At 39.5% G+C, this 144,179-nt stretch overlaps 1 protein-coding gene and 1 non-coding gene across 2 annotated transcripts; one reads left to right on the top strand and one right to left on the bottom strand.

Annotated features, from left to right (window-relative positions):
- The first annotated feature begins 59,100 nt into the window (after positions 1-59,100).
- On the top strand, positions 59,101-116,830 carry Kcnj16 (potassium inwardly rectifying channel subfamily J member 16). Its single transcript, XM_045157898.1, has 2 exons — positions 59,101-59,148; positions 113,171-116,830. The coding sequence occupies exon 2, from the start codon at positions 113,285-113,287 to the stop codon at positions 114,542-114,544; it is 1,260 nt and encodes a 419-aa protein (XP_045013833.1). The 5' UTR covers positions 59,101-59,148; positions 113,171-113,284; the 3' UTR covers positions 114,545-116,830.
- LOC123463761 lies at positions 80,551-80,658 on the bottom strand. Its single transcript, XR_006639146.1, has one exon. It is a non-coding gene; the product is annotated as a U6 spliceosomal RNA (small nuclear RNA).
- Positions 116,831-144,179: the final 27,349 nt, after the last annotated feature.

The following is a 144,179-nucleotide window of genomic DNA, read 5'->3' as shown; positions in this document are numbered from 1 at the left end:
ACAAACATTTGTTCCAAGGGAGCTTAGCTTCTGACATGGAGATTCAATAAGCAAGAAAACAAATTGTACAAGATCTGTGAATAAAATAAAATCTGAACGCAGAGTGGTGTACTTGCATTGGAAGAGCTGTTTAAGACCGAGAAAGAGGCTAAAGGTGTCTTTTCTTAGAAGACAGCTAGAAGACAAAAAGCAGCCAGCTATGTGAAGCTTGAAAACAGGATTAAGAACAAGTGAGTAGGATCAGGCTTTCCCCCAATGCTTCTGAGCTACAGTATGATAGTACCTGGAACTACCCCAACTAATTATTTAAATCATAAATCATGTAAATACAATATATTTTATTCTCCCATCTTGACAGACATATTTTTTTAACAACTTGGAAGGCACAATTTAAATTTACAATTCTTTGTGGCATGAAAGTGACAGAGAGAGACCCAGCTTTTTTCTTGGGCCTGTTTCCATTTTCTACCCACCCCTGAATCACCCATCTGACAATGGGACTAGTTCTGTCAATCAACCTAGAATTCTTTTGCTCAATTTGAATAAAGCTATGAAGAAGCCAGAAACACTAACAAAATAAGACTTTATTGAGGCATTGGGAATCAGCTCAGGAAGATTTCAGAAGATAGGACACTGAATAACAATACTCTGATCTGGAGCAGAGACCTGAAAACCAATAGGGTGTATTCACTAAGCCCTATAGACTCTTGACACTTTGGAGTGAATTGAACCTGAAGCAAAGACAATGAGGTGAGGCTGCTACAGCGTTAGCATCAGAAGAGGAGAGGCTGTTTCCTGGATCTGACAGTGTAATAAGACAGACTAATGAAGGGGAGGTTGGTCCTGCATACACTTTGCTTAGACTTGCTCATCTAACGAGATCAGACTACACACCATTATTTTCAGCCTGTCTAATCTTATGAAAATTTCTTCCTTTTCTTTCCTCCCCCCGTTCTCCTCTGAGGAAAGGCTCCAACTGCTCTGAACACCATCTCTTTGACTGTGATTGAAGTTGGGATATTTCAGAAAATAAATAAATTAAACATGCTATCTGCTCAAACTGAGGGAAGACACTGATGAGTAATGAGACAAGTGGAGAGACAAGTAGAGTCGGAACATGCAGGGACATCAAACCATCTGAGGTGTTCACTTTCCCAGGTATAATAGGAAGTTGATAATGTGAGCAAAGCATTCCATACTTCAGTTATCTCTTATCATGGTGCATGCATGTAGTAACGATATGCCAGAATGCAAGTGTGGCCCGTGGATTCCAAGGGGTGGTTTTCACTCAATAACCTGATGTCAACTCTCTGACCTAGACAATAAATGCCTCCACTAAGACGTAAACATATGGAGAGCAGAACTAGGGACACTTTATGGATACAAAAGCTCCAGAATTATGGATGCTGAAAGAAAAGTGTAGGGCACAGAGACATAAGATTTGGGTTCCAAGGTCCTTGGTACCCCATGTGTTGGGAAGGTCACTTTGGATGAGTCATGCTATCTGCCCTTGGTTCAAATACCACCTGAAGAATTGTGCAGGTGCAGCCTTGTTGACACAGGGTTAGTGAAATAAGTTAGATGAGCTGACGTAATAGCACACTGAGCAGAACGACCGGCACACACTGCAGGTGCAAAGGACCTTAGTTTAGGGAGATGACTGCAAATATCACCACCAGTGAGCTACAATCATCCCACCACTACAGAGTTCTCACCATTCAGCTGCTGGGAGAACTCACACTTCCATGTTCTAAATCAGTAGACAATATCCAGGCATCAAGAAACTGTTGTTGGGCTGGGGAGATGGCTTAGCGGTTAAGCACTTGCCTGTGAAGCCTAAGGACCCCGGTTTGAGGCTCATTTCCCCAGGACCCATGTTAGCCAGATGCACAAAGGGGTGTACAGTTCGTTTGCAGTGGCTGGAGGCCCTGGCGTGCCTATTTTCTCTCTCTCTCTCTCTCTCTCTCTGTGTGTGTCTCTTTCTCTCTCTGTCTGTTGCTCTCAAATAAACAAACAAACAAAAATTTAAAAAAAACTGTTGTTATTTAAGTGAGAATAAAAACAAAAGAAAAATCAAATAGGCTTATAGACAATGGGCCCACAATGTGAAAGAAGGTGAAGCCAGAGGAGTTACCCCTCATGGGTTTGTATATGGCAAAGTCATTTTGTTCTCTGAACTTTCACTCACTGTGAGGCTAGCTTGGGATGGGAAGTTGGCAGAGGCTCTTGAGTTTTCACACAATGAGGCTTTATACTTTTTAAATTATAAGACAATGGGCTATATAACTAGTTACAGTCTTAGCTTTGGAATGGAGGTTTAAATTTTCTCCATAGATCTCTCTCATACACACACACACAAACACACACACAAGCAAAAAACAAACAAACAAAAAACATATACATGTACACACAAAGCAACAAATGCATAAAGTTTTCTTTATACTGATGGCTTATCTTTTCAACCCCCTTATGGTCCCAAAGTAATGGTTGATAATCCACTCATAATTATGGTTAACTACAAAGAAATCTACCACACATGGAATTTCAATGGACTATCTTATTCTATTAAACTTTCTATGATATTCTGGACAAGTTTGTTGAATCCAAATATGATAATCAGGTTGTGAATAGAGTGAAAAATGTATTTTGTTCTTAGACATTATGTTGCTTCTAGGAAAACATACAGCTGTTGCACATGTTAACATTTTGAGCTTTGGTTAAACTAGGGTCCCAAATGTCTACTAGAGCAAGTTTCCTTTTTGCTGAACCTCAGGGTTCTTTTCTGTTAGAAGAGCTGCCTTAAATCCCTTCTGTCTCCGAATATTCATCATTTTGATGATTATTACATGAAAATGGAGCTGAGACTTTTGTAAACTCATTTGAAATTTCATATCTATTACTCAGGGGGGGAAATCTTTTGATTAAAATTTTAAGGAGTGATTTCTTTGTTTGGGTTCTTTAAATAGATGGCCTGAGGCAAGAGTGAAGTGAGAATTGTATTTGGGGAAGTCACCTCAGGTATGAGGAGTGGATGATGGGAAGACAGACACAAGTGGAGGGAAATCCAATTAGGGAGAAGTCTGCTAGAGTTACCAGCCTCATTGTCCACTGCACAGCGTCCCTTTAAGGAACTGGTTGCAATACATATTTGTGTTGTCCCTTGGAAAGAACAAAGAGGAGGGTATTTATTCACAAGTTTCTAACTCCTAATGCCCATGCACTGACTTGAGGGATCAGTAACTCCTTATAGTTTCAAGGGCACTGAGATACAAGTACCAAAACTGTTCATATAATCTCCCTAGTCTGTAGGCTTAAGTGAAAGATGCTACTACCCTTGAAGTAAAGAGCTGTCAGATTGCAATGCCTCTCACTAGTTATGCATAGAGTGTGATGGTTTGAATGCAGAATGTGTTTGTGATGAAGCCTCATCCTTAATCCCCAACCAGTCGAGCCCTTGGGAGGTGGAGCCTTGCAAGAAGTGTGTTACTGGGGGAAAACTTTGAGGTTTATCAATTCAGCCCTACTGGTTACTCACTAACTAGCTCAATCTTGCTGCCAGCCTCCAGCTGATGTGACAAGATGTGATACTCAGCCTCTGCTCTGTCATGCTTTCTCTGGCATGATGAAACTCCCTCAAAACTGTGAGCCCAAAACAAACCCTTTCATCCCATAAGCTGCTACTGGATAGATGTTTTATCTCAGCAATGAGAAGATAACAGCTACATGGCAATAGTAAAAGATGGGGAAAAATGGATATGAGGCTTGGCAAAAGAAGATTCTTCTGTGATACTTTCATGAAAAACAACACATTACACAATATCTGAATTTCTTTGTTTTCATATTTTAGTTATTGTCTTCATGCATATGCATGCATGATGTGTGAACTCCTGCATATGCATGTTTGTAATGGAGTGGTACATGTGCATGTGCCGATGCTTGTGCATGCAGAGGGCATTGGGAAACATCAGATGCCTTCCTCAAATGCTCTCTACTTTAACATAATCTTCTTTTTTACAGTCTCTCACTAGATCTGGAGCTCATTAATTGGGCTAGAGTAGATAGGAGCATATCCATGAAATTCAGATGTCTCTACCTCCCTCAGCCCTATTATTTTTCTGCCATGCCCAGTAATTTCATGGGTGCTGTGGATCACAACTTTTGTTCTTATGCTTGTACAAAAAGTGCTTTATTGGCAGAGCCAACTGCTCATGCCCACCTAATAGCTGTTTTCATTTGTTGTTGTTGTTTTTTGAGGCAAGGTCTTTCTTATACCAGGATAGCCACAATTTTGCTATAGTATAGAAGATGTCCTTGAACTGATCAGCCTGCCTCTACCTCTCAAGTGCGAGGATGACAGGCATATACTTCCAAGGACTGTTTATGCATATTAAGAAAGCACTGTATAAACTGAGCTACATCCCTAGACCCTCAAATGTTATATGTTCTCCAAATTATTTTAATTTATAATAATTTTATATTTCAGAAAAATTATGATGGTAGTACAAAAAGCTTCAATATACTTTGTATTTGGCTGTCCTAATTCTTAACATCTTAGTGTTAGTATGCTACATTTTCCATAATAAATGAACCAGTGTTGACAATCTATATTTTAGTAAGGTGTTTTTGATTTTTCCCAGTGTCCTCATTCTGTCCCAGGATCCCTCATTACCTTTAGCTATCATGTCTGCTTAGGCAATTATTGACTTCATGGACATGACTGTTCATAAAGAAAATTCTTTCTCATCTTTTGCAGTCCTGTGCATCAAACCCTGAGCTTCCTGTATTCTAGGCAATCTCCCTACCACTGGGTTACATCTCTAGCCTTTTGAAAACTTTTATGATCAATCCTAGAATCCTAAGTCAATAGGCATCTCCTGATACCTCAGATTAGAGAACTAATGAACATGGATGAGGAAGAGAGGGCCAAGTCCCTTGTGTCTCCATGTATGCAATGGGATGTTAGCTCATTGGAATTTGATTAGATATCCCTAATATCAAAACAATAATACATACCTTTATACATCCATATATGTGTACACTTTCATACAAATATTTTATTATCTAGTCATTATGTAGGGGATTGAACCTTGACACTCACATATGCTAGGTAAGAACTGCACACAAGTTTCACCACCAATCCTAAATCATTCATAAAGTTCCTAGACACACAAAAGCTTTCTGTAGCTGTAGATTTCAACCCCCATTCTTTTCTTTTTTCTCCTTTTTTTTTTTTTTAAAAAAAAAATCAGTTCCTTTTCTCATGTCCTGAGATCTAGACATCCTGACTGGTGCTGACTGAGTCCTGGGGAGACAATGTTGAGTACACATCTCTGCCTAGCAAGGCTGTCACCATCAACCAAGATCACCCAGTCTAGGGAGCTTTCCCAGACACCACCGAGATGCCATATCTCCTTTGCTCCATATTCTCCACTTGTATCATTGCTGCTAAATTTATATTCTAAGAGTTTGCCAGTAATAGTAATGACAGCCATTCGTTGTGCTTTTACCATGTTTCCATGTGCTTGTGTAAGTGAGATTCATTTCATCTTCATGACAACATTACCATAGTGTCACTGACCACATTTCATAAGAGAGCACACCGAGGAGGCACAGGACATTGAAGCAAACTGTCTTCATAGCTAGTAGTGATAAAGTAATACTTCATGAAAAATGATTCCTGTTGCTTATTATTATTTGTGTGTCTGTGGAGATAACTTTGTGCGTGTGTTCAATGGGCACAAGTATGGCGTCTGAGGACAACAATGGCGTCTGAGGTGTTTGTCCTCCCCTTTCACCTTGCTTGAGCCTGAGTCACCCTTAGGGATTTTGCTGTTTTGTGTGTGCAGTCCAGCTGGCCCTTAAACAAGGATCGTCCAGTCTCACCTTCCATTTCTATTGGCTTGTTGGGAATATAGACACATGCTCCACTTTGTGCCTGGCTTTCTATGGCTACTGGATAATCCAACTTGGACCAACTGGAGTGCAAGTAAGCACCTGTAGCCACTGAGTCATTTCCCCAGCCCCTGACTCTATAGTGCTCTTCATAAAGTCTTATGCTAATGCTTTCCTTTCTTAAGCCTATATATGCATGTATAGTGTGTGTATAAACATGTATAAATATGTGTGTGGACACAGGTGTGTGTGTGTAAAGATGTATGCCATCTGTATATATGCATGTAGAGATCAGAAGTCCACACTGGGTTCTTGCTCTGTTTTCCACCTTAATCTCTGAATGCCTGTTACTAAACCTGGGGCTCACTGACTGAGCTCTCCTAGGTAGTTGGTGGGCCCCAGGGATCCTCTGCCTCTGCCTCCCCTGGGACGGTGATTACAGGTACATACTGACGTGCCCAGCATTTATGTGGGCTCTGAAGATCCAAACTCAGATTTCTATGCTTCTGTGGCAAGTACTTTCCCCATTGAGCCATCTCCCAGCCCTTTCTATTTTTCTTTTGATTTTTAAAAGATTTTTTTAAAAAATTATTTATTTATTTGCAAGGAGAGAAGAGAGGCAGACACAGAGAGAGAATGCTGCTTTCTTTTTCTCTCCTCCATGTCTGCAATATTATTATTGATGAAGCTCACTAGTTTCCATGCTACGGTAGCCTGTAAGGTACTGAGAAAAGGTGATCCCATTTTATTCATGTAGATAGACACAGAATCCCTTGCTGGATGTTTTGGGCATCCAAATAATTCTGTAAAGGATCATCAAAATGATTTTCTTAAAGTTAAAACATAATAACCCAGGGCTGGAGGGATGCCTTAGTGGTTAGGGCATTTACCTGAAAAACCAAAGGACAAAGACCCAGGTTTGATTCCCCAGGACACACATTAGCCAGATATGCAAGGTGGTACATGCCTCTGGAGTTCGTTTGCAGTGGCTGGAGGCCCTGGCACACCCATTCTCTCTCTCTCTCTTAAATAAATAAATCAATAAATAAATGTAATAACTAAATCACTCTTGTCTGTTAGCTTGAACCTGACAATGCTGAAGATGAGCTGGAAGGGCTTTCATAGGATGAGAAGAGCTAAGAGCACCTCCTCACTAAAGCAATGACCAAGAGTGCCAGTGTGCTTTGGGAAGAGAAACACTTCTGCTTCTCCAACTACATCAGGCTCAGGGCTGAGACCTAATTGTAGGAACCAGAGCTCTATCCAGGGCGCTTCCCTTGCCCACACTGGAAAATGACAAGGTGTGGTGGAATGCATTCTGCACTGGGATTCCGAGACCATGCTTGCAGCCTGCCAGGCATAACTCGGTGACCTCCAGAACCTTCCATACTCTTATCCAGGTTCCAGTTTCCTCACTTGTAGAATGTGTGTGAAGGAACTTAGACAAACTAAAGATTCTTCCAGAGCTCTCATGCTGGGATTTTCAGTGCAATTATGTGACTTCTGGAAGCAAGGCTTATCCACGCAGCCTTTCTGGAAAAAAAAAAAAAGGAAGGAAAAAGGAAAAGAAAAACACTTCCATAAAAGTATTTATAGTACAACCAGTGACTGTGAATCATGGCATAATTAATTCTCTTTTATAAAGTTGCCTTGTGCCCTTTCTTAGTGCAGTAGCAACTCCCAAGCCTGGCTCCATAGCAGCCCCATTGACAGATATGACATTTTCCTTGTCTCTTTGTACTAAATAAGTTCAAACCATCCCAACTAATCTCTGAGATTCTGCCAGCTCTAAATGACTGTAGCTGTGTGATGATAATCCCCTGTGACTGACTGACAGACATGTTTGCCGAGGGACATGAGATGATGTCTGTGATTCATCTTGACTTCAGCCACGCTTTGATTACTTTCCCCTCGTCAATTTGATCCATCAAGTTTTCAAATTAAATTCTTCACAATTCAGTTATGATTAGACTAGAAAATCATAGCCATCGGCTGGTTTGAAAGTAGTGCATGCTGACCCAGCAGTTATGGTAGATAACAATCATACTTACCTGAAAATGTGTTTGTGTCTTCATTACAGAGCTCTATCTGATGCTGCCTGGTTCCACTTCATGGTCACTTGTTTTTAAATAACACTTTCCATAAGAATGTTTCCTCACTAAATATTTTTATATATTTTCAAATCTTAGTCCAGGAGAGTTTTTTTTTTAATGTGTGTGTGTGTGTGTGTTTGTGTGTGTGTGTGTGTGTGTGTGTGTGTGTGTGTGTGTGCAGGCATGTATGTGCACATGAATGTGGAACCCAGAGGTAGATCTTGGACATTTTCCTCAAACTCTCTTCATATATACATATAGGTCCAATATAGATACATAAATAGACAAATGATAGATAGATAGAGATATATTTACTGACATATATTGTATTGTGGTGGGGTATGTGTATGGTGTGTGTATGTATAGCGGGCACGCATGTGTGTGCATACCTTGAACACACATGCAGAGGCAAGAGAAGACCATCGCATTTAAGTGTGGTTCCCTTGAGATGAAATCTCTGGCTGAAGCCCGAGTTGCTGTTTTTCCTGTCAGACTCTCTGCATAGTGAGCCTTGGCAGTTCTGTCTCTACTGCCCACCAGACTGTGGTTACGGGCTGGAGTGGTCCCAGCCAACTTTATATGTGGGTGCTGGGAATTGAATTTGGGTGCTCTTGGGCCCTCATATTTATGTGGCAAGTGCTCTTAGCCACTGAGCCATCTCCCAACCCTCATTTATTTATTCTGAGGTGAGGTCTCTCACTGAACTAGGGACTCAGGAACTTAGTTAGGGTACATGGACAGCAAGTCCCAGGGATACCACTAGCTCCAGAGGTTGCATGCCACCGTGTCTGGCATTTTACAAAGGTGCTGAGGATCTGAACTCAGGTTGTAACACTTGGGTTTCAAGCTTCTCACTGTCTAGGCCCTTTCTCTAGACCATACTTTAATATTCTCAACATGCCCTTAGAGTGCTACCTGTAAAGATTTGTGGCAGAAAGCTCGATATCATCTCAATTCTCACGTGTAAGTTTCATTGCATTTATCACACATCTGCTTCCAAAATGGAGTTGCAAAGCCATGCAATTTTAGTCTCTTTCTCTGGAATGAAGAAATGAGCATAACATTAAAAGCAGCTGAATTTAAGGGGAGAATTTCTAGAGAATAGCCAATGGGTGGAAAAATGGCACTCCTGGTCAGCATGGGTTGTCCTCCTTCTTGTTAATCCTGTTGCATGCCACCACTGAATATTGAAAGGAGCCAGGTCGGTAAGCGTAATGAGACCTCAGTTTGAACTGACTTTTCAACTTTGAAAATGTAGTTCCCCTCTTGGTAGTAGTAAAGGGCTCAGGAGGAGATGGCATCCAAACACAGAGCAGCTGGGTTCAACCTATTTGGTCACTCTCTGAGTTGCTTCATGTATAGGAAACATAGTGTTTAGGGATCACTTTAAAACCCCTGTTAGAAAATTTTAATTAATATTTGGCATATGTGAGGTATGATTGCCTGTATGTATGCTTGCTAATAATGTGTGTAGACACACATGCGTGTTTTGGTGCAATAGAAACACATGTACATGGAGGCTAGAGATTAACTTCAGGAGTCTTTCTCGGTTGCTCTCTGCTTTCTTCAGGCAGGGTCTCTCACTTGAATGCAGAGCTTGCTGATTGGGTCAGTTTAGCTAGTCAGCTTGTCCTGCACATGCCTTGGCTCTGTATCCTGAGTGCTGGGATTATAAGCAGACCACTATACATAGCTGGCATTGATGTCACTGCTAGAGAGAGAGTCCAAACTCCACTTCTCACATTATGAGATAAACATTTTATCTGCTGAGCCATCTAAACAGATCAAAATCCTTATGCTTAATGACATGATAGTCTTCCATCCCTTTGGAATAATAGTACAGAGAATGTAGGATCACAGGGTGGTGAATTTGTCCAATAAAAGTCAAATCGTTTTACCTCCTCAGATGGCAAGAGGTCTTTGCTTGCTACAATAAAAGCCTAAAGATTTCAGTGCTGTACACAAAATAATCAGTCTCAACAGTTGTCCTCTAAAGAAAGAGCCATACAGAACAGGTACTTCTCTGCAGAAACAACCTGTCTTCTGAGAGTAGAGTTCTTAGTATCCACTTGACTTCACAGTGAAGAGATGAAAGGTTCCAGGAGTTCTAGCTTTGTCTGTCTGTCTCGGTTTCTTCAGAAAATGGTGTTAGACTTTAAAGATCCATTTTAGAATTTGATCTTTCAGCTGCATCTCCACCTTGTAAGCACATAAAAGTGCACCCATATAAACAACTCTGTGCCGCACTCTTGTGTGAGGAAAACCTCATATGTCTGACTTTATGTCTCACAAATGATGTCTTATAAAGTTATAGAGACTTTGAGATTCCTTCTAAGAGGGTAGTTTAATACTTGGAAGAGCTAAGATTATCTGAAACATTAGTATTTTGTAAGGTCTTGAGGGGTGCTGCTGGGACAGAACCCCTGACCAAAAGCAGCTGAGGAGAAGAAAGGATTTATTTTGGTATACACTCTTGAGGGAAAACTTTATGAGGGCAGGGGGAAACTGTTAAAACAAAGGATGAGCAGTACTTCTTGTCTCAGCATGGTGGAGAACATCATCAAGAGAGTGAGCTGAGCTTTGGTATGGGGGACCTGACTATAGTACCTCTAAGACCACCCCTAAGAACACATCTCTTTCAGCAAGGCCCCACTTCCGAAACCGCCACCATCTAGGGACCAAACATTCAAAACTCTCTGACTCAAAGCAGAACAATGCCATATCCTCATTTGCAGTAAATCACATTTCATATGTGAACCAGACTAATCTAAATAAAATTTGAGACCACTGGAAAGAGGGGCTAGGAATATGCAAATGTTGCACAAAACTACAAAGAAAATATTGGACACTTAACAATCTTGTCCTTTGCATTAACACAGATATCTGATACTCTCTATAATGGATATGATGGAAAACACTCTGTAGCTCTCAGCATAGTCTAGGGCAACTTTTTTTTACGGCAAGTGTCTGTTTCTCTCCCTGACTGCTGGATACCATGAGCGGTCACATGGATTTCTCCCAGTACCATTTTTATTCTCATAATTTCCTTAGCCTACTTAGCTAAGAAATCTTTCAGGAAGAAGATATAACTTCAATATGGCATTTTTTGATTTCTACCTACTACAAAAATGAACCCCAAATAGAATTTGTTTCACAGTAAGATAAACATTCATTAAAGGTTGGTTTTGCCTGGTATGCGGGTTTATTATAATATTTTTAATCTTCTGCTGTCATCTTATCTCGAATCTAGGCCCTGCTATTGGTCCCAGTCGTCTTTTGTATAATATATGCTTGGCCTGCCTGAAGCTAGAGAGAACGATTTGTAGAGGAAAACATATTGTTATATTTCTTTGTGTTTGACGTGACAACCATCAAAACAATAAAACTAAACTCCACTGCTGTAACCAAAACAAACCAATCTAAACAATGTTTCTCTTGACAGGCAGACAGGCATGATGGGAGGAAAAGTTGGAATTGTTCTCCTATTTTGCATTACACATAATTTAAGATAGAATGTGTTGTTATCTATAAAAAGATTTTTTACACCAAGAGGTCTGTTTACATACAGTTCCAGTAACATCGCAATTCTCTTGAAATGGTTTTTATGATTGGGTAAGTTCACCGAGAATAATCTGTTCCAGGTTCAACCATTTTTCTTCAAATTTCATTGTGTCATTTCTTTTTCTTATTGCTGTGTAGAATTCCATTGTGTAGATATACCACGTCGTATACTTGGATATGCTTGGATAATAACATGGAGGAGGCTAACAATGGTACCAACTTGGCTGTATTCACTGAGCACAAAACTAATTAATAAAATAAAATAAAATAAAATGGTTTTTATTTTCAATGGACTCTTCTTTATCAAGTTGGGCTTCATCTCATATTATTTGTTGAAGGAATATAACTTTAAACACTGAAAGAACCTGGATATTACAAATGAGATTACATATTCTGTTCACAAAGACTCAGAGCATGAGGACAGAAGGAAGAAATCAAGGTTATCTTCACTATTGTGATCAGCCAGTGACTTCCCAGCTGAGTAATAAAACCCTGGTGGAAAGGGAGCAGCTAAGGTTTAGTTGACTCTTCTCAATCTGAGCAAGGTGACCTCATCTGGACTCCCTTACAGACATGAAAACACTAAACATGTTAAAGCTTCCAAAGCACACAAAGCATTGTGAGAAATCTTCTGTTGGAATTCTGTCATTTATACTTATAGGAAATAACCTTTTGGGGTAATATATAAATTTTTTGTGTAGAGTATGTATATGGCATGGCGTATGTGATGTACAGTGTATGCACGTTTGTACAGATGTGAACTCCCCAAACACATATGTGCAGAAGCTAGAAGAGAATGTCCCTTATCATTCACTATGTAATTTTTCAGATGGGCTTTTTTTTTAATCCTTCAACCTGAAGCTGTTGTCTTTCAGCAAGCCCCCATGATTCTCTGATCTCTAGCCAGACTGGGACTACAGACATGCATGCCCTTGCCCAGTTTTCAACATGGGTTCTCGGGAGTCAAACTTGGGGGTCTCTGTCCTGAGAATCCCTCATTCAATTATTTGTGGCAAAACAAATAAACACCACAACCCCATGGGAAAGGATTCTTTTCATCTAATGGAGAAAACCATGACCATTGTTTGGCCCTCAGTTTCATAAACAATATCAATTAGGAATCAACAATTAGGAATCAAGGGACTTCCGGTTAAGATGGTGGTATAGGAACCATGCCAAAACAGCCTAGGGGAGAAAAAGCCAAAGAAAACCCAGCAAAATACACACTTTTACTAAAAAAGTGAGGTGTATAAGAAATTAAAATGGCAGCAAAGAAGTAGGAGAGTCTCAGAGCATCCAGAGCCGACACAGGTAGGCCCAAGCAGCTCCAGAAATAGTGGACCCAGCAGCAGTGGCTTCACACACACACACACACACACACACACACGTGCGCAACATATTTCTTGCCTTCTTTCTGCATTTTTTTTTTTTTTTTTTTGAGAAAGGTTCACACCCTGCAGCACAGGCAGGTCTGTAACTCACTTCAGGACCACCCAGACTCCTGAAGTGCTGGTATTACAGGCCACTGTGCTCAGCTCCCACATTGTTTCTCACTCATTGAAAAGATGGAAAATAAAGGACTTACTTAAATTTTACTAATATTGATTGTGTCCCAGAAATTTATGTGGCAAGGTTATCACAACTTAATGGTTCAAGTAGAGTTTAAGTTACTTAGAGGAATGTATGTGTAAGAGAATCAAATTTTCCACTTCATAACCTACCCTCATGGGCTAGTCATTTTTAACATCAGTTCCTTAAAATAATGCCTATTTATGTAGCTTCAATGGATTGGGAAGGAACAAGTGGTACCAAATGTTCATCACATCCTATTTTCCCACCCTTGGTGCCAAGGCAACATTGTCTTAAAATTCAGCTGCTCCCAGCCCCCTTCTCCTAAACTGGACATGATACATCATGGAAAAAATTTCAGTCATTAACCCTGGATCCTGGCTTGGCAGCTGCTGCCCACCCCCTCTTTACTAGAAAAATATAAGAGGTCATAATTTATTACTTTAATAAGCAGCATATATCTTAAGGCAGGTCAAATACAAGTCAAGTGCTAGATAATGTTCTTGTTTCTCTCTTTAAAAAGTAAAGAAGACATATGTTGTTATAGTTTTTCTCATGTCTTTTACAACAATATCAAGTCATTATCAATAACTGATTGTCCCATAAAACAGATTAGTAGAAGTCAGTTCTAATTCTGGTTATTCTCAATGAAGCAATTGCCTTCTGGTAGAAGGCTGCCTTTTGCTTTGTTCTTTTAGCATCTGCACATTATAAAGACAGAGACTGTGTGCTTTCTTTTCATGTTGTCTTAAATTAGAAAACTTTAATGACTGCTGTTTACATCTTCATTCCAACAAATATTTACCATCCTTGCCTTTCAAGCATATTTTATGTTTCTCCCTTCTCTAGGCCTATGACAATTATGAAATCCATTAGCTGTAATTATAGAGCTCTATGACAAGTTAATATATGCAGTGATTAATATGCACCATCTGTAATCTTCACAATGAATATTGTTTATTTCAACACTTCAGCTGCTACATTAAAAAAAATGAAAGTAAATAATTTGACAAGAGTTTCAAAAGCCTTTACTATTTTCTTTCAACTGAGTAGTATGTAACTTAAAATATCTCAGTCTCTTTCTAGAATGTATATGAATGTCTTTTATTGATTCCTTTGTGTGATTAGAAAGGGAAATGATTTGAATTACAAAATTTCTGGATATTTTTAGAAAAGTATTTTTAAAATTAAAATGTGTCATCTGTGATTCTTTTTCAAAAGAATGTTATTACATTATAAATGTAATCCCCAATTAATAAGTGAGGTGCTCAAGTTAAAATGGTTAAGAGAAAGTCTTAAACTTATCATCTGAAGAACTGAACATTGTACTTAGTTTTTTCTAGAGTTGAAACAGAAATCAACTGTGTGTCCCTTCTAGACTTTGGCATATAATTTGCCTGTGTGATTGTTGCTCCTTGTGTTTTCAACCCTACATGGTAGCTACTGCTATGTCAGCAATTACCATCTCCAAACATTCACTGCTATGGTATGAAAATCCCCATATTATATTGAGGAATTTTTGCCCTATGTCAATAATTCATTTTTCCCTCTGGGAGCAAACATAGACAACTGATAACTGAGCTAGGTGGTATGTCCTGAGTCTAGCATCTAAAAAGGCTAGCCAGGGTATAATTGAAACTTCTTTTGCTTTATAGTAGACAGCAATCTTCCGTCTCTGCTTAGCACTTGAGTGAGAATAAGCCTTGTTTTGCTGCTATTATAGTTTTGAAGCTTTGTGTTCAGTTATTTTAATAGTACTCCCATGGTACAGGATACTGACCTCATACTTACAGGGCATTTTGATGATGAAAGTCAGATTTTATATGCTGCTCTCTCATAAATATACAAAGCACATTTTCTTGGTCACAAAATGAGGCTGGAAACATGCTTTTGCACATCACTATCTCTGAAAGTATTTTGAAGTTTAAGTTTAATCCCTTAGAGCAAAGTAAAAGGTCAGTGCTAACAAGCTCAAAGATCAGTTCCCTTCACCTTCCAGCAGCCCATGCCATTAATAGACACTTTATTCATGGGCCACAGAGGATGCAACCAAGTCCTCCCATACAAAACCTTATAAAATGAATTCATCACACATGTGTCTACTGTTAAGTAGCGTCATTTGCATGCCCAAAGCAATATGTTCTGGATGAGAAAGGTCTCTAGAGACAGTAGTAAGAGAAGTTTACAGATATGCCGTTGTGAGACCAGTGGGATTAAAGGGTAAAAAAAAAAAGAACCGCTTCCTCCCGCCTACAGTTGTGATGGCAACCGATTAATTGCGCTCCACGTCCAAAGCCTCCTGGCATACACTGGTAGCCGTGCTGCCTGGTGCAGCCACAGACTTTGATGCTCGTCCTCCTCTACAGTTGTTACTCTTCCATCCTACCCAAGCGGCGTTCTTTAATGACCCAGACGCTGAGCACCAGGCACCCTGTTGCGGTGGTTGTAATGTCACGTCCTCTCTCCCATAGGGTCATGTTTGAAAACTTGCTCCTCAGAAATGTGGTGCTCCTTGGGAAGGCTGTGTAATCTTTATGTGCTGGAGTCTTGTTGGAGGAAGTGTGTCACTGGAGGCCTTGCAGTGTAACAGCCAAGCCATGCTTCCTGTTCTCACTCTCACTACACCTTCCCTGCTGACGTGAAGATGCTACACTGGGTCCCTATTCCTTCCTTGGCTCCCCTTCCATGATGGACTCTACCCCCTGGCACTGTGAGCTGAATTAAACCTTTTTCTTTCCAGAAGTCTCTTCTGTTAGGGAAACTCATCATCGATTATCCAGTTGGACCTGGCATAGTAATTTATATGAAAAGATTCTCAAACATATTTGTCATACTGTAATCAAATTTGGTCAGAATTTGGTATTAAACACTAAAGAAAGGCTTACAATGTATGTTGAATTGTTGAACATAATTCTGAGTACAAAGAAATATTTGGGGTTAACCTCCATTTATGCTGATTCTTGCCATAATGTCCTCAGGTTATTTTCAGTTAAATTTCATGAAGAAGTAGAGTAAGACCCCAAGAGATCTATTTCTGTGTGAGGTGGTTAATATAATACGATACAGGATGATTGAAGAAAGATTTCTTCCCAAAGAAACTCACAAGACCCTGGAAGTGACTGTTCTAAGATTATTTTAATGACATTATATCTTATGAGTTTTGATTGGCAAAGGCTGAAAATGTGGTCATTGTGACTTGTGACTTATCCTGGTATTTTGGTTCCTTGAGATGAGTTTATTCATCATAATGAAGAAGTAATAAGCTGAAAATAGATGCCTCCACAGAGATCACAAGTAGTGAGTGTGTTTAAATAGGAAGTAGCTTGCGCAGAGCAATTTTCTCAGCATTTTACTTTTTCAATTGTTATTTCACACCTTCTTTCATACAGGGAAGGAGACCTTTTCTTAATTACTGTAATCAAATGTCCAGCTTATAGGAAGTGACTCAAAGGAAAAAGGTGTAGACTTCTGAGTGCTGATAACACAGAGGCTGGTAGCCACGCAGGAAAGCTTTCAACAGGGAAACAATGTGAACTTTATGCCATGATTCTAGGGCCAATCGTCAGTTCCTGCATTCCCCTGCATTTGCCTGGCTCTATGAAATGCTTTCAAGGAAGGCTTATGTTACACACTACATGGATGGAATTCACTTATGTCCATTACAACATGCAACTGAATTAACTTGAGATGCACGTCTTTGCTGGCTTGGCGTCTGACTTAAAGAGGTGGGTATTTGCTCATTCACTCAACACATTTTAACTGTGGCTACTATGTACAAAGTATTGTACCAGGGTTTAGAAAGAAAAAAAAAAAAAAAGAGAGAAAGTTGGAAACTTCTACTTCACTTCACTTTGTTTTACTTATTTGTTTACTATTTTATTCTTTGAGACAAAATCTCACTAGACAGTCCAGGCCTACTGTGAATTTATTTTTTTTTCTAAAATTTTTTTTTTTTTTATTTGAGAGCAACAGACAGAGAAGGAGGCAGAGAGAGAGAGAGAGAGAGAGAGAGACAGACAGTGGGCATGCCAGGGCTACCAGCCACTGCAAACAAACTCCAGACGCGTGCGCCCCCTTGTGCATCTGGCTAACATGGGACCTGGGGAACTGAGCCTCGAACCGGGGTCCTTAGGCTTCACAGGCAAGCGCTTAACCGCTAAGCCATCTCTCCAGCCCTACTGTGAATTTATAATCCCCTGCCCTCAACCTCCCTGACTCCTGGGAGGTTCAGATTATAGGTATGAGCTATTATAAGCTTTAAAAAAAAAAAATTTAGTCTTCTTTCCTTCCATCCTTTCTCTCTCTCCTTCCTTCCTTTTCTTCTTATAACTCATTTCTTCCTTTCTCTCCCTTCTTTCCATTCCAGCATTTCTCCTCCCTTCCTATTTTTTCTTTCTTTCTCTTTCCTTTCCTTCTTTCTATATCCCTTGCTTTTTTTTTTTTTTAATGAGTGGTTTAATTTCAGCTCATGGTGTCAGGGAAATGAGGCTGTATTCTGAAAAAGAAAAACAGGTTCTCCAATGAAGAGTGGTATCAGGATAACTGAAAGAAGATATGCATTGTTAATTGAGAGAAATTTAGAAGAATGTGGCCTCACTGTTTGCCAAAGACTAGTGGGAGCTTCTGGCTAGTGCAGCTGATAATCGTGGTTTCTATAGAATTCTGACTTGGTTGTCAGTTCCAGTTATGGGTTCCTTTCCACTGAGCCTATCTCTTAGCCAATCAGAGAACCACTGATTACCCGTCTGTCTGCCTTCCTTCCTTCCTTCCTTCCTTCCTTCCTTCCTTCCTTCCTTCCTTCCTTCCTTCCTTCCTTCCTCCCTCCCTCCCTCCCTCCTTCCCTCCCTCCCTCCCTCCCTCCCTCCCTTCCTCCCTCCCTCCCTCCTGCTGTCTTTCTTTCCTCCTGGCAGAGTCTCATGTTGTGCAGGCTAACTTCAAACTCTCTGTGTATTTTAGGATGATGCTAAACTTCCCAAGTGTTGGAATTATAGACATGTGCTTATAATCTGGTAAATTTAGGCAATGCTTGAAATCAAAACCAGGGCTTCATGCATGTTAGATAGGAAGTCTACCATCTGAACCCTAGCCCAGAATTTCTATTTTAAATGGATGGTTCGATGTGGGTTCCTGTGTCCTTTCTCTGGGTCGTGTCTGTCATTCTCCTGAAGGAGCCCAGGCAACTGGGATGGGTGAGTTGGTGAAAGTAAAAGACTTTCAGGAGGAGTTGCATTGTGAACAGCTCTCTCGGTTTATTGTCAGGGAAATGGATTTATAAGCATCTGAGGTTGGGGGGAAAACCCTAAGGGGATTGCTGGGTTAAATGTTGCTAGCCTATGCCTAGGGAAGTTCTTTCCAGCATGTAGGCAATGGTAGGGGTGGTTCAGGTGATCTAGGGTCTCAGGGGCATGGGCTGGGTGAAGGTACTGGCTGATAAGGCGTTTCCTAGGCAACTGGCCAAAGGTCACAGGGCTATGGGCAGAGCCTAAGTTCAGGTGTGCAGGGCTTGGAGAGATCCTGTAGCTCAGGGATCCTCAGCCGTGTCTGGCAGGTCAGTGTCCTCTCCTGAGAGCTCCAGCCTGTGCCTGGCAGTAACCGGCAGTTGGAGACATTTTTCAGAGAGTGAATTAATGATAAACAATTTTTCTAGATGGATGAGTCTGTCCAAAGAATCTCCTCTTCCAGGAGAAAACGAAGTCCTCAGAGAAGGGGAGAGGTAGATGAAGTAAGGAAGTCAGCACCTGTGACACCGTGTGGTTAGCTGACCTCAGAGACTTGTGGAATTGACTTAAATATTTGTACTAAATGTCAAGTGTATGCGTCAGCTGTGTGCTCATGCTCTGCAGCATGTTCCATGGCTCAGGCATGAAATGAACAGTCTACTATCTCACCTAAAAGTTGACTGAGTCTGCTTATCCTCATAGCCCAAGTTTCAGGAAAGGTTGACTTCCGTCTGTGTCACAGACCCGGGCTGACTAAGTGCAAGTTGCTGTGTGTTCCTTACTTTCTTTGTTGGAAGCCACTGGGAAACACCTAAAGTCATTAGGTAGAGCTGGTCCTGCCTGCCTACTAAGAAGACAAGAAATCCAGATTCTTCTGAGGTGTCTTGGTGCACGAGGTCTAAACTGAGAACTGAAAGTTGTTCAGTTCAGGGTAGAATCAAGGGATCTGCTTCCAAGAACTCACACATGAGCCTGGATGGAATTTCCAGGTCTTAATGCCGTTTCTGAGGTTCAAAATTAGCAAAGTAGCCAATTTATCCCCTTTTTCTTTATACCTCCTTGCTACTTTACATTTATATTTTACCAGAGGCAAATGATATACTGATGTATACAAAGAAACAAGGCATGTTGGCACTGGGACATGATGATATTCAGTCTCACTCTTTCTGATAGATTCAAGCTTTTCCATTGACACCCAGGGATTTTTATGAGGGCAAACATCTGTGACATTTGTAAGAACTGCTTCTCCAATTGTACCTATTGTAGTTGTAATCATTTTTTTATACAAATGCAAATTATCATAATGATGTTAATGCTTTCTTTTCTTTCTTTCTTTCTTTCTTTCTTTCTTTCTTTCTTTCTTTCTTTCTTTCTTTTTTTTTTTTCTTTTTTGAGAGCACCTCTTTCTATGTTTGCTGCAAATTCATTATATATTCTGGCTTGGCCTGCAATTCACAAAGATCTTTTTACCTCAGCCTCCTCTGTGCTGGGATTAGAGGTATATGTCATTATCTCTTGCTTCATACTGATTCATAGTTCTTTATAATATTAATCCCTCTCCTAGCTGTGAACCAAATGTTCCCATAGCTCCCAAAGGTACATGACGATTGGGCTGGAGAGATGGCTTAGTGGGTAAGGCACTTGCCTGCAAAGCCAAAGGACCCAGGTCCAATCCCCAGGGCTCATATAAACCAGATGCACAAGGGGGTACTTGCATCTGGAGTTCATTTGCAGTGACTGGAGGCCCTGGCGTGCCCATTCTCTCTCTCTCTCTCTCTCTCTGTCTCTTTCTCTCTCAAATAAATAAATATAAATAAAATAGTTTTGTAAAAAATGTACATGACATTTGAAATCAGAAAAATCAGTTTAAGCCTTGTCTTTCTACTTGTTGGATTTCCTTGGTTAGGCAGGACTAGATATGAGCAGATAGGGAAGGGCTCTTGGAAGTAAGGCAAGAGTATGAGGTGCTGGTTTGTTTTCGTTCAGGATACATATTCAAAGATGGTCACCCATCATCGTGTTCCGCACATTTCATGTAGAAGTGAGGCTGGGGTGGGAGGGAAGATTTAAATACAAAACTGCTGCCTACCGAGGAGTTGTCCAGTGATGTAAGGGACCTGAAACAATAGAAAAAGTAGATTCCATTCAGAGGATTTTCTGTGCCATGTATTCTGTTTGATTCTTAGCATGAAACTAATGGTCTACTGATGAAATATATAATTAGCTTAAAAAATTCAGAATAAGGGCTGGAGAGATGGCTTAGTGGCTAAAGTGTTTTCCTGCAAAGCCAAAAGACCCGGGTTCGATTCCACAGGACCCAGATAAACCAGGTGCACAAGGTGGCACAAGCGTCTGAAGTTTGTTTACAGTAGCTAGAGGCCCTGGTGTTCCCATTCTTTCTCCGTCTCTCTTCTTTCTAGCTCTTTTTACTTGCAAATAAATAAAAATTTTAAAAGTTCATAATAATTTATTTTCCCTATTTTTTCCATATACATATGTATATATGTTCATGTAATGGATATTTGAACTCTAATGACATGATCTAGAGACAGGTATGCATTGTCTATGTGTTTTCGCTGAGAGTGACTGAGAACGTTGGAACTAATTTTCCCACAGTATCTGGAGCCACCTTGTAGCTCTGTATAAAGCAACACATCCAAACAATATTTGAAAAGTTTCCTTCCATCACAAAGAGACAAAGCTATGGTTTTCTCATAATTAAATGTAGATAAAATGAGATCTATGCCAACATTGCATGTATAAAAAATAGGCATAAGTCTTAAAATCAAATGAACAACACCAATAGTAATACCAGCAACAAAGGAAGTAGAAGTCTTCTGCTCAACTTTCACTAGTAATCTATAGTAACCTGCAATATAGGTAATGGCAAATTTTCATAACTCTACTTCTTACTAATAAGTGGAACATGGGAAAAAAGATCATAATTTATTTTCCTTTCTTTTTCTTTAGATAGAGTCTTCCTCTAGCACAGGCTGACCTGTAATTCACTATGAGGTCTCAGACTGGCCTCAAACTCATGGTGACCCTCCCAAGCCTCCCAAGTGCTGGGATTAAAGGTATGTGCCACCACACCTGGCTTACTTTCCTTTTAACAGTTGCGACTATAGCTAAAGTGAGAATGGAGGGCTGGGACATAGCTTAGAAAAGTGCTTGCACTTTCCTCAGAGGCATGAAGCTGAGTTTTGTCCTTAGAACCCAGGAAGGAACAGCTGGATGGTGTGGCACTGTGGCACACAGTTGGAAATACAGCCCTGAGGAGCCTGAGGAAGGAGGATCTTAGGGGCTCACAGGCCAGCCAATCTAATGTGTTTAGTGAGATCTAGCCAGTGAGAGCCCCATCTCACAACAAAAGAGGATGCCTGAGCCTGCCCTCCACCCCCGACACACGCAGACACACACACACAGACAACACATACACACACTGGTTCCTGTGTACATGTGAACACACCCACACAAAATACGTGAGGAGGAGGAGAGTAAGTATCTCCTTGTTTAATCATGGAAACAATCATAATTGTTTTTGATTTTCTAAAAGAGAAAAGACAGAAAGCATTTCCCTATAAAATTCTGGATATTGAATTGTCTACTTAACTCTACAGATGATTGCATCAGTTTTTTTTTTGTTGTTGTTGTTGTTGTTGTTTGTTTGTTTTTGGTTTTTCAAGGTAGGGTTTCACTTTAGCTCAGGCTGACCTAGAATCTAGAATTCACTATGTAGTCTCAGGGTGGCCTCAAATTCACGGTGATCCTCCTACCTCTGCCTCTTGGGTGCTGGGATTAAGGGCGTACGACATCACACCCAGCAACTCTACAATTTTTTTATCTGTTATATTCAATAATTTTGTATGGCTTTGTTCTACAAGTAAATAAAATTAATATTTGGTTTACACTCATATTTTGTTAGCCATATTCTAAATAAGCTCTTTTTCCAAAACAAGTTTAGTAATTGTACTTTCTATTTTTAACTTGCACTTAACACTGCATTTCAGTTTTCCCCATTCATGTGCTTTGTGTTTACTCACCTCACTGCAGACCAGTCTGTTTTCCTTTCTCATTTATGGAAACCTTCACCATCTGTTCTCAATGCTGTAATAACCTGCTGTGGTGTTTAGGATTATGAAGGGTGGGGGTGATGGGTTAACAAAATGTTAAAGAAAATATAAAACTGAACTGTGCCCATAGAAATTCAAGTTAATTAATGGAAAACCTCCAGGTTAGCAAAGCATTTTTATGTACACTACAAAATGAAACCTAAATTTCCTAAAGCGAATTTATTGTTACATCTAGGATTCATATGGTTAAGTCCTTTTCTATTTTCAGTGTGGTTGGTTGGTACCTTTTCCATGGTCACATGTGTAAATTAATTCAGAGCTAGAGTGAAAGCCTACCTTGAAAAACCAAAAAATAAAAATAAAAAATTAATTCAGAAACATTGTGAACACTCTACCTTAAACATAAGCTAACCTAATTGAAAAGAAGTCATGTGAGTAGTCATGAAAGCTGGGTAATATCATTCATCATTAGGGAAAGGCAAATTTAAACTACAGTTAGATGCTATCCCAAAGTAAATACAAAAAGACAAAATAACAATTGCTGAGGATTTAGGCACATAAGGACTCATCCATAGCTTGTGGGTAGGTAAAAATAATACACACACCTTAGAAAGTACATTGATAGTTGTTAAAGAAGGTAAACAAAAATGAAATATGTAATTCAGAGTTTCCATGTTCAGTCTTTTATAAAAGATAAAGAAAATGTGTATTTACACAAAGAGCTAAGTAAGCATGTCATGGCACCATTGCACAAAAGATAAAAAGTGGAGATCACGAAATACCTAGCAAAATATTAAGTAATGTCTTGTGTTTCCATGAAATTTAACCTGACAATAAAAATATAAAGTCCTGATGTAGGCTATTACATGGGTATAACTGAAGTGTTATACTAAATGAAATAAGCCAGGTACCTAACATCACTTAATGGCATGATTTGACTTCTATGAAATGTCTAAGAAATATGTAACATAGAGACAGAAAACAGTAAGGAAATCTTATTATTATGACAAAAATGCTATAATTTGTATAATTTTACTGAATGCACAGTGATACACATTGACTAATAATCACTGAAATGCATACACAGTATGTGAGGACTGCAGTGGGTGTTCCCTACGCATTCGCTAATCTGCTGTCACAGTATCATGTTCTCTGTTGGTGCCACCTGTTCTCACCATGGAGACTTTATGACCAATAAAAATAGGAAATATGCCACCCTTGGAGCTCAGGTTTTATATTTTCCTGCCCCAAAAGACAATATAAAATGCATGTTAACATTGGGCTTTATACACCTCAGGTGTTCAAGAGAGGGCAGAGTGGGATGCAGGGAACTTGATGTGCAGAGTTTTAGAACTCAGCATCCTGGAATCAGGTGTGGGTAGAAAGAATGAAGCCAAACATCTAGCAAGACACAAAAGTCCCAATGCCAGGTGAACAGTGAAGGTGATGGAGGAACCTCAGATGAGTGTCACAGAGACATCAACCAGTGGATTATAAGGTATAACTTGTCACACTGGATGGGAATCCCAGATAATAAAATGCAAATGAAACTCCCAAAACATAAATCACTCTTCTTATTTCTCTGTATCTATAATTGTAGCACTTAGAGGTCACTTCTTCAAGATGAGTGATAACCCACTCTATAAAGTAATTGCCTTGTGAACATAGGAGATGGAGTTCAATCCTAAGAATGAATATAAAATTATGGTGGTACATGATTATCATCACAGCACTGGGGAATCAGAGACAGGTGGCCAGCCAGTCAAGCATACTTGCAGATCTCTAGGCCAGTGAGAGATCATTGCATTAAAAAAAAAAAAAAAAAAAGAACAAGACCTGAGGAAAAAGAACAGAGGTACTCCTTTGGCCTCCATATGCATCAGCACACAGGTGTACCTACACTCACACAAATATAAATACATATCACACATTCACACAAATGAATCAATTTATGACAATTTAATGGAGATGCAATAGCATTTTACTTTAGCATTTTATGTCTCTTGGGTGGTTGTAGAAGAGGGAATCCTAGCGTAAACTCAAATGTGATTAATAGAACTGAACCACAAAAACATGATCTAAGATCTTTTTTAAAAAAAATTTCATTTATTTGAGAGAGACACAGAGAAAATAAAAGGCACATAGGAAGAGAAGATGGGTGTGCCAGGACCTCCTGCCACTGCAAATGAACTTCATATTCATGCCCCGTTTTGTGCATCTGATTTCATGTGGGTAATGAAGAATCAAACCTTGGCTGTCAGACTATGTAATAAATTCCTTTAATCACTGGCAGTATCTCTCCAGTCCTAAAACAGAATTTGTAACTTAGCAGCCGCACCAGGCAAACTCTAGCTGAGGAAGTGCATAGCTGGATGGGGACTCCTCCTTTACTAGTGAAAGTATTGCCAGTGTTGTATGTAAAACAATCGTGTGGTAGATAAGTAAAGAGCAGACATGCGGGGATTGTTTATAAAGGTCAATCAACAAGGAATTTGCACTTGAAGGAAGGTTTGAACTTACCCTTTCTAGGGAAAGAGCAGAGAGGAGTTAGAGTTGCTGATACCACATGCATAGCAAAATGATGCCTTTCTGGTAAGGTGGCTCACATGCCAGCTTTAAGAAATAATAGAACAGGAGACGTCACAGAGGAAGTAGATATACAAAAATGAGTGCTGTCAGGAGGCAGAGGTAGGAGGACTGCTGTGAGTTCAAGGCCACCCTGAAATTACATAGTGAATTCCAGGTCAGCCTGAGATAGAATGAGAACCTGCCTTGAAAAACAAACAAGAAAAACAACAACAACAAAATTTAGTGCTGCATTTCCTTGATAATGTTGGGTATAGATATTCCTTTTGACTAGAGCCTTGTTTTGAATGGCCCCGAAACTAAGAAAATGAAATGCAAAAGTTAGTAGAAGAGCACTTAGATTTTGTCGTTCTAGAACCAAAACTGCCATCCTAAAGGCAGATGATGATGAGAGAAAATGACAGGCGATGATGTCAGATGTCCAGGGAAGGTTTGAGGGTAGACCCTGAAGCATCACCTGCCATGGAAGACCGGGCTCCTGATCAGAAGGTCCTACCCAGACGGGAGGTCTTCCTTTGCTGCTGAAGGAGACATACTCAGAATAGAGAGGAGCTGGCGCCATAACACCTGCTTCACACATCACTCCACTGTGTGAAATTCCTAGAAAGGGTGGCTATTTTCTTTGAATACAAGAAACTGATTTGTGTGCTGCCAAAGGAAAATTATTCATCAAAGGGACCGTATTAGTGATGAGTCACTTTCATGGTTCCACAGAGAGGCAACTTCAATGACTAGAAAAGGAGCAGATATTTTTAAACCATCTCTGTGTATCTCCCTCTGCAAAAGCTTCACATGTAAAGTTTGGCACTTACTACATGTAGGAGACACTAAGGTAAACTCACACCCTTTGCTCCTACTTGGTGAGCTATATTTGCCTGATAATTTGTAGTCCGAATCTGTGTCTACTTCTCCTTCCAGGTTCCAGAGCAGAGCCATAGGCAATCATGCAACTATGTTGCCTAGACTGGGAAAAGTATGCTCCCTTCCTCAGATAGGCATGCAGTATTGCAGCAGAACTCTCCCTCGTCTCGGCTAGCCCAGCTATTCCCACAGAAGTCACAGTGGTCCATGTGTGTCAAGGTTTCTTCACAGGATAGCCTTTATCCTCAGGGAATGAGGCCTCACATGGTCCTCACATCCACTCTAAAGACTTCTGCTGTGATTTTTCTAGAAATGTTTCAGTGCATATAGGTTTCTTCCTAAAGAAGAAGGAGGATTCTTTTTATTTTTAAATTTTTTTAAATTTATTTATTTGAGAGCGACAGACACACATAGAAAGACAGAGAGAGGGAGAGAGAGAATGGGCGTGCCAGGGCTTCCAGCCTCTGCAAACGAACTCCAGACGCATGCGCCCCCTTGTGCATCTGGCTAACGTGGGACCTGGGGAACTGAGCCTCGAACCGGGGTCCTTAGGCTTCACAGGCAAGCGCTTAACCGCTAAGCCATCTCTCCAGCCCTCTTTTAGTTTTTAAATTATTATTTTTATTGAGGGAAGTACAGAGCCAAGGAAAGGCAGATGCACAAGGGGGCGCATGCGTCTGGAATTTGTTTGCAGTGTCTACAGGCCATTCCCCCTACTCTTTCTCTCTCAAATAAGTAAAAATTAAAAAAAGAACAGATAAGATATTAGCAGAGCAATTAGAAACAGACGCACAACATTTAACTCTGATAATGGTCAATATGCCATATTTTTATAACAGCCTTCCAGAATGTACCTTTTATAATTAATCCTGGGGGCCAAAGATTGCTACCATAGAGCTATTAGGTGTCTTTAAAGGCTCTACAAATATATTTTTGGTATCAGGACTTATTTAAGGATGTCCTGGCACAACTTAAAAGAGTTTTACCACTTTTTCCAGTAGTCTTCTGAATTAAGTAAACCTTGGTCAAAGTCATCCATATATATTTTAGTTTGAAATTAACCCTTTGGGCATCTGTGGTTGTTTTTCCTTATTATAGGATTAGAACTATTAAAGCTGGGGACAACATGTCTTAAGGCCCTTGTTGTATTACTTAATACGCCATTCATAGACTTGAGGTATCCCTTTATCTTTGGTTACACATTTCTCTCTTAGTGTTTAAGACCAAGTAAATAGGCAAAATTTAATCAAGAATTAATTTTGGAGGTCACTAATGGCTCTCCAAAGGAAACTTTAAGGACCCAGGAGTAGCTTCAATGACACTGGTATTTCCTGTCTGATAAGATGAACCAGGCCAAGTAGTTTTCTCTTCCCTAAAGAAGGGCTTTTTTTGGTTTTGTTTTTCGAGGAAGGGTCTCACTCTAGCCCAGGCTGACCTGGAATTCATTAGGGAGCCTCAGGGTAGCCTCAAACTCATGGCGATTCTCCTACCTCTGCCTCCTGAGTGTTGGGATTAAAAGCGTGTGCCACCACGCCTAGCTTAAGAAGGACATTTTTAAGAGAGACAGCAATTCTTCCATTGCACCCTTCCTTCTAGATCCTATCACCTCTACTTCCCACTAAGATCTGGCCTCACCATTAACTTCCTGCCTGCCATAACATCAGGCTTTCCTTCTCTTCCTACCTCCTTGTAGTTATTATTAGCATAAAGTTGTTTCTGCAGTCAAAAACAAGCCCAACCCTCCTTTGGCCTCTCACCTCCTTCTAGCAAAGACCTGTTTCTCTCATCCTCTACATTATGTGTGTGTCTGTCTGAGGTAGGGGTGTGTGTGTGTGTGTGTGTGTGTGTGTGTGTGTGTGAGAGAGAGAGAGAGAGAGAGAGCATGTGTGGTATAATTATTACAAAAGAAACACCTGAGTTGGAGAGATAGCTTAGTGGTTTTATTCCCCAGTACCCACATAAAGCCACATGCACAATGCGTTTGATGGATCTGGCGTTTATTTGCAGTAGCTAGGAATCCTAACATATCAATCCTCCCTCTTCCTTTCTCCTGCTCTGTCTCTCTCTCTCTCATTCTCAAATAAATAATAACAAATATATAAATAAAATACTTTAAAAAGAAACATGTTTATTTAAAATTTGAAGACAGTATTGATAGAAGACAGATACAAGAACAGAGAAAGGATGATATCATGATATCAGATTGAAGATGGCCATCATTAAAAATCACATAGTCCTAGGACATTCTTGTTCATACAGACACTTTAGTAATGTCAAAAAAGGATGGGAGAGATAGCTCAGTAGCAAAAGGACCTGACTTGATCCCTAGAACTCACATAAAAAATTTTGGTCGAGGGGTACACGCCTGTAATACCAGATGAGGTGGCAGCAGGGTCATGATCCAGCCAACTGGTGAGTTCTAAACCAATTTTAGAGATCTGTCTTTAAAAATATGACAGCACCTAAGGAATAACACCCAAGATTACCCACCACACACATGCACTTTTGTGTACCTACACACATGACCATGTAGTCACACATCCATGCATGCAAATGAATGAATGAATGAGTAAATACATACATAATAGAAGAAAGGTCCATGACCGTAACTCAATGGGGAAGCGTACTTGCTCCACATGTGTGAAGACCTGAGTTGGATCCCAGCACCCATGTGAAAATCTGAGCTTACATACAAACTACAATCTCAGCTCTGAGGATGACAGAGAGAGGAAGATAGCTGGGGCTTCCTTGAAAAAAAAATATATATATATAAATAATAAATGAGGGTGACAGAGAGAGGAAGATAGCTGGGGCTTCCTTGAAAAAAAATATATAAATAATACACTCCAGGAGCAGTAAGGGACTGTCATGAAACAACTCAGAAGACCAGTGCATATCTTCCTTTGGTCTTCTGCATGTATGCTTGACCATACATATGTATGTGTACACACAACAGGCAAACACTACACACGCAAATCACATATGCTATATGCCATAAATGACAATTGTTCCTCTTTTATTTTTGTTGTTCATCCGCCTGAGCATTACATTTATATTAAATTATTATTATATTAAATTATTACATTATCTAAGTCTGAAAAATGACTGGCTCTCATATGATATCATATGACATATGACAATTGAGCACTTGAAATATGTTCAACAAAGATATGTGGTGAGTGTAAACCACAGACTAGATTATCCAAAGGAATGTAATACTGCAGATTAATTTTTAATCAGTTTCTTGGAAAAATGATAACATGTTGATATAATAGGTTAACAATATACATTATCAAAGTTATTACAACATGATTTGTTTTCCTTTTTATATCTGGCTACTTGAAAACTTGGATTTACCTGATCATAATTTTGGGGGCAGTGTCTTTTTGTGAGGAGGGCTTGGGGGTGCTGGGGTTTGAACCCAGGGCCTTGTGCTTGCTAGGCAAGCACTCTCCCCATGAGCTTCACCTGTAGCCTGGGCTGTATTATCATTCTTCCTGATGGCGCTGTTTTAAACATATGCTGGAACGTTGCCCTCTCTCTTCATTATTTTTTCCACACTATCCTACCCACCTCTGTCCCTCACACTCTGCAGTTTCAATCTGCTGTTTGTAGATGGATCCTTCTTGTCACCAAAGATTGGATGCTGTCTTTCTAGCACCTGGAGGATCTCACAGACTCCTTGACAAACTCAGCTCTTTGCAAACAGAAGTCCACAGAGCTCGAGGCTGTCTTTGTACTCTCTCTTTCAAGCCCCTCAGAATCTATCAAAGCTGTTCCCTCCTTCCATGTTCTTGTGTATTTCTACCTTAAACAATCTCTTTGTTATCATTTCTACCCCCAAAATCTCTTTTTGCATCTTGATCCACTTTCTAATCCTCTTTGGTCAACTGGATGAAATTTTTCACAGCTCCTCTCTGTCCTCATTGTCCCTATCCATTACTTACCTTTTGTCTTGACTTTGAATTTCCTAGCAAATAGAACTATCATTTTTACACTCTACATTCACCATACATATCAGAGAAGTGTTAATACCAATACTCTGTTCAATGACATTTAAAAAAGAGACAGGCTAGAATAAGTTTTTGAAAACAAACATGCTGACATCAAGGAAATGGTTCAGTCGACAAAGTGCTTTCTGTACAAGCACTGGTGTCTGTGGCAATTTGCATCAGCTGTGCCCCATAAACTCATGTGTTCTGAATGCTTGATGGTGGCATTTTGGGGGTTAAGTCTTGATGGAACAGGTGTGCTATGGGGAATGGGCTTAGGGAGGTTATAGCTCTCTCTTCCTGCTCTTTTTCCACTTGTGGAAGATGTGGTGTTCAGATCAGCTCATGTCAAGCTTTCCCCTGCCATCACAAAGCTTCCCCTCAAGACAATAAGACAAAATGAGAAACTTTCCTCCCATCAGCTGTTTTGGGTCAGATACTTAATCCCACCAGTGACAAGGGAAGTACTATAATAGTATCTGAATTGTGGACCCAAGAACCCATGTAAAAAATAAATCCATACATGGTAACAGCATTTATAATCCCAGCTACATATATTGGTAAGAAGGGAGGAAGACACAGGAGAATCTGCCAGAAGCTTTGAGGCTAGCTAGCCTTGAAAACCAGAAGTGAATAAAGAGAGAAAAGCTCTGCCTCAAAGAAGAAGGAAGACAAGAATGACAGCACTAGAAAGTTATCCTGTGAATGCCACATGCATGCTATGGCATGCACAAGCACACACTAACACATGTATACACATAAGCGTACACACAGAATACACACATCAAAAGTGTTAAATTGGCCAGACATGGTGGAGCATGCCTTTGAATCCAGCAATCAGGATGCCCAGGTAGAAGGATCTATGCATGTTCAAGGCCAGCTCAAAACTGCATAGTGAATATATCTCACATTAATATTATATAAATATATAATATATAAATATATCTTACATTAATATTATATAATATATAAATGTATCTCACATTAATATTATATAACATATAAATATATCTTACATTAATATTACTATTACTATGTCTATGTTGAATTAATATACATTAAATTAATAAATTGGAAATACAAGTAAGATACAATTTAAACATAAATATTCACTATTTTCTATATTATATTTGAAAAAAGAGCAATGTCTGAAACACAGCAATGGCTTAAACATATAGTGCAACATCAACTTCCAAATTTGATGACTTTATTTTGCATCAGAAGTAATATTTATATTTACAATGTAGACTTTTCCATTTCCTCATTGAAGTAACGGAAGCAAATAGAAATTATTTAAGTGTTTATTCTGTCTTATTTTATTTACTTATTTATTTTTGAGACAGAGCTCCCCTATTTAGCACGCTAGCTGATCTGCCTGTCTCCCTAGTACTGAGATTACCAGTATGTGTCAACATGCTTTCCTATAAATGCTTCTTGAAATAGTACTGTTTAAAAGGTTTTAATTGGGTGGAGATATGGCTTAGTGATTAAAGCTTTTGTCTGAAAAGCCAGAGATCTCTGGTGATTCTCTAAGGCCCATGTAAGCCAGATGCACAAGGGGGCACATGCATTTAGAGTTTGTTTGCAGTAGCTGGTGGCCCTGGCATGCCTATTCTCTCTCTCTCTTTCTCTGCCTGTTTCACTCTCATAAATAAATACATAAATAATTGAATGATAAAAAACTAATTATATATTTATTTGCAAGAAGAGTGGAAGAGAGAGAAACATACACAGATGGAGGGAGGAAAGGAAAAGAGAGCCAGGAAGAAATGAAAATAGGCATGCCAAGGCTTCCAGCCACTCTAAATGAACCCTAGATACATGCTCCACCTTGTGCTTGTGGCTTATTTGGGTACTAGGGAAATGAAACTGTGTCCTCAGACTTCACAGTCAAATGTCTTAATTGCTCAGCTATCTCTCCAGCCCAGAAACAGTACATTTGTTTTAATATTTATTTTTATTTATTTATTTATTATACACAGAAAGAGAGAGAGAGAGAGAATGGGTGCATCAAAACCTTGGGCCTCTAGCCACTGCAGACGAATTCCAGATGTATGGGCCCCCTTGAGCATCTGGCTTATGTGGGACCTGGAGAATTGAACCTGGATTCTTAGGCTTTGCAGGCAAGCACCTTAACTGCTAAGCCATCTCTCCAACCCAAAACAGCACATTTTTATAAAAAGCCTAAAGGCTGATCTAATTCTATCTTCTCTAAACTTAAAAGAATGTAACTATCCTTTTTGGAAGTTCTGTTACCTACAATTTTTTACCATGAAGTCCATCCCCACAATTCTGTGTCTTAAAGCTCTGGGGTGTCATTTGATAACGTACAAGCCACTGAAGTATTGTCTGCAATGACTGACAGGAACCTGGCCTGAGAACTGCCCTTACCTTGGGTGAGAAGTAAGACTACTATCAGGTGTTAATGATTTTTTGAAACAGCAAAAACAAGTGAGAGAAGTGAGTGCAGAGCTCAGGCCTATCTGCTCCTTCCTGGTGATTTATGAACTGGAGAGCACTGTTTGTTTTTAAGAGTGGAGCTGCTGGAGGTGGTCCGTGTTCATCCCTGAGATTTCCTAAGAGCTTGAAACCAGACATCGTAGTACAGTGACCTAATTTTCCAGGCATCAGTTACTCAATAGGTCAGGCAGCTAATTTCAGATAGTGGATATAGTCCGAACAGTCTGGCCATTGGCTCAGGAAGTCAGCTGGGAAGTGGGGAAATAGTTGCCCTTTAAGGTTAGGATGGGTGATTCCATCATCCACCGTGGCCTCGTGTGCTTGGGTTTCATAAATTATCGCAGATGAATGTTTGTGCAGAGCTGTTTGCCTAAAGGCTGAAAGATATGATGTGAATTGAAGGGGCGTCTAGCACCAGGAAAGAATTTACCAAAAGATAATTCTAGTGAAGTATGTCTAAAAGTGTGGTTTAAACCTTCCCCATTTTCTGGTTGACTATTGTGAAATTCTACAGCACATGTTTGTAGCATCACCAGTAGTAATTGTGTTCATAGGTCAGAGTAAATATCTACTCCTACTTATATTCACAAAATTCACCTCTAAACTTGCCACTGAACTTCGTTTAGAAACACAACTTAATTGACTGGTGAAAGTAGGAACCAATATGCTTTTCTGTCAGATCATGCATAATTTGAGCTTTGTTGGTCATGTAATCTCTTCAGACTCCTCAATTCTGCCCTGACATTAGGAAAACAACCATTTATCCCACATAAGTAGGAGAACAGGGCTATATTAGAATAAACTCGGTTCACTGAAATGGGAAAGATAAATAAACATGTAATGGGCTGAGTTTAAGGATTGAATTCTGTTTTCAGTGAGCTTCAAGGTTGAAGGGGTACTATCAAGTACCTGAGTTTCTTATTGATAGGATTTTAGATTATTCCAATACTGTGCCCTGTTCTGAAAAAAAAAACAAAAAACATTTGAACAAACACCTCTCTGATCAAAAATTTACCTGCATTTCCCTAGTTATTCTTAGATTGGGTCTTGCAGTGGGATTTCTAGGTCCAAAGATGATAGAACTATTTTTAAGGACTCTTAACTTTTGCCACTTTGGGGCATAAACTGGAGTGACACTTCTGGAACATGACAATTCCTCTATTATTCCTCCCCAAGATCTGACTATTTCTAATTATTAGTATTTCAGAGAGGAAGTCAAATAAAGAGTATCATAGATATTGTGATTTATTATTAAGTGTCACAGTATGTTAGGGTTATGTATATGATGGATTATATAAATTCATTTATTCATACAAATGATCCATTTGTCTTTCTCCTAATAAATAATAAATAAATTTGCCTATTTATTTGCAAGAAGAGAGAGACAGAGAAGAGAGACAAACACTCCCCCCCACACACACCTTAAGTCTCTTTGCTCAATATATTTAGCCAAGCACATCAGTACATTACAAACTTAACCTTGATCAAACACTCTAAGCCAGGGCAGCAGAACTCAGCCAGCCCTTATGCCAGTAGCCAAGCTCCAGACAGGTTTTCTGCCATCTTCCCTTCCCTTTAGAAAGTTCATAAACCAAGCCTCCAAGTTCAATTCTGTCTGTATTTAGCATTTTCAAACTCTCATAAAAATAGTCCATGATACTTGGCTTACCACTCTAGAAGCCATCTTCAGTTGCAAGCACCGAGTTCATGCCCGTTTCTCCTAAATAAAAGTTCCAAAAGGCAAAAATACACATGATCAGATTCATCTTACCCCACAATCTGGCATCAATTTCTGTAGCAGACAGCTTCATGTCGCTGAGATGAACTTCCAGACCAAGCACAGTTATGGAGGAAGGTATTTATTGAAGTTTACAGATCCAGGGGAAGTTCCATGATGTCCCCCAAACACAAAAACCACACCACACACAAGCACCCTTAGGAATTCCAGGTGGAACTCAGGCACTTTGCATGTCTTTAGACTGGAATTCTAAATTCACCACCACACCTTAGGGCTGGACCCTAAAATCTAACCAGTGACATCTCTTCCTGCCAGGGAGCTGGAAATCTAAAAAGCTTTAATAAAAGTCCTGAATCTACTGGGGGACATTTATTCCAACTATCACAGTCAGTGTTTCTTATCCTGTTTCCTTTCTAAGTATGTCAGTTTCTGTTGGTCTCCTCCTCTTACTCTGTTCCTTGTTCTGTGTTTCCTCTTTCCTCCTTCTCTATTCTGGTATTTTCAGTAGTTGTAGTGCATGTATTCACACACACACACACACACACACACACACACACACACACACACACACATTCAACTCACTTTTCTTTCTTTCTTTTCTTAATTTTTTTTTTTTTAGGATCTCATTCTAGCCCAGGCTGACCTGGAACTCACTCTCTCGTCCCAGGCTGGCCTTGAACTGAGGGCAATCCTACCTCTGCCTCTGCTGAATTTAAAGTCATGCACCAACACACCTGGCCAATTCCATTTTTACATGTCATAGTTCTGTTTCATCATATTGGAAACTCAAAATAATCCTAATCCTTGCTTCATGTCTCTCATAACACTGTGTGCATTCACTTAATTTATACATAAGTATGTATTAGCATATGTGTGTGTTGCAGTCCGGTTCGCATTGCTGGTAGAAATCACCCAACCAAGAGTAGCTTCTGGGAAAAAGAGGTTTATTTTGCCTTACAGGCTCAAGGGGAAGCTTCACGATGGCAGGGGAAAACGATGGCATGAGCAGAGGGTGGACATCACCCCCTGGCCAACAGAAGATGGACCACAGCAACAGGAGGGTGTGCCCAACACTGGCATGGGGAACCTGGCTATAAAGCCCTTAAGCCCACCCCCAACAATACATTCCGTCCAGGAGGCATTAATTCCCAAATATCCATCAGCTGGGAACCTAGCATTCAGAACACCTAAGTTTATGGGGGACACCTGAATCAAACCACCACAGTGTGTGTACACATACATTATATGTTAGGGTTTTTTAATACATATATAAACATAGAAAACTATATTCATTGAATAAATTAATCATAAGCAAAATGAATGTTTATATTATACTTTCTTTTATTTCTATTCTTATTCATTACTTCGGCTTATATCAGGAAAGTATTATTATTTATCCTTTCTTGATATAAGCCAGAGTATATGACCTGTATTGATTTCCTTCTCCATAAAGAACTCGCTTTTCCTGTAAAGCTGGTCTGCTGGTAATACATTCTTAGTGTTACTGTCAATATGAAAATGTCTGTTTCTCTTTCACCTTTGAAGGACAATTTCACAGGATACAGGCTTAGATTCATGTTTGTTTTCTTTTCTGTCAATACGTTAAATATTTAAATACACACTACGTAGTCTCAGGAAGACCTCGAACTCATGGTGATCCTCCTACCTCTACCGCTGCCTCTCTAGTGCTGGGATTAAAGGTGTGTGCCACATACACCCAGCAAGAGTACTTTCTAATAAGTACTTTTTGCTTCATATACTTAATTTGATACTGTGTGAAAGTAGAATGCAGACTGAAAGTGTGCATACACATTTGAAACATCATAAAATGGAATATTTTTCATATATACATACATACCTATATATATATATATATATATATATATATATACATATATATATATACACATACATATAGATAGATAGATAGATATACATACATATATACACAAACATACATATACATATGTACACATACATACATACACATACATTCACTGTGGGACCTTGATGGATCCTGGTGTTTACCCCACACCATTCCCTTACTTACCTCATGGACGAATTTCCCTGACTTTTTTCACAGCCTTTAGTAATCTGTTGATCATAGTTCATAATTCCCTACCTAAAAGAAATGGTTCATTTGAAGACTTCAGCTCTGGTCTCTTCTGGTTCTCTGTAAACCCCTGCTAGTCTTTCCCATTGGGGTGTGGTCTGTGTTTGTCCTACCACCCTACTTCTTGGATTAATCTAAGAGTTATTCATTTTTATTTTATTTTATTTATTTATTTATTTATTTTGGTTTTTGTGAGGTAGGGTCTCATTCTAGCTCAGGCTGACCTGGAAGTCACTATGTAGCCTCAGAGTGGCCTTGAACTCATGGCGATCCTCTTACCTCTGCCTCCCTGCTTCTAGAGTGCTGGAATTAAAGGCATACACCACCACACCCAGCTAATTTATTTCCACTCTTTCTAGTGCTTGAATTTTGAGAACAGAGTAGCAACCCCCAACCTTCTTACATACTGAGAAGAACTCATTTAGTTAAAATAAATATTTCACAACCCTCTAACATCAAAGGCATGTATCTTTAGAAATACAAGGTTATCCATATGGCATATGTCATAATAGTCTGATGTACCTAGACACTGAAACTTATTGCCTGAGTCTTGTATATTTTATAGTTACTCTCCAGTAGAGAAATTAATTGATTAGAGCCAAGTTATTGTATGAAGTTATGAAGACTAGATCATTTAAAATTCCTAACACAAAAGAGGTACAAACCCAAGTGGGAAATACATTAGGGAACAAGATCTACTTAATAATTTTTGAAGTCAATAGACCAGCAATTTCTATCAAAAATCCTCAAATAAAGTTGTCATGATTCTTTTTTTTTTTTTTTTTGGTTTTTCAAGGTAGTGTCTCGCTCTAGCCCAGGCTGACCTTGAATTCACTATATCATCTCAGGGTGGCCTCAAACTCAGGGTGATCTTCCTACCTCTGCTTCCCATGTGCTGGGATTAAAGGCGTGCACTACCATACCCAGCTAAAGTTGATATGATTCTTAATTTAAAAACTGATTATTTGAAATTCTATTTTTAAATTTTTATTTATTTATTTGTAAGGAGAGAGAGAAAAGAAGAAAAAGAGAAAGAAAGAGATAATGGGCACACCAGGGCAAACAAACTCCAGATGCATGTGCTACTTTGTGTGTCTAGCTTTATGTGGGCACTTGGGAGTCACACCCAGGTTGTTAGGCTTAGCAGGCAAGTGACTTAATCACTGAGGCAGTTTTCCACCTCCTGATTTCTATTTCTTAAAGAGGTGATTTTCATGACTCTTAGTCAGTTTTGGTTCTGGTATTAAGTCTCTGCTTTCTAGGAAGGCTGAGGGCTCAGCTTCAGACACCAGTGGATTTTGTAAGAGTAACTGAAGAGAAATAACTGGATTAACATTTAAGGAGTGATAGGAAAACATATCTCCTGATGAGTCTGGCATGTGGGTAGATGTTTTCTGTGTTTTAGTGCTCATTCCTGTTATGGATTTCACTATACACACCCATGGGAGGTAATCTGTGATTTCCACAAACCGTCTTACACAGATTCAACCCAGTATTTCAGAAGACCTGGTGAGATTGCCGTGCTGACAGAAGCAAAGCTAGGTTGGTCACCTCTCTTAAGTCATAAAAAGTGTTATTTACTTTTATTTTGGAGTTATAAGCACTAAGATTCATGGGGACTCTCTCTCTTTCTCTCTTTCTCTCTCTTTCAGGGAAGCTAACTTGGTTGGACAAATCCTTGAAATGTTTGTCTTTAGTGCAGCACATCAATGGGAAGCCAGTGTCCTAGTCAGGAGGCACTTGCTTGGACAGAGGCAGATTTCATCAGCTATTAGATATACTGATACTTGCAAATTGTCCCTTTTGGAGTTCCTGGCCACATGCAGAAGCTAACCTTCCTTTTATACTTACTTAGCCTTTTGGCAGCATTGTAGCTCTGGCTTTCAATCTAGTCTTTAAATTTTCTTTTGCAATTGAAGAAAATTAGAACTCCAAACCTCACAGTACTCCTCCACCTACTTTTGTCAATGACTTTTAGAGAAAATTATGATTTTTTAACTCCAACAATATACAGGCAATTTCATATTGGAACTCAGTTTTTGCAGACAGTTCCTTCCCCAGGGGCAGGTCTCTTGTTGGATGTCACATTTATGGGGGACAAGGGGACCATTCTTGAAGCCAGATCTACTTAACTCTTCTATTTTCGCAGGAGGTCCCAACTTGTGCGACATTTCTAGGTTTGGCTTTCTGATCTTCTACAATGATGATTCTGGGTAATAGGCAGGATATGTAAAGAACTGACAATTTACAATGTGCTTTAATGGACTAATGCATGTGAAAATCCTTTGTATTTTGAAGACACACTTATGGTATAAACTTCAAAACAGTATAACTTACTGAGCCGGGCATGGTGGCACGCACCTTTAATCCCAGCACTCGGCAGGCAGAGGTAGGAGGATTGCTATGAGTTTGAGGTCACCCTTAGACTACATAGTGAATTCTAGGTCAGTCTGAACTAGAGTAAGTCCCTACCTTGAAAAAACAAAACAAAAGAAGTATAACTAATAATGATAAAATACCATCACATTTCGCTGATTTCAAATAATTACTTGACTTGTACTGGAAATGTTAACTGTGTATGTGTTCCTTACTTTCAAGATTAAAATAAACTTATTCATTTGTTTGTTCCTTCTTTTTATCTCCTCCTCCCTCCTTCTTTCTCTTTCCTTCCTTTACTTCTTTCTTCCTCCACAACCCCTCCCTCATTCCCTCTTCCCTTCTTTTTTCCCTTCCTTCCTTCCTTCCTTCCTTCCTTCCTTCCTTCCTTCCTTCCTTCCTTCCTTCCTTCCTTCCTTTCTTCTTTCCCTTCTTCCTGTTAGGATATTGAGCTTGCAAAGCTTTTAACATTTTTGATATGTGACTGTTATTTTTACTTCCTATTTAGGAAAGCTGCTGTATGACATGTTTGTTGCAGTCTGCTTACTTGACTTAAACTATCTTTTTCTATAAAGGCCATTGATTAAAAGAGTAATGAAATTCATTTTATTTGGATGTAAAAAATATAATAGAAATGTATTCTTTTGTACTATGTATGCTGATTTCCCCTTCAACATAAAGTGAAGTCATTTTACCCATGAATATGAACTGCATAAAATAACAGCTTAGAAAATGAATGATAAACACTGTAGCAGAAGATCTCCAATCCAGGATAGATATTTCCTGCCTAGAAGCCTTTGGGCACACACTCTGAGGAACTGCTAAGCATTAACATGTAGTTAAGGACTGACTGAGGTAAGGGTAACTGCTTCTCCAAGTTTAGTGATGATGATTTTAGTGTTTTCCACCTTGACTCCTTGCCTGTACTGAGCTCTTCTCTAGTTCTTGAACTTCACCGTGCTTTATCACAGCGTCAATGAGAGTCCCATCTAAACAATCCCATAGAACCGGTGGATGACTTTCACTTTCCACAATTTACACTATGGTTTGAGCATTTGGGGCATCCAGAGACTTTTAGATTAAAATTTATTTCAAGGGCTGAGAGTAACTCCAGAAAATGAATTTCCTTGCCCATCTGACCTCCAGTAAGTGTGCTTGGTTCAAGGAAGCTTGGCAATTTTTCATGACTTTGCAAATCACTTCTGCAGCAGCCTGAATGCTAATCCAACACTCAGCGGGGGGGAAATTATTCTTAATGAGATGGTGAGAACTCAAGGAAGAAAAGTGAATGACTCACACAGCATATTGGCCCTCTCATGGTGAAGAGCAGATCTCGAAGGAAACTAAACATATGCTGGTTCTTACTCAATGCAACGGTCACTGAGGCATTCAGGCCAAGGAACATCCAGTCAGTGGGTGAGCTCTGCTCATGTTCATGTTCCTCCTCATGGAGCACCTGGAAAGTTATCTATTTTAATTCAGGAGGACATTTCTTTCATTACAGGGACTAGCAAGGGCATTTCTAGTCTGCCCCAAGTGTCATGTTGCAGACTGTGGAGAGTAGAACATGAGCTGCTACTGGCTATATCACCTGGAGGTCAAACTCAGGCTCGCATTTTTATTTGTAAAATGGCAGCACAATTTTGTGTTGACTCACAAGGCTATAAGGCTGAAGTAAGGCAACCCTCATAAGCACATAACATTCTGCTCAACCCTTAGCAAATGCTGCATAAAGTACAGTGGCAATACGTTGAATGCTGTGCAGTATACAGTGGTAATACTGCAAATGCTGCACAGAGTGCAGTGGTAATGCTCCAAAATGCTACATAGAATACAGTGGTAATACTCTAAATGGTTGTTTCCTTATGGGACTTTTTCCTCCCTCCATTGAATCTCTTTTAACTAAATAGTTGTATTATTTGATATATCTATTAGTAAAATCATAAGAACACAGAGAACAACCTGGTCTTTAATCCTTCCATCACAAAGTAAGCTTGCCCTTAATGTTCTCATAACAAAGCAAATCCAAATGTATTACAGAAAATTTATTATGGATTTACTTAAGGATAAACACCAAAGGATTTATAACAACACATATAATTGTTTATGTGATTTCCTAGGCTCTAAAGAATCATCATCATTAGCATAGTGTTAGCATAACTACTAAGTTTAGCAATGTGGAATATACTGCTTTGAGCATGCAGCACCCTGGCTTAGCAGTGAAGGACATGGGCAGGAGTTTGTGGTTTAGTGGCTGTATTTTTTATGTCATATTTATCTTGGAGACCAATGAGGCTATCTTGAAGATTGAATGTCTAGTAATTTCTTCTATCTACAGAACAGGTTTTATGTTTGGCAACTTGAATGTAAGGCGGCATTTTTGCATATATAAACATATATAAAATTGACACCGTCCAGCATGTATATTACACTGTCTTTGGAGAATTTCAGTCTGGTTTTGTCATTATCTTGTGACTTTGGGGTCCAAGTTCAAATTCTTCAGTTTTCTAAAAGATTGTGATTTTTCACCTAGTCATATTGAGAACAACCCAAGAGCTGTTCTGTGACAGGCTCCTACTGTACTTTGCTAAATGCATACATTTTTCATAGCTCTGAATACCAGTTTCACTATGTAAATTCACTTTGGCAAGATCCCTGAACAGATTAAGCAGTTGTCACAGACAATTCTTTGACTGGATCAAGAATGGATTTATAACTTTTGTAACTCTTATCAGAAATATGAATGAGTAGCATTTCACAGATAGTAATAGGATTGAGTATCAGGATTTGATTTTTGTACAGTAAACTTTAAGGTGAAATAATTTTGCTTATTTTATTCAAATTCACTAAATTAAAAATAATCATTTGTGTGTTAAAGAGAAATTAGGGGGGAAATCTAAAGCTTAAGCCTTGTAACGGTGAATCTTGACTGTTAACCTGTTGGGATTTGGGTTCTAATAAGAGGTATAATGTCTTGGTGGGTCTGTGAGGACACGTCCAGGTGGGGCTAGCTAAGGGGAGAAGAGCCACCCTAGAGTGGGTGCCATCTTCTGGGTCGTGGCCCGGATATAAAGATATAAGATATAAAAGATATAAGATGTAAATAAATAAAAGTTGGTGTCATCTTTGGTCAGTGGCCTGGATATAAAGAGGTGCCAAGAAAGAAGCAATGCTGCTTGCTGTTCTGTCTTCACTTCTTGTGGTGGAAGAAGTGTCTGTCTGTCCCCATTGTTGTTGGTGGTGTCACTGCAACCACCACCACCATCCTCACTGACATCAAATTCCTGCCTCCTCAGTGTTCCTTCATGGACTAAGTACAGAGACTCCCTAACAATCTTCCGGGCCTTCAGTGCCAAAGTGGGGCTACTGCATCATGCATTGAGCAGTTATGTGGTTCTCAGCCTCTCCAGCCTGCAGATGGCCACAATGGGATACCCTAGTCACTATAGTGTAAGATAATTTAGTAAATTCACCATATATATATATTTACACTTTATTCTAGAAAACCCTTCCTAATACAAGCACATTGACAAAAACCAGCAAATATATTATTGAATTTATCAAAGGATTATGTAAGGATCATAGGGATCAGAGAGGAAAACTGAGGCATGAGTTTTGCTATTCTTGTTTGCATATGAAACACTTAGACTTAGGGGAGTCATGACATTTCAAAATCAAATATTGAGAGTTATGAAGTGGAGACCATGAAACGAACCTCTCTATTTTAAGACATATGCATTATGACTTGTGATTTTTTTTTAAATATTTTTATTTATTTATTTGCAAGCAGAGATATAGAAAGAAGAGATACAAACAGAGAGAATGGGCACACTAGTGCCTCCGGCCACTACAAATAAACTATAGCCACATGCACCACTTTGTGTATCTGGCTTTACATGGGTGCTGAGGAATCAAACTTGGGTCTTTATGCTTTGTAGGCAAGCACCTTAAATGCTAAACCATCTCTCCAGCCTAATATGTGATCTTAATTAAATATTTTTTGAAATATGTAGTCAAATTTTATCTCTTGTTCAACATTACCAAATTTAATTTAATAAACACTATTTTCCCATACAGTTAGTTCCTAGCATATCATAATGATATACTTTAAAGCAGGTGAATAAATTTTGAGGTGACCCAAATTTCACTTTTAGTTAATAATTATTCCATTAATCATTATAATTATTTATTATAAATTATATCATAAGTTATATATTGAGACAAGCCCAACAGACTGCCTTTTTTAAATGTGAGAATGAAAGAGTGTGTGTGTGTGTGAGAGAGAGAGAGGGTGGGAGAACTTTTGCACCAGGGCCTCCAGCCATTGTAATCAAAGTCCTGATGTGTGTGCCCCTGTGCATATATGTGACCTTGTGTGCTTACATCACAGTATACCTGGCTTTTGTGGGACCTAGAGAGTTGAATATGAGTCCTTAGGCTTTGCAGGCAAGTGCTTTAACCACTAACCCATCACTCCAGCTCATAAGTTATATCTTTAAAATTGTGGAATAGTGGCTGGAGTGATAACTTAGTGGTTAAGCACTCGCCTGCGAAGCCTGAGGACCCTGGCTCAAGGCTTCATACCCCAGGACCCATGTAAGCAAGATACACGTGGTGGTGCATGCATCTGGAGTTCATTTGCAGTGGCTAGAGGCCCTGGTGTGCACATATTCTCTTTCTCTCTCTCTGCCTATTTCTCTATCTTCCTCTCTCAAATAAATAAAAAAATATATTTTTTATAAAATTGCGAAATATATGTAAATAATTTTTACTTTTATTTTGTCCTAGAGAAATGGTGGGAAGATGGGACAACTTGCTTGAATTAAGCAAAATGAATAAATCATAGCCCTGTTCCCCAGCTGTACAACACCTGTTTCTTGTGTGTGGTTTTCTTCACAGAGACCTGAATGGAAATGGCTGGCAGTAGAAGCTACCTTACCATTTCTTGGATAACTGGAGGATAATGGTAGCAGTTTTCGTCCTGCTTTGTCGCTATGCATACAGACCAGAGTTTCCACAAACAGGCGAACAGGAGCCTTCAGATGGTGGTGGCCACTCGTGCCTGTGCTCTCTGCACTGGGGAGGCTAAAGTAGGAGTGTTGCAGTGAGTTTAAGGCCAGTCTGGGCTACTTAGTGAATTTCAGAGTTTATTGACTGAAAACAAATACTCACAAACACAAAAACAAATAGCATAAAATAAAACAAGTTTTACCTACCTGCTATTATGACCAAACAATTTCCCTTTGCTGAATAAATTCATTGACACATTGAAACATTGATATACTGAGAAACTTGATATGAGGCATTCCACCTGAACTGTGCTCCCCAATTCTGCTGAGTTTCCCTTTCGTAAGCGCACCTGGGTGTCTGGATATGCAGCACACCAACACTGATGGGCAGTCCTGGGGCTGAGGAATTAATTAATCTGGCTATTTGTAGGTGGTATGTGGACGTGTAGACACTGGCCAAAACTATGTTGAGCAGTAGAGGAAAAAACAAAATTCTTTCTCTGGACAAGTTTTGCAATTGCAGGTCAGGCAGAAGGTGAAACATCACAGGGTTTATGTCCTGGCAACGGGTCATTTAATATCACAGAGTCCGACCAAGAACTCCGTGGGGCTAAAACATGAGGATGAGAGACACCAGGCTAATGAGAGTGGGAAATGAGCATTCAGCAATAAAATGTGCATCTAATTAAATAAAACTGTACACAGTACGTTCAAAATTGAGAGAGAGACTGAACGTATAAACATGTTTTACCATGTGTGTGTGCCTCTCTTCTCCTTTGTACTCAAGTAACATGCGCATACATGGGAATTTTAATTGCCCCCCCCCAACCCCCGCCAACAACTACTGGGCTTTTCTTCTGTTTCTTACTTCAGTGCCCCAAGAATCCATATCAACAGTCACAAGTTTAAACCAGATCAGATATGAGTAGTTTCAACTGATCACACTGTCTTCTGCTCTTCTCCAATTACTGATACCCAAGCCGGGTCAAGTGAGTGAGCTTGAGAACACACTGCCAAATTCGTTATACCACATAAATCAAAGTCCTTGTCACTAGAATCCCACAGCCTTCTCATCCATAGCTCTAGTTCTTTTAACGAATTTACTTTAGGTAGTCTCCTGGGCTATGTTAATATCTCGGTTGTGTGTGATATTACAATCATATGAGAAGAGTGTCTCAAGTAGCACATGGTAATAATTCAATAAGACACAAGGTTGGTAATTTGAGTTTTTACTTTAAAAAACAAAAAGGATTTTTAGTAATTTTAGGGCCAGGTGTGGTGATGCATGTTTTTAGTCCCATCACCTGGGAGGGTAAGGTAGGAGAAGCATTGCAAGTTCAAGTCCAGCCTGGGCTACAGAGTGAGTTACAGGTCAGCCTAGACCAGAGGGAAACACTGCATTGAAAAATAAAATGAAATGAAGAAACAAATCAAAAACAGAAAGGAAGGGAAAGAAAAAAAAATTGCTTGTCTGCTTAAAACTTCAGAACATTATTTTGGGAGAATTAGGATGGTTATACAATATCAGAATTTAAACTTTGGTAACCTTTGATTTTTTCTAAGAGGAAAAATGACTAATAACTTTCTGCTTGCCTATAGTTTGAGAAAATGTATTGTTATATTATACAAGGTAAAATATAGGTGGTCTTTGACTTGATATGTTATGACTTATGACCCAGTAGAAACCATACTTCTAGTTTTGACTTTTGATCATTTTCTGGGATAGCAATACATTGGTAAAATGCTCTCTCATAGTGCTGGGCAAAGGATGCCAGTTGTAACTTTTGGTCAAACATATGGCTAACTCAAGCATACAATGGCTCCCACTTTCCACCACGCACAACATTAAATGGACTACATATGCCACTCAATGCTATAATAAATGAAAATGTTTCAAACCTGATTTTGGTAGCTTTGTCTAGATGTTTATATGTTATGTGTATTAAATTAGTTTTGACATGACTTCTTAAAATCATGATAGATTTATCACTATAAAACCCTATCATAAGCTAAGGTGCATCTGTTCATCATTTTAAAAGTACAAACAGTTGAAACCAGATATGAGGGTTCTATACTTTTAAAGAAATCATGCTTCCATGTATTAAATATATACTGACTTGTTTTAAAATTTAAAAAGCCAAATAAAATTCATCCCCATGTGGAATTACAGAATTCCTTAGGATGGACCTGAAATTAGATGACAGGCAGTCAGTAAGGACTAATCGACATTTCGATCATCCCCTCCAGGCTTCAAGGAACCATTGCTGAGCAGATGGTGGAAAGAATGCAAAAGCCCAAGGGGGAGAATGCTGTCTTCCAGACACAAAGTGTTCCCATTGCATTCATGACCTCACAGCAGCTGATGCTACCTACAGAACACTTGCATAATACTGGGCGGGCCTGTCAACACACTACATGAAGAGGGCAAGGAAGAAGGGGTTTAGTGGAGGGGGGTTGTGGAGAGGAACAAAGGAGGTGATGGTAGAGGATTTATGATCACGTTGTGCGTCTATATGAAGCTTGTTGATAAAGTAAAAGTGAGCAAAAAGAAAATTAAGAAAACATCCTCTTAAATGACATGGTGAAGTTTAAATTCTCTAAACTTTTTTTAAACATTTTTTTTTTTCTGTAGTGGCCAACCATCCCTGTTTATTAACGTAGTTTATTAGCACTGAAAATGCTTTTCCCCTACCAGTTTGTGTGTGTGTGTGTGTGTGTGTGTGTGTGTGTGTGCGCGGTTTCATTCCTGTCTCTCCTTTGTCCTCATCTCTCTCCTTGTCTGGATCAGACCATGTTCTCTGTTTATGGAGACCTTCTTGAATACATTTGGGACAAAATATCAAGGAGTTGAGTCCTTTAATGTATTCTTCACTTTCTCGTGGTTTTGAAAGTCGGTGTTCCTTTGATTCTATAGAAACTGTAAAATTTCCCCTTGTTTTAATCTTGGCTCTGTGTTTGATTTGACAGAAAAGAGGGCTTCTTAAGTGACCATAAAATGAATGTGTATACAAAACAGAATATTTTTAGTGACAGTAATTTTTGAAAATGATCTTTGGTACTCATAGCTTTAGATAATTCCTCAGGAATCAATTTAATCATAGATGGGGTGTTTAGAGAAGACCTGCAGTGTACATGCATATGTGCATGTTTTGCAGGTTGTTTTGTTGGATTTCATTTAAACCACAATGGAAAAGAGGTCAAGCATGGTGTGGAGGTTCCTGTTGTTTCTTATGTATCCCTAATCTTTGCAAAATCTTTTCTAACGAGTGTGCAAAATTCCTCAAAAGAGAATATTGTGAACACTGTCTGCTGTTGAAACAACAACAACAAACAAAACATATGAGAATACGAAAAAGCTTTTGCTTCAGGTATTTTATTAAAATTAAGTTAAAAAGAAAACATAAGCCAACATAGTCAAATTTTAAATGAAAACAAGGAAAGAATATTTCAAAGGTAAGTAATTGCTAGATGAATTGTCATGCTCACAATAACGATGTTTGTGAGTAAAATCTGAAACATATTAAGTAATTAAACACTGGAGCCTACAGTAGAAGGTGGGAGATGAAATGCAATGATAATGTGGTCAGCAAAGCACTCCATCACATAGGAATGAAAGAAGCTCTTCAAGTTATGTTTATGTCCTCTGTGCATACCTCCACTTAGATGGGCAGTGCCAGTGGGCAAAGCCAGAAAATATCACAGTAAACTTACATACATATCTACACATTATTAGACATCTATACTGGATTCTACCAGGCTAGAAGAAAGCTCACATCTTTCAGTTTTAAATGTACCCTGAGATTCCCAGTCAGTTCTTCCAGAACACAGATTTTGACATTGTAAATCAACTTCAATGCATGTGATGTCTTGAATTAGATGTTCCCCATAAACTCATGTGTTCTGAATTCTTGGTCCCCAGCTGATGGCAAGTTGGGAAATAGAGCCTTGCTAGAGGTGGTTGTTGTTAGGGTGGGCTTATAACAGCCAGCTCCCCCTTGCTAGAGATTGGTTCACTCTCTTGCAATGCTTTCCCACGTACTGTGGCAGACATAATGCTCAGCCTCTTCTACCATCCTTTCCCTGCAGTTGTGAGGCCTTCCTCTGAGACTATAAGCCAAAATAAATAACTTTCCTCCCATTAGCAGCTTGTCACTCCCTTCTCCCAGCAATGAGCAGTCACAGCAACAATGCACTTAGTATACTAGAAACCAAGGTGAATATTACATCTACATCGTCTTACATTAAATCTGAATAAACTCTGTGTGCCTTGTGTGGTTGTGTATGTGTGGGTGTATGTGTCTGTGTGTATACAGTGTCTGTTGTGTATTCAGAGTTGTGTGTGCATGTATGTGTGTTGTGAGTATGTGCAATAGACAGAGGAGAACTTCAGGGGTCCTTCTCTGTTGATTCTCTATTGATCTACCATGAGGCAGGGTCTGATCAGAGATGCTATCTACCAGTAAGCCCCAGGGAATCCCATATGCTGTGGACTAGAGTTGTAGACCTAAATGAATACACCCAACCTTTTATTTGGGTTCTGGAGAGTTCTACTGAGAGGGTCTCAGGCTTTCCTAGCTCCTCATGCTTAACTGGTAAGTTCTCTTAACCACCAAGCTCTCTCTCCGTCCACCATGTGTGAATATTATCTGTCAGAATCACTAGGTAGATGGGTGGGGGGAAGCAACTCAGCTCCCTGAGTTTGGTAAGAATGCACAAGACACACACAAGAAAATCTTAAGCATATACCAGTCACCTCAGTTTGCTATGTGGCACAAGCTCACCCATACTAGATACAAAAACTTTCTACCAGGGTAAAGACAACTTTCCTTCTCTATTTCTAAACAGCTCACAGGCTGCAATAGTTTCTCCCTCTGCCCACATCTGTACGTAAAACTCAGGTTCCCCGTTCCCAAGGTAAAGTGCTGTCATGATTCCTATTGAGCGTGGTGCTGAAGCTTTCCTAACACAGCACACAGGTAAAACTTGCTCTCTTTCTGTAAGCAACCTGGTTTTTAACTGTCTTTTTGATGGTACTTTTGAGTGTTATTGACCAGTTTTTTCTTGTCTTGAAAAGGTTTGTGTTTTATATTATGAATCATGAATAGTTTAATGAGTTTTAGGAGGAGAAATACCATGTTATAGCTGAATTCGCAGCACAACTCATTGTTCTCAATGTGCTGACATAAAAGAGATTATACATGGCTGTTGGCACAAAGTATTAACTGGCCAGGGTTCATCCCTGGGTGCTGTTTCTTATGAAATGTGACCTCGTCATTACCCTTTCTTTGTGAAATTGCCTTCTGATCCTTTCCTTCCTAAAACCGCCATAGCTTCCTTTAGCTAAAGTGGCCTTAGCCAAATGGCCAGCCAGTCCTCTTACTCTATGACTGGTTTTGCTAAACACCAAAATGTACCACTTTTCTTGACTCTCAAAGGGAGCCACACAGGAAAGAAAACAAGAAATTCAACTTTTAAGCTAGGCTATTCATGGCCTTTGCTAAATCCTGGCAGACTATCACCCGTTTTTCATTACGATTCATCTCACTGATTTCCTAATAGAATGAACTGCGCTTTTCACTGAGGCTACCAAGAAAGTGAAGCCGGGTTACCCGAGACATTGAGTGTTGTTATCTGATGAGTGAAAAATGGATGACTTTTCAATCTGTGTTTTTGGAGCCCTGTGTATTCTTTCATTACATTCCACTTTGTGAAATTTGGATCAAGGAGAAAGAGAAGGTTGTTAAAACAATGTTTGCCTTTCTGTTCTGTGGGCAGGCAAAGAAAAATGGATGGTCTCAGGAATCAGAACTGTAGGATGAACAAGACTGTTTCCCACTTTCCGCAGAAATGAACAATGTAACCTGCTGAGGAATATTCTCTTCACCCAAGTCTTTCATTCTCTTCTCAGCTTTACACATAGAACATATACACACACACATACATAGACACACATTCTCCATGGCCACACATGGTGACATCTCTCACTTCTCCCAACTCCTACTTTATGGAGATGCCAATTGAAATGAGAGAAAAATGAATTTATTTAAGATCCATTCCAAAGTCTATGCTAGAATCCAATAAATGATGTTCAGATTCAACTTCTAAAATGTTTCCTGGATAATCAATATAATTATCTATTTGTTTGAAATAAATTCATTAAAAGATACATAATATTTACTCATTAGGGATAAGATAAAACATACAACTCAAACTAAAAAAAAAAGACATATTGTTAAAAAAAAGTGTTCATTTTTTCTTTATTTGTTCAAAAGCAATAGACGCAGAGAGAAAAGCAGACAGGGAGAGAGAGAGAGAAAGAGAGAGAGAGAATGGGTGCACCAAGGCCTTCAGACACTGCAAACAAACTCCAGACACGTGCGCCCCCTTGTGCATCTGGCTAAAGTGGGTCCTGGGGAATTGAGCCTTGAACCAGGGTCCTTACGCTTCACAGGCAAGCACTTAACCGCTAAGCTATCTCTCAAGCCCAAGACCTTTTCTTTAAAGGTCTAGAGAGATGGCTTAGCAGTTAAGGTGCTTGCCTGCAAAACAGAAGGTCCTAGGATCAATTCCCCAGGACCCACATAAGTCATATGCACAAGGTGCCATATGCATCTGGAATTCATCTGCAGTGGTTAGAGGCCCTGGTGAGCCCTTTCTCTCTCTCTCTTTCTGCCCCTTTCTCTCAGTCTCATAAATAAATAAAATATTTTTAAAAGTCTTTTTGTGAGTCTGTGTGCTCATGTGTGTGGGCACACCTGTGTGGAAGTCAGAGATCAATGTTGGGTGTCCTCCTGTGTGCTCTCTACCTTGTTTGCTGAGGCAGAATCTCTCACTTCAACCCAGGCCTTGATAATTTAACTAGTCTAGCTAACCAGTTTGCCCCTGGAACCCCTGTCTCTGCCTCCTGAGTGTTGGGGTAACTGGAATTTACTTGGGTGTTGGGGATCTGAATGTCCTTTCTCATGCGTACAATGCAAATGCTTAGTAAAGTCCTCCTCTAGTCCCATCTATTTTTTAATGAAGTAAAAGATGGTAGTAGGTTGGAGTTGGAATTGATATGCTGTAACATACTAACATATTGATTTGATAACAGCCAGACATGGTGGTGCATGCCTTTAATCCCAGCACAAAAGAGGCACAGATAAGAGAATGTCTGTGAATTTGAGGCCAGCCTGAGACTACATAGTGAATTCTAAGTAAGCCTGGGCTAAAGCATGACACTACCTCAAAAAAAAAATCATTAATAGAAATAAATGTTCATGTTTTTGCTGGTTTAATGCAGAAGTGAAACATAAAGATCAAAATCCCTGTTCCAATTTACATGGCTTCATTTCATTATGGCTTGGTCAAAAGTAACATAATATTGTGTTTAGAAAAGATGATGGAAGACATCCAACTCTTAGTTCCATATTGGAAAACTAAAATCCAAGGACAATGTCCTGATAAGGGTCACACAATTTTTTAGTTTTCTGCCCAGAAGTAGAATAATGTATTTTAGTGAGTTCTCTGATGATGGTGTCCCTATACTTGGTCTCTTCTTCCTCATTGATGTCACTGAAGAATCTTTCTTATTTTATTTATTTGTTTGAGAGACAGTGTGGGTGAAAGAAAAAGGGAGAGAGAGAGCAGGAGGGAGATAATGGCTCACCAGGGCCTCTAGCCACTGCAAATGAACTCCAGATGCATGTGTCCCCATATGCACCTAGCTTTACACGGACATTAGAGAATCTAACCAGGGCCCTTAGGCTTTGAAAGCCAGTGCCTTAACCACTGAGCTACCTCCCCAGCCCATGAATCTCCTTTCTTATGAAGAAACTTCAAAATAGTTCTTTCCTCATATTCAGATAATAAAAACCCATAGGTATATACTTAACTCCTGATTTTTCTTATGTTGCTCAAGTTTCATCAGCTGCAGAGTAACATTTTCATTCCATTTACTTCTGCCAACTGCTCTTCCCTCCCTCTAACTGCAAAACTCACTAATAACTGGCTGCTTTTAGCTCACTGTTCTATGGTCCTCATAAGTCCCAGAATCACATCCTGGTTAAGTGCATTTCATTGTAGAGGGATATCATTAGTCATTTAAAACACTACAGCAGACATTGTTTTATTTGAAATGAATCAGTTCAAATGAATATCTTTCATACAAATGTTCAACTTTAGAAAGTTATAAACGCTTAGGAACGCATAGAGAGAGAGAGAGAGAGAGAGAGAGAGAGAGAGAGAGAGAGAGAGAGAATGGGCACACCAGGGCCTCCAGCCACTACAAATGAACTCCAGACACATGTACCACCTTATGCATATGGCTTACATGGGTCCTGGGAAATCAAACCTGGAACCTTTGTCTTTGCAGGCAAATGCCTTAACATCTAAGCCATCCCTCCAGCCCAACAGGCGAGCTTCTTAACCACTAGGCCATCTGTCCAGCCCAACTTTAAGAATTTGATGCATAATTTTACATTGTCTTGGATTTAGGGTATGGTGAGCCAGCAGATGCAAGTTGGTTTCTCTCAGCATTGTCTTGTCGTCTGCATCTTATCATTAGCATTTTGGAGGGGTAGAAGCACAGTGAAATATGCAATAATGCTTTAGTAATTAAACACAAAAGAAAGGAAGGACTGAAGAAAGGGTGGGAGGGAGGTGGAGAGGAATGGAAGAAGGCAGTTAAGCGGAGACAAGGTTGAAGTTCCTGTTACTGTTACCGTAGGAGGCATTTTGATCTGTGGTATGGTGGACTAGCTGTGTGACTTTCATCTTTACCAGTGGGGATGGGGGGAGAAATTCCATTTGCATAAACCCAAGCATCATATTTCAGCTGTAGTCCCCTTGGAGTTTCCAGAGTTCTCAGGCTCTCTGTCCATCAAATCCAAACACCGGCTCGGTGAGGTTCTCATCAGCACAGGAGAAGTTCAGGGACACGTGACTCTGCTAGACAAAACAAGAAGACATACAGACTCACTGGAAATGTCTAGATTTTGAAAAGTACCTGATGTGGAAAAGAATTGAAAGAGACAGGAATGGAAAATTCTTTTGCTGGCTTCCTGTTCTCCTTCCTGCTAAAGTGGGATTAGTTACCAGCTGTCAAAAGAAATATCACTTTTAATTCTTATTTGGGGAAAGGAAAGCTTTAGGAAAAAAAAAAAAAAAAACAACTTCTTGGAAGAGAGTGAGGCAATAAGGTTTTCCCTTTTTATTTTTTAGCTATTCATTCCTAAAGTCTGAAACCATACAAGAAGGGCCTACATTAAAAAGGAAAGCATCATAACTCCATATGAAAAATAAAGACCAGGCCCAGTGACACAGGCATCTCAGTTAACATCCCTCACTTGCCACCTAGTGAAATAATCAGTGTGGCCATGAAATCAGTCAGGGGCTTGGAACTTGATATATCCACATTTTTATAATGAAATCTCATCTTGTGCAGACAAAGACACGATTAACAAAGCAGACTGGTTTTTAGTGTTAGTCACATTATTACAATAAACACATAAGACTTTGACACCTGGGGGAGATTTCAAGGAGTATTTCTCTCATTTTAGTCCCTTGGAGATACAATGCACTGTGTTGTGGCTTTGTTGGGAGATGTCCCCAACAGGCTCCTGTCTTTGGTGATTGCACTGTTTTGGGGGCTGTTGGGACCTTGAGGAGGCGGAGTTTATCTGGATAAAGTAGACCACTGCGAGGCTTGTGGCTCAGAGCTCAGCCCTGCTTGCTGTCCTTACTATAGTTCCTGGTACAAGATAAGAGGAAGTGAGGAGCCCCAGCCACATGCTCCTGTCACCACAGAGCCACTCGCCACCGTGCCTTCCCTGCCTTGTTGGACTGTATTCCCTAAAACCTTCCAGACAACGGTAACTTCTGGGGCAACTCAAAACTCACCAACATTCTGTGAAGTGACACTGGAATGTTCAGCACTAAGAGAGACACCTCTATCACACCCTCCAAGGCTCAGGGACCTTTCAGAGGAGGTTGTAGAAAGACTGTGCCAGCTACAGGAAGGGGAAGAGTGCTTACAATACTGTCTTTCAGACACAAATTGGCCTCATTGTTTATGACCTCAGAATGGCTGCTGTCACCTACACAAAACCCACATGACCATAGGAAAAAAAAATGGTGATGTTCAGATAAAAGAGAGATTACTTGTAAGAAGAAGACATTCAGTGGAAGGGGGATTTGTGAGTGGGGAAAGGTAAAGTGGTAGGAGGGGTTATGACTGTTTTATATAATATAAACTACATATATATATATTATATTAATTATATTATATTAATGGAAGTTGTCGATCACACACACACACACATACACACACACACACACACACACACACACACACACACACACACGGAATAAGAGAGATTTAGTCTTCTGGAGAGGTAAGAAAAATGGACAGAAATGAAGAAATAATGAAAACATAGAATGAATCAAAAACACAGATCGAACAAAAGAGTTTTTTCTTTTCAGATGGAAGTGTCCCATGGGATGACCTAAAAGGCACCATAGTGCTAAGAAGACATGATGGGGAAATGTTCATCACTGAAACATCTCTGTTACACCTTCCAAGGTTCCAGGTCCATTGTGGAAGAGGTGGCAGAAAGAATGTAAGAGCCCCAGGAAGGGTAGGACTGCTTACAATGCAATCAACCAGACAAAAAATTGGCCTTGATATCCACGACCTCGCAGTGCCTAGCACTATCTTCATAAGACCGTCATAATAGGAGGAAAAGATGATGACATTGAAATAAAAGAGAAACTAATAGAGAGAATGGGCGGGTATGATGGAGTGTAGATATGTGAAGGGGAAAGGAAAGTGGGAGAGGAGGGAATTATCATGGTTTATTGTCTGTAAGTATGGAAGCTGTCAATAAAATGAAAAAAAATGTTACAAAAAGAAAAACATTCAATCTTTAATAGGTGGTAATACCCATTGTGTTCTCTTTCCCCTTGAAGCATTCTTGTATTCAAAGATTCAGGTTATAAAAATATACTATCAATTAAAATTTTAAAATATATATGTATTTGTTTAAGAGAGAGGGAGAGAGAGAGAGAGAGAGAGAGAGAGAGAGAGAGAGAGAGAGAATGAGCACAGCAGGGCCTGTAGCCACTGCAAATGAATTCCAGAAGCATGACCCACCTTGTGCATCTCATTAACATGGGTACTGGGGAATCAAATCTGGGTCTTTAGGCTTTACAGGCAAGCACCTTAACTGCTAAGCCATCTCTCCAGCACCAAGCATTTAATATTTAATGAATGACATTAATATCATAAGAAAGATCTACATATAGTGCCTTTAAAGGATTTTCCCATTATTATTACTATTATTATTGGTGCGCATTTGTATATTTATGTTTGTGCATAGTGTGTGTGCATATTTGAGCATATGCATGCCACAGCATGCATGTGACGATCAGAGGACAGTTTGGGAGTGTCAGTCCATGCCTTCTGCCTTGTTAGAGACACAGTCTGTCTTGTTATTTTGCCATGAGGACACCAGACTAGCTGGCCTACCTGCTTTGGGATTCTCTCGACTGCACCTCCCAAAGCTATAGATATGCTGGGACTGGACATGTATTACTTTATGGGAGTTTAACCTTAATGGTGGTTCTAATCATCAGGTTTGCACAGCCTGTGTTTTTATCAACTGACCCACCTTCCCTCACTCTTATTTTTTTTCAATAATTAATATTGATGCTTATGGCAGGCAGACAAGAAATGAATTAACAAGATAAATCTTGAAAGGAAGGTAGGTTTGTTAGTCAGTTTCCCATTGCTATGACACAACTGAGATCAATCAAAGGGAAAAAATCGTTGTTTTCCCACACACATCAGCAGTCAACAAAGTCCCACTTCTTAAAGATTCTACCTATGATAACATTACAAGGCTTGATCATGTGATCTTTGGTGGGTATTTATGATTTAAGTGATAAAAGTAGGATTTTAAATTATAGCAATGCAGCTGGCCAGCACTCAACTATGTGAAGAAATTCATTAATCAGTGAAGTGTAACTTTGCCTTGGGAGAATAATGAATTACATTGTTTAGCTAGTTCAAAGGCTGATAAACATTTTTCTGCAGAGGATCAATATTAAATATTTCAGAATTTGAGGGTTGTGGTCTCCATTAAGACTTTATGGTTCTTCGAATTCTATGATTGTAACATTAAAAAAAGCTGTCATTGGTGATGTGAAAATGAATGAGTCTGGCTGTGTGTCAAAAAACTTTATTTATGGACACTGAGATTTGAATTTCATATTACTTCCACATGTCACCAAGTAGTCTTCTTTTTTTTTTTTCTTTATATCCCACTATGTAAATGTGGAAAGCCATTCTTCGCTGAAAGTCCCTATGAAAGCTGGATCATACTTAGGTCAGGGTTAGATGAATATACTTCAATTCTAAATTATAAGAAGACCCTGCAATGAGTGCAACCTCCTCTTTTGACATATAACAAATTTTTAGAGAATTGGGGCTGGGATGAGGACTCAGTAGCTAAAGGTATTTTCTTGCACATTCTGCTGTCCCAGATCCATTTTCAAGCAGCCATGTAAAGCTAGACCAAAAAATGGCATGTGCAACTGGCATTTGTTTGCAGTGGCCAAGTGGCCAGAAAGGCTGGCATGACCTTGTGTGTGCACACACACCCATACACACAAACACACACACTCACACATACGTCTCATATACACATAAATTTTTTAAAAAATATTTTTCACTTATAATGGAAAAATTCTTTCATCATTTTGTAATTTGAGTCATCTGAAAACAAACCTGTTCCTTCGATTTGCCCGTTTCTCTTTCAGCTTCAGGCCGGATTATGATTACAGAGTCTGAGACTCCGCACGCTCCTATTCAGTGAGTGTGGATGGAAGAGGCATGGTGGAGCACCAGAAAAGCTAGTCCAGAGACCACCATTATTTAGCTTTCAAGACTGTTTTTCTTCTTACATCTGAGCACGGGTGGGTGTGTCTGATATTCCCAGAATTTACTTTAGACAAAGTAACAAAGCCAGGCTCCCATGGTGCCCTTTGGTGGAGTCAGGAAGGTTTCAGATTTCTTGTCTTGCCTCCTGCCTTCTCTCAGATGTGTGCAGATGTCTCACCTTCTGCATTCCACCTAAACACTTAAACACAGCTTTCCTGTCAGGGTCCCGCTAATGCACAAGGAGCCACTGTGACTTTGCACCATCTTAAGCGCCCCTTGAAATAGAACACAAGGAACAGAACTCTGGCATTGGACAAGAAGCCAGCACTGCTATGCATATATCACAATGAAAATTGCTTTGGGGGGGCTGGAGAGATTGCTTAATGGTTAAGGCAGTTGTCAACAAAGCCAGTGAACCCAGGTTCGATTCCCCAGGACCCACGTAAAGCCAGATGCACAAGGTGGTGCCTACATCTGGAGTTTGCTTGCCATGGCTAGGGCCCCTGGTGTGTTCATTCTCTCTCTCTGCCCCTTTCTCTCTGTCTCTCAAATAAACAAATTAATTAATTAATTGTAAACAAATGCTTTGGGAGCTGGTGTTATGCTCAGTGGAAAAGTGTTTTTGCAGGGCAAGCATACGGGCTTCGGTTTTATCCCATGCTTCCACATTAGAAGATGAGTGTGACCATCATGTCTCCAACAAGGGGCAAGAGGAGTGTGAGGAGAGTGACTGGATTGTTGAAAAATGGTAACGCTGTGAGCGATCCCATCCCCACGAAATAGAATGAAGGAAGAATAGAGGACCCCTGATGTCCTCTAAGCATGAGCATGAGGCAGGTGCATCTGCACATGTACATGCATATACTGCTCTATGCCATAACACACACACACATACACACACCAGAGACCTTCAGTAAATTTTGAAGGTGTTTCAGTTACAATGGCTAATTAAATGCTTTTCTAGCTTTCAGATTCCTTTATAGAGAAAGTAATTTCTAGATGCATTGCTACCCTGTTGTTTATGGGTGGTTGGAAAGTCCCTTGGAAGGATCCTATTCTTCTGCAGGTATTTTGTTACACACTGCCGAGCACCTGTTTGCATTAGGGTGTCAGGACCTCAAAGTTAGCTAACAGTCTGGAACCGTGGTTATCTACCTGATATGGGAGTTGCTGTTTCTCCTGCTTTTATCATCTTCACCCTCATTTTGCAGATAAGGAAACTGAAGTAGAGAAAGGTTAAGTAGGAAAAATGTCACACCTTGAGACAAATTTTTCTTCCTCAAGCATTTATGCTTTTGAAAGTAGAAGCAGACAACAGGAAAACAGTAATGGGTTTGATTCTAGAGACGTCCCTTACATTGAGAGAATCAACCAAGTCATAATGGTCTTTTTGGCTCTCTGTGTGGGCTCTTTAGAATAATAATAAATACTGGGCTGGAGTGATAGCTTAGTGGTTAAGGCATTTGCCTGCAAAGCCAAAGGAGCCATATTTGATTTCCCAGTACCCACATAAAACCAGATGCACAAGGTGGCACATGTGTCTGGAGCTTGTTTGTAGTGGTTAGAGACTCTGGTGAGCCCATCTTCTCTTTGTACCGCTTTCTCTTTCTTTATTTTTTTAATTATTTATTTATGAGAGAGAGAGAGAGAGAGAGAGAGAGAGAGAGAGAGAGAGAGAGAGAGAAAGAGAGAGAGAAAGGCTCTTTTTCTTTAATTATATATAATTATATATAAATATATATATATGGTACTAATTCCTAGCTATCAAAAACTACCCTTTGGGCTTTGCTGGATGCAAGCCCTGGTTCTGAAGAGCTTGGGTTGTTTTTATTTAGTTCCCCATGGCCAGCTTTTATCTTCTTCTAGCATTTTTCCCCCTGTTCCCTTGTTGCTCAATGTTGTGCTTCCTGAGGAGCCACTCTGAGCACATGAGAACCTCAACATTTTACTTAACCACTAGGACCCACAGTCAGGTAGAGTGACTGTCAGACTATGCAGTCAGGACCTGGACAACAGCTAGCCATTTATTTGTCATCTGACTATCTGGTGTAGGTGCTTGGACTTGGGAAAGAGCTTTCTTCAGCCCTTGATCCATGACTTTTACTTTGTCAGGACAAATCCCCTGTGGTACCCAGGGGGAATCATAATGAAGGACATGCAAATGAGAGGAATAAATAGATGCCTCAGTATACCTGTTGTCTCTGACATGTGGTCATAGCCCTGACTTGCTAAGATGTAGACATAGCACTCTGCTGACAAGAATTCCTTTATAACACCACTGAAAGTCTGAAAATGGGTGTGAGTATTTCCATGGGTGAATTCTCAGCAATCCTGTTTGTAAACATGTGAGTCATTTACTGGCATAGTTGAACACATTTCTGGCCCAGGAACTCTTCTTCTTCTCTATCTCTGACTAAAGGAAAACTTGTCAGGGTAATTTGAGTGACCTTCAAAAGTACAGGAGCCATGAGGTCATAGCAGTCTCAACTGACTGGCTATCGCCTGCAATGCCAAGGGCTACCTATGTGCATTCCCAGGTGGAACTGTAGAAACAGACCAGTGTCAATGGTTAACCCAGGTTCTTGATTTCCAGTGCTTTCCTTCATTATTAACTAAAGGACATTCTTAACCCTTGCCCAGTTGACAGCAGTCAGCTCAAACATCTCTCTGGGAAAGAGTGAAGAAAGGTAAGCATGGCATTATTTTGCTATTATGTGGTCATTTGTTGAATTGATGGTTTGTGTTTGCTGGCTTTTGGTATGTGGGGAGACACAAAGCTGGGTCCTGCAATTACATAAATGATATTAGAATTATTTCATTTCCTATCCAAGTGACTTAAGTAGAAATTAACTAGTATGCCATTTTGCTCAATTTGTTATGAAAGTTTAGACAAAAGCAGGATCACATTGGTCTTGACAGAGCCTGCTAAACAGAACTAATGTGACACTGTATATGTAGATATTTAAAAATCAATGTATTGTACCCTTCCTTTATGGAATATTCTATGATGGCTTTCAAAACCCAGGTATTTGACCACATATATATGCATGAATGCCCAGTTATGAAAATGTAAATATCATCATCAAAGCTCTGCATTTCTATATCCTCATAAAAGCTTCAAGAAAACAATAGTTTAACTTTTTCTTAGTATTATATAATGATGTAAAGGGGAATGAAAACTTACTTCTCTAGACTTATTTTAACATGAATTTCATGTAAGGATTTTTCTCCTGTGCTCACCTTAATTCCTCTAAAGCTTTTGGGTTTGTTTGTTTAGTGGTCTATGCCAATATTAGGATTTTGTTCATGAAGATTTATTCAGAGACATATACCTTGAAAACTTCTATTTACTGGCTGTGATGAATTCTCCCATAGATAATAGAATTACTGGTGGATTTTACTGAAAAAGGCCTTCTCTATAAGCGAGGTGGACTTGTTCATGTACATTATAGTACTATATAGTTGCATAGATCAAGTACAGAGGAAAGGCTTAGAGGAAAATAGGATTTTGATTTCTTTTCCCTCTGAATATCATCCCTTTTCAAGTCAATGAGAGACAGCACCTTCAAGAGACAAGAATATCTTGATGTAGCCTTGGGGGAAATGTAGACCAATCACTCTCTTAGTCCAGTAACATGCAGTAGCTGCATCATAGCTCTTTCATGTAAGGCATCTCCAAGATTAGGCCAAAAGTAAGTTTAAAAATGAAACAACCAAGTGCATGACTCAGTTCAGATCAGAAGAGAACAGTTGAGAGAGGAAGGGTTGAGAAGGGAACAAAAAAAGCACAGAGGGAAGGAAAGGGAGAGAGAATACTTGAGTATCTGATAGATATAATCTTATAAAAGTTTAAATTTAGAATATGAAAATTGTGTTTAACCCAAGACATTAGTCTCACAAAAAACTATGAACATGGGAGTGCTTGAAGCCCTCCAACTGGAAGGGATATTCTATATGCTACTTTGCTGTATTTTACTAAATTAATAGTTTGACATTGGAGAGGAGAATGTCCAAGGATGCTGACAAGCATTTTTTTCTTCCATTATCTATTGGTTAATGTCAAACACAGGTTAAGACTTCAATATGAATTAAAAGAAAATTTGGAATTGTCAAAAGTATACTTTAGGGGGAGTGATAGTTGCATAAAAAAGCATCTCAAGTAAATATTTGACACCCAGACAATCCATGCATGCATTTTCTGTGTTTAGTTTGTAAGCCCCATCACTTGGGCACTGCTGTGTATTTGCCCCACATTGTGTTTCCACTTGAGTTCTGCATGCTGCTCCCTAGGGCTAAGATGCATAGCCTCAAACATCACTTTAGAAATGTTGTAGGAAGTCACAAGTAGTAGCTCAATCTCACAAACCCAGAATTCAGAAGGCCAAAGTAGAAGGGTTAGTCTTGGCTGTAGATCAAGTTCCAGGTCAGCTGGTTTAGTGTTAAATCCCTGAGTGACTCTTAATGAAGTAAGCTAAAACTGAAGCCAAATTTTCAAAATATTTTTAATTTGTTTATTTTAAAGTAGAGATAGAGAGAAGAGAGAGAGAATGGGCACACCTGGGCCTCTAGACATTGCAAGTGAACTCCAGGCGTGTGTGACACTCTGAGCATCTGGCTTCTGGTGGGCACTAGGGGATTGAACGGGGATTGTTGCACTTTGCACACAGCACCTTAACTGCTGAACTATTATGCCAGCCCCTGAGGCCAAATTTTAAGACCAAGATATATTCAAGTAGGCATTTGAGATACTAGGAAAAATAAAAACAGTGAGAAACTATAGATTGTTGTTTGGGCTAGAATTTCTAGTCTCAACACTCCAGCATCCATGGTTTGGTACATTTTGAAATGCATTGCTTAAAGGATATTTTGGAGGGATGGCCATGTTCTACTTTTTTATGCTGGTTATACAACAGACTCCCAGAATTTCTTTGATTATCATTTCATAGGTCCTGTTTTCCATGGGATCTGCAAGTATTTCACTCTGTTCATTATAAAGGGTGCATGGCTTTATGCCATGTAACTGATTTTAAGTGAAAAAGAAGGGATCAAAGTTTTTCCTCTACTTGCTCCAGGGTTTTCTACTCCAAAATCAAGGATTCCTATGTAAAACGTATGTAACACTTTAATGCAGGCATTTCAGTATGAAGCAGCAACTTTTTTCAAGTACCTTGGCTCCACACGCAGATTTTCCTAAGAAATTGAGCTGAGAGCCTGTCCATAGGTATAAGGAGCAGTTTACAAAAGACAATCACCTAGCAGGAAAATAGCCCCAAACTAGATTTCCCGACAAAACAAATGAAGATGATTTTTTACCCTAGCATGTCCCAGAAATACCATCTTGATTCCGTACTTTGAAATTTCACTAGTTTCCATTTCTAATTAGAACCAGGTTCCCATGGCATCAGTAATCGTAAATAGAGGCCCACTGTTCTAGTACTCTGACACTAAGAATAACCAAACTCTAGTCCCTTCCCTGAATTAGGCAAGAAAAGACAAATCTGTCAGTAGTTAAGTGTAACATAATTGTCTAGTACCAGGATAACACAAAGCAGGATTAGTGCATCAAGCAGTCGAAATGTTTTCAGGAAAATAAGAGGGTGCCAGCCGAGTGAATGGCATTCTGTTGTGGTAATGAGTGTGCTTCCCGAATCCCAAATACTCTCAGACACCATGAGGTTCCTTTCACTGAACTCTATGATAAGGTTCTCTAATGTCTGAAAAACTCTGGCAGTTATTTGAAATGCATGGTTTCCCACTACCCAGAATTTGCTAATTAGGATTATCTAGAAACATAGAAACATAGAAGAAATAGAAAGAGGGGAAGAAGGATGTAAGGAAACAAAGAGGATTAAGAAGAGGAAGAGAGAGAAAGAGAGAGAGAGAAAGAGAGAGAGAGAGAGGAGAGAGCTTTAGCTACTGACAATCCAAACATTGATTGGGCAGGCTGGGTACTCTAGTAAGGGGTAATGTTGTAGTCTTGACTCCAAATTCACATGAATAATGAGCAAATGTGAACTTGAGCAGGACTTCCAAACTGCAGTGCTGAGTAAGAATGACTCTGGCTTTGTCGGGAAGGCTGCCTGGACTATTAATGGAGCCTTCAACTGATTGGATGAGGTCCACCCACATTTTGGAAGATAATCAGCAACTTCAAGTCTATGGATTATAAATGTTCAAAGAAACATCTAACTTACATGTTTATAGTAATATCCAGATTAATGTTTGATCAAATAAGTGGGCACCATAGACTGACCAAGTTGACATGCAAATTTAATCATCACAGTAACAGTATAGGGCATTTTCACCATGACATCATTTCGGTGTAGTTGTGAGACATTATGTGTTTAAAAGCTTCAGTTTCTGTAATGGAAATTGAGATATATAATTTACTCACTACAGACATTTTTTACATTGCATGGTATAGATCTGCCTAATGCTAACATCAACATATGCCTATAGAAACATCTCTACATTCATACAACATTTCCAGCACTGTAGCTTTTTTAGCAATGTAATTTAGTCAATGAGAAAATTATTTCTTTCAATTGAAGTGAGAAGTAGGTTATTTTAAAAGATGCCCATAGTCCTTCCTGGTAGTAGCACTGCTTCTACACATTAGATGACCAACACTATCGCCTTCAATTTCATGTGCGTTATTAGTCATGTGCATGAGTCTTGTTTCTGGATATCTGCGCTGTCAATGGTGGTGATAAGTGAGTAGCTATGAACATATCATGCCGTTAATGTACTCCAACCACTTAGGTGAGGAGTACGTGAAATCCAGGAATTTAATTGATAAGCCAGCTAGACAACTTTCTGTAATGCAAACATAAATATTTATTTCAAAATTCTACACTGGCATACATTTTAAAGAGAAACTGTGTCATATCTTATGTCCTTCTTGCTATAGCCTGAGGTTCTCTAGGGTTTGGGGTTGGTGTAAGAGTAATAGAGACATTTCTCATTCTGTTTTTGAAGTCATTTTTCTCTAGTGGAAAAGTTTGGGAAGCACTATTATAGGGTTGTGTTTATGAGGCAGAATTCTTGGGTTTGATAAGTACTGATTTAATTAAGTAGTCTTCATCCCAGGAAAAAAAAAATGTCCACTCATGTAAAAGTCTGGCCAGGATTGACAAAATAATGTTCTCATTTCTTGTGAGACTGACCCAAACAATGAATAATTTAGAATATTCTGTTGCTATTTTGGGGGAAATAATCCAAAATAACTTCAAAAAACAAGGCATCTGGTGCAGAGGTTGGACCATTAAAAAAAAAAAAACAAACATTCAGTCGGTCTGTGATTCTAGGTTCCTATCAATGGAAGGCAGGGCATGAAATGGACTGGATACGATTTTAATGGCTCTCACAAAAAGGCACAGCAAGCCACTTCTGAGCTACTTAGGTAATGAACTGAACTTTCAGTGATCTTGTATTGTTGAATTCCAGTTACAGATGACACCATAAAAAATCTCTCCTGGACTTGCAACTGAAATTTGAGAATGTGTCAAAGTATTACAGACTGTGAGTGATACATCAGGATTGTCACACCAAAAGGTCTATTCTGTTTGTATGTTTAGCTGGTCTTTTGTTTGGGTCAGAAGTAAGCCAATTTGTGGGTGGATCCAAGGAGAAAGTAGTGGTTCATTGGAGCAAATTATCTAAGACTTTTGAGTTACTCATATTTAAATTTAGGCTTTCTGGAATAAAATGTTGCTTCATCTCATCAAGACTGAAATTTTATTTAACTGTCTTGGATAACAATATTGAACTGGCGATAAATTTGCACATTTTGCTCTAGAATTTAAATGGTAAAGGAACATTCAGAGCAACAAAAATGAATATAGTGATGAGCCAGGCATGGTGGCACAAATCTTTAATCCCAGCACTTAGGAGGCAGAGGTAGGAGCTAGGAGGATCATTGTGAGTTCATGTCCACCCTGAGACTACATAGTGAATTCTAGATCAGCCTGAGCTAGAGTGAGACCCTACCTCAAAAAGAAAAAAAAAAGAATGTAGTGAAAGATATTAACTCAAAGAGCCAAATAAACCAAAACAATATGTACTGTTAGGCTTGCCTTGAATTTATAGAGACCCTCCTACCTCAGCCTCCCAAATTCTGGGGTTAAAGGCGTGCACCAGCCACACCCTGTTAGACAGAGTATTTTATGTTCCTCTTGTACTCAAGTGTGTCAACTCAGAGAGTGGAAATACGGGCTGCTATTTATTCAGATGTATGTGTACCTTGGTTATAATCCATTGTATCAGCTTGTACAATAGCAGAGAAAAACAGAACAAGTAGTCCTAGTAGGTTAGGGGAACAGCCCAAAATTATGTTTGGAGTATGCTGTTCAGTTACCATGTTGTGCATGTATATGTGTATGGTATCTCTACGTGGATGAAGAACAGTCACTCAGTTTTATTAGGCATAAAGATGACTCCATCATTCCTTGCCTTTGAGAAAGTAAAAAAATAGCAGATGATGGCCCTGGAAAAACCATAGTGCCTGAGGAGTTGGGAAGCTTTGTAGAGGGAGTAACTCCTATGTTGTAGCTTGAGAGAAGAGACGTCTGCCTGATTATGAAGGACCGACCCTATGTGGGAAACTGAGAAGTTCAATATGACGAGTATAGGATTCTTGGTGTGAGGAAGGAAGCAGAGCTAATAGTAAAATATACAAGCTGGATTGAGTTCACACACACACACATACATATGTACACATAAATAATGCATATATATTATGATATTATATATAATATTAACACATAATATATATACACACATAAATATCTATACATTTATGTCTACACACACATATATATATATATGTGTGTGTATATATATATATATATATTTCAAGATAACCTATATAACACACAGAAACACATATATATCATAAAAGAGGGTGACTGTTTTGGAGGAGGAAGGAAATTAAAGATCAAAGGGAAGGGTGGAAATTTTGTAGGATCTGAGCAAGTGATTACTAGAGAGGATATCTAGAGAATCTTCCCCAAATCTCTAGGAACAGTAGTTCTATGAATATTTCCCCATTAACTGGAAGTGATTCAGGGAAAAGTGGGTAATAAAATAGGAAGAATAGAAGACAGAATAAAAGATAGAAAAAACTAATTAGTGATGCATTCCTACTTATAGAGGAGATGCAGGTTCCCAATCAAGGTATGCTTTTCAATGTACTAAATTCATCACCAACTAAAGAGGATGGCAGCTGTAATCTACATTATTCCTCTTTCTAACTTGTATATTTCCTGTGTTTGCTCTCCTAATCTATTCTGATATTAACTTGTGTGCTCTGTTCTAGGGATAAGTGATCAGAAAATCTTAAGGCTTAAAAGCCATAAGCAATTAGAAAATATAATTACCATAGTCTCTCATGCCCTAAAGTGACCTGATGCAGGAAGAATAAGAGCCTTTTATCAATCATGCACAATATTGCCTGTAGCTCAGGCTAACCAGGGACTCTGAAAGGAAGGGAATTCTGAGCATGTTGTGTCAACTTTCACTAACCACATGCTACTTGGATATGCCTACATCTCACATCTCCATTCAAGAGAAAACGCAAGTAAGTGCTATGTGATCTGCATTATCAACCAGCAAATCATTCTTGGAATGGCAGCAGATTGAAGTATGCTGTGATGAGACCCTATGCTTCTCTGACAAGGAACATGTGGTTTATTGCACATGAATAAGGTGGCAAAATATTAAATTTGTGATTGCATTTTAGAGTTCCAACTCAGCTTTTAGCTGTTTAATCACTGTCCATTTTTAAGGGTGAAACACCCAGGGATGGATCCACTCTAGATATTTGACTGTTTGGGTTCTGTAAGATTCCCTGGTCTTTTGTCTCTTTGCAGTAGGTGACATGTGGTGCTGAATGGATAGCAACCAAGTCCTCCTCTGATGTGAGGCGCTTGCTTTATATACTTAGGCCCACTTTTCTGTGCCACCATGCACTTCCAAAATGCGTGTCTACTTACACCTTGTTTTTAGCTGAGAAAAATGTCAGAGAGCTATGCTAAAAGTGGGGGAATAATTCTATACTTTTGAGTAATGGATAAAGAATTGAAGATAGGACATGGACCCTTAGAGTGTTATGCCAGACCCATGTTACATACATGACTTGCAAGTATACTTTCTTCTATCAGTGGTACCATCTCTGTCTTTATTCAGTGGCTTCTGACCAACGTTTTCACCTAATCTACCCCCATTTATTTTTACTCAAGTATCCAGTTAAGTGGATTTTGTGTATTTCAGTGCCTTATTTTTATTGATAACTTAGTGCCCCAATAATTTCCTAGAATGACTCATTTCCACATACCCGAGTCTTAGAAAAAAAGTAAATTGTGACTCTTCCATTAACAATATGTGACTATGTGAAGAAAACATGCAACTGTCACCTTCCCATGGCAAAGATAATGCTAAATAGCAGAAATTCTAAATTTAAATTATTATTTGAGTTTTAATTCACAAAGAATTAAACAACCACTGGGGAGGAGGTATAGTAGATAAAGGTGCTTGCTTGTAAGTTTCTGACCCAAATTTTATCTTCCTCTTCACCTACCTATGGCTAACTGCCAAGTGACACATCATCTCTAATTCCAGTGAGTCTAAGACAAAGAGATATGAAAGCAGGAAAATACTGAAGCTCTCGAGCACCAGTGAAAGGAAAAGAATGAGAGAAAAACTTGCCTCAAAAGAAGACAGAAGGAGAAGAGAGGCAGCCTGAGGTACTCATCAGATTTTCACATGCGAGTGGTGGCATGAACACACATCACAGCACATACGCACATACACACATACAAACACACACATACAAGCACATACAAACACACTTATGCATACACCCAAACAAATCCTTAAATAGTTTTAATACATTGTATTCATTATTATAGTGCAATAAATTTTGTTTCATCAATCCTTATGTCAGACTGCATTATTACAGATAATGGAGTGGCCACAGAGACCCATGTCATGTCTGAATGTAATATGGTTATTATACTACTGACATAGCTGGATTTGAACCAGGCAGCCTGTCTCTACAGTGTGTGTTTTTAACCACTAACCTATGCCATCTACAGAAACTCATTTCCCTGTAATTCATATCTATATACTTTTAAGAATGCTAAGTTACAACTACTCTGTCTTATACACACAGCAGTTAAGAAGCATTTGTCCACAACTCAGAGGTAAACTTTGAGAGATGCTTAAGCACTGAGATGCTGGAATAGAATAAAGTTCTCTCCTTCACACTAGCTCTAAGCTTGAGATCAGTCTCTGTATTGAAACACTATATTTTGCATGTTGTATTAGTGATCTTGGAATCACTATGATGAAATACCCAACAGAAAAACTTAAAATGAGAAAAAAAGTTATGCTGGCTCACAATTTCAGAGTCCATTATGGTAAGGAAGGCATGGCAAAGCAGCTCAATTCATGACAGTGGGAACGTGTAAGCTGTCCGTATCATGACAGATGAGGATGCAGAGACTCTGTGAAAGGAACCAGGGTCAGGGATCCCCTCCAACATCCTACTCATAATGACCTACTATATCAGTTAGGTTCCACCTCACAAAGATTTCACAGTTTCCCAAAATGATGTCATCAATTTGGGAACACTTGTTCAAAATATGAACCTATGAGGTTTTGGCTTAAAACCATGATGGATACAACACATTATATATTTCCCTTACTCTGCAAAACACTTCACATATAAAACAAACTGATAAAGAATTTTTAAAAAGGGTTGGAGAGATGGTTTAGTGGGTAAGGTGAAAGCCTGCAAAGCCGAAGGACCCAGGTTCAATTGTCCAGGTCCCATGTAAGCCAGATGCACATGGCGGCACATGCATCTGGAGTTTGTTTGCAGTGGCTAGAGGCCCTGGTGCACCCATTCTCATTCTATGTCTGTGTTTCTAATAAATAAAAAAAAAAGTAAAAATAAAGCCAGGCTTGTTGGTGCATATCTTTAATCCCAGCACTCGGTAGGAGGATTGCTGTAAATTCGAGGCCACCCTGAGACTACATAGTGAATTCCAGGTCAACCTGAGCTAGAGTGAAGCCCTACCTCAAAAAAAAAAATAAAATAAAATAAATAAATAAATCATAAAAATACAAAAACTTTAATAAAAATAAATGTAAAAATATATGTATACTTTCTTTAATGGGTACAACATCCGGTATATAATGACAAGGATTTTTGTCATTTTTATCAAATGACACCAACAAAAAAAAAAAAACATAAACAAAGTTCAACAAAATGAATCAATTAGGATTTAAATTCATTGATCAACTAGATTATCTAATCTAAGTAAAGTAGTACTTCACTGATAGGGAAAGTTGCAATCATTTTGCATAGTACTAATGATATGAAACTTAAAGTATAAAATGAACTGTGGCACTATTTGTTTTGGGGGAAATATGGATAAAATACAGATCATGTGTCTCTCATGGGCTACTTTGATTAGCGTGAAAAAGAGTTTCTTCTCAATTAATCCAATATAGCAATGATATTACATGAGTATTAATTGGGAATTAATGTTTTTGGTATTAATCATGTTTCATTTCATGAGCAAGTTGTGACAACTTTTACTTTTATGATACAATTAGTTAATGCAGAGTAGTAGTGATATGAAGTCACTTGTTAAAATTTTATTTGCCATTTATTTCATAGCAGATCCTGTATTTTGTTGGTTCCAAGCACATCACCAATGAAGTCAGTTATATTTTCTGAAAAAGCTTCAGAAAATGCCAAAATTTTACAAAAGCAAGCCACATTTCAACAGTTAGGTATTTCATGAATTCTCCTCACACTTCAAATGAATTCCAGACGCATATTTCACTTTGTGTGTCTAGCTTTACATGGGTACTAAAGAATCAAACCTGGGCCAGCAGGTTTTTCAAGCAAGAGCCTTCAATTGCTGAGCCATTACCGTAGCCCTTCCCAGCATTTTCTGAATGAAAGAAAACTAAACGTTTAAGGAAGCATGATTAACATTACATATTTGTTATTCCAAGAAAATAATCATATTCAAATGATTATAATTATTTTTCAACATTCTTCATAAAGTATACTTCATGAAAACAATATATTTATTTGGTTTTAGTTGAAAACAAATACTAGTACAAAAAATATAGTTGTTTCCCTGAGAACCATGGCGTAGGGCATACTACTTTTATAGAACCTGCGTTATCTTTGAAAACTGGGTCAGTGCCCACAGAGCTCTTAGGAGGGTGGGGATGTAGAGGTGAGGAAATGAACAGAATGCACTATATAAATGAAAACATTCCCAGGGCCTTGAAATTTGTTGTAAGATTAATTTTAAATCAGTTTTTAAATCTTGTCCTCTGTGGTCATCTTTCTTCGATCCAACATGCTATTTCTAAAATGTGGAATTATTTGCTAATTCAAATGCATTGGTCACCTATAGGCACATTGGTTAAATTCAAACTTGTTAATGACTACCACTAAAAATGATGAACCCTGGGGATTGTTATATTTTTCTTTCTACTTATGAACATCAAAGAATAACAACAACAACAACAAATCACAAACAGGATGTGACCTGTTTATTTTGTCTTTTATGTAATTTGCTATTTCTTTATGTGATTTGCCTAATGGCCGTTTTAATCCTCATGCTTGTGATTTTTAAATCAAAATACAATTCCGTCACTTAACAATGTTCAGTTTAAGGAGTGTAAAAATCCAATTCTAAAACCTCATTTTCAAAAGTGTTTTCAGTCTTATTTTCAGCAAAATATATGCATTTTAGCTTTTCTTCTTAGGTACCCTGTTGAATTGCTTATTTATAACTCTAATCCTTCATATAGCAAAGTATTGATTTAAATGGTGCTTTTTGGTGCATGAAATAGAATAATCCAGTAGAATGATTATACCATTGCTACTTGGACTACAGAGTTACAAACTAGCAAAACCAAGATGATTCCTAGTCTGACTCTTTTATTTATTTTAATCATCTGCTTGGAACAGAGCAGCTATAAAATATCTACCATGTATCAGGCACTACATTATATACCTTTATACTATCTGTGACATTTATCCATGCACAAGGCACTATATGGTAATCCTTCAGACCCACTATGGTTATCATATGGATCATTTTATGCATAGAGCAATGCAAATGGAGAGGCTGAGGTATATCTGATGACCACCTGAGTTTCTCTTTTAGACTGACTGGACTCTTGTTTTAATATTTTATTTATTTTTATTTGTTTATTTATTTGACAGAGCAAGAGGGAGAGAGAGAGAGAGAGAGAGAGAATGGGTGCAGCAGGGTCTCCAGCCACTGCAAAGGAACTCCAAACGAGTGCACCCCCTTATGCATCTGGCTAACATGGATCCTGGGGAATCAAACCCAGGTTCTTTGACTTTGCAAGCAAAAGCCTTAAACACTAAGCCATCACTCCAGCCTTGAATTGACTCTTTTACAATTCAGATACTGGCTTGTTATTATTAAAGAAAGGAGCACTGTGTGTACACTTTTAACTTCCTGACGTACAAAGAAAAGCACCCAAAGTCCCCATGCAACAGTTTTTTTATGATTTGTTTCAACAGTCTCTCCAAGTGGGGCTCGTGATTTAGGGGAGATGGTGAGACACACATAGTGTTCAAATTACTGGAGTGTAAAACTACTGAGTTTCCATAGCTGGAAGAATTTGCAACCTGAGGGCATGCTGCTAAACAAGCTTAACTTGCTAGTAAGTAGGGGCAATATTTAGCCATAAACTACTTACAACCACATGTAACTTTTTTCTCAATTTCTGTTTATCAAATCTATGTACAGATAAAAAGATTAAAGCTCTGCACTTCAGCATTTACAGACAACACACAGCTCAGATTGTTTCGAAACCCATTTACATCCTACTCAAGACAAAGTTAGACAATAATACTAGGGACACACGTGAACCCTCCCAAGGACCACTCTGCCCCTCTGCTCAGGCCTGGAATTATTCACTGGTGCTTTCCTGGAGGAGGCTGGACGAGCAGAACTGACACTATCCATTTGCTCAGGCATTGAGACTGGCTTCCTTGAATTTAATCACTGACTTTCCTTCCTGCCAAAGCATTTGCACTGGTCAAAACAGGCCCAGTGATCTGGGCAGAACCTGCTGCTGCTGCCTCTGTGCAAAGGTAGCAAGAGAAGAAGCTGACACAGTGATTCTATGACTAAATGGGGAGATTGTTTGGAGTATTCTCTTTTGCCCTTTCAAGAATCTTCTGCAGGCTCAAAAGCCTGACATGAGGGCAAAAGTCCAGCACTGCTTACCCCTCTCATAGGCCCCAAGTGAGCTGAAAATGTAGTATCTTTGTTTCTTGTTGGCTGGATGGAATTGCACACTGTGCTTGAGAAATTGAGGTCAATGGAAGCACTTGGACTCTATTTTTCCTAGATACTTTTTCTTTTTTGAATTTGGGACTTCATTTGCGCACAGCCTTATGCACAATCATGTTGCCAGTTCATGGAATGTAGTGCATATGTTTATATGACTGGTAAAGTCTGTTGCGGTCACTTGGATTATCAATCTGTAATTTGTCATCAATATTCTCTGCTCTTTTGTTTTATACCCAGATATTTATGAATGTGTAAGATATCGCATAGCTACACCTACATAGAATACCTAATAAGTATTCTGCTACACTGATACATGTTATTTTCAGACCCAGTCTGCCACAGTCATCTTTTAAATTAATTGCTAGAAATATACTTTAAAAAAATGTGTGGCTGCTTAAAAATTTCAAAATCTCCAGCCAGTGGAAGTTAAAGTGCTTATCTGCAAAGCTAAAGGACCCAGGTTTGATTCCCCAGTGCCAACATGAAACAAGATTGACAAGGTGGCACATCCATCTGGAGTTTGTTTGCAGTGGCTGGAGGCCCTGACATGACCATCCTCTCCCCGCCCTCTCTCTCTCTCTCTGTTAAATAAATAAATAATTTTTAAAAATTTCCATCCAGATAGGAAGAAAAGTTTTCTAGCTTGGGTGTAACTTTACATTTATTTTGACCTTCTTTAATATAATATTTTATATGATCCCAATATTTTTATTTTCAAAAAATGGTTTCCTTTCCTTCCATGTAGAGAATATAAGTTCCATCCCACCAGACTCTTCTCTCCCTAGGCATGTCTTTCAAAGTTATAGTTGAATCTGCCTTTCGTGCCCACCTTTACAGAGGAATTAAACACAGGTAGAGTGCGCTCTCCTTGGTATCTACTTCTACTCATTTGAGTATCATCTATGCCATTCCACATGCATTTGACTATTAATAGAATAAAAACACAATTTAAATGATAAGATGATTTCTTGTTTGTTATATCTTGTTGACTATAATTTGGGGCAAGGTTCATGTCTTTAAATCATGAATTTGTTGTCAACCCATTTCCCTTCCTAAACCTACATAGCATTGGAAGGTTTGGTGAAGGGCATTCATATTTTGGAGGGAAAATAGTAAAAAAAAACAAACAACAACAACAACAACAAAAAACCTTGCTTCAGGAATATAATGTAATAGGGTTACCTTTGGGGGAGTTATGTACAACTAAGTTGAAACGTACACATGTTTCATATACCTGTATGTAAGTCAAGAGCCAGATTTCCCTCTTCTTGGGCTGTATAGAATTGAGGTCTGTTGTAATTAGTTCATTTTACCCTAAAGTCATCTGCAGATACTACTTCTACATAAGGCCTTATTCACAGGAACTAGAAGGAATTAAAACTATATTTATTGGGGGGGTCACCTAACTCAACGAACCCATAATATTTTCTGATGACAAAGAAATGAAAAGCTGCATGATTTTCTCAGAAACAATAAAGTAAAAAATGAATGGATGGCTTTGTACCCATCTTCTTACTTACACTTCTGTTTCACCATGCTTTGATGCTATTTGTTCAGCTATGGGGTAGTAAGATAACACTACATGGAGACACTTGTTTTTCTACTTACTCCAATTGTTCACCTTCCTTAAGAAGTGTGGCTAATGGTTCTCTTGTCATTTTTCCATAAATAATGGAATTTGATTAGGTGTCAGTAAGCCATCTGAGCATTGCTAATAAATAGAAGAGAACAACATTCTGCAAAGAGGTAGACCAAATAAACAGAAAAAAAAAAAAGAGTAATAGAACAAAAGAATTAAGCCATGCATTGGGAGAGAGGCAGGGAACATGAAGTCTTCTTAAAAGATATTATTATCCTATAAACAGAAAAAAATTGGGATTTGGGGTATGGACATAACAAGCGCATGACTCAGATTTTCTTTCATCATTTCCCTTGCCCCCTACAGCCTTGTGTCCTGAAGCTTGCTTTGTATTTTCTAGGATTCCCAGCCTCAAGAGAAATAACAATAGTAACATTTCCATTTCTTAAAGCTTTGGAAATAATCAAGAAGAAAATAAAAGTAAGCTTCCAGGAGTATCTGCATGGAACAACTGACTCAAGTCTTTTGGACCAGGCTGCTTTTTTTTTTTTTTTTTGGTCCTTATTTTCAGAGCAACATTAGAGATATTTTTAAGCAGTAGAGAATGAAGAAGGTCGAAAAGGTGGAGAAGATCTGTGGCATCTCTCTGTGAGAGTAAACATCCACATTATTGGTTAGTAATACTGGTTGGTCAGTATTGTAGTTGTAAATTGGAGAATGTTTGAAATGCTGAAATGCAAATGGTGGAAGATGAGGTCAAAGGATATCAGATAGCCTTGCATGGTATGTTGTCCAGTCCAAAAAAGGGACAGAAACCATTTCCATTCTAATTCTGCATAGGGGAGTCATAAGTGTTACAAAAAATCATTGACAATTCTTGTGTCAGTGTTTCTCAAGATGATGAAGATTTAATTAAAATCAGGAGCCTGGAGAGATGGCTCAGCAGTTTAAGCTGTTCACTTGCAGAGCCTGCCAGCCCACATTCAATTCCCCAGCCACACATGTAAAACCAGAACCAGGAAGTAGCATGCACATCTGGTGTTCATTCACGTTGGCAAGAAATCCTGGAGAACACACAAATACATACAACTAAACTTTTGCTAATCACTGGCATAGCAAGCTGGTGAGGAATTCTAGTCACCCCTACGTAGTAGGTGGTCCCAAAGGGTTAGAATGAGAATGATTGCCAGCTACCTATAAAACCAACTAGAAAATGAGTTCATTTTCCCCAAAGTGAATATTTAAGACACTCTGCTTTGGACTAGCTCAGCTCTGGCATCTCCTGTAACAGCTACTAGTCAATACATGTGTGAAAAGTTCTATTTTATTTTCTGTTATAATGCTTTTACATGTCTCTGCCTGACTTGTATCTTTTCCAAATAAAAATGATGGTTCCTGTTTCTTTGCTATCAATAACTCTGAATAAATAACTTCTTTTGTTGCTTTGCATGGTCCTTGTCTATAGTGACAGCCTGTGATGTACTTGTCATGACTCTACCAATGAAGGACTAACCCTGACCGATGGGGGTAGTTGCACAATTATCAATTATTTTGGAAGACAGAGGAATGATTAAAACCAGTTCACCCTTGAGGCAGATTTCAGACCTCTAGTTCTTTGTATGATTCAGCTCTTTCTCTAAATTTCAGACCTCTAGTTCTTTGTTTGTATGACTCAGCTCTCTTTCTAAATATCTTATTAAAAGTTGTATTTTGGTGAGTTTCCAGCCTATAGTCTAGTTGTGATACCTGGTTTCATCTGGAACTCCTCAGAAGTGAGATGATCAGCCATGGATAATTTAACTTGCTCTGTTTCTTTAAGAGGATCTAATTGTTTGTTTGTTTTTTTCATTAGCTGAGGTGTGTCTGTGTTTTCTACAATTAAGTGATTTCAACTCAATTTTAGCTAATAACTTCTATTTATCATGGCATTAAAATTCCATAGTAATATATTTAAGTTTCATTTTGCTCATGAAAATTTGCTGTTATGATGTTATTATGTGACAGGTTAGCTTATGAATCAAAATGCTTCATTTCTATGAACCAGTTACCAAAGTTTTCTGGTTTAATGAATTATTACAATTACTATCACATCAAAATGAATGCCAATATTTCCAATGTAGAATCTTTTGGAAATAAAACATCTCTCCTAGCCAAGTTTTGAAAATTGTCACTAATCATGTTTCAGATTTTATTAGGTATCAGATAAGCACCTGTTAAAGGAAAATATAAATATTAATGATGTGGAGAACTAATGTATTGTCCTCACAATTTAGATGAGGAAAACTTCAAGTATACTATAAATCAAGTCTCAAAATAGCTCAGTATTGGACTAGACAGTTGGGTTTGTTTGCGTTCAGCACTCTAATTGGCTTTTTCTAGTTGAGCAGGTTACATAGAGAAATTGGATCTAGGTTTTCATATATCAACATAACTTTTTGGAATGTAGACAAACCTACATTTAAAAGATGATATTCTAGAAGCAAAGAGACGTACAAGCAAAGGGCAAGCATGTCCTGACACACAAAATGCTCTCTATTATCTTTAAAATGCTATTCCATTCCAAGACACCATCTGATACTGAAATGCTCATTTTGTAGGCACAGTGTGTGCACACTTAATTTCTGAATCAAACAAAAGAAAACTTTCTGGGCATTTTAGGTGCGTTTTTGTGACTGTGATCACAGATACAGTTAGCCATTCCATCTCAAATGAGACATGACCTCATTGGGGGTGCGGCAGGGGTTGCCTCTTGACTAAATTACAGAGTTTCCAGCAAAATAATAAAAAAAAAAAAGACAGCATCAATCGCACTGTCTGTGCTCTCCTGTCTCCTCAGTGATGTCAGGGTTTGTGCCTGGAGGTCTCTAGTAAGCATTTTTGGAACAAAAATATTTTTGTGGAAATTTCACTGTTTTTGTCACAAAGGCCATTTTGTGGTCAAGCTGGAAACCATGAATGGAACAAGTTACTTATTAAAATTCTTCAACCTAAAGTGTTTATTTTGTCTGGTGGGTCTCCGTAGAAGCGGGAGGAGTGGTGATGACAGGATGGGGAGGGGGACCTGGAGCAGCTGTCCTGGACACTCGTGCTCGCTTCGATGGTAAGAGATGTGACGAGGAATAGGGCCCCCGAGGAGCCCCAGAGGACAGGGCTTTTGCTTTCCTGCAGTAGTTATTCCGAATACTGGCCCCGTTCATTAAGTCTGTGCTCTTGCCTCCGCTACTGGATACGCTTTTCTATTTATCAGAGAATTGCTGTCACAAACATCCGGTCCCTCAGCCTATGGTTCTTCTGGGGTCTTGTCTTTCCTTGGAATCATTCTGATCCTCTCATCCTTCTCCCTCTGCTCCTCCAGTCCCCTTGCTTTCAGGCTGCTGCTCCAGGTAGCTTTTTAAATACAATGAATTCTGGCTTCCAATTATCTCTCTCTTTTTGGTGCATATGGTGGGGGGTGAGGGGCAGAGAACCATTCCAGCTGTTGAGGAAAGATCTCTTGCTTTTCACCTTTGTAAATGCCCGGATTGCTGACTCACAAGCTTCTTAGTAATTCTTCTTCTTTACCTATTCTTTTCATAGTGCACAGCAATTATAGACCTCCTGCAGCACAGCCTCAGGCTTTTATGTGGGATCTGTGGGATATGAACTCAGATCCTCACATTTGTGTACCAAGGTCTTCATCCTTGACCTGTCTCCCCAGTGCCTATGCATCTCTTGAATCTGTTCTTTTTTTTTTTTTACCCCTCTGAAGTTTGCAATAGCCTCTTCCTGATGTTCCTCACTCTCGTTTGGCCAATTCAACTGAACCTCCAGAATCAGTTTTCAATGCATATATTTTAATTGTCCGTAAGCATGTCCCAAATACCAAGGGCTGGGGAAACTGTTGCAAGGGTTCAGGGCTTTCTGAGTGAGCAAAAGGACTTGAGTTCAGATCCCCATCACCCAGGAAAAAATGGGTGTGGTGGTTTATATGTTATTCCGGTGCTGGGGAAGCAGAGATAGAACCCTGGAACATATTGCAAGGTAGCCTAGCTGAATCAGTGAGCTCTGGGTTCAATGAGATGCCTGTCTCAAAAATTAAAGTGAAGAGGGATTGAGAAAGATATCTCACATCAACCTTTGAGCTCCACATGTGCACAAAGACATGTGTACACATGCCTGCACACATTCATGTACCCTCCACACTTATGGATTCACATACATGCAAACACTCCACACATACAGATATAGACAAAAAAATAAAATAAATAAAATTATCCACATGCCTTAGAATTATTTACCATCAGTGAAAAATTGCAGCTCTCACATTCCTCCTGTCTCAGTTCCCAGGTTGAGCCCCTGATGACCATTGTCCTTCCTCCTGCTGTCTGCTCTTGTCTCTGCTGACTTCACTCAGTATGACTAGAGTAAGGGGTGAATTATACCCTCACGCCAATGTGACTCAACAAGCAGCTAGTGTAGAGTACATGGACTGGAGTAGAAAACAAGCAATCTATGGCACTCGAGAAATGAGGAACCGATCCAAGAGTGGGACAGCTTCACATGAAAACAAGCTCAGCAGTTAAGAGCATTTTAATAAAATATTTATAGATTTTCGTTAATTTGTAAGAGTGACATAAGAGCTTGCTGCACTTAAGGAAAACAGTTTAAGACTTTAAGATAGATCTTTTTCTGTAGTGTCACTCTTAGCTACACAGCTTCTGGTTATTAAATCCAGTTCTTAAATCTAGTTTCCAATTTCATTGAAAGGCAAAGCATTATTTATGGCCTAGTCCATATAACAACTGTTTTGAGATATCTGCACTTTTAAGAGAACGTGTGCTGACACATGTTCTAGTACTGACACCAAAAGGCAATGTTCCAACTTTTTATTTTTTACAATATTTTTATGTATTTGCAAGCAGAGATAGAAGAGAGACAGAGAGAATAGTTCATCAGGACCTACGGCTGCTGAAAATGAACTCCAGACACATGTGTCACCTTGTTCATCTGGCATTGCATGGGTATGGGGAATCGAACCTCAGTCCTTTGACTTTGCAGGAAAGTGCCTTAACTGCTAAGCCATCACTCTAGCCCCTGTTCCAACTTCTTGAAGCTAGGGACTGTGCTTTTGTATACAGCCCTCTGTGGCTCTCTATGGCACCTCCCACTTCATTCATAGAACCTTTGGTAGAATTTTGAATGCAATCTGGAGAGATCCTGGCTTGTCCCAATAATATATAGTTATAAGCAGTAGCTAGGACCACTCAATACTGAGATGAGAACTCAAGGCTTTGGACATGTCAAGCAGATTCTCTATGTCACTTAGCAACAGGCCCATCAGTGTGCTGATAAATTTCTACAACTGATTCTCTTAAAAATAAAAGGGAGTGATTTGTAAATTTTCCAATTTATGTGATTAAATACTCCAGGTGTGGGTGGTTACCTTCAAGTTACAAATGTGAGGTCTCAAGAAGTGGAATTGGTAAGAGGTATAATATAATACATGTGTACATATGTGCATAAATATGATTATGAATTAAAATATAGTGAATCATGCTTTCTGTCCCTCTCTCCTTTCCCCTTACCTCAGTTTTCTTTTTACTTTCTCATTTTTATTTGGCTTGTTTTTTTTTAACTTATTTATTTTTATTTGTGTGTGTATCTGTGTGGCCCACAAATGTCAGAATTCTCTTGATTCCACTTCCCATCATCCAAGGCTTGTTAGAATCACAGATGCATGTGTCACTTTGTGTCCAGCTTTGTATGGATGCTGGGGAAGATCAAAATTTGTTAGCAGGCTTCTAGGCAACTGTCTTCAATTGGCATATCAGCCATCATTTTTAGTTTGTGACAGGATCAGGCTGGCCTTGGACTTGAGATCACCTTGCCTTAGTATGCCATGTAGTGTGGTTATAGGAGTGTGCCACTGTGTTTTAACTTCTATTACATTTTAAAGTGACCTTAGGTAATAAACTGAGAAAATGGGCAAACTCAATGAGCAGATTATAAGAGTCAGTTACTCATACCTCTTACCAACTCCATATATTTTTAAGGGAGGAGGGGTTTATTTCAGGTTATAATTTAAAGTTATAGTCCATCTTTATGGGGAAGTCATAGCATCAGAGGGATGAACAACTGCCCAGACTTCACCCACAATGAAGGAGAAAATAGTGAGGAATGTTGATGCTTAGCTGGCTCTCTCCAGCGAACCATGAAATGTTGCTTCCCAGAGTTAGGGTAGGTGTTCCCAGATCAGCTGATCTAAAATAGAAACTGCCTCACAGACACACCAAGGTAATTGTCTCCCAGGTGACTCCAGATACAATCACATTCACAATTAAGAATAACAATCATAGATGTTAATGGTACAATGAATGAGTTTAAAATTAATAAAATAAAATAAAACGTATTAATGTTTAATTACTAAAAAAATGTGAAAAAATGAAAAATATAAGTGAAGAAAGAGCAAGCAAGATAGAAAAGTAAAAGTATAGGATGTGAAAGCATGAGAGACAGCAGTAAGGGAACACACAATAAAATGAATACAGAGAAAGACAAGGCAATACTTAAAATGAAAGACAAAAGACCAAAAGTTATAAAACGTTAAAAGTCACTATGTCGGTGGCAACCTGCTTTCTGGATTTGATGGCTCTGTGTTTTCCTGTGGAGTGCAAACAAGCTATCCCCACCTGGTTGTGTGGTGCGCTGCGTCTATCCTCCATTCTAGCTGGAGTGTTCCTGTGTGGGAACCACCCTCAGCCTGCTCCTGCTAGCTGAGCATGTATCGCTCTTGCTTTTTTTGTTGTTTATTTTTATTTATTTATTTGAGAGTGACAGACAGAGAGAAAGAAGGGAGAGAGAGGAAGAATGGGCGCACCAGGGCCTCCAGCCACTGCAAACGAACTCTAGCTGCATGCACCACCATGTGTATGTGGCTAACGTGGGTCCTGGGGAATCGAGCCTCGAACCAGGGTCCTTAGGCTTCGTAGGCAAGCACTTAACTGCTAAGCCATCTCTCTAGCCCTTTTTCTTTTTATTATTATTAGATATGGACATATTTTGTATATAAATATTATATGTTGGTACCATCCCTCCTCCCTGCCTCTTTTTTGAAGAGGCCTTCCTCATTGGGGATGCAGGTCAACCCCATGGGGATTGTGGGTCATAAAAGTGTGGAACACTTTATGAATTTGTGTGACATCCTTGAGCAGGAGACATACTAATCTTCTCTGTATCATTCTAATTTTTAGTATATGTGCTCCCGAAATGAGCACCCAACTCCATATCTACAGACCTCACATTTGTAACTTGAAAGCAGCCACACTTCAAAAATTTAATCATATAAATTGAAAGATTTACAAATCAGTCATTTTTATTGTTGAATGAGTTGTTGACATTTACCAGCACTGGGATGGGTCTGTTGCTAAGTGCTATAGAGCACCTGCTTGACATGTCCACAGGCTTGCATTCTCATTTCAGCACTAAGTGGTCTCAGCCACTGCTTATAAATAAATCCACAATGTGCCCAGCAGCTCTGGTTACTATATACTGCTCTGGTTGCTTGGGGTTATAGCATTTTCCTCTTTCTTTTTCACTATCTAAATGACAGACTAAATAATTTCCATGGATACCGAGAGTAACGAAAGTTTTTTGACATTTCTTTTTTACTGGGAGACGTGAAGTCCAAGTTAGAAGCATATCTTCTCATCCTGATATGGAGAATGGGCTGTTGGAAGCAGTTCAAGTTTTCTTTTGCAGCATTTCAGGCATCAGTGTAAGGTCAGGAAAGTTGTGAAACCTACAAGAAGGCACATTTTTATCCGAGTCTCAGGAAGGACTTCCCCTTTGGTTATGTGGAGTCATCATAAAATAGGAACTGACATGGGGGGGGGGGTCGCTGAGGTCTGGGTCCCTGAAAACTACCAAGCAGAGAATGAGAATCATTTACAGGGGACACTATAGAGGGGCTTAAGTGTCAAGGAATGAGGCTGTATTCACGTCCTGGTGATACCCCTGACATAATAAATCTTCTTAGCTTCCATCAGTTTTCAGTTCTCAAAGGGTCTTTGTTTGGTAACGTGTCTGTTATTCTGCCAGAAACAACAGCCATCTGCAAAGATCATTGACTCAAATTCAGTGAACAACAGAAGCAAGTAGAAGCGCCTATGGTGTTCCACCATTTGGGTCTGACATGACATGCCTGTCACTAATTTGAAAGGAAGTAGAGGCTGACCAACTCACAACTGACTTTCAATTGCAGTTGTTGACATCTCTGAGGACAACTGACTTCACTTCCACACAGTTTGTCTGGAGAAAGGAAAACAGGCCTGGAAGGTTCAAAAATGTTTAGAATCCTAAGCAGTGGGAAAGACTTTCAGGAGGAACACGCTGTTTACTGTCGAGGACTTCAAAACACTTCCTCCATATCCTATGGTATCCAAGCAGACAGACAAAATAACAGGAAGTTCTCAATCTGTCAAAAAAAAAAAAAAAATGGTACCTGGGTGATTTGCTTAAGTCATTCATTCAGAAGGGAGAGTTGAGGCAGGGGCTGAGAGCGTGCAGAACAGCTTCATGACGTTCACTGGGTGTGGAAAATCAAGCTAAAACTTTGTTGATTACCTCATGTCTACATGGTCTTTTACAAAAATCAGACAAGATTTTTTTTTCTTATTTAAAATTACTAAAATGCAAATGAATTGATTAGCATAAAGTTGCCAAAGAGTAGGTGGAATTTGCCCCAAGATTGATGCATTTCATTTGCACACTTTTACGTGTGTGTTTGTGTGGCCTGTGTACGTGAATGTCTGCACATCTGGAGGCCCGAGTGGGCGTTGAATGCCTTTCTCTACCTACATTATCCACCTTATTTACTGAGAAAGCGTCTCTCACCGAGCCTTCTCGAGCTTGCCAGTTTGAACAGGTAGCTTGTCTAGCCAGCACACCCTAGGGAGACCCTGTTTCTACCTCAGGGCTGGGATTACAGACATGCGTCTCACATGTGCTGTGTGTGTGCGTGCCGGGGACCTGAACTCAGGCCTTCGTGCTTGAGAACAGGGCAACTGTTTGACCAAACTGACTGCACTGACCCATCTCCTTACCCCTGTATTTGAATACTTTTAATGTTGCCTAATCCTCTGCTCATTGCTTCTTTCAAGTAGATTCTTTCAGTGCTTTCCATTTTCTATTTGTCTTTTCACTACTGATATAATACCCTCCCACCCACCTTCCTTCTGGCACTGCTTTTAATATCCCCCCAGTGAGGGCCACTTGGCACAGACTTAGGTAACATTTAGTTTGTCAGATACAGTTTTAAGTGCTTTATAGACATTAACTCATTTACCTCTAAAAATTATATAAAATAGCTGTTTTTAACCTCCCTTTTATTGATTATGGGATTGGAGCACAGAGTGGTTAAATAAAGTAACAGTTATAATGTCTCTTATTCTAAAGAAGCTCTGAGGACAATTCAATCACACAACTATCTTAACTTGATTTTTAGAAGAAACAATGTTGCATTACTCACTCCAGGGAAATATATTCTGTCTTTATCTGTTTTCCCTGAAATCTTGATACTATGTATAAACATATGTTTTTCACAACCTTTGCTATACAGCCTTTGTGTTATTAAAATGTTATCTAAAAAATTTGATTCTTTGATCTATATTTCACACAATTACCATCATTTTATTGTGAACCCATATTCTGTTATAGGTATATTCCCCAAGTGTTAAATCAATGTATCTGGTGGAGCGTGTGTGCACACCTGTCTGTGGGTTCATATGCATGTGTGTGTGCATGTACACGTCTGCTTGTACATCTTGAAACCCGATAATAGCATCATGCGTCTTCTTCATTGCTCTCACTTTCTTCTTTGAGACAGGATCACCTGCTGTAACCAAAGCGCACCAGTTCAGCTACACTAGAGAGGCGAACAATGACAGGGCTTACCTTGTCTCTTGCCTCCCCAACACTGGGTCTGCAGGTGTGCCCCACCACCTCTGCGATTTTATCACATGTGGACTGGCTGACCAGGGAGCTCCAGAAATGCTGTCTCTGCTGTGAACCCTGGGGTTACAGGCTAGTGCGCTCCTTTCCAACTTTCGACATAAATGTTGGAAATCAAACTGCTTGCACACAAAGCCTTCTAATCTCCTGAGCCATCTCCCCGGCCGTTGCTTATTTTTTACAGAGATTTCAAACTTTTCATGACTGATCTATTCCACATGATACACCTTCCTAAAGCGAGAAAACTTTGGAAACTGAGTAAGTAATTGTTCTCTTACCTCAAACTTAGAGGAGGAAAACAAACCCCCAACTTGAAAGCAGCTTCTCACAGAACATCTAAACGTTGTCCTTGGATTCACCGCCACGGTTACTGATAATGCTTCTTGGGGCACCCACTTCCTTGGAACCCAAGTGAAACGATGTTGAGCAAGAGGGTGTTTGTCTTAGGTGTATGATTACATTCTCAGACAGGGTGTGTGTGTGAGTGTGTGTGTGCGCGCAAAAACAAAAAAAAATTGCTTTACTGTGACAAGAACAGAGCGCTCGTATGTAAGAAGGGCACACTTGACCAAGTTGGACAGGCCCTGGGGATGTCACCATGGGACGGTTCAGCCTTCTGGGCCAATGTGATGTTTAGGTGCAGCATGCGGCCACTTTGTCACTTCAGGAGGGAGATTCTTGTGATTTAACAGACTCTTAGGGCTGTGATCCAAAGACAAAGTTGTAAAAGGATATGGAGAAGGGCTATTTCTCCTGCTTTCTTTTTTTCTGTCAGCTCACTTTGGCAAGCAGCTCTACCATGAGTAGGCATGGGAACGAATCAAAGTGTTGATTCAGTAGAGCAAAGCTGAGGACTCGGGCCTTTGTCTCTGGTGTGTGTGTGTGTCCGGAAAGGCAAAGAGAGAGATTCTCCTGCTGGGTTTTTCATCTCCATGGTGGTAGGTGTTGACAGCATCATCAGAAAGCGGACTGCGAGGCAGAGAGAAAGGAGCTCTGCGAACCGCAGCGTTCCGAGGAGAAGAAAAGACACGCGTCTTGGTTCTGAGCTCCACTCACTGACACTACGGTAAGACCTGACTGCAAAGTGCTGTCAGCCTGGGCTGAATATGCCTAGCTTGCCCTTGCTCTTCTGCCCGTTCTGTCTGGTGGGTGTTGCCGTGGACACCTGAGCCATCCTTGGGCTCAGTAGTCTTGCTTTTTTCTGTGGCAGGAACAATGGCTGAGAATACTTTTTCTTTTTCTTTTCATCTCATCTCTGGGGAGTGCTGGTATAAAGGGACGAAGAGCGTATTTGTTGCATGTGGCTCTGAAAGGGAAGTAACATTCAGAGACGGAGACTGACTTAGCCAGAGGGACAGAGTGGGGACAGTGTTGACTGACGCCGGCAGTGTGGAAGAGGTGACTCTTAACTTCCCAGGAAAGCAAGCCTCCACACAACCCGCTTACTGTGGCCCTTCGCCCTTCTTCCTCTGCCGCCAAGAGACATCAAAAAACTGAAACTGAAGGAATATGTTGCTGATGTAATTTTCTCATAATGGCATCTTCACTACCAAAATATGGACACAAATGCCATGGAAATATTGTATGAAAGCAACTGCTGCTCCCTAAACACTGACGTCTGATTAGATCTAAAACACTAGGCTTTCCAGTTTGTAGTGTGTGTGTGTGTGTGTGTGTGTGTGTGTGTGTGTAACTTCTATTTGTTTTCTTTCCATTTTAAATCTTACCGTCACTAGGGAGTAAATGACATTTGGTTTACCCATGCCTGTTGGTTCCCGTTTCACTAGCAGGAGACATAGCTAGAAGATATATACCTCCTCTATATAGAAATTCTAAGACTTTAGATATATGGTCATAGGTTTGACCTTACCTTATTTATTGAAGAACTTTAAACTTTGCTTTCAAGTGACTCTTTTCTCCCTCCTTTTATTTCCCGTGAGTCTTGAAATAGCCCTTACAACTTAGGAAAAGTTAAGACGGGATCCCCAGAGGTCCTGAAAGCTCAGTCTGCAAGGTGGGCCCTCACCTGCTACTCATTAGCAGCATGACCTTCCCAAGTGTCCCCGTTTCTCAAAGCCTCCCCTCTGCAACCTTTAACAGTATCAGTCTTTCAGATATTATTTAATCTGTTTTGATAGGGTACCTGGCACAAATGGACTGCAAACTAAATGAAGATAGTACTTACTAGCTCTACTTTAGAGAAGAGAGTAACTTTGATGTAAAGAGTCAAACTAATTTAATGGTTAAACTCAGATTTGATTCCAAGAATCCAAGAACAAATATGTTTTGCTCTAAGGTTTAAGAAAAATTGCAATTTTATCAAGAACAAGTTCAAATACAACTGCAATATTAAAATAAGTTCTAAATACACTTGTTATAGTTAGTCACACACACACACACACACACACACACACACACACACATACACACACACACATATATATAATCAGCTTTACCCTACTTCTTCCATGCATTATTGACCCACAATATTCAACATTCAAAGACCCCGTGTTACACCCTGTTACATCCTGAGTCTCATCCTGCTGAAGAGCTCAATCTCTGTGGACAATAATGCATCTGAGGTCAGGGAAGATATTCTGAGATGGGCTGGCATGAAAGAGGACAGTCAGGAGACTTTCTGTTCAGGGGTATTCTGTTATGTGTGCAGAGTATAATAGAAACAATCATTTCATAGTGAAACATTTTAAATATCCAAGCATCTACCTTTAAATCTACTCAGTCTGATAGCATACACTACCCTTGCCACCATGGCTACTTCAATTTAGAGATGTTTGATCTAAATACTTAAGCTTCTGGTGAGCATTTCAAACATTGATGGGATACCTGCTATTTTACAATGGTATCTGGTTTGTTGACATAATTATCCCCTTCTAAGGTATAGGGAGTGAATAACTATTCTGGCTTAATACAAGAGCATGGTGGTGGTGAGATTCATATATATATGAGTTTGTTCCCTAAGATCAAGTCTAATTGATTAAGGTAAAATCATTATTTTGGTTAAAAAAAATACACCTAGAATGACAAGTTGTGAAGAATATGACAAAGTCTAAAGAAAAACATTAAAAAAAACAATATTTAAAACATAAATTTGGGCTGGAGAGATGGCTTAGCGGTTAAGCGCTTGCCTGTGAAGCCTAAGGACCCCGGTTCGAGGCTTGGTTCCCCAGGTCCCACGTTAGCCAGATGCACAACGGGGCGCACGCGTCTGGAGTTCGTTTGCAGAGGCTGGAAGCCCTAGCACGCCTATTCTCTCTCTCTCCCTCTATCTGTCTTTCTCTCTGTGTCTGTCTCTCTCAAATATAAAAAAAAAAAAAAAAAAACATAAATTTGACTCACTTTCAAGAGGCTGTAAGTAACCCCAGCCCCACAGTAAATCAGACTTGCCTGGTTCCAAAAATCAGTACCCAGGACAGCCAGCTATTCTTGGATAGTTGCCTGTGGCATTATCCTATATTTTACTTTTTCATTAACTTTGAGACAGAGTCTTCCTATATAACCCTAGCTGACTGAGAACCTCCTATGTAGATGAGGCTGGCAGAGAAGGAGCATTGATCCTCCTACATGTGCCTTCTGAGTGCTGAAATGACAGGCATTTGCCAACATTCCTGGTTTCCCATAATGGTTGTTCAGAAAATCCCTGATATAATCTGAGTTGCCTTTGAATTGCACTTTTTTTTGGTTTTATGTTTGTTTAATGTTTGATCTATATTCAGAATTACAAAACAAAACTGAAAACAAGTCAGCTAAGATATAGAAGTCAGGACCATGATCAAAGGGGTAAACAGAACCAAAACATGGAAAAGCATGACTACTTCCTGTTGGCCTGAGAAGTATGGCTCAATTAGGAGACTCGAAAGCTTTGACCTGAATTAGAGGATGAAGTCTTTCTGGCACTATTTTTAATCTTATTGGACAGATTTTCACTCACATTCATCTCCTGACATTGGAGTAAATGCTGTGTGTTCATCAATGAAGCATAAAGTGGAACTGTTTTAAACATCTTGGTGTTAAAAGAGAACCTCAGAATTATTTATCTGAGCAAATGCAGGCTCCTCTTCCATTATTCTTTTGATTATCCAGATGTCCAGTAATTTGTCTTAGTCTTCAATAAATGGCTTTTATTGTTGGATATACTGTTATCAGGGCACAAGGATATGAGCTTGATCCCCAGCACACTTGCAACATGCCAAGAATGACCAAGCACAACTGCAATGAGCAGGCGAGAGACGTGAGTATTGCTGGAAGTCTCTGGTCAGGCCATCTATTGGAACAATGGGTTTCTCCAGTTCAAGGAGTCTTTATCTAAGGGAAATAGAGCATAAGAGTGAGAGAAAAGGATGTCCCATGTCTTCCTCTTACTTCCACATTTGTGCAAATGGGGCATGCATATCTGCAAACAGACATGCATACATTACAGAGAGAGAGAGACAGAGAAAGAACTATATAGAGAGAAATTCTAGCAGTAAAACACATCCTTATTAATTTAATGAAGGTATTAAATCATCACATCATAGAGAGGGCCTATATCCCTATTGTATGAACAGAGGGTATCCCATTTCCACAGGCGTGGTTGCCAGCTCCTGGGAGCAGAGTCAAACTTTTCTTATCAAGTTTAGTTCACCATTAAAAGAACACAAGAAGGTGCTTATTGGTTAACTTTTCCTAGGAAGTTATAGGAAAATGCTTTTTCACCTTAGATACACAGGGCACCTACAAACCCAAGAAAGGATTCCATCTAGATACAGCTCTGTGAACCAATGAGTTTATTGCGGTTACTTACATGAATATAGATGGCCCAAATGTAATTATACCACGGCAGGGGTGAGTTGCCTGGGAAACTTATAAGCAACTAGACCATCAAGGTGTCCCACCTCAGACTACTGTTGCTATCTTCGAAAGTGGTCATCTCAGTCTTGGGAGAGGCATCTCATGGGTATTTTATGAGTGTTGTGAACCTATTGAAGGTCTTGTGAGCCTGCTTGGTGACCCCTACCTCCTCAGGAGATGTTAATAATCTTGGTATCTTGTAAGTATCCTGTGGGTTACTGTAGCTTCTCTACTCCAAAGCAGCAATTGCCATGTCCAACCTAGAATACACAAATATACTACAGTATAGTTTATGAATGTAAGTATGTCTATATTTAATAGCTCTTTTCCACCTTCTTCTTATGTTAGTTGCCACTTTTCACTTTCACTGTTATAGGAGCCTGTCTTAAAACACAAGATACACACAATAGGCCATTACTCTGAAGATATGAAATATCTCCAATTAAACAAACTTTTGTTACTTTCATTGGGAATTCTTTGTGGATGAAAAAACTATTTTTGTTGAACCGTTGCCTTGATTTTCTGGGAAAGATGATTTTCAGCCCATTTATCTCACTGTTCATTTGCTAAATGTCTGAGATGGACTCAGATGAGGTGGGAGTGACCAGAACTCTAAATCGCCCTACCTATGACCTTCTACGGTCCCTAGAAGAGAGGTTATTTGATCTTACATGTAGTCCCCTCTGCTACAGGTTTTGACCTGAGCCAGTCCTTCTGATTCCTGAGGAAGTGAATTTATAGCACATCTCTGGGGGGCTCCATAACTATTTCTTACAGCTAGTTCTGCTCTGAACTTTTGTCCTCGTTCTAAGGCCTGGATTTTTTCCCCTTTTATTGAGCTCGGGTTCCAAGACCTATCTTCAGCCTGATTCTGCTTCCAACAACTTCTTTGCTTCTGGACATTTAAAACATTAGTGACATAAGGTTGGCATGTAGCTCAATGGTAAAATGCTTGCACAGAACATTAGTGGCATAATGTGGCAGCTACTTTATAATCCTTTTCTCTGAATACCTATTACCTCTTGACCCTGAATTAAACTAAAACTTTGTTGAGTATTAATTCTGTATCGAAGAAAAATATAGCAATCATATCAACATCTTGTTGTTAGGGTTATTAGGAGAATTGAACATATTCCTGGGCATGAAGTGCTGATAACTTGAGATGTTCTTTCTATTTTCAAGTTGAGGACCAAGTCTGACCATTATGCTCTCCCAATTTGGGGGTCTTCTAAATCCCAGCTTCATAACCTGGAGCCTGATGGCTTGTACCAAAACTCCTGGGTGCATAATTATTATCACCCAAATCTTCACTCTGGCAAGGCTTGCATTTCTTAAGCCCCCAGTGCTATCTACCACCTCCTTTTATTTCTCTGATCTATCTTCTATGGAATTGATTAAATAAAACCCTGCCTTTGCTCCCTATGCTGTTCACCAGTAACTCCATGGAATCTCTGTTTGTCTACAACCGTAAGTAGACCTTTCCCAGGCCTAGTGCTTGCCTCTACAGTATGAAATTCTAAAATATTGGCCTATATGTTAGTATTTTAGGTATTACATCACCTATAAACCTACATGCTTCAGATCTGAGTGTTAGAAAATCATTGTGACCTTCCCCACGAATAATTGCTCCCAGCACCTGGCTAAGATTTTCAGTTCTCCAAGCCCACAGGCCAAGTAACGGGAAGGCCCTCTGACACAACGCGTTGCTGATGAACACTTGTAGTGACCTCTCAAGGTCACAGATTCAGAATGCTAGGTATCTTCTGTCAATATAGTTTGGAGACATCTCTCTCCAAAGGAGAAGAGGCTCCCTAAGTGAAAATTTCTGTGCTACAATAATATCCAAAGCCTGTTACATCTCTCCCTCTCCCTCTCCCTCTCCCTCTCCCTCTCCCTCTCCCTCTCCCTCTCCCTCTCCCTCTCCCTCTCCCTCTCCCTCTCCCTCTCCCTCTCCCTCTCCCTCTCCCTCTCCCTCTCCCTCTCCCTCTCCCTCTCCCTCTCCCTCTCCCTCTCCCTCTCCCTCTCCCTCTCCCTCCCTCCCTCCCTCCCTCCCTCCCTCCCTCCCTCCCTCTCTCTCTCTCTCTCTCTTTAGTTTTTCAAGATAGGGTCTCACTCTGGCCCAGGCTGTCTCAGGCCTTGAAATCATGGTGATCCTCCTACCTCTGCTTCCTGAGTGCTGGGATTAAAGGCATGTACCATTACACCTGGCTTTTGTTACATCTCTTTTGAAATGATATAAATGAAACTCTTTGGGTCATAAGCAAGCCTTATGGTTACTTGTTTATTTTTAATTATAAAATAAAAAGTATATGTTTTATTATATAAAACAGAACTTAATTTTTTTTTAAATTTCTTTTTAATTTTTTTATTTATTTATTTGAGAGTGACAGACACAGAGAGAAAGACAGATAGAGGGAGAGAGAGAGAATGGGCATGCCAGGGCTTCCAGCCTCTGCAAACGAACTCCAGACGCGTGCGCCCCCTTGTGCATCTGGCTAACGTGGGACCTGGGGAACTGAGCCTCGAACCGGGGTCCTTAGGCTACACAGGCAAGCGCACCTGCTAAACCATCTCTCCAGCCCCAGAATTTCTTTTAGAAATATGAATATATTGGGAAATTTTCATTCTTATATTTCTTTTGCGATAAGGTACTTAGTATAGCTTGTTTAGAAATTTTTTACATTTGATCTTAGCCAAAAGGCCAAGAAGCAACGTTTAGGAAATTTTTAAACAGATAACTTTTTTAAAAAATAATTTCTAACCTGTGCAACAGAACTCTTGCACTTGCCTTTTTGTCATAACCAAGATTTTGTGTCCATTGACTCAGATGTTCTCATGTTTCTTTCACCTCTGATATTACCAGGCAAACAAACCCTCATTAAAGGTATCTGTTAATGGTGTGAATTTCTTCTAATTTTATTGACACTTGACTGACATGATACCTTCATTTGAGCTCAGTCTTCCACAGCCTTTTCCTTTCTATAGATATCAACACCTATAATAAGAAGAATTCAACTTTGGTCACAGTTTGAGAGTGCCCTTGAAAAGAGCAAGCAGATTATCTTCTTTGCTTAGTGAAAGTAGCTTTGGGATATTCACAGAGAACCTGAGAGTATGTGGAGAAGTTAGATTGTTGATCTTCTATTTCACAGGTCAAGAAGCAGTCTTACACACCTACTGACACACATATGCACACACACATGCACATGCACACACACACACAGAAATATCTTCTATTCATAGCACTACTTGCTATTTATTTATTTATGTCACAATCTTGTTATGTAGCCCAAGCTGGCCTTAAATTTACCATCATCCTGCCTTTACCACCCCAGTGCTGGGATTACAGATTTGCACCACCATTGCTGGCCCAGTTTGGAGTGTGTATGACTAAGGCTACATAATCTGTAAGACTCAAGCTTCTGCCTGCAGAAGCAATCAATGCCGAGATAATTCAGTATTCTTTGGATGCGTGCACGAGGAAGCTTTATCCTTGCTCCCTTCCTCAGGATGCTCTGTGACATCACCGACACTGGTTTGTTTTTCCTCTTGTGTTAAAACATTTTGGCTTCTTTCCAAAGGGTGTCAAGAGACAAAAAGTCTTCCCTCTAGTCCATGCAATGGTTGTGTGACCTCACAAGAGGAAACATTCTTCATGTAAAGATATCACCAGATCACATACCTCCCAGAGCTAGGCTTCCTTTGGCTTCTTTCCATGAGATAACTCAAAGTCTTTACAGTTTGCCATGGCAGGGTCCTTCAGGTTGAGGCGTACTCATTGTTCTTTGTTTACATAGGTGTGCACATCAATGGCTCATATTGTAAGACAAGCAAGTAAATGAGCTCTAGAGAACAAATCACCTCACATTTTGAGATACTGTCCAGCAACCCAATGTCCTGAGTTGGAGGGACAGCATGGGATTTCCTCAATTCTAGAAGGAGGATTAAATTTTATACACAAAAAACATGCATAGTCCAGAGTATGCACATTAACCTTATTGCTCCATTCTCAGCTTAGCAAGAGCTATCTGGACTGCAATCCACTTCTTGGAAAATTTCTATAGTAAGCTACCTTAATCCTCTGTGTTAGCTTGTTGATTTTTCCACTGTAAATAATACAATTACCTGAACCTGGTTCCATCTGTGAGGATCACAGATGCTGGGCCCCACTCTTTGTGATCCTTCAGTGGTCAAGTTGCAGATGTCATTCCAAGTCTCAAGGTACTGCTTGCAGAGGTCAGCTCCAGATGCTGGTCCTGTCTTTAAGCATCAGGGTTGAGAAGGTTGGTTTGGCTTCTGAGTGGCCACAACCAAAGAGGAATGGATAAAGGAAATAAAAGCAATAACACACACACACGCACACTTAATAAAAGTATAAGTGAAAGTGTTGTCTAGGGGAACAAAAGTGAGCTAATAGGAAGAGAATAAAGAGGAGAGTAGAAGGATGGGCAGTTGAACGTGCTTTACATACTATATGTTCTGTGCACTTTGTGCATATAGCATGTTAAGCACGTTATTGTAAGTGACAGCACTGCAACGCTGAAAGAAAATATTAAGCTAGGCTGAGGAATGGGTGTTCCTGAACACAGAAGCGTGTGGAGAGATGCTCTGGTGAAGAGCACTAGCCACACTGGCATGAGGACGAAGAGTGCTGATTTGCCATGCGTTTGGTTTTCTAGCACCCATGTGCAAAACTGGCTATAGCCACATGCATACATGTCACACTAGTCCTGGGGAAATGGAGACTGAGTAATTTCTGAATGGTCAGAATTTCTGACTGAAAATGGCAACTCCAGGCAGAGAGAAAGAGAGGAGAAAAGAAAGAAGGGGAGGGGAGGGGAGAGGAAAGGAGAAGAGAAGGGAGACAGTGAGTTTATCTCAAGAAAATAGTAGAAATGCAATATAGAAATAGAGGAAGGTCAGAAACATTTTCCTGTAGCCATCTCGCCTGTGAAATATATACACATATGTGCATGTAACATACACACATACATAGCAGAAGCAGGGGATATACATACAAGATTTTTGATTGGCATTACCAATCCTTCAATACTCTATGGAACAGACCTTCAAGGTTGTAACATACTTTCCCCTGGGTTGTATTTTTGACACCCTACCCATAACTGTTCTCAGTTGGGATGAAATTTGTGCTGTTATATATAGTCCAGAGTAAAAATCTCCAAAAGGAAAGGAAAGTCTATTTGTCCATAGATTGGCAAGGTCACAGGTGACAGGGTGTGGCTCCCATATGAGAGCATTCTCTAATTCAGACAGGAAGAATAGAAGTCAAGAATGGGTTTCTCCCTGTAAGAATGTGAGATTCCGCTATGCTTGACAGAACAGGAAAAGCTGGCGTTGCCATGTGTTGTCAACACCCCCAGAACCAAGAGCGCAGGATCCAAGCGGAAACTCAGGAGGGTCAGAGGAGGAGGCTGATGGACCTGGCTTTATGCTTCTTAGTTTTCATAAGAGTTTAGCATGATTGGGCCAAATGAGAATGAGTAACTGCACAAATATTTCCTTAGCCTGTTATGTCTCCTTTCTGAAATGTCTGTGGATATGGGAGCTGGCATGCAAACCCTCACTGCTGGTTGGGAATCTGGTGTGTGTGTGTGTGTAAATATTGAACCCAGGGCCTTGAACATGCCAGGAAAATACTCTGCTATTGAGCTATACCCCAGCCCTTCTAACTTTTTTGTTGTTGTTTTTCAATAAAGACATTGCCTTTCTACAGGAAAGTTGCATGAGATTCGAATACACAAATTCCAACAAAGTCTAAATTTATGAGAAAAGAATGGGCAGAATTTCTTTCTCTGATGAAGGGTCAATATTTCTCCCTCTGGTTCTAAATTATACATACAAAAAATAAATATTTCTTTTTATAATTTTCTATTTTTATCCTAAACCACAACACCTCCAAGGCGATTGGGAAGATGACTTTATTTTCATTTTTGGTTTTTCAAGGTAGGGTTGCACTCCTGCCCAGCCTGACCTGGAACTCACTTTGTAGTCTCAGGCTGGTTTTAAACTCACAGGGATTCTCCTAACTCTATCTACAAAGTGCTGAGATTAAAGGCATGAATTTATCACAAAAAAAAATCTATCACAAGTAGGTGCAAGATGGCATTGTAATTAGACGGAAGTAAAAGGAAATTTTGTTTCCAGAGAAGCACTTGTTTCATTTCTGCCTCCTCTTGTCAGCCTCAAACCAAAGTAGACACAGGGTCCATACTTGAAAGCACTATAACTAATCTCCAATATTAGTAGCTAAAATTATTAAATTTTCAGATTTAAAATCTGTTCCCTTGTAGCTATGTAGCATACATTCTTAGCTAACTATTCTTTTATTTGGATGTGAGAATTGTATTTGCCCAAGCTAACTATCACTTAGATTTTTATAGACACTTTGCCTGCTAGGCAAATTAGCCTAAGGAATTAAAGTTTAAATTCCTGAACTGCTTTTAATTTAACTGTCTGGAATTTTCTCTTGATTATGTCCACCTCATCTGATAAGTGAGTTCAAGGAATATTAAAATTCATTTTATGTAACCTGCCAGGTATATAAATGGAGTATTCCATCTAAAGCATATAACTTATTCTAGTTCAAATGTCATTTGATTTCTTACTACTTTTAAGCCCCAACATTTTTCATTAGCTAACAAAGTAAGGATGAACTACAAAAGTAGTTTGCTGGGAGACACCTTTGCTTGTTAAGTGCTGGGACAGGTCTCAAATTCAGTCACTTGTCTTTTGGACATGATCATGTTGGTATGATCATGCTATAGGTATCTCCATTGTGATGGATCTATTTTGGCAGAAGATGTGTGGTAGAGAAAGGATGAGCTAATTAGATATTGAAATAATCCTCATAATCTTTAGATACAGTCTTCATAATACCACTGATAGTGTTTAATATTGACTAAATCAAATAATAGCCCAATGACATTTCTACGGTCTTTATCTTTTCTTGACTACTGTGGACACCAGTGTACATTTGCATGTGATATTATGATAGCTAATTTGTGGCTTCCAACTGGTCAGGATTTAGAATCCACATGGAAACAAATCTCTGGGGTTGTATGAGATTTTTTTTCCAAATTACATTAGTTGAGCCAGGATGACCCACCTTGTGGTGGTTTGCATGTAGCATGTCCCCCATAGTCTCATGAGTTTGTGATCAGGCCTCACAACAGGTGAGTGTCCAGCTGGTGGAGTCTTTGGAAGAAGGAGCTTTGCTGGCAAAGATGTGGCCTTTGGGGTGGGCCTTGAGGTTTACCAGCCTCACTCCCCTGCCAGTCACTCAGCCTACTTCCTTCCTGCTGCTGTGAAAAGATGTGACACTATGGCTGTCAGTTCTGCCATATTTTCCCCCACCACATAGAAACTTCCTTTCAAAATGGTAAATTGGAGCATACCGTTGCCTGCCATAAGTTGCTTCTGGTTCCAGCAACAAGAAGGTAACTGTCACACACCCCTTCTGTGGGTGGCGCAGTCTCATAGGCTGGGATCCAGGCTTATATCAAAAGGAATGAGCTGGCTGAGCATTGGTATTCATCTCTCTGCTCTCTTTCCTCTCCATGGGCAGAGTGCTGCCAACTGTCTCAACCTCTCGCTGCCATGTCTTCACCATGATAGAATAGATATAACCTAGAACTCTAAGCTGCAATGGACATTCCTTTCCACTAACTTATTTTTGTGAGGTATTTATCTCAGCAACAAGAAGGTAACCAATAGAAAGAGGCTCTTAAGGAAAGATACAAGCCCTTTACAATGAGTTAGAAGTCTCTCTATCTGCTCCTAATTCAATTTGCCCAACTGATGGGGGGATGAAGTTTTATTATTTATTTATTTTCATTTTGGCTTACAGTATCTAGGGGAAGCTTCATAATGGCTGGAAAAAGTTAGTAGAGCAGAGGCTGGAATCAGCACCTTACCAACATCAGGTGGATGACAACATTAGGAGTAGAAGCCAAACTCTGGCAAGAGGGATATGGCTATGACACCCCTAAGCCTGCCCCCAACAACACACCTCTTCCAGCAAAGATCCACCTTCCAAATTGCCACCAGCTGGAAACTAAGCAGTCAAAGCACATGAGTTTATGGGAGATACCAGATTCAAACCACAACACTGCCAAAATGAATATTTCAGTCTGATTAGTATTGGGACATATCAAGTCCCTTTATAAAGAAAGCTTTATGGAGTTGCCACTCTTTAGATATTGATTGATAATAAAATGCCAACCTTTCAAATCAGCTAGGGTTATCTACTCTTCTCTGACATTGTAAACAAAGGTATAACTAGGAGAGAAAACACAGAAAATCAGATGCCTAGAAATGTAAGTATATCTAATGTATTTAAGTCAGATCCACTACTTATGTCTTCTGTTAGCTGCTGCTACGGGGAACGTGTCCCTGCTCAGGGGCCTTGAGAAGCACACGCTGACAGAAAGCTAATACCACACAAGAGAAGCATGCAGTTTATGGTATGTCTTAAAAGGCTATCTATCTCTATCTGTCTGGTTCTTCCTAGGAGACTAGCTTGTCCTGTATTTTTAAAGCCTTCTCAATTTATCTGTATCCACTGGAGAAATGGGAATAGAGCCAACAGACAATAACGTTTGCTTTATTTTTCTCCTCTATAAAGATGTCCTGAGTTTTCATTTTGACAGCTTAAAACAGAAACTGAATCATTTAAAGGTCAGGGAAGTTGTAGACACTATCCAGGGAGTTCCAGGTCTACAAGCAAATCACATCTGTGAGCTCAGGGATTCCCGGAAGATGGGATGAGCTGATAAATAGACTCAAAGTTGATTAAAAAAAAAAAAAAAGACGGGACAATTTGCAGGCACTTTCTCACAAATAGCAACAGAGGCACAAGATTTGGATTGGTTGGGAGGCTATAAATACCAAATGGAGAAGGGCAAAAGTCATAGCACATATGCTTCCCATAAATTATATTTGTTTTGGAATGCAGAGTTAGGTTTAATCAAAGCAGTTCCTAAACAAAACTGTATGGAAGCTATTAAAGGTCTGTCATAGGTAACTGGCTTTTCACACCACACAGAAGAGCATTATAGTCATTGCTAACAAGGAAGAGTAGGTGTCTATGCATGGCTTCTGTCCTTACTGGTACTCATAGTTCTTTTGCCAGTCCTTTCTGAAAGCCAGGGAAATTAGATGCAAAAGTGAACCCTTAAACATGTGTGGGAAATTGCCTATCCTATAATTCATAGGAGAGAGAGAGGGAATTCTCTTCAGCAGATTCTGCACTTGAATAACAATAATTAACTGTTAATGAAAATTCCACTTTTAGCTTGAGGGGAGGGTAAGTGGAAGGGGCACAAAACTGAACCCAAGTGGAAATGGTGCCATAAAATCCTATATCCTGGAAGACAGACTGAAAGGTTGAACCCTGAACAGGACCTTAGGGGGAATACCTGAATAGAAGGGACCTGGAGAGGACAGAAGCAGGACCTGAAAAGTGACATATCGATCTTCACCAGGACCCCAGCTGAAACCATACAGGAACTGGGGAAATGAGCAAGAGTGCTGCTTTCATAGTGAACCTGTTATCAGCACAAGGGTGAAAGAGATAGACACTGGGGACACTCGACACCTTCCAAACCAGAGATCCAGAGGCTCCTAAGATCCCTTCACTGAAGTAGACTTAAAATGCACCCAAAATGGCTCAGGGAATTTTGCAGAAGAAGGGGCAGAAAGAGTCACAGATTGCGACATTATGCAGAGACATTGCCTCTTCCCCATAACTGACAGCTGCCTCCACAATTTCCACGGGGATGACTTGAATCCTCAAAGAGGAGGGTCCCTTTGGGGGGGACAGGGATGAGGGGAAGGGCCAACATGTGTTGTTTACACACTAAGTATGTCCATAACTAAGAAAAACATAAAATAAAAGAAAAGAAACAGTAATCATGGTTGTATGCCCTGTATAAAACACTTATTACATATCAGGTACGGTGAAGGAGGCTTGGGAGCTTTGGTTCCTTTTATACTCAGAGCACTCCATTCATCTATGTATGCAGATGATCAAAGAACAAGCTGATACAGGTTATTTACTCACACAAAAACATACAAAATTAGGCTGGAGAAATGGTTTAGTAGATAAGGCATTTGTCTGAAAAGCCAAAGGACCCAGGTTCAATTCCCCAGGACCCATGTAAGCCAGCTGCACGAGGTTGCATGCATCTGAAGTTTGTTTGTACTGGTTAGGGGCCCTGGTATGTCCATTCTCTCTCTCTCCCTCTCTCCCTCCCTCTCCCTCTCTCTCTCTCTCTCTCTCTCTCTCTCTCCTGTATCTTTCTCTTTCTCTCTCAAAGAAATAAGTAAAAATTCAAAAATGAAAAATCTTCCTATTAGTCCATGAAGTATTTGAACTCAATTCAAGTTTACCAAGTCCAGTCTCTGTAAAAATTTCAAGGTAGTAAACCACTTGCTTCAGACAGTTTTAGAATCAGTTGGTGCTGCCATATCATCATGGTTAGGATGGAAACCAGTGACATACAGGAGGCCTGTGCTCTTTTCAGACTTAAAAGGTAGAATGTTAGGAGACACGTTTTCAAAAAAAAACCAAAAAACAAAAAAAAAAAAAAACAAAAACACTGCAGCCCTATTCTGCTTGAGTGGTATGGTCATGAGGAAGTACAGTTGATAAATGTATAGTTAAGGAAGACATGGATAGGATCATGGAGTGAAATAAAACTATATCCTAAATCCATAAATAACTTGTGTTCAAAATTCATCTGAGTAAAGAAGGGGTTTAAACCAGTGGCATATACTGAAAGCATACAGTTGTACCATGGCACAATATATGTATGTATGTATGTATGTATGTATGTATGTATGTATGTATGTATCTATCTATCTATCTATCTATCTATCTATCTATCTATCTATCTACTAAAGATAAGATAAAATATACCTAAATCAGACATTGCTGGATCAAGCCAAAGAGTGAAGATTTCAGCAATTGAATGTGATCTGGAAGGGGGAAGGGAAAATGTGGTCCTGGATGGGGAAGGAGGCCTGCAATTGGTACTTCTTTAGTTCTGACTGTTTCGTGGAGCCTCCATTTCCCAGCTGCTTTCGCAGTTGCCCTGAATAGTCTCCAGTGTCCAAGGCAGATCCCACCACCTCTCCCCTCCACCTCCGTGTTTCAAATGAGATCTGGTTTCACTTAGATGAATTAAATGTCACTATATTTGTTTCTATGAATTGTTCCAGCAAAAATTACAGCATCGGTGTCTGACATTAAACGTCTGTAAGACTGTCTGTCTCTTTGGGCTATTTATAGTTGGCTTTTAAAAGATCTAATAAATGCTTTTCGATTGCTATTGGTTTGTTTTCTCTTTTCAGAGACTCAGAATTGGCAGGTTTCAAAGCATTAACTGAAACTACCTGTTTTGCTCTTTGCAAAAGATGTGTATGCGCTCATTGTTAAATTTTAGAATCATATATATGAGAAAAATGAGATAAATCATCACATTAAATGGAAGGGGCAAAAGATTTCATTATATACAACTCTCTCCATGTTTAAATATGTTTACACCTAAAAATACATCACTCAAGCTCTTTTATCATTATTATTTACTTGTGCCACAATTTTTTCCCATTTTTTCACTCTATCAGTTTTAATAGTTATACTAAAGAACAAATATGTGATTAGAGTATAAACTATGAATTATAGTAAGTTCATACCAATGAGATGATTGGGTGTATTTATCACTACAAATACTCCTCTGGCATCATGAAATCTTGTGCTCATCCATCATAAGTTTTTAGAGTAAAATATTTGAGCAGAATTGCTAGATTAATCTAAATTACTAGAATTTGAATTCACATCTATTTTAGAGGTTTTTATTATTATCACATATAAGTAGCTGGCCTTCATTAATATTTCATATATGCATATTCATATGAAACATCAGTAATATTTCATATGTACCTATGAAATATATATACAAATATGTATGTATATTACCATGTCTTTAAGATGACAATGTCATAATTTAAATTAACATGGGGGCAGACAACTTTCTAAATATTCAATTCAGAATTAAAGTATAATCTGAAAATATAGATTATTAAATTTCCTTAAACACATTTTGGTTCCAAGTACAATTTTTGCATTCCAGTGTTTATATTTTATTTATTTATTTATTTGAGAGAGAGAGAAAAGAAGGGTAGACAGAGAATAGACATGCCAGGGCCTGTAGCTACTACAAATGAACTCCAAAGGCATGTGCCACCTTGTGCATCTGGCTTACATGGGAACTGGGAAATCAAAACTTAGTCGTTAGTCTTCACAGGAAAACAATTTAACTTTTAAGCAATCTTTCTAGCCCTAAATTCCAATTTTTAGAGAATTTTGTAACATAGTTACATACAATTATTGACATATCTGTAGTCAATCCTTCGAAAGATGCTAAATTAAAACAGAGTGATTCTTATAAAAAATAAAGCTGACTGTGAGTCAGGAGCTAGAAGAGGGAACAAATGATAAAGGGAATAAATGGATTACTGGTGGGTAGAGAAGGTCAGTTTAGGCTCGATGCTGACTCTCTTCAGTAGGACTGGAATTTCCTTGATGATAAGTAGCTAAGCTTTATGGCATGACTATTCACTCAGCCCATCAAGTACAAATAGCATGATTGACAGGCCGCATGTTACATTAGATGCTGACAATATAGGAATAAAGATGTCGAATGTGATTTTTTTTTTTCTTTTGGGCCTATTTTGCTGGGCAATCATGCCAACATAACAATCATGCATGGGAAGTGGGCTTGCAAGGTACTTTTGGGTACAGACCCTAAGAAATGGATATTGTTGGCACTGTGGACCACCACGCCTCTGTTAGCACTTCTCAACTCCACATCTGCAGGGTGTCTGGGAGGGAAGGCTGTCCCACTAGGTTGCAATAACCACATCTGTTAAAGAAGCCAAGAGCAGGCAGGTTAACAAAAGAAAAAGCATTAAATGCTCAGCAGCGTCACAGAAACAAAGAGTAAATCCCCTTCCAAAAACAATTAAATAGAAAGCTCTGTCAGAGAGAAGTGAGAAACCGGGAAGTTGGTAATTGTGAGGGAAGATGAATGGTGTTTAGACATCTGACTGGTAATTTCTGGTAAGGTTTGCCAAAGTTTACTGTGGTGTGGTGTGGACAGATGTCTCTTTTCTGGTAATAGGAGTTAATCTTCCCTGTTGATGAAATTCCTGGGAGAATAATTAGTGACACTTGAGTTTCTTCTGGAACATTCTATTTCTGAGCACATGAGGTGCATGTGAGGAAAGGCCCTGTTCACACTCCCTTTCCCTAAGTTTCCTCAGTTCAAAATAATCACCATCCTAGAGGGGAGATGATTCACTGGGGGAAGTGCTTGCCTCACTAACATGAAAACCAGAGTTTGTGGTGGTGGCATATGCCTGTAATCCCAGCACTGGGGAAGTGAGACAGGGAATCTCTGAGGCTCACTGGATAGCTAGTCTAGTTGAACGGGTGAGTTCTAGGTTCAGAGAGAGGCTCTGAGTTAAAGTGTAAAGTAAACAGTGAAAGGAAGTCCTTCTAAATGAACCTGTGGTCTCCACATACACATGTACATGGACTCATACATATGTGCATCCACACACATAAACACATGCATGTATAGCCTACATACACATACAAAAAATAAATAAATCTGTACATAAATGGTACATATTTGATTGTTGCACTTCCTGAACTACTTCAGTGACAATATGTACCATACATATTACATAAACTGATCCCAACAGTATCTTATGCTCAAAACCCACTATTGAGTCATACTTGGCTCTCAGGGTTTAGTTTCTTAGCCCCTGCATTCATGAAAAGGAAGATGCTATATCTCTAGTAGAGCAGTGTGAGGTAGTTATACAGAGAGACAGAGGTCATACACATGCACTGTGCATAGTTCATATTATGCAAGGTATTCCAACGGCTATGGAAAGTCTTTTACTTAAACAAATTTTACAACATTTTGATTTTACCTTTTTAAAATAAAGTGCAGGAATGGCAAAAATAGGTGATGGTTTAGATCATGGTATGAAACACTGATGAATCTCCTTTGGAGGTGACCCAATAACTAAGAACTGATGATAGTTTACATAACAGAAGTTATGGAAACTGACTTGACTACCATTTTTCCTTCATATTGCTGGCACAAGGTACCAAATTAAAAGCAGCCAATAGGAGGAAAAGGTTGATTTTGCCTTACAATTTCAAGAGGAGGTCCTATCATGTCAGGGAACAATGTAGAACAGAGGCTGGATATCACTTTTATTTGCCACAGCAGAGGGCAGAAACAACAAGAGAATGACCTGAGCTCTGGCAAGGGGGGACCTAGGATATAGTACCCCAAAGTCCATCCCCAGGAGCACACTTTCTCCAGTGAGACTCCACCTCCCAAATTGCCATCCACTGGAGACCAAGCACTGAAACATGAGTCTATGGGGGGAATACAATTTAAACTACAACATCTATACTCTTACAAATATTAGATATTTAAGAAATTTTAATTAAATTGATTTTTAACTAGTTTTGTTGCTGTTCAAGCAACTGGTCAATACAAGTGAGTACAAATTCCATAGAAACAGATATCAAAAAGCATAGAACATCAGAGGATTTAGGCACAGAGAAAACATTATCTGAGCAAAAGCCGAATATAAATCAAGATTAAAAAAAATATATCCCAGAGGCTACTTCCTAAGAAAGCTTCCTGGACACGTCAGCATTTACTGCCCATGGCCACTGGCCCATAGCTTTAAGTGTTAGCACTCAGAACCTCTGTGTCAGCTCCTCAATTGATTCTTGACTGTGAAATTCTGATTGATTACCACAATATCAGGTAACCCTGCTGCAGAGGCAGAGGGAAGAAATGTTAACTAAATGATAGCATCACCTTGGTGGTGGTGGTGGTGGTGTTTGTGACAACTGGTGACATCTTGCTGATCCCAGACACGATCTCTTACTTGAGAATGGAGATTGCTTCCTGCTTTTCTTCTGGCATCTGCTCTTCAACTTTCCCAGTGGATTTTCCACTGGGCAAGCCAGAGAGGTCTTCTAAATTCTATTTTTATTTATATCTATTTATCTTTATAAAGTTTTTATTAACAATTTCCTTACATATAGACAAGAAACCATGATCATAACTCCTCCAAATAGCTTTCTTTTCCCTGCTCACAAGTCTGCCTTCCACTGAATCCCTTCTTCTTTCGAACTAGTTTCTCTTCTATCTTGATGTTACCATTTCCCCCTCCTACTATGAGGTCTTGGGTAGGTAGAATCAGCCACTGTGAGGTCCTGAGTCGCATGGCCACTCTGTCTGGCAGGTAGTACCGTAAGCACTTGTCTCCTTCCTTTGCCTCTTACACTCTTTCTGCCGTCTCTTCCACAATGGCTCTTGATGCTTGGGAGGGTGTAACAGCGATGCCTCAGTGCTGACTGAGATTGACCTTTATAATGCAGCCATTAGCATGTACTTGACTAGATTTTGCTCTTCTTGGGAAAAAGATTCAAACAGACAGTGCTGTCTTTAACATTGTGAATGGTCTGGTTTCCTCAGCCTCAGCTTCATCCTGCCCTCCTACCCCCTGCCACAGTCACTTCTTTCCAAAATTGGCTCTGAGCAACTCTGGGCCATAGAACACACTTCCTGGGAAACTGCTGTTCTTCCTCACTTTTTTTTGTTGTTGTTCTTTTATTTATTTATTTGAGAGTGACAGGCACAGAGAGAAAGACAGATAGAGGGAGAGAGAGAGAGAATGGGCATGCCAGGGCTTCCAGCCACTGCAAACGAACTCCAGACGCGTGCGCCCCCTTGTGCATCTGGCTAACGTGGGACCTGGGGAACTGAGCCTTGAACCGGGGTCCATAGGCTTCACAGGCGAGCGCTTAACCACTAAGCCATCTCTCCAGCCCTCTTCCTCACTTTTTAAGTTAATTCCTATTTATTTATTTATTTATTTTTCTCATAGCCTGAGCATCTATCTCTTTCAGACTAGATGAAGGCTCAGCATGATAAGCTATCAAAGGGCAGATACTTATTCAGGTCCCAGAAAGATTTTCAAAAGAGAGAAAGCTTTCATGGTGTCTGTGATTGTTTCATTCATTCTTCACAAAAACATTTTGAGATACATCAACTACTGTTCTCATGTTTGACAAAAATATTCATAAGATGATATCATTCATATGGTAGATGTATAAACCGGAGTCCAATTCTTTTGATTCTCAATTCCGTGCTCTCTTCCCACTCCTCTGTGAGCTTGTGTTCTGGTTTTAGACTGTGATTCACAGTAGCAGGAGGTCGTATTTCAGGTTTCTGGTGATCACCGGATGAAAGAGGGAAGAGATGTGTTAGAAGCAGGTGTTATGTAAGCTGGGTCAAACCAGGTAAGAGGTCGGGAAAGCCCCAGTTCAATGATAAAATGCAGATGAGTTCCCATAATAAGTTCTTGTGGGAAATGGGTCTTAAATTAATGTAGAACAAGGGATTCAGCAGCCAAAGTGCCCCTATAAATTATGAGAGCCTTAAGAATCAGATAATGACTATGTCTTAGATAAACATAATAGAACGGAGAACACCTACACACACACACACACACACACACACACACACACACACACACACAATTAAAAAAAAAAACAGAAAAATAGTGGAAATAATTACAAATTCCCAATTGAATTTTAGAAGTCATTAGGAAATATTAACTCTTGGCACAACAAATAAAGATTGAGTTGTAATTTTTAAAGGTACATAGGATCTTATCACAACTAACTTCTGCAACCAGCCAGATCTAGCTTAAACTAACATCTGAACAGCTTGGGCTAGCATCCAAGCAAGACAAGGCCGGGCAGGCTGGTTTTCCAGATAAGAACAAGAACAACCAATGAAATCATATTAGCCAAGCAGATGTACACAATTTCTTTCACTTGTGAACTTTGTCAAGCTGATCAATGTTATTTCTTTGGATTGAGTTATCAGAGTCAATATCAGCAAAATTCTTAAGTTCAGGTGGATTGTGTGTGTATATATATAATACTTGTACATGTACATTTGTATGTGTGTGTGGTGGTTTGAATCAGGTGTCCCCCATAAACTTGGGTGTTCTGAATGCTAGGTTCCCAGCTGATGGATATTTGGGAATTAATGCCTATGGATGGAGTGTATTGTTTGGGGCAGGCTTATGGGGTGTTATAGCCAGTTTCCCCTTGCCAGTGTTTGGCACACTCTCCTGTTTCTATTTTCTACCTTATGTTGGCTAGGGAGTGATGTCCACCCTCTGCTTATGCCATCAGTTTTCTTTGCCATAGTGGAGCTTCCCCTTGAGCCTGTAAGCAAAAACAAAACCTCTTTTACCCACATGCTGCTCTTGGTTGGATGATTTCTACCAGCAATGTGAACCTGACAACAACAGCGTATGTTCATGTATAATGTCAACATATATTTGTATACAAGCATGTACATACATGTATTTGTATATATGTATATGTGTTCATGTGTACATGAACATGTTTGTGTGTGCACATGTATGAGTGTGTGTGTGTGTGTGTGTGTGTGTGTGTTTGTGTACAACAAAGAATAAGGAAACCTCCTTTAAGGGATAATTGTATAAAAGAAGAGATAGCTGGTCTCTTAGGCTTTGGGAAACTAGAAAAAAAATGGCCCTGTTGGCATAGAGGCAGGAAAGAGTAGTTGTAGCCCTGAATATAAGTATAAGTATCTATTGGGAACCACTTAATATCTACTTTCATGTCATAGTGGGGGAACTTACAGAAAGAGGTTTAAAGAAGTGCTTTGGCACAGATGGCGAAGCCAAGTCCTCACATGATTCAGGTTCAGAAAGAAATCATTGAACAATCACTGTGTTCCTGTCATTTATCTCATTCAATGCTCATTATAACTCAATAGGTATTATTCTCCCAAACCATGAATGACTATAACAGATTCAAGGAAAAGCAACTTATGCACTCCTGAAACTGAGGACAGAGTATTCAAGGTTTCTGTATATCAATCATCTCCACCCTTAAGATAACCCTCAGTTTGTTATTTAATTTTTAAGAAAGATTACTTGAAGTTATCATTTATACTATTTGGTCATTTTTGTTTTATTGAGGTAGGATCTTACTCTAGCATAGGCTGACTTGGAATTCACTATGTAGTTTCAGGGTGGCCTTGAACTCATGGTTACCCACTTTCCTCTGTCTCCCAAGGGCTGAGATTAAAGGCATCAGCCACCGCTACCAGTTTTATATATATATATATTATTTTTAGGATACATTGTTTTATATTTCAATATCGGGGAAATATATGAAAATTTAAAATTGATTTTGATATAGGTGATATGCAGTTAATGGGGGGGAGACCTATTCTATGAATTGCTACATCTTTATAAAACACATCAGCATTTGGGGTGATGCAGAATTTAAAACAGAATGTAGATGTCACTGAAGCCAAAACTAGGCTAGAAACAGAAAATATCACAAATCATGCTGCCATACCAAATTTTCCCCAGTCCCAGTCACCAAGGCACTTGCTTGCTCAGGAAACACCATACACATCTTCTTTTTTAAATTTTTTTAATTTTTATTTGCATTTTCAATGATTATAAAAAAAAATCCCATGCACATCTTCTTGTTTGCTACTATTTCTTCATTGTACATTGCATTGTGTTGATTCCAGATTTTCATGCAAGCAAATTATGTACATTTCATATGTCCCCCCATATCTTGCCATCCTTCCCTTTTTACTCATCCTTCTGTTAGGACCCTTTATTCATGTGTCTGTGTGAGAGTGCATAAAATTTCAAAACTATAAATGTAACATTTGTGCTTCTAAGAGTAAATTAATTTGGTTAACATGTTCACTCCTAACTATGTAAATTTTTCTACAGATGACATGTCCTCATTTTTTCTAGATATTATCCCCCCTTATTTAAAACATTGGCATAGCATTGTCTTGAATTGGTTCAAGTAAAGAAATTATAAGCCAGGCGTGGTGGCGCACACCTTTAATCCCAGCACTCGAGAGGCAGAGGTAGGAGGATTGCCATGAGTTTGAGACCACCCTGAGACTCCCTAGTGAATTCCAGGTCAGCCTGGGCTAGAGTGAGACCCTACTTAAAAAAAAAAAAAAGAAAAAGAAAAAGAAAGAAAAGAGATTATAAAGTAGTGATAGGAAAGAGGTAAATATCCATTGTCCCTGATGTTGTATATGAGCTTGTAGCTAGAGTTGGGAGAGTGACAGAAAAGAAAGGAAAGTGATACCTTACCTCTCTCTGCCGATGGTCCTTAAAAAGGAAATACCAAATTACATTGGCTGTGTGCACAAAGAGAGAATGGTGGAAGCTGTGAATTCAGTGTGGAGTTGGAGCAGTAGGGATCATGTCACTCAGGATCTTGGTGAGTGTTGCAGTCAGTTTCAAGTTGCTGGTAGAAATCACCCAACCAATAGCAACTTGTTGGAAAAAATAGAGGTTTACTTTGGCTTACAGGCTTGAGGAGGAAGCTCAATGATAGTAGGGAAAACGATGCCATGAGCAGAGAGTGGACATCACCCTCTGGCCAACATAAGATGGACAATAGCAAGAGAAGAGTGTGCCAAACACTGGCATGTGGCAACTTTCTGTAACACCCATAAAAACACCCCCAACAATGCACCGCCTCCAGGAGGTGTGAATTCCCAAATCTCCATCAGCTGAGAACCTATCATTCAGAACACCTAAGTTTATGGGGGGCACCTGAATCAAACCACCACAGTGAGGGAGGAGCTCATTAGCTGAGTGCATCTTCATGGATCGTGACCCTTCTTGCGAATATATGTCCCAAGCACCATTCCAAGGCAAGGAGTGTGCGGGGGGCAGTTTTTGAACAAACTAGCAAAGAGCCTAATAACTTAGGAGTTAGTGCTAATCTAGCACCCTTCTCTCTCCTTCGTCAGTAATGCTAGCCCATCCACATCCTGACAGCCACCTCCCTAGTCACTGTATAATCTTTCCACAGAGAATGCTATTTTTAAAGGCAATGATCTTGCTGAAGAATTAGACCTTTTTTTTTTTCTATTTTTTACTTTCCATTCCATCAACTCTCACATTTCCAACCAAACTTATCTAATAGTGATAACTACCTCAGGTTCTTTATGTGATAGAGAAAGCACTTGCCCTCAAAAGCCATGTACATTAATAATTGGATTTCGCCAAAAATTAAAAAAAATATTTTAGACCAGTTTTGTGTTTTATCAAAAATTATGCAACACAGACAGTTGACACATTTATGTTAAACAGACAATAGAGGCATGATTGAATTTTATCTTCCCTGTGACAGAATTTTGTAAAATCTCATTTTACTGGGTAGTGTCCCTGGAGAGAAGCTTAACTTTGAGGTTCAAATTGCACGTGTTCTACCTGGTATGTAATTGAATATGAAAGGGTGTAGCAAAATGATAGAGAAATGCTTCAAAATGTGTGAATCTTACTAGGGTAATTTTGTGCATGGAGAAACAGGTAAATATGTGGGATGTTCATTTGCTTGCCTGGGAATGCTCCTTGCTGTGTTTCTATCTGTGTGTGTGAGACCCATTAGTAAATTACACACATATAGAGAGAGTTCATATAAAAAACATAAGAATTCAGGGCTGAAGAGATGGCTTAGCAGTTAAGCACTTGCCTGTGAAGCCTAAGGACCCTGGTTTGAGGCTCGATTCCCCAGGACCCAAGTTAGCCAGGTGCATAAGGGAACACATGCATCTGAAGTTCGTTTGCAGTGGCTAGAGGCCCTGACGTGCCCATTCTCTCTCTCTTTCTCTGTCTGTCTCTTTCTCTCTCTGTCACTTTCAAATAAATAAACAAAATTTAAAAAAAAATAGGAATTTTAAGTTTATGAACAAATCCTACTAGTCACAGCAGAAGAAGAAACTTTTTTTTTTTTTTTTTTTTTTCTGAGCATGTGTGTGCACATGTTTCTTCTGCTGGGAATAGTGGGTTTTGTGTCCACATGCCAATGTGTGCATGGGTATCTTCTCAATTGTTTATTTTTTATTTTCTGTGATAGTGACATTCAGTTGCACTCAGAGTTCAATAATTCAGCTAGCCTAGGTAGCCAGCTTGCCCCACTGATCATGGGTCTCCACACTGGTTTACAGGTGGCCGAAACACCTATCCCACATTTATATATGTGCTGAGGATCTGAACTCTGCTTTTCATGTGTGCTGGCAAGTTCTATATCCACCAAACAATTCTCTAGCTCAAAAAAAAAAAAAAAACTTTTTTAAAAAAATATTTTATTATCATACAGTCATCAAGATAGGAGGCTCTCTCTACAGAAAGAAGGAAGCCTGAGTAACTCTTAGGGCTTTTATAGGAGCCTTTGGATATTTTAGTAAATGTTGATGGTACTTTGAGGATTCACCATCCTGACTGTATACAGTTCCTAACTTAGCCCCTTCTTTCAAAGACAACATACTGTGGCCATGGGAACAGTGTACTTTTCTTCTGCTTTCTGACAAAATAGACTTCTTGATTCAGCATCTGCCTTTCAACTTCACAGCCCACAAATTTATTATATTCCATTGAATTTTTCTTTCTAGAGAGCAACATGAGAACATAAACACTTAAATAGAAAATTTTCAAATGTTTTCTTCATGGTGAGAATATGGTTATGGAAACAAGTATATTTTAAGGCTGGTTTATAATCCTAAGCAAGATGCATGTTAAATATGGAACTCAGGTGAATGCAAAATGCATCCTGCTGTTAGTCAAAGACAAGCAGTGGGAAATGTGCTGAAGGGTTCAGGAGACAGCTTAGCGAATAAGCTGTTTACCTCACAAGTGTGTTCTAATCCTATATTTTTATCAGTAGCACCCACATAAAGGCCTGGTGTTGTGATGTGTGCCTACAACCCCAGTGCTAAGGAGGCAGAAACGGGAAGATCCCTAGGGCTTACCAGCCAGCTAGTACAGTTGAGTCAGTGGGTATGAAGATCAGTGTGGGGCCATGTCTCAAAAGTTATGGTAGATAACAACTGAGAAGGATTCCTGGCATCAGTCTCTAACCTCCACATGCATGCACACATATGTATATGCACCCTCACACAAGAATGTTTCTATCACACACACACAAGTGTGCACACACACAACAAAAACACATCAAATTAATGCAACATACTAACTACATAAATAAATGTATGTCTTAGTTAACCATTTTGACAAACTGGCCTCCATTACCTGCTTTCTTCATTGCATAATCTGAGAACTGCATTGGATTGCATGACTTTGGTGTGATTGGATTCTAATCTATCATGGGACTATAGACATTTGTTTCCTAGACGGTATCATGTACACAGCTGGAGATTCAAAGAAAGATGATTCAAGGGCATGAGCTTAAGTAGTGGAGTTGGAAATGCATTGTCACAATCATCCTATTAAAAGCAGACGGTGAATTAGGCAGAATTCGCCTCACAGTTGTAACTTGTACCTCTGAAATTGTTATGTTCTTCAGCAACAAATTCCTTACATATTCCGCTTTGCTTGCTTCTTACTTGTATTAATTGAAATTAATTCTCCTATTATCCTACTTTGGAAGGTGTTTTAAAAGCAGCTTGTTTATAACAGTAACTGGCACCACTGCCATACCCATTGCTGCCAACTGAATGCCATTTCAAGTAAGTCCTTTCTTCTTCTTTTTTTTTCTGTTGGCTACAGAACAGAACAGAGCCACACAGGAGCTCCTGTTATGAACTGTGTTTCTTGACTCACATTGTCCCCTGGTACTGTCCCTTTAAGGAACTTGGCCAGAAGCATTCAATGAGAATGAGAAATAATTCTATCTCCAAATATGTTATTTATTTTGAAATCATACTGTCCTATGGTTATGATTCAGCTTAGCATGCTCATCCAGTTAAAAGTTGAGACTGAAAAGATAACCGTGGCTTCTTTTCATAATGGCATTTAGTAGCTAATCAGACCAGAACCTTCTTTAAACAATGACTGGGCTGGTGGATATTATGGGCAATATTTGTAGAAATATTTTAGCTCCACACAGTTTGAAAGTAGACCTGTAGCATGTCCTGAAAATGTAGTCATCTCCCTCAAAACAAATTAAGGTAGAGTCCAATGAGAAGATAAAACTATTGAGAACAAACCTGTAGGATGGTGGGTAAAAGACTGAGTCATCAGGATATTGGACAGACAGAAGTCCATAATGTTTTGCAGGATTTGGGACCATGAACACAGCCTATTTTTGTAAGTGGTTCAGTAGACAAAGAGTGCATTGTAAGGAGAACATGATCCTTGGTGTATGTGTGAGAAAGAAAGAGAGAGGGAGAGAGAGAGGGAGGGAGGGAGGGATAGAGGGAGGAAGAGAGAGAAAGAACAAGCAAAGAGGGAAGGAGGGAGGGAAGGAAGGGGAGGAACATGATTGATTCTTTTTGGTCTTTTTGGCTGGGGAGAAGTTAACTCCTTCTGCTCTTTTGCAGACTGACAGCTGACTTCTTTGGTTGGGGGACTTCCATGTCTGGGCCAGTATTTTTCGTATAGTGTTTTTGTCAGTGGTCCAATGGCAAGCTCTTCTCATATCAAGTTCTTCCCACACTCCCTCTCCCATCCAGCACAGACAGAGCATGTCCAACATACACTCTAGCAACTACTGGACCATTAAGTGGACTACAGTTATTCCTTTCTTCATTCACACAGAAATAACTAAAGACAATTTTGATAACCACATTTTAAAGCTATTTTCAAACACGAGCTTTTCCCTCCACATTTCCTTAGGTTTATTGACAACTTCTGTACATATACACCCTGTGCCCTGATCATAATGCCCTCCTTCCACTCTCCTTTTCTGTTCTCCCCCATCCTCCTTCCACTGAACGCCCACTTCTTTTCATCTAGTCTCTTTTCTGCACACGGATACTAGAAGTTATAATAATTGTATGCTCTGTTTGGATTGTTCTGGGCTGAATTTTGATTTTCTTTTCTTTTGCCTAGGGCTGGACTTTAAGGCACTGGAAAAACACTGAGCTAAGAGAAGGGTCCTATTAAATGCCTCCTTTAAGAGGGAAAGGAGATTAGAAACTTTGGCAAAATTCATGTTTCTATTTAGAGGGAAAGAGAAGAGTTGCTACTGACAAAAAAAAAAAAGGAGTGTATGTTAACAGACAAAAGTAGGTGCAACTCTACACCTTATTGATAGCTTTCCTGGAGTAGTTTTAACTCCTCTGAGGTTAGGAAAGACTCTTTTCCAATCAAAACTAAGGGTGGAGCTAAGAGAAAAGGGGTTTAATGTGAGATAGATGACCCTGTTAGTCCCGCTGTGTGGGGAAAAACACAGCGGGAAGAAAAGTCTCAGTGGAAGAGAGAAGGAGCCACAGCGAGGGGCTGACTATTCCAACGATCAATGAGGGCAGGCGGTCTCTCACAAACAAAGGTAGAAACTCTTTATTGCAATGCTCTTTAAGGAAAACCATCTGGTTTAAATAGTCAGAAAGCTTATAAGACTGCTAGACAAATACACGAATCAGAGTTTGTTTTTGTATATTATAGACTACCTGGTTTTGTAGACCTTATGCTAAAAAAAAAAAAAGTCTATCAAAATAAAAACAATGTTTTTTGTGTCAGGTCGGGCAAAGATAATGAGACACCATTTGAGACAGCCATAGTATTTACTCAAACCTCATGCATATGTAAAAATGCTATTTTCTCTGATTGTGTGTTTTGTTCCTGTAATAGCTGAACTGTTTTCCAACCTGAAATGATGAATCAATACTGAGTGTCTGTTGGGTTCAAACGAAGTCTTAGGTACTTCATATGATGTAAAAATCCCTCCTAATTTGGCAAGCTGCTATAAAGTTGAAAACTGGACACTAAAGTGTGTTTTAATTTTAATTTTCTTTTTTTTTTTTAAAGGCATAACTGAAAACTAAAATTAAAAAAAAAAAAAAAAACAAACTACAGCAATACACTTAGCTATCTTATTGGTACACAGCAACCTTCTATACCCTAGGGAGCCACGAAGCAATAATGAGCTATTACGGCAGCAGCTACCGGGCTGTCAATGTGGACCCCAAGTACCCCGGCTACCCGCCGGAGCACGTCCTGGCCGAGAAGAGACGAGCGCGGAGGAGGCTCCTGCACAAGGACGGCAGCTGCAACGTGTACTTCAAGCACATTTTTGGAGAATGGGGGAGCTACGTGGCGGACATCTTCACCACCCTGGTGGACACCAAGTGGCGCCACATGTTCGTGATCTTCTCTCTGTCCTACATTCTCTCCTGGCTGGTATTCGGCTCGGTCTTTTGGCTCATCGCCTTTCATCACGGAGACCTCCTGCCGGAGCCGGGCGCGGCCCCCTGCGTGGACCACGTGCGCTCCTTCACCGCCGCCTTTCTGTTCTCGCTGGAGACCCAGACCACCATCGGCTACGGCCACCGCTGCGTGACCGAGGAGTGCCCGGCCGCCGTGCTGGCCGTCATTCTGCAGTCCATCCTGGGCTGCGTCATCAACACCTTCATCATCGGAGCGGCCCTGGCCAAGATGGCCACGGCCAGGAAGAGAGCGCAGACCATCCGCTTCAGCTACTTCGCCCTGGTGGGCATGAGGGACGGCAAGCTTTGCCTCATGTGGCGCATTGGCGACTTCAGACCCAACCACGTGGTCGAGGGCACGGTGAGGGCCCAGCTGCTGCGTTACACAGAGGACAGCGAAGGGAGGATGACGATGGCTTTTAAAGACCTCAAACTAGTCAATGACCAGATCATCCTGGTGACCCCCGTGACTATTGTCCATGAGATCGACCACGAGAGTCCTCTGTATGCCCTGGATAGGAAGTCAGTGGCCAAGGATAATTTCGAGATCCTGGTGACGTTTATCTACACCGGCGATTCCACGGGGACATCCCACCAATCGAGAAGTTCCTATGTCCCCCGGGAGATCCTGTGGGGACACAGGTTCCACGACGTCCTGGAGGTGAAGAGGAAGTACTACAAAGTGAACTGCTTGCAGTTTGAGGGCAGCGGGGAAGTCTATGCCCCGTTTTGCAGCGCCAAGCAGTTGGACTGGAAAGACCAGCAACTCAACAACGTGGAGAAAGCTCCTCCAGCCCGAGGGCCCCGCACCACGGACACCAATGTCAGGCGAAGGTCATTTAGCGCAGTCGCCATTGTAAGCAGCTGTGAGAACCCAGAGGAGACCACCCCGTCTGCCCCAGATGAGTGTAAGGACCCACCTTATCAAAAAGCGTTCCTGACTTTAAACAGAATCTCAATAGAATCCCAGATGTAGGGCAGCCTTGTAAGGAGGGAGGGCCAGGTGTTCACTTTATTTTCTTACTAAGAAATTATGAGCATGGCTTTTTTATTTAAAAAAATGTTATAGCTACGTTTTATGGCACAGATTTTAAATAGATCAAGTTAAGCTTGTAAAAAGATAACCTAAGAATTCCAGTTTCACTAAGTTTTGGTTTTGCTTGCAAATTTTGTATTGGGAAAGCTATTAAGTAGCCTAGTTGATTTAAATTCAATCTCCTTTTATTATTACATAAATTTGTGTCTTCCCTCGGTAATTTGGATAAAGACAGGATGCTAGAATAAATAACATAGGCATACAAATAACCTAAAATAATAGATATTTACACCTATATCATTGATAATAGCATGAAAACTAGCTAATAAAAACCCTCATTATTATCTTACTATGAGGTACAAGATACATATGTTTCAGTACCAAAATGCTGAGATATGTAACTAAAATCAAATATAGTTTGATTCACCATATTTGCTTATTGCTATCAGCAGCCAGAAGTAGTGAAATTGAGAAACTGATAACACCATGGAATCACAGAACACTTCCATTGACATCTACCCAGGGGGAGATTATTGAGTGCTTAGAAGTTCCCCTCCCGCAATTAACCAGGCAGCCGAATAAAAGTTGATACTATTATTGAGATTAGTATTTCTATCTTAAATTTAATCAAATAAGCACAGAAACAATGCAGCCATGGTCTTAATAGTCCTCTGCTGAGTGAATTTCCTAGGCCCATGCCCGACTTTTTTCAAGGCTTTGTCAAAGTGCAGGGTCACAATTATGGGATTCAGAAATGGAAGGCAGCAGACCTTTCGTGGGGAACAAATTCTGTTGGCCTTTTGCCCTGAGAGACTGTAGTGTGGTTGCTGTTTAAGGGCCAGAACTTCTCCTGAAGGGGAGTAAGGAAGCACACATCTGCCTTGCTCAGTAGTGCTTATACACACTTCCTGACTTGGTCACCTTATAAGTGATATGAGTTCTGATTTTTAAGAGGAATAGTTTCATGAATAACACACTTAAGATGACTTGATTATGCATCAAGTGAGTAATTTGACTGCTATGAAAATGCTTAGATTTTAAGACAGGGGATAAATTTACATGCTCTTTTTTAATATTAAAAGATGTTAAATTTTGATTATTTTTAGCAGAAGCTCAAACACCTGTGGGTCAAAAATTGCTATAAGATTTATAAACTAAATAGTTATCAGATATATCTGGCATTACTTCTGTATTTTTTCTCACTGGCCATAAGTTGTTTCTGACCTGGCAATGATTACATGCCACATCATTTTTCTTGTTTACTTAACTTAAATGCACACATACACAAATACACAGGTTTTTTTTTTCCAGAGAATTTTAATCTCTCTCTCTCTCTCTCTTTCTCTCTCTTTTCCCACACAATCACTTCAATTAAACCTCATAAGTAAACTGAACTGATTCACATAATTAAGATTATAAGAAAAACAGAGATATGAAGGACTCTCCTCTTTATTTTTGTTTTCATTTTTTTTCTTCCTCCATCCTTCTCCTTTCTCTCTTATTTCCTTCTTTCTTTTTCCTTTATTTGATGGCAGAGGGAATCAATACAGTTGGGTTTTAAACGCCCACGTATAAATCTTTCATTCCTGGATTATATTAATAAGAGATTTGTTCAGGTCACAAGTTACAAAACTATAAGGATGACCAGTGTCAACAACCTTGCACATTTTTCCCCAAACCGCTGCAGGAATGGAGATTTCCATTTTTGAACAGCATGCACAGCACACACACACACACACACAGAGAGAGAGAGAGAGAGAGAGAGAGAGAGAGAGAGAGAGAGAGTAGATTTCAGTTTTACAGGAGCATTTACTTGACTAAACTACAACCCCACAATCTCCAGGCTTGCCCACCATCACTATGGCAACCATCAACAATACCCCTCCCCATTTTAGTTTGCATCACTCGTATGGTGCTCCCGCACTCTGTCTGCCCATGACACTCCCTGCCTTCTTTCTACTCGTGATGCTTCTGGCACTTTGTCTCCATGTGTCATTTGCTTTGATAAATCAGGACAGAAATCTCGATGATGTGCAAGCAAATACATCCGGTTGCACTGTCTGCCTCTACAGTCCAATCTGGAAGCACAAGGTGGAATAGCAAATCAGAACTCACAGGCTGCATTTCCCTTTAGTTTTCTGCATAGCTTTTTTAGCGCACTTTGAAACTCTCAATAAGTTACAATGAAAATTTTAATAAAATGAAACAATAAAGATCTTAAGACGATGTCAAAGTGTATGCATATAGTCACTGTAATGGCAATTCTATTTTCTGAAGATTGGAAGAATAGATGAGACTGCAGACAACAGAGTAAAGTAATGTAATGATCTTTTTCTTTCATTTTTTGAGGTAAGGTCCTACTCTAGTCCAGCCTGACCTGAAATGCACAATATAGACTCAGGGTGGCCTTAACTCACAGCAACCCTCCAACCTCTGCTCCCAAGAACTGTGATTAAAGGCATGTGCCCCCACACTGTAATGGATTTTTAACAGCACATGGAATAATTACATCTGAACACAACAATGAGCTGGCTCAATAAGCATTACAGGAAGGCTCCATGAACGATGGCATTTCTGCTTTTGAACAGTTTTAAAAACCCTTAAATGTGAGAAATGGATTTTTTTTTTCTCATGCCATCTTTGCTACCCTAAACATGAAGTTATCCAATAGAGTTAATTCGATGAAAAAGAAATTGTGGCATCAGGCACTGTCCCTCAGTGTCCTTGTCTGTGTGCAAGGCCCTGGGGAAACCACGGGAGCCAGAGGGCACGGGAACGAAGTGCCCTTGTGCCGGCAGACCGGTGAGCCCTATGAGGTGTTGCACCCAGGCGTGCTTAAAGAAAGGTGGATAACTGAGCAAATACTTAATTCTCTCTTTCTTTCCAGCTAGCCATAACGGCTCCAGGTTAAAATAAAATAATGCAAATGCTTTTCCGTTCTCCGTCTAGCTGTGTAGGAGATGGGCAGCAGGGTGGTGCGACGTGGACCATCCTGGCCCATCTGGTGTCGGCAGAGGTCTCTGGATATGACCTGTGTTATTTACTTATGCATTTGTGCATGTATATATCTATTTATTTTTTTTTAATTTTTCTGTATTTACTTGAGAAAGACAAGGAGAGAAAGAGAGAGAGAGAGAGAGAGATAGGGAAAGAGACAGACAATGGACATACCAGTGTCTCCAGCTGCTGCAAATGGACTCCAGATGCATGCGCCCTTTGTGCATGTGGCTTACATGGGTCCTGGGGAATTGAGCCTGGGTCCTTTGGCTTTCTAGGCAAGAACCTTAACCACGAAGCCATTTCTCCAGCCCTATTTATTTATTTTATATGCATTCATGTGTGGCATGTATGTGCCTCTATATATGCAAATGTATGTATGCGTGTGAAAGCCCAAGGTTGATTGACATCGGGATCTCCCATGATCGTGCTCCACTTTACTTACCAAGGCAGGCTCTCACACTTGAACCCGGAGTTCACCCATTCAACTGGTTTAGCTAGCCAGCTTGCCCCAGAATACCTAGTCTTTGCCACACCTGCCGGGCATTTAATCTGGGGGTCCTAAATCTAGTCTTTGTTCCTGCATGGCAAGCACTTTATCCACTGAATCATCTTCGCAGCCCCAAGCTCTGCCACTTGTGAAAAGCTCATTGACAGCTGGGTGTGGTGTTGCATGCCTTTAATCCCAGCACTTGAGAGACAGAGATAGGAGGATCGCCATGAGTTCGAGGCCACCCTGCTATTACATAGTCAATTGCAGGTAGGCCTCAGCTAGAGTGAAACCCTACCTCGAAAAACCAAAAAAACAACAACTACAAAGCTCATTGACAGAGGCTGCTTTAGCTGGCATATGATAGCCTTTTACTTGTCACTCTTTTCTCACCTGGATCTCAGTCTTGATAGCTGACATGCTTACAGCCATGTTGGAAGAAATAGAACATGAGAAGATCGCTTCCTACAACAAAGAATTAAGTGGAAAGAGAGATGCCATCCTCCAACTGCAAACTTTGGCCTCCTTTTGCATGAATAAAAACAAATATGGCCTGTAACTGGCACGGTAATCCCTGTGTCTCAAAGGACTTAGAAAACACGGCTGGTAGGAGGAAAAAATAGATGCACAGTTTTATTCCAGTTTGAGCTTGGACATGACATTTGATGGAGCTGATCACTGCAGAAATTACATCTTTTCTGGGGAGCTGAGGGAGGAAATGCCACTATTATTATAAAGCAAACACCAATAAATTGCTTCTGGCCTGGAAATCCCTCTGAGACACTGGGAGCTGAGTGACCTTGATAACAGGATTAGCCAGGCTTGCTGCAGGGCTCCCTTGATCTTCTTTTTTCCCCATGACAGAGTTCCACCAGTGCCGGATTTCATGGGACTTTCACTGGGGCTGGTGATCTGAAATCGATGGGGGCCAGGGGCAAAGCAAGCACGTTGTGTGGTTGGAGGAGTTCCTACAACAGCAATAATAATAATAATAATATATATATATAAACTAAGAAAAGCTCTGTTTAAGCTCTTAGCAGACCTCAACAAGGGTCAATGCCTCACAATTAGAATATTTAAGGGTAGTGTAAATATATCCCCATGAGTCTATGTCCTTAAACATATTTTTTCATGTGTATGTTTGTGGTGTGCATGTGTATGTTTGTGGTGTGGGTCGGGCCTGTGGAGGCCAGAGGTGGAGGCCTCAGTCTTTCTCCACTACTGTTTTGTTTTTTTGTTTTTGTTTTTGGTTTTGTTTTTTGTTTTTGAAATGGGATGGTCCTGAACTGAACATACCACCATGCACCAGTTGGCTAGACAAGCTAGCCAGCAAGCCTAGAGATACTCCTGTCGCTGCCTCTCCAGGCCTGGCTTTTATAACAGTGCTGGGGATTCAATCTCCAGTCCTTGGGTTTGTGCAGCAAACACTCTAGACAACCCCTGTGTAAATGACTCGGGAGCCAGTCCTGCTCCATGGAAGACATTTCATTTGTGTACTTCATGCTGCTCTGAATGCCTAGCAAATCCTTGGTAAAATCCTCATGGCTTTTAAGGTAAGACTGGCCTAGAGATTTCCATACAGCATGCACACATACCTATGGTGCTCCATGAAAGAACAAGCCCAAGTCACTCAACATGACATCTTTCTCTCTTGCTTTTGCTTTGAAAGGAGCATTGTAACCTAGCCACACACTGAAAGTACCAGCCATAGTCAACTAGCACACCCTGACACAGGAAGCTGCAGGGAGGCATTTGTGCGTACTCTCTGCCAAGTTTCTCCTGGATTTGAAGTCTCTAGAAGACAAAACTGGTGTCAGAGACAGACTTTGGATAAATGAGTGGGGCAGAGAGCAAGCAAGGTCCTAAATGGACATTTTCCTAAAGACACACTACCCTAGTGTTACCTGGAACCCATCACCTGCCCCCACTGCTGTGAAGATTTTCTTTAGGAAGACAAGCTTTACTTAGCCTCCGAGTGCTCCTCTCTGTGTCCTTGCTTCAGTAAAAGAACCTAGAATGATCTGTTTAGGGCTCTGCTTGGGTTACAAGATCTAGCAGGGGCAAGCTTCCTCTTGCTTTGTCATGCTGCACTGTGAAACTTTCCCTGGGGCTATCCAAGCTTGTAGTATGCAATCACATGTCCAGTCTTAGCGACACAGGTCAGCACCCTTGAACTTGAATATACACAGTGAGCTTCAATAGTAGATTCTCAGTGGAGGAGTGCCTCCCAAAGAAAACAAAAAGCTAAAAAGGGAAAATAAGAAAAGTATAAATAAAATAACCTATTGCCTTTTGCTGTCTGGGTTTATTGAACAGAACACTGTTTTATAAATATGGTGATGCCTGAGGAGATGGCATAGGGGTTATGGGCACTTGCTGTGCAAGTATGAGGTCATGAATTTGGTCACCGACATCCACAGCCACACTAGTGGGGGAGGGGGGAGAGTGGGTGGAAACAGGTGCATTACTGGGGTCCCTGTTTGGCAAGTCTGACAGAACAAAGAAGAGATTGTTCAATGAGAGACTGTCAGTGACAGAGCAGAACAATAGAAAAAGGAAAGAAACCTCATGTTCTCCTCTGAGCTCTGCATGGGACTCACATGTTTGCACATACATGTGCATATATACAATACATACCATACATCACACACACACACACACACACACACACACACAGTGAAGGCTTACCATGTCTAGTGTGTATGTCATCCCCAGACAAGTCTCCTAAGTCAGAAAGAGCAAGGCAGTGTGTGCTGGCTGGTCAAACCTCGCGGACCCTGGATGGAGGATTTGCAGGCTCCTCAACCTACAGAAAACAGGTGAGTGCTTTTAAACAGTTCAGCAAGCCTGATGGGTGAAAACCTAAACTGACTCTCCTGTTACATTACATAGTCAATGAAAACCTTTTTCTTATCTCTTGCTATCATTGGCCACAAAGGCCTATACAACACCCTTATATGCTATCTAAGAAATTTGGCCTTGAGACAGAAAGAGCCCCAAGATGTTTAGTCACTGTGAAAAGTTCTTTAGAGAAAGTTATCAGGAATCTTTACAATTTCACATTAAATTCTTCTATCACGTGCATTGCTCACTGTGGATACGTGACCTATGTGTGAATTAGAAGCACATGTTGGAGATCAATTATTTGTTCTACTGCTAGCTGACTTTTCCTGACATTAGTTTGCCTGGGGAGGGAAGCCTGGCCACCGGAGCTGAGTTTAACACGGAGCTCGGCCCTTGTCAGCTGCCAGTTCAGAAGCTGAAAACATCTAGCGTATGAACTTATCTGTCAGATCCCCTTTGCAGAGAAGTGACTCCGTCTGGTGACACAGACAGAAGGGGCCAGCAGAGAAAGGAAACACAAGACTAGTGAGGAGCTCTGTGCTGAGTCACCCCAAGTGACAAGCTCCATGCTGAAATACCTTGTGGATAAATGCTGAGTGGGAGAGGAGAGCAGGCCAAGGCCCTTGGGGAATGTGAAGTCCTACGTTTCCTAGATGTCCTACTGCCCTGTGAATTGGTCATTCGTTACTGAGTGATGCTGAGAAAAGAAAAGAAAAAAAAAACATGGGAAAAGGCTGGTACGAACCATGATGAGTAAGACTACTCTTACGAGGAAATTAAAAATGAATTAAAAAAAATAAAACAGTGCACACCTTTTCAGGGAGATTCTAATGCAGTATGAGGCACAACCCTGTGCACTGATCCATAGCCAGGCTTTCACCTTGGAATTAGGAGCACTCAGACCCCTGGCAGACACCCAACATTACAGAACCAGTGAACACAATGGGCTGCTGTGTGCAGGGCAGGCGCGGAAGGTGTTGAACCCAGGGCCTTACACATGAGAAGCAAATGCCCACCACTGAGTAATATCCTTTGTCCATATTTTACTTTACATGTTAGGAGATGTCCCTTCTCTTCCCTCCCCTCCCCTCCCCTCCCCTCCCCTCCCCTCCCCTCCCCTCCCCTCCCCTCCCCTCCCCTCCCCTCCCCTCCCCTCCCCTCCCCTCCCCTCCCCTCCCCTCCCCTCCCCTCCCCTCCCCTCCCCTCCCCTCCCCTCCTCTTCTCTTCTCTTCTCTTCTCTTCTCTTCTCTTCTCTTCTCTCCTCTCCTCTTGCTTTAAATTAAATGCAATTAAATTTCAGTGCATTTGGAGGAAATAAACACTCAAATACCAGTATGGGTTAACTGCAAGGAATATGTCAAAACACATAAGCAAAAACATATGCATATAGGTATAAGTGTATATGCACAAACTATCTGCAGATAGGAATTGCTTAACCAGTGAATATTCTGGTTTCTCTCATATGCATTTTTGAGCACCAGTAGCATTTTTCACAGAAATTTGAAACCAAAGTATTAGATCTAGGATAGTAATAATTTTTTCATGACTTCAATTTTTTTTTGTTTAAACGTTCACCATTTCATCTTGATGTAGTGGTGAATATCTGGGGTCATGTTTCTAAAGAGAAGTAACTTTTATTTCTGGTGTTGCCACTATTAAATTGTGATTACTCAACCTCTCTGATTTAGTGTTTTTGAATATCAATGACATGAATAGTCTTTAAAGACTTTATGGACTGTTGAAGCCATTCCACTACTAATTCTGATTCATTCGCCTTTTCATTCTTGGTCTTTTATTCTTCTTGTCACTTGCATCTAGCTATGGTTTAAGTAACCATCTCCCTCTAATAGGTTATGATATTAATGTACAAGGTGATAGCAGTGAAAATCAGAGTTCTTGGGAAGTGATTATGTCCAGAGGATCAACACTTTATGAGAAGTATTATCACCTCCATAGAAGAGACCTGCAAATCATCTCTACCCCTCCTATTGAATGGGCTCAAATAAAAAGCTGTATAGGACATTTTTTATATTAATTTATTTTAGAGAGAGAGAGAGAATGAGTTGCCCAGCTTCTAGCCACTGCAAACACTGAAGATGCAAGTGCCATCTTGCTTTGCACATCCGGCTTTTATGTGGGTACTGGGGAATTGGATCCTGGTTCTTATACATTGCATGCAAGTATATTAACCACTGTGCCATTGCTCCAGCCCCTTGTAACATTTAATTTAACTTAATATTGGATTTTCTCACCTCCAGAAATAATTTCTATCATTGATTATATAACCATTTTATGGTACTTTGTTAAAACTGCCCGGATGGAGATGTAGGTGCAATTTAGCAGTCTTTCTTTTTCATGATACCTGTCCATATTGAATGTACAACATACATATTTCACCTAAACTAAAATAAAGTCCATCAAACATGCCACTGGATTGTGAACTTTCATAATTCTTCACCTATAGAAAGAAAGAGAAAACACCCAAGATGCTATGAGCCTTTGCGGTTATGATTGGTAAAATGTACATCTTCAGGGGAATGATTTGTGTGGTAAGTGACAGACAAACACACCTTGTCAGCCTAGGTCTCATTTTCATCTGGGAAAAGGTGGTTAGCATTCCCAAGAAGTGCAAATACCTCCGCCCGTCACAACACTAAGAATAGCAGACGTCCTCGGACTTTCCTCTCTGCACCTGGGGAAAGATGGCTTATTCTCAAAGCAAAGCCATTGTAAAATCAAAGAGGAGTGCCTTTGAATATTCTGGCTTTTCTTCTTAACATCATGTCTGACAGGAATCCTAGACAAAAGGCAATTTGTGAATAAAAATATGAATTTTTACTATATGACAAAGTCTCCCGAGTGGCTATCTTATTCTTCTATTATAAACAGATGTTAAAAGAGTCAAGTGAGTACAGCATCAGACGTAGCAAACTAGAGACCCATCTTCACAAGTATCAGCAATTTTGGAAGCTATCACACCTTGTTTTGAAAATTTTGGTAAATAAATAAAATGAAGGATCTAAAACTGCATTTGCCTTCTTGGGAGTGGGGGAAAAGAAAAGTGCAAAAGATTAATGATTATTTTCTGCAGAAACAAGATTAAAAAATAATGAAAGCACTCTTCTTTCTCAAAAAAGACTGTGTGGGGGGGAGATGTTAATGTCAGTCTTCTGAGCTCTATCATCCTCATGACATTGGTAATGATAACTGCTATGGAAATGACTGGTAACTGCATTTCTGTTGGGAGGCTGAGCATTCTTGGTCCCCATTGTGCCACCTTGTGGTCACAAGACAACACATGCTTTCCCAGGAAGTAATCGGGTTGTTTTAATTTTCCCTCCACTCCTATAGGATGATATTCGGAAGCTTAACTTAGAATGCATATTGCCAGTAATACAAACAAAATGCCCTGGCACATCTCAACAGAGAAACTGGCCCACGCTGAGAACACGACACGCGGCATTGTCTAAACATGGACCGCATGTGCTCCGCCATCCCTGTGCTGCCTCCCCATTGAGGACAGATCTAGAAGAACAAAACGGGTGCTCACTTGGGCTGTCATTTTCATCCTAGATGTTCAAGGATAGGCACTCACGTCTGCATTATGCCCATGGAGGAGCTAATAAATAATTCATCACTATGTTTCTAAGAAGGGAAGTCAGCCAACATATAGGTATCAATTACCAATATTGTTTGATCATGCAAATACATATGGAGAAATAGCTCATTAAACATCATTCTAATAACGGAGTGAAGATGTGCTTTGTAGATGTGTGCATAGCATTCTCCTAGTTCTTTGGGATATACTTTGTGGAGGGGGTGCATGTGGTGGTATATCCACGGGTCTATGACCATGCTGCAATTTGTGTCCCGTGTGTTTGCCTGCAACACAATGTGCTTGACTGGGGTAACCAGAGTTTAACAGCGGGCGTGTGCTCTATTTCTCTCCTGCCCATCCTTATTTGAGCCAGAGTCTTCTACTGATCCTGGAACTTGCCAGTTTTTTTTTTTTTCTTTTTCCTTTTCTTTTTTTCTTTTTTTCTTTTTCTTTTTTTGAGTTCTGACAATTCTCTGGTCTCTAGTCTCTGCTCCTCTATGGGGCTGGGGAAACAGACATGCATTATGCCTATCTGATGATGTGGGTTCTGAGGATGAAACTCACTCAGTCTCCAGGCTTCTCCAAGTCCTCATGTATGCACGGTGAGTGCTGCCCGCCACTGAGGCATTAACCCAGCCCCTCTCCTAGTTTTTGTGCACCTCAAAGGTCTATAATATTGTGTCAAGGTTTGTGTTTTCTTTTCTTTTCTAAATTCTATCTTTGTCAGTATCCAGATGTGAAGAATGGAGAAAGATAGACCAGGTTCTTTTCCTATAGAATACTGTCTGCCAGGAACTAAATACATTCGAAAGCAAATTCAGAAGTGTAATGGACATTGTCTTCTGTAGTCGGTGCTCATTTGTTCAAGAAAGAACATATAAAATGATGAATCCCTTAGCAGTCCTCTCGTTTTACCATTTTAAGAAGAGAGAAGATGAGAGACAATCAAGAAAAGGGAAAGAATCAAAGTCTAACACGGTGTCCCCAATTATTGCCATATTTGTCCTAGCTTTAAGCCCACCCATCACCCACCTATCCATCTGTCCATCCATCCATCCTTCCATCTATCTCATCTTAGTCTCTGATCTTTGCCTCTGTTGTTTGAGTTTTTACCACTCATGTGGGCTATTTTTAGTTAGCTCTTACAGGTCTTATTCTCATTGTAAATTTTAATTCTTTCAGTTGCTTTTAGCTTGCTGTCTCTATCTCTCTTTGTGTCACTTTCTAACTTAGATTAAAATATAATATGGCTTCTAATCGTGATGTTATTATTTCTATGAATTACTCTGGGTAGTTTCAAGTGAGAAATTTTAGTAGAAAATTTAGTGCCATGAAAAAGTACTTACCTTTTAAAATGGTAACAACAGATGACATATTGCATATCAAGGAATTTAAAATTAACTAAGCACAGAGAAAATCACCACCATTTGGTACTTAGTTTAATTTTGGTTGTGTGACAAAAGTGAGAATTTTAAAATATTTCAACCTCTATTACCATCAAATGCTCTGACAGCCTTATTTATTGGTATAATGTTACATAGAATTTTAATGGAATCTCCCAGGCACCTCTTTGAACCAACTGACTCATCAACAAAGGACAAGGAGAAAGAAGGTATCATGCCCAAGGTCTGAGGATTCCATTGAGTAGCAGGCCAGATACAGAAATCTATATCTTCTACTTCCCTGCACTTGTAGGGGATGCATTAGAATGAACAATAATGGTGATCATGTATCATGGCTTTTATTTCTTGCTGTCTTTCCCTTTTTCCTCACCTTTTCTCTTTCTCTTGTCCTTCCTCCCTTCCTTCCTTCTTTCCACCATTTTTTCCTCTCACTCTTGTGTCCAAGTCTAGAGTGAATGCAGCCAATGAGAAACTGCATTTCATTCACCAGAAACTTATCTTTAAGAAGATTCAATAATAAATATGTAAGTATCTACCATACTTCAAACCACTCATAAAAATTATCCTTTTGGAACATAAAGTGAGATACAGAAAACAAAACAAAACAGTATATATATATATATATATATATATATATATATATATATATATACATACAATCTAATATCAAGTACTAAAGAGCATTTTATTTATGTTTTAAGGGTATTACTCTTGCATAGAATTCACAAAAAAGTGGCCATAGAGAATGTATGGACAGGTGTCCTAAAGAAGAATATGAGAATCCAGGAAAGCAGTAAAATTTGAGCACTGGCTAGGGTGTGTTTCTGTATCTACAAGACAATCAAACTGAAGCAGAGTGGAAAGTGGTGATGTGATCATGTAGTTGTACCAACAGTTCAGACCTGAAGGTGAAAAGTTGAAAGACATTAGTGTAAGTACTTGTTGAAAGATGTGGGTCCGCCTGGGATCTCCGAGGAACCAAACGGATATAGAGACCCCTACTACTAGACAGAACAAGCAGATCAAAATTATGTGTGTTTCAACAGAAAGGATTTGATTAAAGAAGAATGAGTAGGTATAAGAGAAGAGTTGTCCAAGAATTCAGATGAAGAATTCAACCCAAAGATATAATGCACATTGTGATGAAACTGTAATATCTTTGGAAAGCCTGCCTGGAATAAACACCTTAGTTAAGTGTGCTATAAAAACTGATAGCTGAGACAGGATTAATCACTTTTTAATGGTTCTGCTATTGAAGAATAAAATACATAGAGTAGTAACTGTTGAGAGATCAAGAGAAGCATTGCCGTTTCTTTTCTTTGTGTTTCTTTTTTGTTTAGTCACAGGTGGCTCAGAGTGTATTTGAACAGATGAGGATGATCTTACTAAGGAAAAAGATAGATGGTATAGGAGAGACATGATACTTAAAGCAATAATGTCTTTGAGCATATGAGAAAGAATTATGCCTAGTTTATAAGTAGAGGGAACAATGGTTTGTGCCTGAACTTTAAACCTCAGAAGAAAACAGCACTCACAATTCCAAGTGTGGAGTCCTGTTGCTTGCTGAGATAGAATACGGTGGAGGTAGACATTGTTCTTTCTTTCTGCTTCCAATTTTTCTCAGTGTAATGATAAAACACTAAGAGGAAGATGAAGGGTATTATCAGATATTTGTCGTAGGCAAGGTTTGCATTACTCATCCCAGAGATAGGCACTTACATGGAACTGTGGGGGTGGGGGCAGGAGTAGAATTGTTAGCATTACCTGGTAGTCCCCAAGTCCCTTTAGGAGTTTGTGATCATAAAATCTTTTTTATTCCCCTATCTCTTCCTGTTTCTTTGCTCCTCCCTATCTCTTTCTATCTCTCTCTCTAACTTTTTCTCAGTCTCTTTTTCTTTCTCCCTTCGTCTGCCTGCTTCCCCACAATTAAGGAATGAATTCAGTGATTCACACATGCTAGAAAAGTCCTCTATGGTTAAATTAAAAACTTCAGCCCTTGAGGCCACACTTTGAAAGTAACACCATCACGTGTGCTTTTTCAAAATCTTTAACAATTACTATACAATTTAGTTTCTAAGGCCTGACCAATCCAAAAGGAATCCAGCTTTATAAACAGGTAAAATATTTATATTATGTGAAGTGAAACTAGAATATAGAAATCAAGGTTTCCAAATAAACAAATTTCATATTTATGAGTGATGCATATATTAACTTCTCAAAGAGGGATCTAGAAGTGTCTAGATTAATCACCATTTGACTTTAGAATGCTATCTTATGATTTAAATATCTCAGTCATGGGAATTTCTGATTTTGCCATATGGTAGCCCATCAGATCTTTTATTTTGTCATAGATTACAACCAATATTTCAAGAGAAATGTGCAGTGTTTTGGGCTTCTATCAGAAAGACCTATCCTGGACCCCAAGTCTGCATTGTTTTACAAGCTTCTTAGTATAATAATGGATACTAAAAACAAGCAGAGTGTTGAATCCATGGCCTGAAGAACCACAATTCTATTTAAACTGAAATTGTTCCAGATCAGTAGCCAAAATTATGGCAACCACAATGCCTTCTAAATACTTGTGCTTATGCTGATGTATTGATGCTACTTTCACTTTGGGTTAGAGAAGCTCCTCTTTTCAGATGGAGGTAACTACTGGGAAGACTCAAAACATAAAAGTGCTAAGAAGTGACAGTTGGGTGTTCTGCTCTGAATGAGACCTCTCTCCCTCACCCTTTGAGGCCCAGGAATCATTGTAGAAGAGGTAGCTGAAAGAATATAAGGGAAAAAGGATGAGGAGGAGTGTGTCGAAATGCTGTCTTCCAAACACAAAGTGGAGTCTACAGTCATGACTCCCAGACACTGTGGTTACCTGCACATGCCCTTAATGATGTTGGGCCCATCAACCTTCCATGGATGATGGGGGAAGGGCAAAGAAGCCATACCAAGATAGAAGGCAGAATAGTTGGAAAGATGAGGGGAACAAAACAGGATTTTGGGAGGGTATTCTATGAATTTTTAAAGTGACAGAGGAATGTTCAGCACTGAAATATCTCTATCATAACTTCCAAGGCTTAGGGTCCTTTGTGGAAGAGGTGGTAGAAAGAATGTAAGAGCCAAAGGAAGGGTAGGACTCCTTACAACGTGCTCCTCCAGACACAAAATGGCCTGGATATCCATGACCTCACAGTGCCTCATACTACCTACAGAAGACCATCATAATAAGAAGAAAAGATCATTACATCAAAATAAAAGAGAGACTGATCGAGAGGGGGAGGGGATATGATGGAGAGTGGAGTTTCAAAGGGGAAAGTGGGGGGGGGAGAGGGAATTACCATGGGATATTGTTTACAATTATGGAATTTGTCAATTAAAAAAAAGAGGAAAAGAAAGACAGATGCTGAAGATGGTTCATACATCTGGAGTTCTTTTGCAGTGGCTGGAGGCTCTGGTCTACTCATTCATTCTCATTCTCTCTCTCATAAAATAAATTAATAAAATATATATGCCAGGTGTATATATGCCACCATGCCTTTAACCCCAGCACTTAGGAGGCAGAGGTAGGAGGACCGCATGAGTTCGAGGCCACCCTGAAACTACATAGTGAATTCCAGGTCAGCCTGGACTAGAGGGAGACCCTACCTCAAAAAAATACCCAAAATAAATAAATAAATAAAAAATAATTAAACAAAATAAAAAATACAAAAAAAATAAATAAACTCTTTTCCTTACTGCAAAAAACCCGAATTTTTAAAGTTTAAACAAACAGATCAGTCACCACTGGTTGACGTAGATTGGCATTAAAATTAAACAGTGGTGAACAGTAAAATGAAAGTTTCCATGTTTGCTTGTCTTCATGGTGACTTAACATTTTTTCTACATCTGATAATTTGAATTTTTTACATATCTATGTGAATGGTCAAAACTAATCTTTCCACTAAAGACACGATCCCATTCCTGTTGTAAACTCCTACTAATGGTACGTCCTTATCAAATGACCTTTCCCTATATTCATGTATGGGGAATTGGATGGCCAAGAGGGAGCAGGTCTAAGTGGATATGGTTCATGATATACTCATTGATAGCCCTTTGGAAAAACTGTAATTTTAACTTTTGATGTAAATTTCTTTGTTATTTTTAAGTTGTTTATTTATTGTTTCCATTTTGACATTTTCATGCATGTATCTATTTTTTTAATTTATTATCATACTACCAAACTATTTTTATTACCCCTGTCCCTCTGAGTCGCACACAACTTTTCCATGAATCCCTCATATCTTCATGCCTGTTGCTCAACACACTGATTCAATGAGTGCTACTTGAATGGCCATAGGAAAATTCATAGTTCACAGAACATATACCTAAGCAATATCAAAATCTTATAGGACTATTTGCCATCAACATAACAGAATATGAAGACTATTCACATTTTATTGAAAGTACTATAAAAAGAGACTGATGAATTCCAGCTTATAATAGGATTTTAATGAGTGCAATAAACATTCATAAAGTGTGTTTGATATATATTTGAGTTTGAATTGCAGCCAAATTGTATTTACTACCAAATAATGTTCATTTATATCTTAAAGACATTAAATAATAGGTATATTTTGATACAAAAATTCTATTTATAGTGCATTTGTTCTGGTTGATATGAATACATTTGCAATATGATGGCATGTTGATAATAATACTGACATCATGTAGCTCTAAAACTTATTTGTTCTTTTAAATCAGAGTTGGAGTTTAATTCCAGTTATTTTAACAGAGACTTTAAGTATGAAAATAATGAGGGAAACATTTGTATAGTAAGCATACCCCAAATCATTGGTGAAGAGTTATCTAAAAGAGAGCTCTTTGTCATTGCATTGACAACAGCCACAAAGAGGAGTTTTGTATGTTTGAAGCTATTCTCTGTAAAGCACCCGAAAGATACCTAAGTGAGATCTCAGGGTGGTTCCCCAGGAGCCCCTGACAGGATAACAAGTGATAAATCTCAGTTGTAAATCACAGAGCTGCATGAGGGTAGGTACTTTTACTGTAAACAAGGTTAACTTGCCTTCCCTAAGGTTGCATACATTCATACCTTATGCCTGGTTCATTGCTCTTTAACATAAATATCTACATCTATATCTATGTCATCTATGTCTACATAAAAAAGGAATATGTTTTATGTCAGCAACTTTCATGGAAACTACTGTTAATTTTACTAGAATTTTGTTTCTCAACTGGCAAGAGGTATCTCTAGGAGAAAAAAAAAAAAAAAAAAAAAAAGCATGACCAGAAACAGCTTACAGAAAGAAAGAATTTATTTCAGCTAACAGTACCAAGCGGTATAGAGTCCATCATGGCTGGAAACCATGGCATGAGAAGGAAATATTTTTACATCATCAAGGAGGAAGGAGAGAGAGAGAGAGAGAGAGAGAGAGAGAGAGAGAGAGAGAGAGAGAGAGAGAGAGAATAAGAGACTAACCGCAAGCAGGGCCCAGGTGTAACACCTCAAGACCTCTAGTGAAAAACATCCTGCAGCAAGGATCCACCTTTTGAAGTTTCCAAAACTTTCCCAGCTAGTACCACTTTGCTGAGGACCAGAATTCAAACATGAAAGCCCATAGGAAGGGAGCATACATTCAAACCACTGCAATCAGATATCACAGTAAGGGACTCCTTTCCAGTGTCTGTGTAGTTTTCCTGCTTTTCTATCCTGCCTCAATTGCTGGATTTTGTTGTTGTTATTGTAGTTGTTGAATATCATAACATACAAATGAGAACTTCACAGAATTTTGGTATTTTCACCTACAAGTGTTTACAAAGGAAATACTCAGGAAGATGTTAAAAGCATTAGGTTCTTGGTTGTTAATTACAATGACAGAACTGTCAGCTTCTTTAGTTTATCCTAGTATCTATATGAAAGACATTAATTTGAAAAGATATAGTGTAGCAATAACTTTCACATTACTTGGACAAAATACCCAACCAGAAGCAGCTTGTAGAAAGATTTTGTTGAAATTATAGCATCCAGGGGAAGTTTCATCTTGGCAGGGAAACCATGGCAAGAGCAGACAACTGGCATCACATCAGCAGAGAGGAAGTAGAAATGAGGGCACTGAACATGTCAAGTGAGACTGGGCTATAACACCCCAAAGTCAGACCCCAGTCACAAACCTCTTCAAGCTAAACGCCCAGAGACCTCCTTGAAGACTCCACAACATCTTCAAACACTGCTATCAACTGGGTGAGACTATGAGGGGATGGAGACATTTTCCATTCAGACCACCACTCGTAGAACATAGCTGCTTTTCAGATCACATGCAATTTGGAGTCATCATTGGAAGCACGTGATGGGGTTTGGACAGATGGCTTGGCAGTTACTGTGCTTATCTGTGAAGCCTAAGGTCCCAAGTCCACCTCCCTAGTATCCATGTAAGCCAGGTGCACACCGCGGCGCATGTGTCTGGAGTTTGTTTGCAGTGGCTAGAGACCCTGGAATGCCCATTCTCTCTCTTTATCTTCTCTCTGTCTCAAATAAATAAATTAAATGAATAAATAAAAAGAAAGGAAAGGACATGATGGTGTTTGATGTAGCATACTAAGTCCTGCACATTGCAATGTCAGTGATGCTATCACAATGACACTGACCTACAAAAGTCTTCACACTGACAGGCAGAGAATGAATATAGTGATGCCATCTCAACTGTTCTGTCACTGAAACCTCGAGGTCTTATGGAATTGATAACTTACAAGATTTCTTTTGTTAAGTGACTAAGGTGAGAAATGATGCAAAACGCATGCCACCAACTGTGTTAAAAAGAAAAACAACAGTTTTAAGAGAAATGCTTGAGGGATGAAGAGATGGCTTAGCAGTTAAGGCACTTGATTGCAAAGCCAAAGGACTCAGGTTAGACTCCCCAGGAACCACATAAGCCAGATGCACAAGGGGGCATATGGGTCTGGAGTTTGTTTACAGTGGCTGGAGGCTCTGGTGCACCCATTCTCTCTCTCCCATTTTCCCTCTATCAACTAAATAAATAAAAAAAATATTTAAGAAAAATGATTTAGCATGCACAGAACATTCCTGGAAATATAAAGAAGTTGGTAATAATAGTATACCATAATATGTGCTATCTGAAAGTCTTTACTGTGTGTTTATTACTTGTTCAAATAAAAATGGGTAGGACAAAATGCAAACAATCTGGGACCATGTCCATAATCAGTCATCCACATTAAAAAAATAAATAAATAAAGATATTACTGTTGGAAGTGGTTGTACACACCTTTAATACCAGCACTCAGGTGGCAGATGTAGGAGGATCTATGTGAGTTTGAGGCCACCCTGACACTTACAGATCCACCTTGGATAGTGTGCAACCTTATTTCAAAAGAAAAAAAGATGTATTACTTAAAATTCATCTATGTAATAATGACAACTGCTACAATGTCACTAATTCTAAAATGTGCATTTTTCTTTCATTAGCATCCCTAAAATAGTAGGCTATGTCTTACAGTCAACCATGTACAGATAGGGGTAGTTCATGTATAGAGGACATATAATAGGCATATTAAAGTAGTAACATCTTTAATGTTCATGATTTGTGTGTTTTGCAATTTTTTTTTGCTACATAACAAAATGATCCCACAACTTAAGGACTTAAAGAATCAGTCCTTTTTTTTTTGTTTGTTTTTTGTTTCTTTGATTTTTGCTTGTGTGGGGTGTGTGTGTGTGTGTGTATGTGTGTGTGTGTGATGTGTTGTGTGTATGTGAACTGAGCCATGAGATAGCCCATACATTCATCTGACATGGCCAAAGCAGAACGTCAGATGTACCTCTCCACCACACTCCTGCCCGTTTTCCTTGGAGCTGGAGTCTCTTATTGATTCAGGTGCTTGTAGTTTTTCCATGAACTCTTTAAGATTCTCAGGTCTCTGCTTGCATAAGGGACTGAGGATACACCCAGGACCGAGGTTACTGGTCATACTCAGCTGTTTATGTGGGTCCTGGATTTGAACTTGAGGAGTCACTCAGGCTTCCACACATCCTCATACTTGCATAGGAAGTGCTCTTAGACACTGAGAAACCTCTCCAGCCCTGATACGTTGCCATTAATGTTGTTTTTCTATAACTCTACTTTCCTAGCAGCAATAGTTACTAATCCACTAACAAGAAAAAGCTCATTTTGTTGATCTGAAGCAACAAAAAGCTAAATACTTGTCAGAAGTTTTCAGAGTCAGATCCTTCTGAAAAACATCTAGCTCAGTACAGTCCAGGGTAGGTTTATTAAAGCTACAAACTAGGACTGGAAAGATGGCTTAGTGGTTAAGGTGCATGCCTGTGAAGCCTAAGGACCCAGGTTCAACTCTCCAGGTCCCACATAAGCCAGATGCACGTGGTGGCACATAAGTCTGGAGTTTTGCAGTGGCTAGAGGGCCTGGCACATCTTTAAAAAAGTCACAAACTATACAGTATTGAATAAAGGTCAAAAATTTATCTTCATAAAATTAATTTTCACATTCATTACCTTTTAGCTGTCAATAAATTTATAATTATAAATTCCTCATTCTAGTTTAAATTTTGTGGCAATTTCAACTATTTTCTTTAAGTTGGTTATGTTTAATATTTTTTTGGAGAATTAAAAATGTTTATTTTAGGAAAATAAAGCAGAACATAAGAAAATAAACCAGAAAAAGTGAGTAATTTGCATGGCTAGTGGGTTTTCTTACAACCTCAGAGATGTAAGGTAGACATCCAGGTGGGATAAACTTCATTTGTTAAATATAGTATGTGTATATTTATTGGTTGGAGAAAGTGCCTACAAAACAATGAAAAAGCTAATGGAAAAAAAAGTAAGAAGAAAGAATGCGGAAGCTGCTCCTATTAGCTATCTTGGGCCAGAAAGGAATTCTCTTCTAGTCTAGCCAGGGCAGATCAGCATCTAGGTTCTTTTTGTTCTGTACAAAAGAACACCCAACAAGAGACTATAACTGAAGAATATAATAATATAAACAGATTAGGGCTCATAGGCTTCCTCATTTAACTCTAAATAGATATACACTTCTTTTGGACTTAGGCTTAAGGCCTAGTTACAATAAGTACAACGTTTTTACATAAACATAATTATGCCCGCGTCCAACAGAATAAAATCACTCCCTACTGTCTTCATAACACACACAATGTTCTTAGTATTTGTCTTTTATAAATGTTACCTCGGGTTCAAAAGAAAAAGGCATATCCAGAGATGGTAATGAAATACCAGACTAGTACACAGAACAAAATGGAAAAGCCTTTCCATCTGAGGCCTACAATTGGTTTTCTTTTTATTGAGAATTTTCATGCATGAACATGCTGTAATTTGATCATAATCACCTCCCATTACCTTCTTTTGTCCTTCCTCCCTCGTCCCCATTCCACTGAACCCAAAAGCTGTGGGTATTAGGGAGACTCAAAACTCCCCCAAATGTTGAAAATAACTGACTATTGAGAGAGCTCAGTGCTAAATGAGACATCTTGAAGCACTCCCGCTGAGGATTAGAGAACTGGGAGATGTTATAGAAAGAATGGGAGAGTCCGATGGGGAAGTTGCACACAGGGACACCATCCTTAGGACATGGCATTCATGACCTTATGGTGGCTACTGGCTGTGCTTTCTTCCACAAGGCCTGCACAATATTGAGCCCATCAACATCTTGACATATATGATGGAGGATGAGAAATCACCTTAAAATTGTAGCAAACTAGTTGGAATCATGGATTATATTAATCAGTGAATAACTAATTAGTAATACATGAATAAGTTGATAATCAATTCTAATGCCATGAAAATTCTGGACACACTTCATTTTAACATGAAAATGTATTTCATCAAAACTAATTAAGCTGGGCTGGAGAGATGGCTTAGTGGTTAAGCGCTTGCCTATGAAGCCTAAGGACCCAAGTTTGAGGCTCGATTCCCCAGGACCCACGTTTAGCCAGATGCACAAAGGGGCGCATGCATCTGGAGTTCGTTTTCAGTGGCTGGAGGCCCTGGCGCGTCCATTCTCTCCCTCTCTCTCTTTCTTCCCCCCTTCTCTCTCTCTGTTACTCTCAAATAAATAAATAAAAATAAGCAAAAAATAAAAATAAACTAATTAAGCTGAATAGGAAACTTTCCCACCTGAATACACATTTTACAATTATCACATTGTTTACCCTAAAATAAATAGGCATTTTATCTGCTTTAGTGAGAAGGAAGCAGGGGCTAAATTATTCAATTAAAATTGCTCAGTTGCCACAACCCAGATATGCAGAGTAGCAGGTGCACCAGTTCACTCACTCTAACCTTTTCGAAAACATTATTCTATGCCAGCCTTCAGCACTCTTTTCTTATAAACAACGTAGTAACTAATAGTTTAGACTCTGTGGCCCACGGTGGTCTCTTGTCTCTCCCATTCAAATTTGCCATCATATGTTGAATGCATCCAGAGACTGTGTGAAAATGAATGCCTAGCACCATGCTGCAATAACTTTCTGTATTTTCTGAACACAGAAATGTGAATTTTTTTAAAATAAGAAATATAATAGCATAGTATTTTACTTTTACATTGTACCTAATTTAAAAATGCAGAAAAAAACTTCAAACATTCTTAGCTCCTATGTTATATTGGTTATGAGCTCCATTTGGCCTGAAGACATAAGTACAGGCGCTTATCCTAGGACCCCAGGACACATGACACATTGGGTTTCCAACTCTATGTAGCCAGGAGTTGTAGGACATTATCCCATTAAGCAAATATTTCTATTCCGGTTAATTATTTAACACAGATATTGACCCATCATAATGCTGAAGCTTATATGGATTTTTCATTAACAAAAGGAAACAGATATTTAGAAAAAAAATTCTGTCAATGATGCTACTCATCAATGTTTCATTATTTCTTTTTTTTCTTTTCCTGTATTACGGTGGCATATGCATCCAGGGTTCTTTTGCAGTGGATGGAGGCCCTGGTGCACCCATTCTCTCTCTCTCCTCCCCCTTTATCTCTGTCAAACAAACAAACAAACAAACAAATAAATAAATAAATAATATTTAATTAAAAAAAAAAACAACCTCCAGTACAGGTCTTTCAGATCTTGACTGCTTTAGATAATTGAGCCCTGCTATTGAATATGGGAAGTTTTCTGAAGGAGTCTCTGTGCTTACAGCAGGAGAGAATAGAGCCAGCCACTGGCACCATGTTGCCAAAGTGGCACTCTGCTTTGCTGACATCCTCAGAGTGGCAACTGATCAGAAATCCCTAGAGAAGAAAGGGAGGTATGAGAAAGCCAAAGGAATGATTAGATGAAAAAGGGATCTGAGTCATATGGTAGAGAGAAATGCCTCGTCCCACAGTTGCTTACTTCCTGCTGGCTCCAGGGAATTCCATACTGAGAGCTCACTTTGCTATCAGTCTGGTCATCTAGTGAAGTGTCCCCTGCAGTTATGGAACAGGGAACAAGGGAGGCATTTACTTCACTAGCTCTTTGGAGCTTTTGGTCTCCCCTATGAAAGGAAACAGGTGCATGTTTTCTATTTGTCCCCAAATAGAGAAATAACTTTTCATTTGCTTAGTCAATCCTCTTTATGTGTTTTGTAGCAAATAGATCAGAGCACCAGTCTTAATCAGAGATAGTAGTATCAGAGCTATGCTTATGTTTTGCTTGGAGTTTTGTCAACTGAAGGCAGACACTTCAGTCACTTTCATCTGCTTATAATTCTTTCTGGAGCCAAGGATTCTGGCTACTTGAGTCAGCCTTCTCCTTAGCAAGTTGAGCTGGAGATGAAACGCATTCTAGAACCTGTCAGCCAGATTCCAACCATCTCCAAACCAGTCACACAAGGCTGCTCCTTGAAGCTCAGTGCCTGTGCTTATTTTTCCATGATGTCATAGACCTTTGAAAGAAAACGCTCTAGCAAGTACATGTCTCTGGGTACTAACCAAAGCATTGTTGAGATCATCTACACAATGTGAAACCATGTCCTGTAGGGACAAGGTCTTGGAAACCAGAAGCATTAGTTATGGAGGTTGTCATTGTTGGTGTTCCTTGTGAGGAAGAGGGAAAAAAAAAGTGTAATCACACTAGATCATGTATAAATTTTTGCTGTTTTTACTGGCTCTTAACCCTTTTCCTTCCAGGAATTGTTAAGTTCCTCCGCAGTCATATATCAGCCCTTGGGTATGTTCTCACCAAGGGTGACTGTTTGACGGTAAGGCCCCTTGGTAGCCAGCAGAATTGAAGTCAGGTCATTCAACTGATTCCCTGGAAATTACGTAAGAGAAATAAATGCTCTGGTATTTGCAGAAAGGAAATTATGAAACTCTCATCGAACACGTTCATCGACCTTCTAAACTCTCCTGTGAGAAAAATAAAAGTTCTTCCGGGGTCTTCTTCCAAGGAGTCAGGGATAAAACCTTCCACAGGAGAGTGCTCCACTTTCTAAGCGCTGAAAACAAGATGTGGGTCCGGCCGCATTCTGAGGAAACGTGAAAGAGGGTCCAGAGCCAGGAGGAGACACAGGGCGTCTCTCCATGCCTAGTGTTCTTTTGTGTTCCATTTCTTTCTTTCTGTCTTCCTCCTCCTTCTCCTCTTTCAATTCTGTAAGCGATATCACTGCAAACTGCTTTCTTTTATTAAGAAATAATTCAAAAAGCAATCTTTTAATTTTTATTTTTCCTTACTGGATTGTTTCATGCTGTAGGTCTGGCTGGGCTCAGGTGTGGCTGATGCTTTTCTGACGCATTCCTTTGACAGGTGATGCTGTTGGATAGAGTCACTGGAGATATAATCATGCAAGTCTAGAGACGAACCAAATGCTAAATCATGATCTATTATAATTTAGAGAGCTCTGTCTGGATTGGATCGCTGGCTGTGTTTGAGTCTTAATCCCTTTTCGATAGGACTTGAAATAATATATGGGCCATGAAGGGAACGGTCAGTGACAACTGTACCAGGAAAGAAGATAGAACATAGAAAACAGTAAACTGATTTCTATGTGTGATTCACTTAAGGAGGAGCTCTAATTCATTTTTGTACCCAGGATTAAGGAGACTTGCATAAATACCTATTAGACTGCCTGGGCTTGGAAACTCTAAATACAACAATGTGGAAGTTCCCGAAGCCAAATGTACTAAGTGACAGTTTGAGCAGGTAGATGCACGTTCAGGTAACTTCTAGAAGGAAATAGATGTTGCCACTGTCTTCTGCTATTGAGGGGCTGCTTGAGTTATTTGTCCTTAGCTTGCATTTTCCTGAAAGGCTAAAACTATTTCGTCTTGGATTTTTATAGATTTATTCTATCTTCCAACATGTCTGAGATAATTGCCAATATCTATTTTGAATTTTTCATATTTTCAGTGCTGGAGAAATCTGTGTGCAATAAAGTAAGTGGGTAAGTGGATGACTTTTTAATCTTCAAATTGTGGTGTATCTGGGCTTAAATCATCATAGAATCAGATTCATTAAACAAATTAGGAAAGAAAGGGAATCTTTGAGCTGACCACAGCAATTCTGTCAGAACATAAAAAAGCAAATTAAAACTTAATCCTTTTCCTCATTTTATAAGGTTTTCAATGTGTCATGAGTGGGTCAAAGGCTAGAATTCTGAACATGTGTGACTGTGCATGTGCATGTGTACAAATACTTAAAATTTGCTTTCTGCCAACTAATATATCAAGAATATGCTTTATTTAAGCCATACTAGGGAGATTCATGTTTTTTATATAAACAATATACAAGAAGAGCAATAGTTTGGCATTTGACTTTTGCTCCAATAGGAAGCATATCATTTTGCAAAGAGTCTCCTTGAAAGGACAATTTGTGTGTGTGTGTGTGTGTGTGTGTGTGTGTGTGTGTGTGTGTGTGTTAACATATAAACAAAATTTAGCATTGGTAAATGTGAACGTGAGCTCTCCTAATTAATCTGTATTTGCCAACTTGACTTAGCAGCTGTAGTATGTCTTCACGGATTTCAGTGCACTGGCAGAGAAATGGCAATCAGAGCACAGACGAGACATTATTTATAGAGTGAGTTCCTGCTTTGCTGAAACTCTGTGACTCAGTTATGCAAACCATACTGAAGATAGTCTTCTGTGGGGATGAATGCTTTGAAATGAGGTCTTTGCCGATTTAAAAAAAAAAAAAAATTAGATGCTAAAATACTCATGACAGCATCTAATTCTTCAAAACTCAAGTGTTCTGTATTAACCCTAGAAATGATTCCTGAAATCATTAGTTAATGTATGTAACTCATTGAAATTTCATTAACATGTAGAATGGATGGTGTGCAACTCATATCCAATGGTAGCAGGAAAAATATCTGGGTTTGAACCCTCATAAGTACATTAAAATAGCTAGGCATCTATAAAGTGAGCAATGACATTATTTCCAACCTGTTAATGTTATGTTGATGTTATATTACTAGTGGTCTTTGGGTTCAGCATTTTATTTTTGCATAGTGTTGATATAACTTATTTATTTGTAACTTATCTGAGTATCTTCTTTGTTGCTATTTCTGGAAACAAAAACCCTCTTACATGATTTTTATGGTCTTCCAGTTAAGTATTACTGAAGTAAAGAGACACTCTTACAGGTGTATTAGACATTGCATTTGCTTGCTAATTGCATTGGAAAGAATTAGCACTAGGGAGGGGTCTATGGATGCTGGAGGCAGACAAATTTTCCTTTACTTGTGAATAAAGCTATTTGTGTTTCCTTGTTAACCCAGTATTACCAAAGTTCATTTTCTTTTTTGTTTAATTTAATTTTTTTAACGTTTTCAAGGCCCAGTCTTGCTCTCTATCTCAAGCTGACCTGGAATTTACTTTGTGGTGTCAGATTGCCTTGAACTCACAGTGATCCACCTACCTCTGCCTCCTGAGTTCTGGGATTAAAAGCATGTGCCAACCATGCCCAGATGTTTTCTTGTCCCTCCTCTCTAACCTTGGTCCTCTATTTTATTATAGTTGTGCATGTGATGGAGAGCCACAGTGTAGTATGTCCTGCAAAATACAAGCTCAGCGCTTCCTTTCTGGAAGGTTCTTAGTACATGCTGGTCTTATTAACAGTCCATCACTCATATTAATTGATGGTACTAAGACTACACTCAGGAGGTTTGCCTTTCCCCAGAGGAGATGATGGCTACATAAGAATTAACGTTCTACTAAGCTACTGCCTCCTCTAACAAGTAACCTGTGCTTATCACAGGAAGACCTGGCTTAAGAAGTTGAGCATTCATGGTTAGAGAGAAGGAACAAAGGCTCAGTATCTTTAATAGGATTTATCCACAGCAGGTAAAGAAGATGGAACAATCATTGTGATTACTGTGTTAAAAAACAGTCAAAGAGGGTCTGGACTTGTGATGAATATGGTATTTTGAAAGTGCAATTGTCTCACTCGTGTGAGACAAATAAGGTTTCCTAGAGTACAGCAGACGAAGTCATTTACTGAATTATAACCTTCTCAACCTAGAATTGTGAGGTTCTTAAATAACTTCACCACCACTTGCTGGTTTTGATGGATTTAATGGAAAAGAAGGATTTCAACAATACATCAGCATAGTCAGCAATGAAATAGTCACCAAATGAGTGTGATTTCGTTACACTCTTTCGCATAAGTATATAAATAGTTGCAGGCACATGGGCACTGCCTTACCCAGAGTTTTTCCTCAATCATGCATAACATGACAGACACCAAGGCATTTGAATGTTCTGCAAAGTTAAAATAGAAGCTTTGGATCTGTATTCTGAAGATTGCTTTGCTTTTGTTTACCAAAGAAGAAAATTGGCCAAGATAGGCTAACTTCTAACGTGGTACCTGTTCAGACTTGTTTAAAAAAATCCATTTTGAGGCCTGGGTGGATTGCTTGCTTGGTAAAATGTTTACCTATGAAGCATGAGGATCTGCGTTCAAATTCGTAGCATTTGTGTAAAATGCTGGGTATGGTGAAGTGCACCTGTAAACTTAGTGCTGTCAAGGTGGAGATAGGAGGGTTCCCAGGGCGTGTTGATCAGCCAACCTAGCCCAATCAGTGAGTTCCAGCCCAGTGACAGACCTTGTCTTAACAGAGTTGCATGGGGCTGGAGAGGTGGCTCAGCACTTAAGGCATTTGCCCACAATGCCTAATGACCCAGGTTTAATTCCCAAGTACCCATGTAAAGGCAGATGCACAAAATGGTGCATGTATCTAGAGTTCATTTGCAGAGGCTAGAGGCCCTGGCATATCCATTCTCTCTCTCATTCTTGCTCTTTCTCTCGCTCTCTGCTTGCAAATAAATAAATAAATAAATAAAATACTGAAATTAATAAAATAAAAACAGACATGGCTGGTGTACATGAGGAACCACAACACCCTTGTGGCTTTTGGTCTCTACACATGCACATGCACACACATCATGCTCATGCACAAAAGAAACCCTTTTTAAAAAAAAAAATAAATAAATAAATAAAAGCAAGCAAATCCATTTTTGATGTATTAGATCACATTCACTTTTAATTCACCTATATTTTGACAACTTTGGTTACATAATTCTCAGGCCAGTGCAGATTAGAATAAAAAATTATACGTGGCTTAGTAACATCACAGCACACTCAAGGCACACTGTCACAAAACGACGAAGTGACAGAGAAGGAAGAACAAGGACAGCGGCTTCAGTGCATCATCCAAAGGTCTCTCAGTGTTGGGAAACAGCTCTGAGGTCCCATAATCAGCCCAATGCATTGCACATAAAAATAAAGCAGCTTATTTTCATTATAATTATAATATAATTGGACTCTTCATCGTTGTAACAAGATACCTGACAAACTCACTTATAAGAGTGGGAGGCTTGATTTTACTCATGGTTTTAGAGGTTCCAGTCTGGAGCACCTGTCTCCAGTGATTGACTCTGGGCCTGTGGTGAAATAGGACATCATGGTGACAGGCACATCTGACAGAAGCTATTGTCTCAGACTAGACAGAAAGCAGAGAAGGAAGAATGAACAAGGAACTAGTTATGACCTTCAAAGTCATAATAGCTCTCCTCCAACCTTTCTCTTACTTTCTCCAGGTAGGTCCTAACTCCTGAATCTTCAACTACCTATCAACATATCCCAGTAGGTCAGAACCAATCCCTGTCCACATGAACCTGTCAGCGGGGGCATTGCATATTGAAACCATAACTTCAAGTCATCATGGTAATGATATTATTATTCCTTTTATTTCACCATTCAACTGACATTCACTTGTGCATTCTTTCTCTTCTCAAGTATTCTTTTTGATATTTTATTGATGATTGTGCATATGTATACAATGCATTTTTATAAAAATCCTTTCCCATTACCTTCTTTTGAAACTTTTCACACCTTCCAATGAACATTTTCTTCATATCCACTAGAATCTCTTCCACTTTGAGGGTTTTTATTTTCCTTGTGTGAAATTCACTGAATTGAATTAAGGTTTCCTTCAAGAGCATGGGTGGGGGACTATTTCCAAGAACACAGGCAACATACCAGTGACTATACCACTGCAGAAAACGTCTCCTACTCCCCCAGCAACTAGGGATTTCCGGTCACTCTTCAAGGAGGCCTGGGGGCCTCGTGCCCTCCTCCATCACCCTAAGGGAATATTTATGACCCAATTTGTTGTGCAGATTTTATGTAGGTAACAACAGTTGCTATGGGGATATGAACTGTACAGCCATGACCTATCTGGAAGACCACATTAAAATTTTCAAATTCCTGAGGACAGAAAAAATTTCTCCTTGGACATTTCTATCGGCTATATCACTGAGTGCACAGCTGAAATGCAAAGTAGCTATTTTGCAGCTATGCTCATGAAATTGACTATGAAGAGGAAATGCAATCAGAGGGGTGTGGTGCCATACTGTTTTGAAGGCAGAAACACCTTTCCAACAGATAAAATTATATTGGGTGTTTCAAAATGCCACATTAGATGGTTTGTCCTAATAACAGTAGATTGCAAATACATCTTGTCTACATGTCAGTCTGACTTATCATTTATATTATTACTAGTAAACACATAGTTCTTAATATGTACTTCATGCACATAACCTAGCCTTTCATTTCTTATGACAGCAAACATGATATATGGTTAATGGAATTTTGAACATTGGTCTGATTGTTGTGACCTCTCCTCCAGGAACAATCACACTGCATCCATGACACAGCCTTTCAGCTTGTGGGTCCACAGTGTGACTAATGCTGGCCTCCTATCATAGGGGGCTGCCATGGAGGGA

The sequence above is a fragment of the Jaculus jaculus genome, chromosome 9 (genome assembly GCF_020740685.1).
Source record: "Jaculus jaculus isolate mJacJac1 chromosome 9, mJacJac1.mat.Y.cur, whole genome shotgun sequence".
Taxonomy (NCBI): Eukaryota; Metazoa; Chordata; class Mammalia; order Rodentia; family Dipodidae; genus Jaculus; species Jaculus jaculus.
This window is presented reverse-complemented; position numbering and strand designations above follow the sequence as displayed.

Coding starts and splice junctions, on each gene's coding strand:
- Kcnj16 (XM_045157898.1), top strand. CDS start 113,285: ATGAGCTATTACGGCAGCAGCTACCGGGCTGTCAATGTGGACCCCAAG.